Here is a 140,224-nt window from a genome sequence, read left to right on the forward strand (position 1 = left end):
AAAGGAAGCCAGAACTAAAGAACTGGGTGGATGATGGGGCAAGGAGTGGGAAGTGTGGAGCTGAGGCTTTCCTGTAGCCGCAAAGGAGCAGAGTCTCAGGGAGAGAGTGGTGCTTTCTGGGAAGTGAGATGGCATTCATCCCAACACGCAAGTGTGGAATTCAAGGAGCTCCTGAGGGCCAACCCTGCAGGCAGCAAACACATGGACTTGGACCAGGAACCATCACCAGGAACTCAGTTATTCTCTCTGAAAATGGGTCTAATGACACCAGCCCGCCCTTCTTGATGGGATTCTTCTGTGGTTCATTCAGTTAGCCATCCACTGAACACGTATTTCCTGGCTGTCTATGAGAGGCAAGCACTGTTCTAGGTTCTGAGGAAACAGTGGTGAGCCAGGCAGGCAAGATATCTATTCCTTTAGAGCTATCACTGTGGCTTGGGAAGTCAGACAATACTTTCAGAGGTCATTGAACAGGATTTTTTTCTGTGGTCTTCAAACTTCTGCTGAAGCTGCAAAGGCTGGAACAATAAGACTGAATATTCTCACATGCCAAAGAGAAGTACTAGGCATCTTAGTAAAGGCAGAACCAGTTCAATAAGTATCAGGACATGTCGCTGGATCCCAGCCTATAAATAAAAAGGGATTGAAGAAAGTCACTGAGTCAGAGAACAGTTGCATTGGTAAGCAGGGCTGAGATTTCCCCTGAGGGTACTCCCCAAGCTAACCAAGTGAGGAAAACCAGTCATAAAGAGTGGGGGCCTCCAAAGAAGAATAAACTAGCTTGACTCCCCATAACTCTGCCTCCACGGATGCTAGCTGAGGTGCTAGAAGTCGCAAGCACCCCAAAGCACCAAGGCATGGCAAGAAAGTTCTTGGGAGAACCCAACCTATGTCTTTAGGAATTGGGGATGCACATAAAGGAAGAAAACAGTGTGCAGCCCTTATCTGGAGAATTCTGCCTGTGGAGCTTGGCTGGAGCGGCTCTTGTAGCAGGATGAGATGCAGCCAACTCAGCACTGGTTTGTTGGCAGGGACAGGAAAGTCCCGTGGCAGATAGGGGACACAGGGAAGTTGTCCAGAGAGTGCTTTTTCTATGGTAGTGCAGGGCGGAGATCCTGCAGCTTCCCAAGAGCCCACAAATGTGCCCATGAACAAGCCAGAGAGCTGGGCACCTGCTAGCTAAGGGCACCTGTTATGTAGAGCTTTACCACTTTCCCTCTAACACCTCTCCCCCAACCCTGACACTTGGAGGAGCCACTGCAGAAAAGGAAGGTCAGAAAATCAGGCCACACCCCACACTCCCCAGTACAGAGTCTTGAGCCAGGGGACAGGCCCGTGGCAGGAGAGGAGGGGTATTAAATTGGATACAAGATTGATTAAATTGGATGAGGTTTTGATTTGGACAGGACCAGACATTTGAGTGCCTGAAAAATTGGTCTTAATTATAGAAATGAAACTGTTTTTGTGACTGGTGGGGATGGGCAGCCAAGGACTCTGCTTGAGATGTCATTAAGGGTGGAGAAGAGAAATTCACCACAGTATGAATTGTGGCAGTGAGGGAAGAAAAACAGAACTGCTTCCTGCTTGCCCCTCTTCAAGTTCAGCCCATTCAATAAATCAATTATCCAGGCAAACAAATAAATAATTTCAACTAGTCTAGGGCAATGAAGGTGAAACAGGGTGATGTATGAGAAAGCGACAACTTGGGAGGTGGTCAGAAAGATACCCTGGAGAAGGAAATGGCTACCCACTCCCGTATTCTTGTCTGGAGAATTCCGTGGACAGAGGAGCCTGGTGGGCTACAGTCCATGTGGCTGCAAAGAGTTGGACAGGACTGAGTGACTAACACTTCCACTTTTCACTTCACTGGGAGTAGGAAGGCTGTTGCTCTTAGGTTAGGGGGTCAGGGATGGCTGCTCCAGGAGGTGATGTTTGAGCTGAGAGGTGAAATGGTAAGGAGCTGGTCCTGTAAAACATCTTGGAGATGAGTGTTTCGGGGAGAGGGAAGTGGGCATTAACTTAGCCTGTTCAAGAAGCAGAGAGGAGACCAACATAGCTGCAATGTGGTGAACTCTCCAGGCCAAGGTGAGATACATCAGGGAGGGGGCCAGTCCTGCAGGGCTTTGGAGGCCAGGGTCAAGAGTTGAGGCTTATTTTCAATATTAGATATTTACTGGGTCTGTCCTTTGTGTGGTGTGGGATGTTATAAACCGGTGTCTTCCAACCGGTGTTGGGTCTCTCTGACTCTCAAGAAGCAGTGTGCTGTGTGTGTGTTTAATTCCTCAGTTGTGTCTGACTCTCTGCGATCCCATGGACTGTAGCCGGCCAGGTTCTTCTATCCATGGGGATTCTCCAGGCAAGAATACTGGAGTGGGTTGCCATGCCTGCCTCCAGGGGATCTTGCCAACCCAGGGATCGAACCCAGGTCTCCCGCACTGCAGGCAGATTCTTTACCATCTGAGCCACCAGCGGAAGCCCCAAGAAGCAGTAGGCTGCAGAAATGCAGGACGTGGGGGCAGGGATGGTTGCCAGGCCTTTAGAATTTAGGACCGGGGACCACAGGGGGTGAGTGAGGAGCTGATGGTCTGGGGGTAGTACTAAGATGGGTGGCCATCGGCATTCTAGCACCCCTGCCCTCTCGCAGCCGACACAGAAGATGTGCGCGCACACACTGCATCAGTCAGAAGCAATCCTGAGGGAGGGAGGGAGGGGTGGGGTGGGAGGCTAAGAAAGGGGATCTGAGCTCCAGGCTGCAGGACTGGATTTCATTCACCTCTTGCTCACACGCTGTCTCCTTAAGTGACCTTGTTCCAGATCCTCCATGTTTATTCCTCGGTGAAAGAAAAAGGACACCTCTTGCGGGATCCGCCGCCTTCACCGCCTCGGGCTTTTAGGCTCGACCCTGACGCAACAGGAAGGGGATTAAGATCAAGGAGCGAGGGCGGCCGGCGGCGGCAGGTCTGGACAAGCCGCGGGACGGCCAAGGACGCGGCCAGGTCCACCAGAGGGCGCCCGCCTCCAGACGACCCTCCCGCGCGCGCTCCCCGCGTCCCGCCGCTGCGGAGACAGGCGAGCTGCCCCGCGCTGCCTCGGCTCCAGCCGCAGCCCCGGGCGAAGCCCCCAGTGGCTCGGGCGGGAAGCAAAGGGTCCGGGGCCCGTCCTTCGGGTCCAGTCTCTGGCGTGCGGTTCTTGGTACCTCTCCCGACCTCCTTCAGACCTTAAGTCTTCCAACCATGCAGTTTGTCCTTGAGGTCAGGGGCGGGAGATCAATTCTGGACAGGTCAGCAGTTCAGCTTGCCCAGGACAGTAGAAAGGTGGCTCGGGTGCCCCTGTCCAGACAGTTGTCATCTCGCCTGCCAGCCTTTGCTCGGGTCGGCCCTGCGCCGCCCCCAGCTCCTCACGGGTTAACCCCCCTCGCCGCCCGCTCGCTTCCCGGTGCCAAAGTGGGTGTTGCTGGAATTCCTCTCTCTCCCTCTCCCGTAATAAGGGGGCTGAACTGTCCCTCCGAGGAGGGGGCATGGTGTGGATAAAAGAGACGAAAAATCAGGGGGAGGTTTCCAAAAATAAAACCCTCCAGTTCTCCTTCCGAAGGCTACAACGATCCGGAGAACGCGCGAAGGTGCAACAGCGGTGCGCGCCCAGCTGGAGACGCAGCGCGGCCTCTGGGCTCGGTGCGCGCAGCCCCCGGCCTCTCCTGCCGCCTGGCTCCGGCTCCAGGGAGAGCCTGGCCCGCACTTTGACTTGGGGCCCCCTAGACGGGGAGAGGCGGGCCACCGGCAGGGGACCGGAGCGCAGCCAGCGGGCGACGAGCGCACCGACTGTGAGCCCCAGGGGCCGTTCCCCAAGCGCGCGTAGCTCTCTAGGCGCCCCGGCGCCATGAGGCCCCCAACCACCGCCCGCTGCCCCGGGCGCGCCCTGAGGAACCCCTGGAGGAGCTTCTGGCCTCTCACCCTGGCTCTCTTCGTGGGCATGGGTCAGGCTCAGAGGGACCCGGTGGGAAGATACGAGCCGGCTGGAAGAGACGCGAGTCGGCTGCGGCGCCCCGGGGGCAGCCCCGTAGCGGCTACAGCCAAGGTGTACAGTCTGTTCCGGGAGCAAGACGCGCCCGTCCGGGGTTCGCCGCCCGCGGAGCTGGTCCAGCCTAGCTGGGGGAGCCCCAGGAGGTCCACCGAGGCGGAGGCCAGGAGGCCGCCCCGCGCGCAGCAGCCGCGGCGAGTCCAGCCACCTGCGCAGACTTGGAGAAGCCGACCCTCAGGCCAGCAGCAGTCCGCACCCCGGGCCCGGGCCGCGCCGGCTCTCCCGCGTCTCGGGACGGTGCAGCGGCCGCGGGCTGCGCGAGGGCGCCTTACGGGGTGAGCGCTGGAGAGGGAAGGGTGGGGGCTTGAGGGAGCGAGGGTCGGTCTCCCGAACACTCGTTCGTGGAGGGATGTGTAGACGAGAGGACAGGGCGGGGGCTCTGCCTGTCTCCCCTCTGTCCTTAATCCTGCGGGAAACAGACCGAGGTCCCGAAGCTTGGGCTCTATCTGACCCACTTTCAAAGAGTAGAGAGGAGAGGAACACCGTCTACACCCTTTCGTACCAGCTCTCGCCCAGATCCGACGTTAAATCCTTTCCCAAGGCGGCAGTGCGTTCCGTCCGCGCTCCTCCCGTCCGCCTTATCCCGTGTCTGCTGACGCCTGCTGCCCGCAGCGGTGCGGGGATCCGAAGGGGATCGTGGAGAGGGCATTGGAGTGAGTGTTCCAGGCGCTTGAGAACCGGGAGAAGCTGAGCGGCCTTAGTGCCCGGTGGGCAGACGACGTCGCGGGGGGCGGTGGAGGGGGGACTCCAGAGCGCGAGGGCTGATGCATCTCCAGGAACGAGGCTTCGACGCCTGCTCGTGGGGACAAAGCTGTGCGTTGGGGCACAGGCCGGCCTGGGTCCACGGATGGCTGGACGAGGAAGTGGGCGTGGACTCGGGGGCACTTTGGGCAGGAAACCTGTCGCGGGTGTGGCTGTGACACTGGGTCCATGGCGGAGTGGGTCTGTGTGCGTGCCTGCGCAGCTAGGTGTCAGCACGACTTTGCAGGACTACGTGTCCCCTCAATCCTGCCATTTAGTCCCCCCGGCCCGCCCCGGATGCAACACCCGCTGCCTGCCGAGGGCGCTCTCGCGGCGTGGGGGACGCTTCCCACCATCCCCACCCCTAGATGAGGATTCTCACGGCTGCGAGGTGCTGGGCCGGCAGGAGTGGGACAGGTGTCTGCAGAATGGAGGGCGGGCGAGCCGGGGAAGCACGGGTGCCCAGTATGGGGCACCATCGGGGAGGCTGGGAAGAAACCTGGCGGCCCCTCTGGGCCTGGGCCCGATCTGCCAGTTGGGTTCAGTCCCCCAGCTTATAGCATGAAGGAGGCTGCACCCCCAGGGCTACTCCTGAGGCTGTTCTTACTGCCTCTCCACTCCCTGTTTTCTTTGGCTGCAGCTCTGTTCTCCTATATTTCAGCAGGATTCTCTCCCTTCATTCAAATCTGTTTAGAGAGGCCCCACCCTCTCTCTCTTCACCCTGCTTTATGTTTCTTTATAGCACTAATTCCCATCTGACATATTATGTTTCTGCTTTTATGGTCTGGTCTCCCAGGGCACACTAATGTCAGCCCTAGGAAAAGAGAGGCTTTGTATTCTGCATTGCTGGGTCAACAGTGCCTAGAACAGTGCTCGGGTTTAGTTGGAGCTTGCTAAGTAACTGTTGAATGAGTGAAGGAATGTCTCACTGTCCGTGCAAGGCCCGGCTTAAGGCAGACGGAGAGGAGACCTGGGCACTGCCGAGTAGTTGACACAGAGGATCAGTCAGTGAGTGGTAACGGCTGTGCAACTGAATACATGCTTCCCAAGAGCAAGTGTGCCGAGCTAGGGACAGAGGATGGGGCCCGGGACAGACCTTGTTCCTGCCGGGAGAGCGGCTCAATTACTTGAAGTCAAATTGGAGAAATGAGTACATATGCACTGGCGAACATGCTTTCCAGTACCAGAAGCTTCCTGTTAAAGCATAAAGGAAAGGGTGATTGGGGCTGAGGCACTCAGAGGAAAAAGAAGCCCTGTGACCTCCAGCCCCTGGGGTTCATGTGGGGAAGAAAGTGGGGGTAGCAGGTGTAGCACCCCGAGATGTCGCACTGCCAGAGGACAGGGGCTTTTTTTTGTTTTTAATTGTGGGCAGTGGCCTAGGGGCAAGTCTGCACCTTGGTGTCAGGCAGCCACAGGGCTGAGGCTGGAGGCATAGATTTGGGCCAGATCATGGAGGGAGCTTACCCTGTCAGCATCCTGGTGGGAGCTGGGGGGAGGAGGAATAGTGGCGTGGAGGTGGGAGGGTGCACTATTAGCTGCTGTGAAAGGAGGTGGTGATGAGCAAAGCAGACTGTTACAAGGATAAGGCTGGTAAGTGTGCACAGGTGTGTAAGTACCTGGGCTGGATGCCACCCACAAACACCTGCCAAACACAGTGCACACATCATAGCACATGCTGGGCTTGACTCCTTCCCCAGGTTATTTTCTGCAGCTTTGATAAAAGGTGGGTCCCTCAGGCACTCCAGCTAGTCACTCCAAGGCAGCTGGGGAGGGGCTGAGTGGCAATCTTCCATCGACTTCTTCTCCCTAAGTCCACTCTGACTAATGGCTTATGGCCAGGCTGACCTCCCTGGCAATTGCCTTGAGAATTGCTCAGGGCCAACCAGGTGGTGCTAGTGTTAAAGAACCCGCCTGCCAATGCAGGAGGCACCAGAGACGTGGTTTTGATCCTTTGGTCGGGAAGATCCCCTGGAGCAGCGCAGCTTGGAGAATCCCAGTACTCTTGCCTGGAGAATCCCATGGACACAGGAGCCTGGCAGGCTACAGTCCATGGGGTAGAATTGACTGAAGGGACTAAGCTTGCATGCATGCAAGGACTAAGTGCCACCTGCTGGTAAATCTTGGAATTGCATCACTACTACTGGGGATTCTTCATTCATTCAACAAATGTTTGGAAGGTCTCCTGTATGCCAGGCACTCTGCTGGACCATGGGGATACAGTAGTGGCCAAGACAGCCTCTGTCTTCGTGGAACTTGCCATGTAGTGGGAATTTATTGCACACAATGAAGATTTTAAGTGTGTGCCAGGCACAGCCCTAGGTGTCTGGGACACAGAGTAACCAGAGCAGAAACAATTCCTGCATTATTGAAATTCACAGTCCACAGGGGAGTTTTTAAGCCATTGTTTCCCAGTATTCAGTGTTTATTAAGCTTAGCCTCACAGCATACCACTTTCATAATATTTTCCTCTTTTTTTTCTTGTTCTGTTCTTTTCTTTTTTCTTTTTTTTTTTGTTATTTTCTTTAAATTTATAAACTTAAAAATAACAGGATATTGTGTTTTATTTATTTTCAAGTGTTTTATATTATGGAGTTTTATACAAGCCTATAAACCTACAAAAGGTATTGGAAATAATACAACCAGCAATCCAGTTTTTTCAAACTTTAATATTTTGGCATAGTTTGCTTCTGATTTTTTTTTTAGTTGAAATATCTTCTGCAAGTTTGTCTCCTCTCTCCCCAGATATTAACCACTACCTTGAATTTACTAATGATGCCAAACTATGTTTTTATACCATTGCTACAGATTCGTGCATCCATAACATACATAACATTGTTTTGCATATTTTAGAAAAGTGATACCATGCTGCATTATTCTTCTACAATTTGCTTTCTCCTCATTAGATTTTTGAGATTTAACTAAGTTACTATAATCAGCCCAAGTTTATTCATTTTAATTGTTGGATATTATGCCATTGTCTGAATAAACCACAGTTTATTTATCCATCCTTCTGTTTTTGGACAGTTAGATGAGTTACATATTTTGGTATTACAAACAGTGCATGACTCATTTTTCTAAATAAATAAATCCATTTGCAAGGACACTTTGTATCACTATCCTAAGTTGAAGATAGTACCACTTGTCATAAAGAGAAGGTAACTATAGGAAAATTGAAATGAAAACAAAATGTTTTCCAAGTTTAGTCAGATACCATTATCGTAGGAAGTTCAGCCCTATGGTGTGTTCTCCCTATTGGAAAGGGAGATTGGGGGGAGAGGACTTGGCACGAAGACCCAACCTTGGACAGAGATTTTTCCTCACCGATCTAATCAGACTAGAAACATCGCTAAAAAGGGAACCACTTTCTCCCTGTGTGATTCAGCATTGCTGCAAGTTCTGAGTATGGAAACCTCAAATCCCCTTTTCTTCCCTCAGTGTTGTCCATTCACTTTTTGGGGAAACACTGGATTCAGTGAAACGAAGAGGTATTAAAGGTGCACCACATGTCAGGCCCTGTGTTAGACTTTAGGGGCACAAAGAGGAAGAAGACCCCTTAAGGGACTCAACAGGTACACCAGCAGCCTGAGAAGATCAGGACCACATGGTGTGGAGGCTGGAGAATGGAAGGCTGGGTAGACGTCAGGGGAGGGTTTACCCAAAGGAGGTGACGTTTGATCTGGAGCATGCCAAGGATTTCAGCCGGCAAAGAAGAGAGGGAAGGCCATCTAGGCAGAGAAAGCAGCTTAAGCAAAGGCATCAAACGGTGCCCAAGTGTCGTACAGCGGCTGGGGGTTGGAGGGGGAGGAGGCGGACCGCAGACTGTATCATGGCTTTGGTTGTGGGTGGCTGTGGAGATAAGGGAGGGGTGGTGGGGGCGGTTAGACTCTACAGGCAGGTGGGGTCGGGTTGGCTTTGTAGAGACCAGTGGAGAGCCTGGAGGTGGCTGTAACAAAGGACCAGTATGACCAGATTTGTTCCAGGTGGAACAGCAGCTGTCCTAGTTTGTTAGCCAGATGTGTTCCCAGAGGTTGGGCAGTGATGCTGGATATCAGGCTAATGTTTGCGGAGCAGTGCCACGCCAAAGGCTGGGCTTATAAAATTCTCTGAGTGATATCTTCCAGAAAGCCAGGACCCCTGAGTCACTTGCCCCAGCTGGTCAGTCTCATCAGCTCTCTCCAGCTAACTGGAGCTCATTGAACAGTCATCTCCCATCAGGCACCTCCCGGAGCCTGCACCCAAGGCTCTGGCTGGTCTCCTGGATCTCTCTGGAAGGCCCTGTTAGCTGAGTGTGGCTCCCTTGCTTGGCAGCTTTGATCCTGACCAGTTCTCCTGGGGGCCCTGGCGGCCTTGAAGGCTCTACCCTGGGCAGGCAGGGCAGGCCGAGCCGCTGCCCTCCTACAGTCAGCTCTGTGGCCATCCTGAGGGCATCTAGGGTGACAGGAGGCTCGGGGGGCCTCCTGGAGCCGGGCTCCACGCCATGACCTCTCGGCCCAGCAGACTCCTCGGTCTGTGCTCTCTGGGCTCCCCCGGATGCTAGGCTTTAGAAAACTCCCAGGGCTTGCTGCCTGTTTTTCTTCTCAAAGACCTCCCAGACCTCTCAGAGGCCTTGTCACCACCACCAGGGGTAATGACTTACAAATGGGTGGGTTGTTCCCCCTCCCACCGGGGCACACAACTCAGAAGCCGTGGGTAGGAGGACCAGCCCTTTCTGCAGAACCCAGTGACTGACTGGCACCCTGGTGGGGAGGAGGCCTTCAGGGAACCAGTAAACTGCTGAGGGAAGTGGTCCAGAGAGGCTTTGAGGTGGCCGAGATGGCACAGCCCTCTGCCGAGAGGACATTCTGCGAGCTCCCTGGGAGGCAGCTCCCCACAGCTTTGGGCCGAAGGGCCAGAAATGGGCCTCAGCATTTTCAAACGGCAGGAATTTATTTTGAATGTTTCGTAAGGTTTCAAAAACCACACCAGCTTCGGGGTCGACACAAACGTCAACCAAACTCTTAAGTGGGACCAGATGCCCCCACGCTGGCCACAGAGGCCAGGGGAATGGCCTCCTGGTCAGCCCTTCACCCCGACTCTCGGACTCCATACCTCTGCCACCCTGCTTACCCTGTGTTTCAGTGAGTGCTTGGTAGATAATTTCTGATGGAAACCATGGGATATTGCGAGGCCAGAGCCAAGCCCACTCTGAGCTGGGGAGGCAAGACCTCAGAGGTCTTCTCCAAGAAGAGCCCTCTGGGGAAGTCACCTGGGTCTGAGCATGTGGGTCTTTAGATTGACAGGCAGGGTGGGTGAAAGCTACTGGTGCTGAAGGGCCCCACTGGAAAGCAGAGGGCAGAGTTTGGGTGAACTGGGAGAATGGCCCTGGTGCTGGGGGAAGGACTATCCCCGCTTCAAGTAATCTCCATCAGCCTACCCAAATAAAAAGTGTACTCGCCACGCAGAGCGGCTTATCCTGAGTCCCCAGCCCCATTGTCCCACCAGCCTGCCACCTCCTCAGCCCCTCTTAAAGGACATTCTGGAGCCTGGCTCTTTCCATCACCCTCCCAGTTGCTCGGTCTCACCCTGTACCAGCCTGCCCGAGGGCTAAGGCTCCTCCCAGTGTGCATTGTTGGCAAGGGATACAGATGTAGGTCCTTAAGGCTGTTGTGTGTGTCTGTGTGTCTTCCAGCTTCCCTTGGATTATCAGCATTTGTTGGCAAGGGCCATGGTGATTATTTTTTGGTGAGAGGCCACGTGGAGTTGGAGCATGACTTTGAGTTGGGTCAACCTAGGTTTGAGTCTGGCTCTGACACTTCTTGTTTAGCCTTGGCAAGGGACTGAGCCACTCTGAACTTGCTTTTTGGTCGTCTTTGTGATCCCCGTGCCAGTGGAGTGTCTTCTCACGTCAGGGGCTCTATATCCCTATCTTGTTGAATCCTCCCAACAACCCCATGCGGCAGGTATTATTATCTGCCTTGTACAGATGACGACAGTGATGCTTCCCAAGGTCGTGCTGCCAGTGGCAGAATCAGGATTCCATCTTAGTGCCTGCCCCTGGGCCACGCGGCCTCCCTCGAGAAGGGGGACAGTGCCCGGCCTGGCAGAGTTCCCCCAGGCCCCGCCTGTAGAGGGCAGGACCATCAGACATTAAGCTCTGTGAATAATCCTGTTCTGAGCATACCACGCTGACCCTGTCTTGGTGGCCCCACAGGAGGAATGTCTGCGGGGGACAGTGCTGCCCGGGATGGACAACGGCAAACAGCACCAACCACTGTATCAAACGTGAGTGCCTCCACCCCATCCACCCTCTCTCTCTCTCTCTCTCTCTCTCTCTCCATTGAGCTGAGTTGGGTGTGGCATCTCTGGAACCTGGAGCACGTGTTTTCCCCAACTCACCTCTGGAGCAGGCAGCCCTCTCCAGCGGGAAGCAGTGGAAGGGAGGAGGCGAAAAAGTGCCTCCAGGGAACTCCTCGGTAGGACTCTGTGCTTTCACTGCAGAAGGCCCGGGTTCAATCCTTGGTCGGGGAACTAAGCTCCTGCAAGCTGCATGGCAAAAAAAAAAAAAAGCCTCCTGATGACTGAACTGAAAATGACTTCTCAGATAAACCCCTGCTTGTGTTTATAAAGCTTCCTGTATGCCTCTTCTGATGTCCCCCTGTGTTGGGGCTCACCCCTAGCCTGCCCTGGCGTCTGCAGAACACACCTGGCCCCAGAGCCTCTGCATCCTACATTCCGTGGGAAGAGGGTACTCACAATGCATGCTGTGGGGATCCACCTCTGCTCTGGCCCCTGGCGGGCATTCTACCAGCATGGTCAGATGAGTCTCTGGTTCTGTGTCTGGGGCAGTCTTCCTCTGGGCCTCTTCGAAGCCTGGCAGGCTGGCCCAGATTAGGAAATGTACCACCCACCTGACTGCTCCCTCTGTTACCACCAGCACCATTACTACTCCTACTGCTTCTACTATCATCGTTACCACTATAGCTGCTGCTTCTACCGCCGTTACTGTACTAACACCACCACCGTGGACACCGCAACAGTGACGAGGACTACTGCAGCTACTAGCTAACCGCTGGGGACTTACTGTGTACCCGACGCTGTGCTACGCTCTTCACATACATCATCTTACTTGAGTCTCTCAATCCTGTAACGTGAGTGTTTACTGCCCATCCCGCTCACAGCCTGGGACACTGAGGCTCAGGTTGGTTAAGAAACGTGTCCGAGGAGACAGCATCGGAGTCTGGCTCAGGAGGCAGACTCTGGGCAGTCTGACCCGGAACCGCGTGCTCGTACCCGTGGGGCCTTCTGGACTCTGGGAGCCCCACAGGTGATGACTGGGCGGTTTTAGAGAGCTTGGATCGTCCTCCCGCACACCCCGGGGCCCCTCTCAAGCCTTCGTCAGCACCACGCCCCCCGCTCCGGTGTTTGTGGCAGTACCGGGAGCTCTGCCCAGCTGTTCCTCCTGGATCCGATTCTACCCTCTGCCCTAAGCCTGGCTACAAAGCCCCAGTCTCACCAGCACCCCTTCCCACCCAAGGACAAGCCCTAGGCCCTTTCCAGTGTGAGTTTCACAGCTAGTGGTCCAGCAGGGTGATGAAACCTATGGTGTTCCTGTCCCTGATGGATGCCCTCATTTCTGGTCTCCTGATGCCTTCTGAGACGGGGATAGACAGGGATGCAATGGGGTTGCTTCCATTCCTACGGGGCTGGCTCACTAAACTTTCAGTTCTGTCTCTGACCTCATGGCCTTGACCCTCTCCCAGTCTGATGATGAAGCCTGGGCAGAATCTTGGGTCTCTCTGAGGATCTCCAGATAAAGAAGGCAAAATTCCAAACTCAGAAACAAATAGCAAAGCAGATTTCTACCCGAAAATCCTTTCCTTTTTGGGGAACCTGGATTAGTGGGGCTTGCAGAGGCTAGGTACTTGGTGACTAGGGACACAGTTAGGGGAGGGACCCCTCTTCATAACTTGAAAGATAAGGACCGTGTGCCTCAGATGACTTGCTCAAGGTCATATAGCTCCTTAGTAGAGGATCTGGGACCTGAAATCGGTGACTCCCCTGGGCAGAGAAGCCAAGGATGTGGGTAGCTCAGTAAGTTTACAGCCAGGAGAAGCTCTGGGGCTGGGGGCTGAACACTGGTATGTTATTAAAGTTCCATAGGTGATCCTAGCCAGGGCTGAAGGCTGCTAAGCAGAGTTTGGGGTCAGTCATGGAAAGATCTGCCTTGGGGAGCCCTACTCAAATTTGAATGTTCCCATGAATCCTCTGTTATTCTTGTTGTTCAGTTGCTCACTTGTGTCTGACTCTTTGTGACCCCATGGACTGCAGCACATCAGGCTTCCCTGTCCTTCACCATTTCCAGGAGCTTGCTCAAATTCATGTCCACTGAGTCACTGATACCATCCAACCATCTCATCCTCTGTTGCCCCCTTCTCCTCCTGCCCTCAATCTTTCCCAGCATTAGGGTCTCTTCCAGTGACTTGGCTCTTTGCACCAGATAGCCAAAGTATTGGAGCTTCAGCTTCAGCATCAGTCCTTCCAATGAATATTCAGTGTTGATTTCCTTTTAAGATTGACTGGTTTAATCTCCTTGCAGTCCAAGGGACTCTCAGCAGTCTTCTCCAGCACCACAATTCAAAAGCATCAGTTCTTTGGTATTCAGCCTTCTTTATGGTCCAACTCTCACATCCATACGTGACTACTGGAAAAACCATGGGTTTGACTGTATGGACCTTTATCAACAAAGAGATGTCTCATCTTTTCAATATGCTGTCTAGGTTTGTCATAGCTTTCCTTCCAAGGAGCAAACATTGCTTAATTTAATGGCTACAGTCACCATCCACAGCAATTTTGTCGCCCAAGAAAATAAAATTTGTCACTTCTACTTTTTCCCCTTCTATTTTGCCATTAAGTGACGGGGCTGGATACCATGATCTTAGTTTTTTTGAATGCTGAGTTTTGAGCCAGCTTTTTCACTCTCCTTTGGGATCTTATTAAAGTGTAGACTGTGACTCAGCAGGTCTGGGGTGAGGCTGGAGAGTCTGTTTCTAACAAGCTCCTAGGGGATGCTGATGCTGCTGGTCCTCGGACCACACTTTGAGTAGCAAGCCCTGGGGGGCTGTCTGGAGGCCTGGGGAGGGATTTGGGGCTAGAGATGAGGAGGAGGGCTCGTAAGTTCTAGGGAGCTTAGGAGAGTGTTGCTGAGGTTGGAAAAGTTGGGGAGGCTAGCTTCAGAGTGGGTGGCCTTCTCCCTAGCTGCCCGAGGGTCTGGGCATGAGCCTCGCTCGGGCCTGAAGGCTCTCGATTTCCTGACTTGCTCATGACTTTCCAGCATCATTCTCTGCCAATCTGGAGTTTCAACACTGGAAACTCGAGGTTGGGTGAGTCTGCGGATTGTCAGAACTGATGTGTGTGTGCACCCTTGCGCCCTGAGCAGGGGGCGGCTGCTCCGGAGTGCCGTCAGTACCCACTCCACCCTGGGGGTCCTCAGCCCTGTTATTTCTCTCCCCGGTGTTCTGCTGCCCCTACAGGTGTCTCTGGGACTCTGGCATGCAGGCTGGCAGCGCCCCGGGAAGACTTTGCCAGTGGGTGTTAGCCTCTCCCACTGGAAGTCGACTTGCCCACTGACGGTCTGCGCACTAATTAGCTGGGCCCAGTGCTGTTTGCTTGTTGCTATTTTGCTGCTAATGAGCCTAATGAGAACCACGTGGACGGCGGGGTGTTGGCCTGGATGGCTGGGTCCGAAGCTCTGTCAAGTATGGGCTCTTGCTTCCACACCCTGTCAGCTGGCAGTCCTGCTTCCTCTGTGTGGTTTGCGTCTCCCTATCCCCTCCCCACGCTACACTCCCCTGGCTGGAGCCAATGCTGCCAGTTCTGGGGAGTGCTCATGACTCTGGTCTAGCGGTTTCACAGATGTGGGGTGCCTCTCCTGGTCTGGCAAGCTTGGGGTGACAGGGAGAGGTTGTGTGACATTCCCCCAAATGCCAAGTCTAGTCTCAGAAGGGTGCAGGGGGTCAATCCACCCCCTGGTCTCTCCCAGATACCTGTGGGTCCAGCCCACTGCCCACACACAGGGAGTGATGGCCTTTGTGCCCTGGGTCTCCCCTGACCCCCCGCTTGCCTCCTCTCATGGAATCCTAGGTTGCCGTAACATACCGGCCATCTCCCTGGCAGCCTCTCTCTTTATTTCTGTCCGGTCCCTGGGCCTCGGGGAGCCACGGCATCTGCAGGTGTCCGTTGCTGGAAGCCCAGCTGCTCTCTGCAGCCTGGCGGGGTCTGGAGCTGGGCCCTCGCCTCCTCCTCTGGTCTTGGTCTCCTCCTTCCCTTCTGTGGCTTTGCCAGCCCTGCCACACAATTTATGTGTTTATGTATTTGTGCAGGCAGCTCGCTGGGGCCTGCTGGCTGGCTCGGCTGAAGTAAAGGGCTGCAGGGTGTGGGGAGGCTGGATCCTGTTTAGAGTTAGAGCTTTTGGAAGACTGTCCAGTCTTCCCAGACTGACTCACCCCAATACACATACAGCCTTTGCAGGGGCTTCTAAAGTCTCATCCTGGGGAAGAAGATTTGAAGAATTCTCTGGCTTCTCCTTTTATCTCAGCCTAGATGCACAGGGGCCGGGGCTGTTCTGGGGAAGGCAGAAGGCTCTCAGGGAAGGGGCTAGGAGGGTTACCACCCCCACGCCCCCACCAGGAGTAAGGCACGGAGTGAGAACATATACTTTAGATTCCAGTGCCAGATTCAAGGAGTCATAGCTTTGAATCCCAGCTCTGTGTCCTCAAGCAAGTGCCTGGCCCTCTCCCAGCCCCAGAGCCTCACCCAGTAAGTGAGTATAACACCTCACCCAATGAGTGGGTATAACAGTCTCTATAGAGCTGCTTCTAATAATAGTAGCACACTCAAGCTCTTAACGAGGGTCAGAACTTAATTTTTAATTTTTAACCCTGACAACAACCCTCCTGTAAACCAGATTTGATCTTTATGCCCATTTACAGATGAGGTTAACTCTTTGTCCAAGTCATGCAGCTGGGACTCGGCAGAGCCTGGGTGTGAATTTAGGTAGCCTAGTCCAGAGGACAGGGCTTGACACCACGGTCCTGGGAAACGAGTGAGTGCGTGTAGAGAGCCTGGCATGGGGTAACTTTGGCTGTGATCTTAATCTCAATTCAGGAGGCTATGCTGCCTGCCTGGGTTTAAATGCCAGCTCCATAGCTTAGCTTCAAGACCTTGGGCAAGATGTTTAAGCTCTCTGTGCCTCAATTTCTTTTTCCGTAAAATATGACTAATACTCATCCCTGCCTAACAGAATTCTAAGGAACAAAGAGAGAGCTTAGGGCAAATGTTTAGTTCAAAGCCTGGCATGTTCTGGATGTTCCATACATGTCTGGCCTTGATGGTGAGAGCAGGGACTGTATCTCGTGACCCCTGGGCCTGCAGTGCAGTGCAAGCATTCGTTGGATACAAGGTGAAGGCTCACCAACAATGTGCTGAGCAACACAGGGCCTTTCCCAGGCCTGTGCAGAGAGGTCTCCTCCTGCTGCCCTGGGCTCATCAGCCTTTTCAGAAAACTCCCCATGGTGCTCAGGAGACCCTGGAATGGCCTGGGCACTTGTTCTTGTGTTTTGGCCCCAAGCCTCTCTACTTGTGGGGCCATTACAACAGCATGACTTCTGGACCACATCTCAGTGCTGTGAGGATCCCCATCCCTTCTGATCTGAGCTTCTCCTGAGTTTCCCTGAAGGAGCTCTTCTGGCCCCCCCAGCCCAGCCCTGCAAATGACCCCACCCCAAAGGCCAAGACTCTGGCCAGATGGGGAAGAGCCCCAACTTTGGAGCCAGACTCTCTGAGTTCAAACTCTTGCTCCATCACTTACTTGCACGGGGATCTCAGACAAGTTGCTGGACTGCTCTAAGCCTCAGTTTGTCCATATGTCAAATGAGGGTCAGACTGGTACCCCTGGTTGTTGTAAGAATCTTTAGAGGAGATACTTGTAAAGAAATTGGCCCCAGGGTCTCATAATGGTAAGTACTGAGCAAACGTTAGGGAAAAAGTTCAGGGCACGTGTGAGATTTGCAGGTTCATTACTGATTGTTTTGGAACCAGCAGGAACTAGAGGCTCGAGCCTACCTATGGCTCATCTCTGGGTGAATTGTCCGATGAGATTCAGTAGTTGGTGGGAGTGGTAGAAAGGAAAGTGGAAGGCGTTAAGGGGAGCTATCACACAACTGCAGTGGAGACCCAGCTAACAGAAAGGGTACAGTCCTAGCAAGAGACATTGCCCAACTCTACCCCCTCCATGTGGGGGTACCTTAGATCTTCCTGTTGAGCAGGTGTGTGCCCCCAAGTCTTTTTGCTCCAAGGATTATATAGGAGATGCTCTTACCCAGGGCCTTCTCTGGAGGCTCAGATGGTAAAGAATATGCCTGCAATGTGGGAGACACAGAAGTTGCAGGTTCGATCCCTGGGTTGGGAAGATCCCTTGGAGAAGGGAATGGCAATCCACTTCAGTATTCTTGCCTGGAGAATTTCTTGGACAGAGGAGCTCGGTGGGTTATAGTCCGTGGGGTCACAGAGTCAGACATGACTGAGTGACTAACACACACACACATACAGATGTACACACATGCATGCACACATACACACACATGCAAAGAATTCTATGAACAGAGGTGCCTGGTGGTTTACAGTTCATGGGGTCACACATGCATGCACACACACAAAGAATTCTATGGACAGAGGAGCCTGGACGGAGGAGCTGCAGTCCTTGGATCACAAAGAGTTGGACATGGCTGAGCCACTAACACTTTCACTTTCACTTCCCCAGGGGGTCGTGAAGCCAGGGCCTGTGTCCTGTCGATGCCAGTAGGGTGCCTGCTTGCTACATGTGTGTTAAAGGACTGAGTGGGTGAATGATTACTCGGGTGACCTGATAGTTTCCTTCTGCCATCCCCAGCTGCCTCTTCTCATCTCCTCAGCTTCACCTTTCCTACTCAACATCTTAATGTTGGGCTACCTTTAACTTTCTCCAGATCTTCCAAATCCTCCTCCCAGAGAGGGGGGACCATGTGAAGCAAATCCAGCATTAATTGCTCCCCCCCCCGACTATTGAGTGCCTGTAGGCACTGTGCCAGACAATTAAAACACAACAATAATAAAAGTGGCAGTACTCGCTCTGTGCCAGGGACCACACTAAACCCTTCAGCACCCCCTGCCCTGTAAACGGCCACCACGTTGATCTCTGTGCTGGCTCCTCCCATGTCCCTTGGCTGCTGCTTCTCCTCTGCCCAGCAACTAAACATTGGACTGAGTTCTGGGCTCTCTTCTTTTCTTTTTCACTGCACTGTCCTGGAGTGATCTAATGCATTCCCATGGATGTGAGCATCGTCTCTGGGCTGATGACACCCAGATTTATGTGCATCTTCAGCCAGACTTCTCCTCCGACCTCCAGACTCCTTTCATCCCGCTGCCTCCTTGGCATCTTGATGCTCTTGATGCCTCCAGACACCCCCACCCAGACCCCAGCTTTACCAAAGCGAACTCATGGTTTCCCTCCCTCTGAGCCAATGTCCCTGACCAGGCCTTACCCACCCTGTTAAAAGGCAACCCGTCTATCTGAATGCTCGGGCTGCACTCTTGGGGACCATTTAGCACACTTTCCTCTTACTTAGGTTTTTGTCCAATCTATCACCAAGCCCTGTGTGTGTCACTTCCTAAATCTCTTGGGAGTCTGCTTCTCACTCCCCCACCTCCCCCCAGCTCCATGCTTCTCCAGTCTCTGGTCCTGAGCAATAGCACATCCTCCTAGGTAACCGCTGCAGCTGGCTGATTGCTCCCACTGCCCCCCTTACCCTCCGGTTCCATCTCGTAAATTCGATAATCACACGTGCGTGCATGTTAAGTCGCTTTGGTCTTGTCTGACTCTTTGTGACCCCATGGACCCTAGTCCGCCAGGCTCCTGTGTCCATGGGATTCTCCAGGCAAGAATACTGGGATGGGTTGCCATTTCCTTCTCCAGGGGATCTTCCTGACCCAGGGATGGAACCCGCATCTCTTATATCTCCCGCATTGGCAGGCGTGTTCTTTACCACTAGCGCCACCTGGGAAGTCCAGATATTCACACATCCCTAGTCAAACCTTCCTGCAGCAGTGTGTTCAGCCTCGTGTGTCCGCCCCTCGCTCACCGAATCCAGGCTGGGTTCCTGGGATGTGCCGCCTCCAGGCTGTTGCACGAGATTTCTCTCGTCTCCGTAGGGGGCTGCCTCCTCATCCTCCTTCCGGTTTGTTTCCAGCTCCCCCCACCAGTTTGTGGAGAGTTGCCCCCAGCAGCCTTGTTTTTCTGGATCTCAGCCTGTCGACTGTTTCCTCCATCCTTCATACCCCAACTTCTCTTCCTCTGCTTGTTTGTTTACTTGTTTTATGAGTCTTGCCGAGCTGGAGGCCCTGTGAGAAAAAGGACAGTGTCTGTCTTGTTTACCGTCCTAGGCAAAGAGTAAATGTTGGATGCACGACTGTTTTCTAGAGAAAACGAGACTGGCAGAGGTGATGAAATCTGCCTGAGGTCACCCGGTTGGAATTCAAATGCAGGTCTCTTTGACTGTAAGGCTGCTCTCTCCTCCACACTTCTGCCCTGGCCTTGGCTGAGTTATAAGTGGGACTGGTGTACTTCCCTCTTGACCTTTGTGGGTCCTGGGCGTGGAGCTGGTGTGTCTGCAGAAGGGCTTGGATGGCTCCATATCAGTCACAGACTTGTCCTCTGTGTCCTGGAGCAGCTCCCCTGGAAAAAACAGGGTCCCCGGGCATATCCCCGAGGAGGGCAGCTTCAGGATTCCATTAGAGCTGCAGGGGCCCTTTTTAAATCCCTGCCTCCTCTAGACAGAGCCCTCAGGGCTGTGAAGGGGTGGACAGGTGAGCTTCTGCTTTAGGGCAGGAGCTTGCGGCAAACCCGGGCCTCAGCCCTGGGCCCCCGAGTCCTACCCAGTGGTCCCTTCCTCATGCCTGCTGGAGCTGATGGGAATTGAGGCTGCTCTCTGCCCCAGCCCCTGGCCCCCCAACTGGCCCAGCATCTCGGCATTTGTTAATGCAATTAGCAGGGCGGTCCATGCCGAGGGGCTGGGGGCCAAGGTCTGACTCACACCTCCCCTTCCTCCCCTCCGGCCGCCAAACGGTAGAGGCCCCCTCGGCCTGCCAGACGACGACGTCTGCAGGGCGCGCGCAAGGGGCCAAGAACGGCATCTTTCTCTCATTAGAGGCTTTTATGTGAACACAACTGCTATTTTGGAGCCGGGCGCTTGGCTGGCCCCTGAGCCCCAGGGCTGCTTCCAGCCCTCCTGAGCTGCCGCCCCAGCCCAGCTGTGATGGGAACAGCCGAGTCCTTGAGGACCTGACTTCTCCCACAGCCTGGCGGCTCGGGGCCGAGTCGGGGTCTGGGGTGGACACAGCCCCTGGGCAGAGTTTGGGTGTAAAGAGGATGAGTCCCTCGTGGATTCTGAGAGTGTGTGAAGGCCAGTGAGAGATTTCCTGGCCCCAGGGCAGGGGGTGGGCTCTGACATCAGGGTCCCCTTTCTTTGGGAACCAGAGGTCAAGGCTGTGGAGAAACAGCTCAGGGCCATAGTTACACCCCTCCTCCCTGACCCAGTGAAGTGAATTCCAAAGGCAAACTGAGGCTCCAGGTAGGGGTCTAAGGTGGGGTGTGAGGGAAGGACAGTACTGAGCGTGGTGGGAGACTGTCCTGTCTGCAAAGGCCTCTAGATGTGGAAGAGACAGGGCCCTGTCCTGAGGGAGGGGGCGGTACTCAGTGGGAGGGGGTCCTAGTGTCCCACTGAGGCAGAGTTTAGGAAAGATGGCATTTTAATCGGAGGGGCTGCTGAGGAGCCTCGGGTGTGGGGGTCCTGGGCCCAGCGTCTAATCTGGAAGCTGGGGTTATCTCCCGGACAATTAGCATGCGGGGGCCTGGAGGCCTCGGAGGAGGGTGCGGGCTGAAGCCGCCCACCCTGAAGTCAGCGCCTCACCTGATGGATGATTGATGGAGGGAGAAGGCATCTCTGAGTCCCAGGAGAGAGAGTGGATGACAAGAGGCCTGCGTGGTGAGGGTGGGAGGTGGAGAGGAGACCGGCTGTGTTCAACACCTGAGAAGCAGCCCTCACTCTGCACCACAGCGCGTGTTACATCTCTGTAACCAGGGTCCACGTTGTCATTGCCTTTTCCTGGGAAAAACGTCATGGCAGAGAAATCCAGAAGCCCTCTTGCTTCCATCCCTTGGGGGTGTGGGTTTTTTAAGCTTTATTTCTCTCTTTTTTTTTTTTTTTTAAAGCTTTGCAAAATGCTATCCAATACAACTTCCTGTGGAAACTTTCTGTGGAAATGCTCTGTATCCTGCCATCTAACATGGTAGCCCTGAGCCTCCTTTAGCTGTTGAGCCCTTGACATGTGTCTAGTGCAACTGAATTTTAAATTTTATTTAATCAATTTCACTGGCAATAGCCCTGTATTGCTCATGGTTACAGGCTTCCCTGGTGGCTCAGAAGGTAAAGAACCTGCCTGCAATGCAGGAGACCCGGGTTCCATCCCTAGATTGGGAAGATCCCCTGGAGGAGGGTATGGCAACCCACTCCAGTATTCCTGCCTGGAGAATCCCCAGGGGGAGAGATACCTGGCGGGCTGCAGTCCATGGGGTCACAAGCGTCGGACACGACTAAGCTCATGGCTACAGCACCAGACAGCGCTGGACGGCACAGCCTCAGAGAGTGCAGAGCACGTCCACGTCCCTGATTTCTGCTGAGGCTCACACAACTCTCTGAGGCAGCAATTGTCAGACCCCTTTGATGGATGAGACACCTGAGGCACAGGTTGAGGCATCTCAGTGAGACAAGAGGTGCCCAAGGTCACACAGGCGGGGTGTGGCTGAGCGAGGGGTCAAACCAAATCTTCCTGACTCAACCCAAGGTCCTTTTGCTACCAAGCCACTGTTCACAGAGGCTGTGAGCAGATGGTAGAAGCGGCCTGCCTGCTGGGAGCTCTTTCCAGACTCTCCCCTCCCGAGGCCTGCCCATTCTGAATTTGGTTTCCACCCAAATGGAGGGGTTTTGGGTGGAAAATCTGAGCAAACCTCTTCTCGACTGTACTGGATCTGAGTGAAGGTAGAAGGGGGCACAGCCAGGAGTCGGGGGTTGGGGCACGGTGGAGAGAACGGTACTTTCTATTTCTTACTTTCAAAGCAGTTTCGGGAGTTTTCTTTTTATTCCCTCTCTTTCGGCATCCTGCTAACTTCACAGAGCTGAACTCCCAAAGCTGAAACTTCCCACATGTCCAATCCTCAGTGAGAAAGAGAGTGCCAGGAATGTGGACAAGCCAGGGTTCAGGAGCCCAAATTATGAATGGCTAATGGCTGGCATTGGTGAGCGGGCATGGGAACCTGGGAGCAGCATGACTTGCAGGTTCTGAGGATGCTGGTCCCTGACAGGGAGGGGCTGGACATGTCTTTGATGGCTAGACATGAGCATCGGGGCATCATGCTTGATAACCCGTCACCAATAATCAACAAAGACTTGTTAAAGCCATATACCCTCTCTGGGTTGACTTCTCAAGTATAAGGCATGACCTCTGCTCTTGTGGGAAAGTGGGAGGAATGAGGATCCAGGCATGAAACATGAGGACGGCCTAGCCTGCCACGCTGGGAATTTTCTCTCTTAAACTTCCCACAATGCCGCTTGAAACTGCCTCTCTGGGGGTGCCTCGGCATTTCCTTCTCTGCCTTATGCAATCGCCCCTGCCATGGGCGATTCTGCAATGACTGAGCCCTAGATACTTCAGTTTTGAAATCTGTGCTCGTTTGACCTAGGAATGCTTTTCACAGTCTCCTTTAAACAAAAGGCACTTGACCACTATGGCCTGCTCCTTCCCCAAGGGTTCCAAACTTTTGCATTTCACCAGTAAATATCCAAACACATCTTATGTACCAGAGTACAGTAGCCAGCTTTTCATTTTGCTAAGTGAGAATATTAGAAACATCATTTGCCATCACCTTTAAACACTTCAAAGAACATTTTAACACCAGAAAAGGAGGCATAATATAATCTTAAAATAAAAGACACTTAAATTTTTTTTTTTTGTATTGGAGGATAGCCTCTTGAGAAACCTGTATGCAGGTCAGGAAGCAACAGTTAGAACTGGACATGGAACAACAGACTAGTTCCAAATAGGAAAAGGAGCACGTCAAGGCTGTATATTGTCACCCTGCTTATTTAACTTATATGCAGAGTACATCATGAGAAACGCTGGTCTGGAAGAAGCACAAGCTGGAATCAAGATTGCCAGGAGAAATATCAATAACCTCAGATATGCTGATGACACCACCCTTGTGGCAGAAAGTGAAGAAGAACTAAAGAGCCTCTTGATGAAAGGGAAAGAGGAGAGTGAAAAAGCTGGCTTAAAGCTTAACATTCAGAAAACTAAGATCATGGCATCTGGTGCCATCACTTCATGGGAAATAGATGGGGAGACAGTGGACACAGTGGCTGACTTTATTTTTTGGGGCTCCAAAATCACTGCAGATGGTGACTGCAGCCATGAAATTAAAAGATGCTTACTGCTTGGAAGGAAAGTTATGACCAACCTAGGTAGCATATTAAAAGGCAGAGACATTACTTTGCCAACAAAGGTCCATCTAGTCAAGGCTATGGTTTTTCCAGTGGTCATGTATGGATGTGAGTGTTGGAATGTGAAGAAAGCTGAGCGCTGAAAAATTGATGCTTTTGAACTGTGGTGTTGGAGAAGACTCTTGAGAGTCCCTTGGACTGCAAGGAGATCCAACCTGTCCATCCTAAAGGAGATCAGTCCTGGGTGTTCATTGGAAGGACTGATGTTGAAGCTGAAACTCCAGTACTTTGGCCACCTCATGGGAAGAGTTGACTCATTGGAAAAGACCCTGATGCTGGGAGGGATTGGGAGCAGGAGGAGAAGGGGACAACAGAGGATGAGATGGCTGGATGGCATCACCGACTCGATGGACATGAGTTTGAGTAGACTCTGGGAGCTGGTGATGGACAGGTAGGCCTGGCATGCTGCGATTCATGAGGTCACAAAGAGTCGGACACGACTGAGCAACTGAACTGAACTGAACTGAACTGATAGCTACTTTACAGTGTTGTGTTAGCTTCTGCCGTACAGCAAAGTGAATCAGCTGTCCAGACACATCTCTCACCTCTTTTTTGTATTTCTTTACCTTTTAGGTCACCACAGAGCACTGTGCTGTATTGCAGATTCTCACTACTCATTTTATACATAGTATCAGTAGTGTATATACGTCAACTTCAATCTCCAGGTTCATCCCACCGCCCACTTTCCCTCTTGGTATCCATATGTTTGTCCTCTGCATCTGAAAGAAACTTTTTCAATGGGGAAGAAAATAGTGTTATAAGAAACCCAAAAAACTGTTTTGTTTTTCTTGTTTTATGGTAGGCCGGTAAAAACTGACCTAAGATTGTCCCCCTTCATGGACAGACACTTGGAGCCACCATTTGGGGCCAGTTGGGGGTGATCTTGGGGGGAGTGGGGAGGGAGGAGAGAAGGTTATGCTCCAGTCCCATAATGCAGATGCTCAGCTCAGAAGAAAACACTGTAGTAAGGGAATCACTACCTGCTGAGACTTGTGAAGACAACGCAGAGGAGGATGCAAATGAAGTCGGTGAGAGCTGGTTCACAGCCTCTGAAAACCCAGCACTTGTTTCAGGAGGACCTTTCTTATCTGACCTGGCATCTGTGCTGTTTCAGAAGTGACTGGTCCGTAAAGGTTATCTTTCCAAACGGGTTTTTTCTCCTGACACGTCTGGCTTGGAAGCCTTTTAGAACTTTTATCGACCACAATATTACATGCATGCATATATGCCGGTTTTATAGTTTCCCCCAGCCACCCACTTACCGTGAGCTGTTTGTTCATCACACCAACCAAAGTTTGCCCAGCCTGGTCCTCATTGAAGACCTAACTGCCTGGTGGCAACGGGCTTCCGTGGTTGTGAGAACCCACCACGGGACCGAGCTTCCTCCACGCAGGGAGCAGTCTTGCTGTCTTTGTATCCCTGGCACCCGATCTGACCCAGAGAGGGTGCTCACTAAATGTCTGCGGATGTATTGGTGAATGAGGCAGAACCAGGGCAGGCGAATCACAGGGAAGCACAGGCTCATACTGCAGGATGTGGGGTGCTGGATTTTTAGAGAGTGAAAGATCTGATTGTTAAAGTCAAGGACTGGGCCATCCTTGCAGCCCAGGAGGGGAAGGACAGAAGCTAGACTGGTTTCGTAAGGCTCTCTTAAGGGCAAAGACCAGCCACGCGGAGGTGGAATGGAAACGGAGACTGGGGGGGCTGTGTGACCTTTCCCTCCCCCATGCCAGGCTTGGCCAGCAGAGAGGTGTGGGTGGATCTGAGGGGCTAGGAATGATGTAGCAACTGTGGTCCACATGGGAAACCACTCAGGCCCTCCCTTTCTACTCCATCCCCAGGATAAACCAGGGCTGATTCCTGTCCTGCACAATCCTGCTCCTGCAATGTTCGCTGGTCCTGATTTGACCCCAAGCAGCCCGTGTCTCTGGTGGTGGTGGTGACAAGGGCTTGGCAGGTGGTCAGGTGGGGGCTCGCTCCACTTGGGCAGGGGGAGGGGCAGCCAGGTGATAGGCCAAAATTCTGCTGAGGTGGCAGTTTGTATTTGGGGAAGTGCTCAGGGTTATAATTCTCTCGTACAGACTGCTTACCTGGAGGTCTGGGGCCTACCAAGAACGGATGCCCAGGCATTGAGGAAAATGCTCTTGCCTTAAGATCTAGCTCATGGGTGGGGTCCTACAGTGAGACCTATTATTTCCTTACTTGCCCCAGAGTAGGCAGGCTGCCCTTGGTTTACACTATGCCCAATCTATTCACCCATTCTGTCTCTGGTCAGCATCATCACCTCCAGGAAGTCTTCCCTGACTTTCACTTCTTGCCTCAGACTAGGTTAGAGGCTCTGGTCAACACTTATCACATGCCCTCTGTCCTTGCTTCCACGTGAGACAGGACACTCCCTACGAGTGGGAGGTTCTTTACCACTGGCCTCATACCTAATGAGTGCTCAGTGAATGTTCACTGAATGAATGCATGAGCTGGTAAACATCCTCCCTCTATCTCAGATTGACTCTGTGGGCTTTGGAGAGGGATGGGTCTGAAGGTCTGAGGTCTCCGCCACCAGAGCTGACCTGGGATGCACAGCATCCCGGGGCAGGGCTCCCAAGGCTGCATTCAGTGGCTGACTTAAAGCCAACAGATCCCTTTTGTTGTTTCATCATCAGCTCTGGGCCAAGGTTCAGAGGGTGGGTCAGCCCTGGTGGGAGACAGTGGGGGTGGATGGAGCCTGGGCTTTTCAGTCAAACACACCTGGATTGGATCCTCCATCCACCACGGACTGGCTGGGTGACCTCTGCATGTCTTTTAATCTCTCTGAGCTTCAGAGGCATTATTTGTGAGATGAAAGTCACAATCCCACTTGCTGTATAGGATTGTTTTAGGCTTAAATGAGACAGTGTATGTGAAGTACAGTGCCTGGCATGTTGTAAGCATTGAATAGATTGATAGTAGCTGCCATAATTAAAGAGCTTCCTGGGTGGCTCAGGGGGTAAAGAATCTGCCTGCAATGCAGGAGATGCAGGAGTTTCAGCTTCAATCCCTGGCTTGGGGAGATCCCCTGGAGGAGGGCATGGCAACCCACTCTTGCCTGGAGAATCCCATGGACAGAAGAGCGTGGTGGACTACAGTCCATGGGGTCACAGAGAGTCAGACCTGACTGAAGCGACTGAGCATGCATGCATGCTGTAACAAAAATAATATCGATTGTGTTGTTATGAAGCATATGCTAGGAGTTAAGGAGGCAAAGAGGTGTAAGGGACAGTCACTGCACCTGGGGGTGCTGACTGTATTAGAGAGTTGAGACACATACATAAACAATCTATCACACTGATGGTGGGTGGGGCTTCCCTGATGGTTCAGTGGGTAAAGAATTCGCCTGCAATGCAGGAGACACAGGAGATGTGGGCTCGATCCCTTGGTTGGGAAGATTCCCTGGAGGAGTAAATGACAACCCTGACAGGCTACTGCCCAAAGGGTCGCAAAGAGCTGGACACAGCTGAGCACGGGCCCAGATGGACGGAGTGAGGGTGGCCCGTCGGGCATGAGTGCCGCGCACCGTGGTTCAGAGGACAGAGTAGTACCTGGAGGCAGGTCATCTGGGCTGGGGGCAGGGGGGCCTTGAGGGAACAGCAGGACCTAGTGTAGAGGAACGGGAGAGAGCCCCACGGCGGGGACACAGCACACACAGAAGCCGAGAGAAGAGGAAACCATGCCCGTGGCCAGTCCCCAGCCGGACAGACCACGCACAGGGAGCGCTCAGCGGGTGTAGAACACGGTGTCGGGGGTGCGGCCGGTCATGCAGTCTTTGACGGGTGGTCCAAACACGCCAGGGCGGCCCTCACCCTCTCCCTGTCTCCGCAGCCGTGTGCCAGCCGCCCTGCCAGAACCGGGGCTCCTGCAGTCGGCCCCAGCTCTGCGTGTGCCGCTCAGGCTTCCGCGGAGCCCGCTGCGAAGAGGTCATTCCCGAGGAGGAATTCGACCCCCAGAACTCCAGGCCAGCACCCCGACGCTCGGCCGAGGGACCCCCCAACCTGCGCAGGAGCAGTGTGGCCAGAGAAAGCACCACGGCCAGAGCTCGGCCCCCAGCGCCACAGCCGCAGCGGGCCAGGTGAGTCCCCTTCCTCAGTGGGCCCTCTCTTCTTGGGAGGGTTGCGCAGCCTCTCTGGGGCGGGTTCTGCCTTCGGCCTGTTTGGTGAAGACCTTGGTGGAGGAGGCTGGAGAGTCCCTCTGGCCCGCCCCGTCCTCTCCTCCCCTTCCCCAGCCCCGCCAGAGGGGTGGTGAGCAGGGCAGCAGGTTTCGGGGTTGGCACAGGCTCTAGCAGACTGGACTGCACGGTGGAGGTGGGAGGTGAGCGCCTACCCTCTAGGTCCTGGGAGAAAGATGAGGAGGGCATGTACCTGGACTCAGGCTCTGTGCTTTCAAATCCTGGTTGCCACTTCCTAGGTGGGTGACCTTGGGCAAGTTACTTACCTCTCTGATTCCTCATCAGTAAGGTGGGGACAACGACAATGATGATAACCATGGAATTGTAAGGATTAGGTTCGTTAATAAGAAGAAAGTGTTTAGAAGGGTGCCTGGCACAGAGTAAACTCTGTAAATGTTTCTCCTCCACTTCCTTCTTTCCTACCTGTGGTTTGGGGGATGCGGGAAGGACTCCTCTGCCAGAAAAAAAAACAAAAACCTTCCAGGACTTCCCTGGTGGTCCAGTGGTTAAGACTCTGCTTGACTGCAGGGGGCCACAAGTTCGATCCCTGGTCGGGGAACTAAGATGCCATATGCTATGCCACCAAAAAAAAAAAATAATAAAAAAGAAAAAGTTTTAAAAAAGCCACTTCAGCTCTCTAACCACCAGTGCTAGCAGCCTCTCTCCTTGGAGCAGCCTGCAGGAACATGTAGGGGAAGGCAGAAGGCTAAGAAGTGGGAAGGGGGTGTTCTCGGGCAGAAGTCCCTGGCCTACTTGCCAGCCAACCTGGCCAGACATTTCCTAGCTCAGGACAGGAAGTCTGAACTTTGGTAAACTGGTTCATTTCTGGGGGCTGTGTTTTCTTTTTGTTTTTTCAGGTTAGTTTTTCCATTTGCTTCCTACTTAAGAAGTTCTTTCTGAAATGTTTGAACCTTGTCTTGCTGAATTCAGGGGAAAAAGGAATTTGCCCTCCCGGAGGAGGCTGGCAGAACCAGCGGGAGGAGGCTGACCTCGAGGCCAGGCCCCCAGTGGGAAAGCTCAGGAGAGAAAGGAAAGGAGCTTGAGGTTGTCCAGCCACTCTGAAGGGGGGGAGCAGGGGCAGACCAGGGTCTTGGTAAGGGTGTTTCGCCACCCAAGCCAGCAGGTGGTTTTTGAGGGCAGCCAGGCGCAGAAAAAAGCAGAAGGGTGAACTTGGGTCAAGGCCTAGGGAGCACCAAAGTCAAAACCAGAAGAGCCAAACTCTTTGGACAAGGCCTTGGGATGCCACGGCAGAGAGAGAGGCAGAGCTAAGAGCCAGGTGGACAAGGCAGCGGGCACGGCGAACCACCTGGGATTGGCTGTGACCAGCGGGGCAGGGCCTGAGCCTTGTTCTAATGGGCCCCAGCTCTGGGTCCAAGGTGGGCGGGCCTGGTGCAAAGGCACTTGGAGGAGCCCCAGGGGCGGCAGTTTCAGGGCCGGTCCTGGAAGCAGGGTGGAAGCAGAGTCCTTCTAGCCGGGCTTCCCCCTGCCCCTCTCCCCGAAGCTTTTTTTGGCTTGTGGGATTTGTTCATTTTATAGTGCGTTTATCCCCTTGTGTTGGTGCTCGCTTGGCAGGTCATTCTGTCCCCTTGGACCCTTGAGTCGGAACTGTTTGACATCCCCTGCCCCATCTTCCCAGCCTCTCCAGCTCCTCTTTTTCAGAGCCCAGTCCCACTTCCTCCAGAAAACACCCCCTCCGTCGTGTCCGCCCAGCTCTGACCTCCTGCAACACGTGCTTGGCCCAGGTCCCTGGAGTCTGTGCCCTGTGTCTGCGATCAGTCTGTGCGGCCTGCATCCTGGAAGACAGCACCTGTCTCAGGCCGGATGTCCCCACAACGCCGCCTTGCAGAAATCACTCCATCTGCTTTCTGCCTCTTGGTCCCAACTTAAGAGTGACCTTGCAAAGGGCCCACTTGGCCCTGAGCCCTCACCTTGCCCAGGAACCAAAGGCACCCCTGCCCCCGCTGCCGTGAGGAGGGGTCACGCCCCCGGGTGCCGCGCTTCTTACTTGGCCTCGGGATGGCCTGTTCATTTGCTCCCTGGACCACTGTGCCCTCCTCTTTCCTGGACATGTCCGTGGTGCGTCACATCGCCCCCGGAGCTCTGTAGTCAGCACAAGCTGAATGAGAACATGGATGAGGTGCGATGCTGGGGCGAGGAGGAGGCCGGGAGGGGAGGAGGACGAACTCTGTGAGGCCTTGGTCCCCGGCGAGGGTCCCCCGTGAGCGGGAGGCAGTGGAGGCCGAAGGCCCGGGGTGAGGTCTCCGGCCCCACAGCAGGGCTGTCCTTTCTGAGCTTCACAGGCTCCCTGGCCAGGGGCTACCGTGATGTTTTTAACGAGCTACAGCCTCCAGTCCAGCACGGTCTCTCTCTCTCCCTCTCCCTCTCTCTCTGCCCTGGCGCCTCAGTGCCATGAAATCTGGGAAAGTCCAAGCGGCCCGCTGTCGGCCCAGCTGTGTTTTGCTTTGGGAGGCCAAGTCCCGCTTGCCTGGTGGTGTCAGACATTTCCTGTGAGCCTGGCCAGCTTTCCCAAGCAGCCTCTGGCCTCTCTCCTGATGGCAAATTGGACAGGCCCTTGGTGTCCAGATAAAGGGAGTGACATAAATACGGTGGGCACTCTAGAGGGAGGGGTGCAAAATGAGCAGGGAGGGGAGACACTGCAGGGGCTGGTGACGGCCAGAGGCCACCTTCAGGAGGGTACTAGACAGAGGCCAAGAGGCTTGTGTCTCAGAAGGAAGATGCGAGGGGGACGGTGGTGAGGGGGGACACAGGAGAGCCTCGGGCAGCAGGCAGCATGCCCTGCAAGAGCCAGACGTGGACTGATGTTGTCCAGCTGCAGCCTGGGCTGGCTGCAGAGGCCCGGAGACTCCCTCTGAGACCCAGGTTCAGACTTCTTCCCCAGGCTGGGCAGAGAGCCTGCCCCACCTGGGGAGCAGGAGCCAGGCAGCTGGGAAGGAGCCTCAGGAGACTGGGGGGAGGAGGTGGTTATGACAATCTAGGACAAGCAGGCCTGGAAAACAGTGCTTCACACCCGTGCTTCTCGGCCTGCAGTGGGCACATGACTCATGTTAACTTGTTAACAGGGGAACTTGTTAACATGCAGCCTCTGACTTGGCAGGTCTGGGGTCAGCCTCTCTATTATGATCTCAGGTGATGCTGATGCTGCTGGTCCATGAACCCCCTCCCGCCTTGATGCGTGAGGGTCTAAGACTGTGCTTTGGATTCAGAGACTCCTGGAGTCCAATTCTGGATTTACCAGCTAGCTGTGTGACATCTGCTGCTCTCAGTCACTCCGTCGTGTCCAACTCTTTGCAACCTATGGGCTGTAGCCTGCCAGGCTCCTCTGTCCATGGCATTCTCCAGGCAAGAATACTGGAGTGAGTTGCCATGCCCTTCTCCAGGGGATCTTTCCAACCCAGGAATCGAACCTATATCTCCGGCATCTCCCGCACTGCAGGCAGGAATTTTACCCACTGAGCCACCTGGGAAGCCCTGGTAGCTCAGACGGTAAAGCATCTGCCTGCAGTGCAGGAGACCCGGGTTTGATCCCTGGCTTGGGGAAGATCCTCTAGAGAAGGGCACGGCAACTCACTCCAGTATTCTTGCCTGGAGAATCCCCATGGACAGACCCCCGGGTCACAAGGAGTCGGACACGACTGAGTGACTAACACTTTGTGTGACATCAGACAAATATCCTAACTTCTCTGAGTCAATATCTCCTCCTAATAGGATTGCAGAGGGGAGGAAATGAGACCATGTGAGTAGAACATTTAGTACAGTGCCTAATATGAGCACTAATAAGATATGGGTTAGTGTTCAGTATGTGCTAACCATCAGTGGACAAGTTCTCTTTGCTATGGAGACTTGGGTGGCAAAAAGCAGGCCAACAACTGGAATGTCGTGTGTGTGTGCATGTGTAGACCTGCTCTGGGGAGAAACCAGAGCCCAGGCCCAGCCTCAGGGGTGGTGTGATCCAGCCGTGGCATCAGTCGTGGTTTCTGGCTGGCTTGGCTTCTCCATCAGGACCATTCTCATCAGCCATATGGGGGAAGGGGGAGGGGAGGTGTCACAACATTTCTCAGAATGGGAGGGACCTCCATGGGGGTTGCTTCTTAGTCTGGCCTAAGGACCTACAGGCAGGGCCCTGGGGACATCCTCGGCGGGCTTGGTCAGCACTGGAGCAACAAGGGGCCTGGAGACAGTGAGGAGGACAGGTAGGACAGGGGAGAAATGTCTGGGAAGCTCTGAGCCCCATGGCGATGGCTCTCAGTAGACTGTTCCTTGGGAAGGCAGCCTTCTTTCCATTGTTCCCGTCCATCTCTCCCTCTCCTCCTCTGTCTCCTCCTCTTTGCACACTCCACAAAAATAGATGTTTAAAACAATGCTGCGTGTATGATCCTTCAGTTCTATAGGTCAGCCATGTGACACGGGGCTCACCAGACTAATAGCAAGGGGTCGGCAGGGCTGAGCTCCCAGAGGCTCTGCGGCGGGGGGGCGGGGTGTGGGGGGAATCTGTTTTCTTGCTCATTCAGGTTGTTTGTTGGCACAATTCACTTCCTTGCAGTTGTAGGACTAAGGTCCTCACTTCCTCGCTGGTTGTCACTTGAGGGCCATCACATCTAGAAGCCGCCCACGTTCCTTGGCTTATTGCCACCTTCCTATCTTCAAAGCCAGCAACAGCGGGTGAACGCTTCATGTTTTAACTCTTCCCCTCTGCCTCCCTCTCCAGCTGAATCTCTCACTGACTCCTCTGCCTCCTTCTTCCACTTTTAAGGGCATATATGGTTACATGGGCTCCCTTGGATAAGCCAGGACACCCCCCTATTTTAAGGTCAGCTAATTAGCAACTGTAATTCCACCTGCAAACTTGATTTCCTTTTGCCATTTCATGTAACGTATTCAAAGGCATAACATGAGGGGACAGAGACCATGGGGGCGGGCCACACCCACACGCTGCAGCCCATTCCATCTGGGACCCTCCACCCGCAGTGTCACAGCTGTCCTTATCAAGGGCGGCCCTACGGGAGTGATCTGGCCTCCAAACATCTCCAACATCAGCTCTTACCAGTCCCTTACTCTTCTTCTGCCACACAGGCCAACGGGTTTCCCCTGCAATATATCAGAGATGCTTCCACCTCAGGGCCTTTGCACTTGCTGTCCCCCCTCCCTGGAACACCGTGTTCCTTTCCTAGGGCTGCCATAAGGACCACAAACAGAATGGCTTAAAACAACAGAAATGTATTCTCTCACAGTTCAGGTGGGAAGAGCCCAAATTAAAGTGTTGGTAGGGTTGTTCCTTCTAGAAACTCTGAGGGCAATCTGTCCCATGCTTTCCCCCAGCATCTGATGGCTCCCCACAATCCTACAAGTCCCTTGACTTGTAGTTGCATCACCCTAGTCTCTGCCTCTCAAAATACATGCTTTTTTTTGTATGTGTGTGTTGGGGGGTGGTATTCTTATAAGGATACCAGTCACTGGATTTAGGGTCTATCCTAAATCCAGTAGAATCTCATCTAACCCTATATAATGACATCTGGAACCACTCCCCCCTCCATAGCCAAATAAAGTTATATTCACAGGTTGGCAGCTAGGACCTCAACGTACCTTTTGTGGGGGCAGAGGAGCACCCAATTCAACCTACATCAAACCCTCTTCCCAGTCACATATGCACAGGGCTCACTTCCTTGCCACTCCAAGTCTTTCCTTCTCAGTGGGACTCTTGGCCATGTTCACCTGATTTTATTTTATTTAAAATTTTTTTATTGGAGTGCAGTTGCTTTACAATGTTGTGTTGGTGTCTACTGCACCTCAGAATGAATCAGCTATTGTCATTCAGTCACCAAGTCATGTCTGACTCTTTGTGACCCCATGGACTGCAACACTCCAGGCTTCCCTGTCCCTCACCGTCTCCCAGAGTTTGCCCAAGTTCATGTCCATTAAATCGATGATGCCATCCAACCACTGCATCCTCTGTTGAAAGGTTTTAGGGGTCAGAATCAGCTGTATGTATACATATATCCCCTCTTTTTTGGATTTCCTTCCCATTTAGGTCACCACAGAGCACTGAGTAGAATTCCCTGAGCTATACAGTAGGTTCTCATTAGTTACGGATTTTATACATAGTAGTATATATATGGGGCCTCCCTCGTGGCTCAGCGGTAAAGAATTTGCCTGCAATGCAGGAGACCCGGTTCAATCCCTGAGTCAGAAAGATCCCCTGGAGGAGGGCATGGCAAACCACTCTAGTACCCTTGCCTAGAGAAGCCCATGGAAGAGGAGCCTGGCAGGCTGCAGTCCATGGGGTGGCACAGAGTCGGACACGACTGAGCAACTAAGCCGCAGAAGCAGCAGTGTATATGTGGGCTCCTCTGGTGGCTCGGCGGTAAAGAATCTGCCTGCCGATGCAGGAGACGTGGGTCTGATCCCCGGGTCAGGAAGATCCCCTGGAGAAGGGACTGGCAACCCACTCCAGTATTTGTGCCTGGGAAAGCCGGTCGATAGAGGAGCTGTTGGGCTCCAGTCCGTGGGGGCACAGAAGAGCCGGACATGACTTAGTGATTAAACAACAACAGTGTATACGTGTCGGTCTCAGTCTCCCAGTTCCTCCCAGTCCCCCTGCCCCTCTTGGTGTCCAGTCATTTATTCTCTTTGTCTGTGTCTCTGTTTCTCCTCTGATTTGAAACTGCACACACCCAAACACTCCCTACCCCCTACCCAACTATTCTTTTTCTTACCTCCGTAAAATGGCAGGCCCAGGAGGAGGGGGGTTTTGTCTCTTTTCTCTGCGATGTATCTCCAGCACCTTGAACACGACTGGCTTAGAGCAGAGTGGAGCCAAGAGGGCTGAGGGCAGCTCGACTCTCTCCCCGTTGTTTTCACTTCTCACAAACCCTGTGGTGGGTTCCCAAAGTCCCCATGCTGCTAACAAGGCTCGGGGGTGGGGGTGCCGGGCCTCTCGGGGCTCTTGTCTGTGGGGAGAGGGAGGAAGGGCAGGGGCACTGGGGCAGCTCCTGACTCGGGCCTGGCTGTACCCCTGGGCATGTGGGCTGTGTGTGCCTGCAGGGTGGGCAGGTGTAGCACTCACCTCCTCGGGAGGACCCCTGGCATCCTTCAGCCCCATGTCTCCCCTCTGGCCCCCCGGGGACTCCCTGATGCGTGACCTGTAACCTGCTTTGGCAGAGAGCGAGCCTGCAGGCTTCCTGCAGGAGGTGCTGCCTCCCCTCGCCCCCCCAGGCCTCCTGCAGGGGCTGCAGGGCCTCTGCCTCAAGGGGTGGTCCCTGCCAGTCTGCACCGTGAGCCACCGCAGTGGGGACCCAGGCATCCTTCCTAACAGAATGACAAGGCGTTTTCCCAGGAGATCAATGACCTGGAATCAAACCAGGTCCCTGGGGACAGGGTAGCAGGTGCAAGGAGGCAACCCCGCTGTATATGTGCTGGGAAAGCGCTGGGCTTTGGGGTCGGGCAGCATTTAAATCCTCGTGTCGCTTCCCCTCACTGCAGCTCAAGTTCTTTGAAATGGGAACAGTGATGCCCATCTCCTGGGGTGGCTGTGAGAATTCCTTGGAATAATGCACAGAGAGTGATTAGTGGGGCGTCCAGAAAAATCTCTTATGGTACTTGCCTGCTTCCCATGTTTATGACAAATCAGTGAGATACCCCATTTGCCAGCAGGAGTTTTATCTCCAACCCACAGTCTGAGCTTACAGAAGAGGAAACTAAGGTAGCACAAAGATTGGCAGCTAGGTATCGCGCCTGTCCTGGGGACCCAGGAGATCCTGCCTGTGGGCCAGGCGGAAGGCTTGCCGGGGTCCTCCGAGCTGCAGCCACCTCCCTCCTACTGCCTTCCATCCCTCTGGGCTCCAGCATCCTGCCACGTACTTCTGCTTGCTCCTGTGGGCAACACGATCCCCTGTTGGTCCTCTCTCCTCTTCATTCCAGTCCCTTGGACCCAAGATTAGTCTCCGATACACCAGGACCTGATGAGAGATGAACCCATGCTAGGAAAACTTGGAAAAGCCCTTCGTCCTCCCCAAGCCTCAGTTTCCATATTTGTAAACGAGAAGCAACAAGTGGATTTTCTCTGAGGTCAAGAGCTAGTAGTGTCAGACTCTGGCCAACAGCTTGGCCATTTTCTATCCCTGATAGTGAAATGTGCTTATTCCCCCATTACCCACTTTCATGGTGGTGACAAGGATACATGATGCTTTTCATCTGCTAAGGGCAGATCTTAGCTCTTCCCTAACAGGAAGTCTCCAGTCCTCCTTGGCAAGGCTGCAGTGGATTTAATCAGCCTGCATCTTTCATCCTGCATCACCTGCTCCCTCGGGGCCATCAAGTGGTTCCTCTCTGCTCTGTTGACTCAGCCCTGCAATCCTGAGTGAGTCAAGTTTTCAGGACCTCCGGGGGTTGAACTCCTTCCTTCCTTTTCTTTTCTTTCTTTTTTTAGTGTTTTTTTTTTTTTCTTCTGATTTGTTTTTATAACTCTGAGCCCCAAGCTTGCCCCCTAGGGGTTTTCTGGAATTCCCCAACCCTTAGGATCTTGACTTTACTATTTTGAAAAGATTTAGAAGCAGAGTATGCAATTTGACTTCCAAGCTAAGCCTCTAACTAGAGTCAGACCTTGGGCAATCCACTTCACTTCACTGAGCCTCAATGTCTCTATTGGTAAAGTGAAACCTTTCCTTCCAGGAGGTTGTGAAGATTAACTAAAATAATGTGGGTGAAAGATGGATTTGTGAATGTAATGTGCCTTGCAAATGCTGATTACTGCTGTTATTTAGCAGTCCTGGCGGTGGGCTTCGTTATTTACTTATGCTTCCTATACATGCCTGAGTCGCATTCAGAAGCAGGCCTCCCTGACTACCTTCGTAAAGTTTTAACCTTTTAAAATTAGCCTAAGCCACTGGACACAACACTTGGGGATATGCTTCACGTTACCGTCTCTGTCAGCCACCCCACAGTTGTGCAGTATACAAGCTGTGCCACTGTGTATGGTGACCCTGAACCGGGCTCCTTCCCAGGAGGGAGATACCTCCTATTTTCTTACTATTTAATATTGTAAACCCCCAACTTGAGGGTCCCCTCATCTGGTTTGCTTTTTAATTTCCACAGTACTTTCCATTTCCCACTTTCTAACAGAACATGTCATTTACTTGTTATGTTTATTGTGTATTGTCTGTTTTTTCTCAAGTATAGTGTGAGCTGTTTTGTTCAGTGGCATATCCGCAGCTCCTGGAACAGTACCTGGCATACAGTAAGCACTCAATAAATATATAAATATCTACGGAATGAACATCTCTATCACCGTGTATCTTCTGCTGCTGCCTAGAGCCAGGAAAGTTGGTCTCAGGTCCCTTCCCTTCCGAGCTGACCCTCAGCCCATCCCCTGGCACGTTGTTGATCAGAAAGGGGCTCTCCCAGTCCTCCCAGTAAGTGGGTACCTGCTCACCCTGTGCCCCTTGGCCTCGGAGGTCTGAAGCCAGGCAGGCGGACAATAGTGCTTCTCTCCTAAGGGTGGCTGGAGCGCAGAGAGAGCAGGGCTTAGCAGACCCTTAGGAGTGCCAGGAGTCTGGTGGGCGCTGCAGCAGCTGTACAGGGGTCTCCTCCCGCTTTCTTCTCTATCTTAGGCCTTAGAAGAGTCCCATGAATGCTCTTCCCTGGGGCTGCAGGTTTGGAAGAGGGAGGGCTCAGAGGGGAGTCTGAGGGAGACGCTCACTTGTGGGCCTCCAGCCAGAACAAATGGAAAGGGTTTTATTTTCCCAAGTCTGAAGTCACAGAAGCCCTGCTGCTGCTTTTTGAAGAGAGTAGAAGAGGCCTGTGTCTCAGCTGAAAGCTACCTTCACCTCCCTGTCCCCCCCGCCCCCCGCTGTTTGCAGAGGGTTCTGGAAACATGGGCCACATTACGGTTTCTGCACGGTCCCTTGGCACTCAACCCCTGCCAGCCCCACCTATCCCTGCCAGGCAGAAACTGCTTGGAGTAACAGGGTAGGTCTGAAGCGCTCTGTGTCCACTGCAGAGAGGAGGGGGCCAGGCTGTGTGTGCTGGATCTTCCAGCCCTTACTCACATTCCAGGAGATGTCTGTCACACCATAGTCTCTATGACAGGTACTGCAAGAATTGTGCAGTGCACAGCCTGTGCAACTGTATGTGGTGACCCAGGACCCGGCTTCTTCCCAGGAGGAAAGTGACTCCCATTTCCCCCACAAAGAGTGTTGCTTCAAGGCAGTCCTCTCCAGCTGGGTTTGGCTGCCAAGGCCCCTCCTATATCTCTCCGAAAGGGAGGTGGACCTTTAGACTTTGTGGGGTCCAGACATGCACCTCCCCAACCCACACAAATACCTGAGGGCCACACAGTTCAGGGCCATGGCTGGCCTTAGGGTGCCTATGTGTGAAAACAAAAGGACACAGGCTCCAGGTGGACACAGTCTTGCAAGGCTTTCGCTCTAGGCCAAGGGGGTCCAACAGAGGTCGTGAGGAGGGCAGTGTGCCTTCTCTCCAAGCAGCAGAGCCTGCACGCCTGTTCCTTCCACCACGCTGGGCCCAGGGCAGATACTTCTGGGTTGATGAAGACGCCTGGCTCCAGCCTCTGAGTGCTCAAGGAAGAAGGGGGCCCGGGGCCTTCTAATACCTCTTCATTCCCACCCAGAGCAAGTGGGCAGATTCAAGGAAAATGGTTTCTGCTTCCTGCACACTTCTCTTCCTCCTTCTCATACTGAAGCAAGAAGGTGGACATCTGACCTAAGGGGGCCCCGAAATCTCTGATGAAGGCTGCCTGACCCCCTTTTTTAGGATTATCCCCAAGTCGAGGATTATCAGGACCTCCCCGAGGTTGGGTTCCAGAAAGGGTCTCCCTCCTGGCCCAGCCCTGGCCCCAGCCCTCTGCAGACCTCTGAGATAGGAGCTCTTTACCTCCTATTTGCCCCAGAGCCTGCAGCCAAGTGATGGAGAGAGCATCTTCCTCCTCTCATTCTCCTTTTCCTCATCACCACCATCAGGATTTACTGGCCCCTGCTCTGTTCCAGGCATTGTGTAGGTGAGCCTGCCTCTCCTGGTTCTCACCACACCAAAGTCACCAGCTCAGGGACACGTGGAAAGTGGATGCCGCACAAATGTCTTTGTTGAGCCCAGCGAGGGGAGTACAGATGGATGGGGTGTGAGGTGTTCCCGTCTCAGGGAGGGGGCAAGCTCCCAGGCACATAGGGGCAGTGCTCCCCACAGCCCTCATCCTAACCTTACCCTGAGCGGGTGTCTAGCTTTGTGGGTACAGTGAGGAATGTTTGGGTTCCGATGGAGTGGAGTGGAGAGTGGTCCCCAGGTGCAAGATCTCCAGCACCTTAACCAATCCTCAAAATGACCCGCTGAGGAGCATACACCCCAAGGAGGAAACTGACAGGAAGGTTGTGGTCGAGGTGATGTTCTAGCTCATGATGGGGTGGTGGTTAGGTTGGATCAGAGTACGACTTTCGTGTGGTATTAGAATGCGGTTTCAACCTTCGTTCTGTGGTTAGGTTTGGGCTAGTGTTATGCTGGAGTAGAATTTAGGACTGTGGGTTTTCTGAGCATGGCATGGTTGCTATTTTAACCTACCATTGACGGAGCCTTATTGAGTCAGCCAGCCCTACGGTGCAAAGCACTCTATGGGCACCACTTCAATTAATACCCATATGGCACAGAGGTTAAGAGCACGGGTCATGAGTCAGACCTCATGTCATCTGATTCTGTTGCTCACCAGCCGTTTGATGTTGTGTGACTCTCATCACCTCCATGAGTCGAAGCGGGTAAAAGTGCTGAATCACATAACTAAGTGCTGGGACTCTTTGTAACAGTCAGGGTTCCAGCAGGAAACAGATGGCACACTCAAAGAGGGCAGTTTGATAAAGGTCTGTTTGCAAAGGCAGGAACAGGTCAGAGGAAACAAGGGAAGCAGAGTATAGAGAAGCCCTGAGCCCTGCAGGTCTGAGGGGCAAGGGCTCAGTGGTTACTGGAACCCAGAGTAGCCACAGGCGACGACCACAACAGGCCTCTGGCAGAGGAATAGAGCCCCCTGCCCCCGCAGCCCCCACCCACAGTGGTCCATCAGGAGGGAACTAGAGGGTCAACACCTCCACCCCCTCTGCCCTCTTGCTGGGGTCCCATGTGGGTGGAGCAGGACTGGAAGACAGAGGGCAGAGGAGCCTCCTACAGCCCAGAGCGGGATGGAGACAAGTCCGCAGGGGCAAGTGGGAGATACCCAGCCCCTTAGCCAGTGCTCACAATGATCCTATGAGAAGGATACTCCACAAGGAAGGGGCATTCCAGCCCAACTCTGATCAAGACTGGAACTCACGCTCATGGCCAATTTGCTAAATAACTCAAGGGCAGGTGAACTCAGGCAAGCACAGAGCAGCCAGCTTGGTGTGGGAGCTGCTGAGGACTGGGCTTGGCAAGGCATTTTGTGTTTTTTCAGAAAACTCCAGAAAGCTGGCGAGAGAGCCTGGAGGAGATGGTTGTGGCTATTAAAACGTTTTAATATATGCAGTTTCCAGCATCTGACTTAAAAAAGTAGTAACAACAAACATTTCAAGCTTGTGGCTGTACTCATAGCGTTTAACTGACCAAAGTCCTCTAGGATTTTTGTTTGAAAGGAAAGGTTAGGGAGGGATGAAGCCAGAAGGGAACTGAAAGACAGTCAGTGCTGTTTTTCACATGCCCCAGGGGAATGTCCTTCCCATCCGGTTGCTTTGTACGGAACTGTGGCTGCTTAGGGAATGTTGCCCTCTGATGTGGGGTATGTGTGTGTCTGTGTGTGTGTGTTTGTGAGAGAAAGGGAGAGACAGGGAGTGGGTGGAGAGCTGTACAGAGAGAACATGCCTCAAAAATAATAATGGAGATTTTTCAGGCCCTGTGAATTCTCCTGTTGAGCTCAAGGTTTTCAAATATATATCAGGTTTCACCTCTTGTCCGGGACGCAGAGGAAGTTTCTGATTTATGGGTCCAGTAGTTTTTCCAGTTATGCAATCTGTAAATCTGCCATCAGTTAATTAATTTGCCACTGTCAGAAAAGGCACTGTAAGCTTCCCAGGTGAAAATCACTTTACCAAAGTACAGCGCTATTACGATAACAGCAATAAAAAAGGGACTCTGAAAATGTATACTTGTTTCCACTTGTGGAATTAACTGAATCGGTGTCTTAGCCTTCCTCCTCCAATCACTGGCATGCACACATGTGCATGCGTGCGCGCATGTGCACGCACACACACACACACACACACACCACATTCCACCTCTGGAGAGCAGCAAAGGAGGAAGATTTAAGCCTTGCAGGGTAATTTCCCAGAAAAGGATTAGAAAGGGAAAATGGGTGAAATGCAAAGTCATCCGATGATGACCGTGGTTGTAAGACTGGCGACTTAGGACCCAGAGGGGTGTGTCTGTGCGTCCGCCTGTCTGTCTGCAGATGACATAGTGAAGATTGCTAAATGATTTCCAATAACGAGATGTGAAAACACATAGTTTCTTTGTTAGCCACATAGCTGTGGTTTTGTGTCCGTGATTCATTGTGGAAGTGAGTAGCTGTGACAGGCATTTTGTGGGGTTTTTTTTTTTCTTCTTTTTTGTCCTAAAAAAATATTTGTGAAAGGTCTAAAATTCAAGAAGTCCAGTGCTTTTTGAAAAAAAAAAAATCCCCATTCCTTGCAAAATGAAAATCACAAATCAAAACCTCTGGAGCTACCATATTTCTGCTTCCAGTCGGTCACCCTCACTGTAGTTTCCTCCTGGAGCCTCAACTCTTCACTGCCACCTGACATGTTCACCCAAGGGTGCACCCAGCCAGCAGTGGGTGGGGGTTGCTTCAGAGGCCTCTGGAGGGTATCTGGTCCTCTGAGGGGTGGGGGAATCCTCTTGAGACCCCAGCCAAGCCATACCATTGGGCAACAAGCTGATTCCACATTGCTTTCTTTTTCTGAGGTCCTTGGGTCAAGGTCAGAGCCCATACAGAAGGCAATAATAGTGTGTGAGGGAGCAATTGTGACATAATTTATGTCTTATAACTAGATAAGTCTGGGTTAGACGCTCAGCTCTGCCACTTAACAGTTATGCTGTCCAGAACAAGTGATTTGACCTCACAAGCCTCAGTTTTCTCATCTGTAAGATGGGGATGCCTACCACTAACAGAAATGTCGGTAGGACTTACTAATATGTGTAAATGAATCCGGCACCTTTTAGGTGTCCTATGAATGGCACTCATCTTATCTGTCCCCAAACTTTGGGGTTACTGAGGCTTTTGTTTATAGCAACAGAAGTAACTGAAAACTCTTGAGAATTTGCCCAGACTACTTGAAGTTGTTTCTGGTCCCGGTGAGGTTTCCCGTCATAGTCAAGGGTGAGCAGCGGGTTGGGGAATGCCATCCACCAAAGGTCCAGAGCTCAGGCTTTGAGACCCCACCCCAGCACCTCCCTGCTGTTGGTGAGAGTGGGCAAATAAACAGCTTCTCTCTCTGTGCCTCAGTTTTCTCTTCTGTAAAACGGAAAGTGATAGTTTTTATAACCTAGGATTGCACTAATTAAGTAGCTCTCAAGCATAAACAGCCTAGTAAAATTTTTAAAATGAAGTGCCTCAAGCAGATGTCTCGCACATAATCACTTGGTAGGTTTGGGATGAGTGAAGGCTTCTTCCGGGGTCTTTCAGAAATCTGGTCCCAGGATAGAGTTCCAGACCCTGCTAGGGCAGGCTGGCTACAGGCTGCCAAGACTTTGACCAGCCCCTGAGAAGTATATCCTTGACCCAGGCACCAGCTGCCTCTGTCTACAACAAACCTGTTCGGGCAGGTCCAGAAGTGGGTAAACTCATCTGAGGTTGCAGGCCTGTGTTTGCTGTCCAATTAGGCAGGCCAGCTAAGCTGTCTGTGAGTGTGTTTGTGTGTGTGTGCATGTTGAGGGTGGGTATACACGGAAGAGAGATGGGTCCCAGAGACCACAGGCTGGGAGCTCCAGATTCAGGAGGTGGGTGTCTCATGGCCAATTTGGTGGTGGTGAGAGGTCCGTATACCAAGTTCCTCAAGGCTTTGGGAAGAGGTCCAAGCTCAACCTCCCCAGCCTAAAGGCCTCTCCTCCTCCTCTGATCTGTGCCCAAAGGCCCTGACTCATGTTTTCTTTCCCTTCACCTCTTTACCTCCCCAGCCTCTTCCTTTTTTCTTGTGCTTCTTTGGAATTCATACAACGCCAGCTTGTGGCCAGGGTGGAGGTGCAGTGGAGGGAGGAGCGTGATGAGCTTTGGAGTCCAGTAGGCCTGGTTTGGATCCTGGGTTTTGCCACCCATGAGACCCGTGAGCTGGGGGCCAGTGACTTACGGTCTCCACAGCGCGTGTGCCCCACAGGTGCTGGGGAGTGAGCCCTGACTCCCAGGGCGCTGGAGACCTTTCTCAGGTGATGCTTGTTCCTTGCCTGTAAGGACGCAGTAAGCACAGCAGTTACTTGACCCAGGTGGGTGTGTGTGGAGTCCTGTGGCTCCAAGACTTCACCAGCTCACCCCCGCCACCCTCCGGGGGAACTGCAAATGCCCTGGGAGGTGGGGGCGGGAGAGGAGAGCACTCTTGGCCAGGCAGGGTGGGCGCCAGGGAGGAGTCATGCAGGATTGCCTTCCTAAGAGACCATTTTTAATCTTGTTCCTCCCTGATAAAAACACTTGCCTTCCAGGCTTCCCTTTTGCACATGAGATTCAAAACATAAGTCCTGGACTCTAGGCTCTAAAGCTCAGTCCCAAAGCATAGCTCTCAAGCCATGATGTAGTGTAGAGGTTTAGTGTACAGGCTCCGGGACCAGATGCAGAGGCAGGTCATCTGTGTCCGATGCCCAGCTCTATCAGTTATGGGCTGTGTGACCTTAGGCAAGATACCTAGCAACTCTGCCTCACCTGTAAAACAGGCATAATAATGATACCCACTTCCTCATATAATGATGATTAAATTCATTTATAAAGTGCTTACAAAAGTACCTGGCAAATACAAGCGCTGTGTAGCTACTTGCTATTATGTATTGTCATCCTTGGGTCTTCCCAAGGATGGCTCAGCGGTAAAGAATCTGCTTGCAATGCAGGAGATACAGGAGATGTTGGTTCAGTCCCTGGGTTGGGAAGATATTCCCTGCAGGAGGGCATGGCAACCTACTGCAGTATTCTTGCCTGGAGAATCCCATGGACAGAGGAGCCTGGGGGGCTACAGTCCACAGGGTCGCAGAGAGTCAGACACGACTGAGCGACTTAGCACACAAGCGCAGCTGTGGGCCCAGCGTTGTGGGACTCCGAGAAGGACATAAAGAGGGTACGAGCCAGGCTCCTCCTCTCCCCTCTGGGGGTCTGTGTCCCTGGCCACACCACAGCCCTTTTGGATGGTCCTGCTGGACCAGAAGGAGGGGAGAGGGTGATTGCCCGGCAGGTCCACACTTGGGCAAAATGACACTTGTGTAGAAATTGAGGAGCATGTCCTGGGGCCCTGGGCTGCCCCTCAGGGCACCTTCTCCTCCCCGCTTTTCCCCTATGAAGTGCCTGAGGTGTGATCTCAGGATCTGGGCAGCTCTCTCTGGCTTCCTACTCAGCTGCCTGGCCCCTCCAGGGGAGGAAAAGGGTGATGCAGTCTCAAGAGGCGTGGGCTGGGCAGCCGATGAAGCCAACTGCCTGCTCAGTGGTAAAACGTCCACAGTTGACCGCGGTATGAGGGGTCCATGGAGTGCAATGCAGTGAGGCTCAGAGAAGTTTCTGGACCCTTGGGAGAAGGAGGCAGCACCCACGTAAGGCTGCTGCGGCACCGGGAGCCAGGCCTCAGTCTCTGGGTGTGCACGGCTGCACGCACAGCTCCTCCAGCCTCTGCCTCTTGTCTGCCCACAAGGAAGCAGGGAACTGCGTTCTCTCTCGAGCTGCAGGGAGCAGAGCGGGGTGTGGTTCTGGGCAGGGAGGCTCCCCAAGTTCTGCCCCCTCCCCATCTGTCAGCCTGGCAGGGGCATCCCCTGGGTGCGTGTGCGCGAGCTCCAGACCTCTCGGACCTGGGTGTGGCCACAGAGAAAGCTCCAGGCGCAGACCTCAGAGCAAGGGGAGGTGACTCACAGGCGGCCACCTGGGTGGGGCTGGGTGGGGACCTCAGGCTGACCAGCGGCCCCAGGGGGGTCAAGTGAGTGGGCACCGCAGGACCAGCAGCAGGGGAGGTCTGGAGACATGTGGGGGGATCTTTTGGGAGGGCAGCGAGGCGTGGGGGTGCCAGTGTTGGTGAGGCAGCATCCTAGGGCCAGACAGCAGGGGCGGGGTGGCCTGGGTCCCCCGGGACTGGCCGACTGACCATGTCACCTCCCTTGTCTCTCAAGTGTCACGGGCCCAGAGCACCATCCCGGGCAGGAATGCCTGCTGTTTCCTTTCTGGTATGGGAGGAGGGAGCTATTTGATTCCTGGCACAAGATGATCCTGTTTCTCCAGGGACCACCATGTCACTGGGGCAACCGTGACTTTTTAGACATCCTTCCTCAAGCCATGTTAAACCTGCTCCATGTGACATGATCCTGGGACCATGTCTTCTGGAAATCCTGTCTCTTTCCTGCCACATCCTCCTGCCATCTGATGACGGATAATACAGTGTGGAGGCAGGACAGTAAGGTTTAGGAGGATGCCGATTCCCCCAGGCCAGGCCTACCAGGAAACCCAAGGGCCTGGGGACAAAGAATGCAGTGAGGGTAGTCAGGGGAAACTTCTAACCACATAGCTCCTGGCCAGAGTAGACTTTTGGGGTTCATCTCCCAACTCCTCCACTTTCTACACTGTGCTGTCCAATGCAGTAGCCATCAGCCAGGAAGGGACTATTTAAATTTGTGCATGTGTGCTAAGTAACTTCAGTCGTGTCCAACTCTGTGTGACCCTATTGACTGTAGTTCACCAGGCTCCTCTCTCCATGGGATTCTCCAGACAAGAATACTGGAGTGGGTTGCCTTTCCCTTCTCCAGGAGATCTTCCCAACCCAGGGATTGAATCTGGGTCTCTTAGGTCTCCTGCAATGGCAGGCGGGTTCTTTACCACTAGAGCCGCCTGGGAAACCCTCTATAAATTTAACGTCAAACTCCGCTCCTCAGTCACACTAATCGCATTTCCAAGTGCTTCAAAGCCTCAAGAGGCTAGTAGTTAGCATTTTGGATGGCACAGACTATAGAGATTTCCACTATCATAGGAAGTTTTATTGGACAGTGTGATTCTAGTTGAATGATCCTGGACAAGTCCTTAAGCTCTCTGTGCCTCGGTTTCATTTTCTGAAAAATGGGTTAATAACAGTAACTAGCCCCTAAGGTGGTTGTGAAGAATAGACGACATAGTGCAAATATAACAATTAGTACACAGCACAGTTAGTGCTCAACCAGTGTTCATTATTATTGTCTAGGACAAGTAAAACAGAGTTCAAGTTCTCCCCTCCTTACCGTGACACCTGGGAACCCACCAGCTTCTGGCAACTCTGATACCCAGAGGCTGGGGAGTGGCTGCTGTCTCAGCCAAGCCTGGGCCTCACCTGCTTGGCCCCCCAGACAAAACATCACTGTGAATCAGCAGGCTCCTGGCTCTGTGACAAGGCCATCGTGCCCCCTCTTCTTCAGCCCTCACAGCTGGGTGTCCCCTTGTTCCTTGTGGAGGCAGGGTAGATTTGCAGCAGGGGGCTGGAGTGTGATGTCCGGAAACAGTCCCTTGGGTCTCTGAGGATTTGGCACAAGGGTCATCTGATCGTGATCTGGGTGTGAGACCTGCTTGGCCAGCGAGGAGGAGAGAGGAAGCAAAGTATCATGAGGGCTTCCCCGCTGCCTCCCCAGGACCCAGATTCTCAGGGGTGACTGAGCCCCTTGGGAGGTGCCAAGGCGTGTACAAGCCTGTGCGAGCCGGGCTTGCAGTCACGGGAAGGCCAGGAGCCTGCCTCCAAGCAGAGGGCCATGAAGTTGGAGCAACGCCCTCCTGTTCTGGTGTGCTCTCCTCTCCCCTTCTACCTCTCCAGTGCCAGCGTTGTTGATTCCCAGGCCCCTCCTCCGCCCGCCTTTATTTTCTCTTTTACTCCCGTGTTTCTCGAAGGGTTTCCGTGTCAAAGGACCTGGCAGTCATAAGCAATACCATGGACAATCAATGCAATCAATTCCATGATTAGAGCTGGGGACAGTTTTATTAGCAGAAACTATGACGGTCGTCTGTGTGCGCTAAATAAAAAACTGGCTCTAGCCTCACGCACGGAGCCCTGAAAAGAGCAAGTCGTCGAGTGAAGTGCAATGGGCTGGTGCCACATTTTCCCGTCAATATTCCTTCACTGCTTGTTCATTGGCTTTATCGTGTGCTAGCAGACAAGCGGTAGCAGATGCCAAAGTTTGGAGACAAATTTATGGAAGCAAAACCCAACACTGAGACTCGTCTGTTCATTAACATATTTCCCTCTTTGAAACTGAGACGTGGAAGCAGACGCAATGCCTCAGTCCAGCAGCGGAACTCTGGACTGATTTGTCATGCATACTCTCTTGGAATGCTATCATCCCTGAACCCCCAGCTCTCCGCTGGGACTCCCTTGACTGTGTCTGCAGCCCCAGCCCCTCTCCTGAGGGCTGCAGCCCAGGTGTTTCCATTGGCACATCCATCCTGAGACACCAGCACTCATCAGGTCCCACTTCTTGGCTCTCTCCTTGAGATCTTGGCTCTTGGATCGCCCTCCACCCATTCGTCTGAGCCACAGCTGGGAACTCTTTATGTATTAAATATCCTTTGAATCCATGCCCTCTTCTTGGTCCCGTCCTTGGTCCCTACTAGCCTAGACCACAGCCAAAGCCTTCCAGCTGGCCTCCAGCCCTCCCCTCTCTGGTCTATCCACCAGCAGGTCATCTTTCATCAGAATAATAAACCTTCGAAAAGCCCATCCCATCACGTCCCAGCCCTGCTCAAAGACCACCAGCATCTCAAGGCTGGTATATGACTCTCCCTGTACCTCACACCTTTGCTGGAGTGCTGATTCCCTTGCTCAGTCTCCACTGGGGCAGAGGGTGAGACAGTCTTTGCCATCCTTGGACCTGGATGCCTGGCATGTGGCAGGCATTTCAGTAAGTGCTTCTTAAATGAGTGAAAGAGGTTGGGCTGCTCCAGAATCTCTAGGGATTCCCCCTGACCCATGCAATGCAGCCCAGACATCTCCCTGATATTTCAAGCCCTCGACCACATGAACCCAAACCTATGCTCACAGCCTCAGTGAAATGGCAATGGAGCAATGGCAAGTGGTAGGGCGGCTTGAGGATAAACTTACCTGTTCTGTTAACCTGGCTTCTATACTCATGAGTTCTGCGATCTTCAGAACTTCCCTGCCCTCTGTTTTCTTGACTGTAAAATGGGGATAATGAGTAGCTCTTAGGGTTATGGAGAGGCTTTCGTGAGATAGTGCATGTGACGTGCACTGTTGGCATACAGCCTGGCACAGAGCAAGCATTCATTAAATTGTAGCACTCGTTTATTCCCCTACCACCCACTTCCCACTGCCCCCCACAACACACACACACACACACATATAGGAAATCACTTATTAATTCCCAGGGTATCCTTCCAAGGTTGCTTTAGGAATATGCAAATAAATTCAACATGTATCCTTATTTTTTCTATTTTCACACAAAAGTTTACATGCCCCACAGCAGGAGTCAGCAAACTTCTTCCATAAAAAGCCAGATAGTAAATATTTTAGGCTTTGTGCAACATATGGTGTCTGCAACTACTCAGCCCTGCCATTGTAGAGCAAAAGCAGTTGTAGACAATGAATGTGGCTGTGTTCCAATTAAAATGTATTTATGGAAACTTAAATTTGAATTTCGTATCTCTTTCTCATGTCATGAAATATTATTCTTCTTTTGATTTTTTCTAACCATTAGAAATATAAAATACGATTGTTAAGTCACAGTCTGTACAAAAACAGTCGGTGGGCCAGATTTAGGCTTTTTTTTTTTTTTTTTTCACTTTTCTATATATCTTGGAGAGCTTTTCTTATGGATGTAGAAGAGCTGTGTCTTTCTGTTTTGAGGGCATAGGACTCCATCCCATGGATGTCTCTTAGTTTGTTTAACCAGCCTCCTACTAAGGGACACTTAAATTGTTTCTATTCTTTACAAAATATTTTGCTCTTATGGGAAACAGGGCTACAATGAATGATCTTGTTCATCCATCATTGTGGACATTTAAAAGTGTCTTAGGGCAGATTCCCCTAGAGGTGGAGCTGGAACATGAATTGGGGTGTGTGTGATTTTGCGGGGAGAGGGAAACAAAATGGAAAGGTGGACAGAGCCAATCAAGGACTGGTTCCAGGAAAATCAAGCCGAGGACGAACTGAAAGCGGAGCTTGGAGAGTTGTCCCGCCTTGAGGCGAGGGGGTGGGGCTTTTAAACTTCCGGTTCCGGCAGTCATTAGTTTCGTGGTCATGGTGGTGGAAGGAGCCTGTGAGGTGGTGGCCTTCCGTCCAGGAGTTTGTGTGGGCTGCACCGGCCATGGAGTGGAAGGGACAGGGCGGCCGCAGGCGGACCTGCAGGGGCAAAGCATCGATGCATTAGGGTGTGGATCAGTTCAGTTCAGTTCAGTCGCTCAGTCGTGTCTGACTCTTTGCGACCCCATGGACTGCACCTCGCTAGGTCTTCCTGTCCATCACCAACTCCCGGGGTTTACCCGAACTCATGTCCACTGAGTTGGTGATGCCATCCAACCATCTCATCCTCTGTCGTCCCCTTCTCCTCCTGCCTTCAATCGTTTCCAGTATCAGGGTCTTTTCAATTGAGTCAGTTATGCACATCAGGTGGCTATCAGGTGAGGTGTGGATGGGCGTGGCCAAATTGCTCTCCATAGAGGCTGTATGGATGCACATTCCTACCAGCAGCATCTGAGAGTACCTGTTTCTGCAGGATCTCACCAAATTAACCTGTTATTAAACTTTTGGATTTTTTGCTCATCTGATGGATTGAAAAAGGCTACCTGAGTTGTTTCCATTTGCACATCTCAGAATGAGAAAAGTTGAGCATATTTTCACATATTGAAGAAATACATGGGTCTTCCCCCCACCCCCGCCATGAACTGTTCATATTCCTTTGCTGATTTTCCTTCTAGGGTTATTGGTCTGTCTTTTCTGTTTCTAGGAGCTCTTTAAATCTTATGAAGATTGGTTCTTTGTCTGTGATATAAATTGCACATGTTTTTCCCATTTTGTCATTTGTCTTTTTACTTTGTTTAAAGCGGTTTTGGCCAAGCAGAGATTTTTTGATCATAGGGTTGTCTGGACAAGTAAATTATATGTTACATAAAACAGCTAGAATGATGTCTGCTACCTGGTAGGCATTGAAAGGATGTTTTTTTCCTTCCCTCCCCTCCATTCTGTGCTTCATCCAACTGTGCTCATTATCCTTCCTTAAATATGACCCGTGCTTCCTGCCTTCATTCATTTTCTTATGTGGAATGTCTTCCTCTTCATTTTGGTCTGTGAAAATCCTACTCATCTCTTAAGCCCTAGCTCAAATGTCGTGGTCTTTCTTACATCTGAACTCCTGTACATCTGTTAGTCGTCAGAGTTCATCTTGGATCCTTGTAATAGGCACATATTCATCATGCTTTTCCTGAGCCTCAATTTCCTTTTCTATAAATTGGAGTTGCTGGGGAAAAGACTGATTTGTTTTTATTACAAAATAATACATGTTTACTGTAAAATTGTAAAGGCAATTTTTTACTGAAAGACAGCTAAAAATATGGAAACATAAAGTTTACACATATTACAGGCACTGTCATCCCCAAGGGGCAGCCACTGTTTACAGATCCTTTCAGACCTTTTCTATCCTCTTATAAATAGGGGAGAAAGAGTATTTTTTTCAAACAAAAACCTGGAAGTATACTGTCCATGTTATTCTGCAACTTACTTTCTTCATTCAATAAAATAACATAAGGTGATGTATTTAAAGCACATGGCTCAGTGCTCTATCCATGGGAGCTATAACTATTCAATGCACCTTGTAGTGATGTTTTTAAACTTTCTTTTGGCAGCAGAACACTTAGTAAACAAAATAGTATATGTGTGGTAGTCGCTCAGTCATGTCCAACTCTTTGTGACCCCATGCACTGTGGCTCACAGGCTCTTCTGTCCATGGGATTTCCCAGGCAAGATAATGGAGTGAGTAGCCATTCCATTCTCCAGGGGAGCTTCCTGACCCAGGGTTTGAACCCAGGTCTCCTGCATTGCAGACAGATTCTTTACTGTCTGAGCTACCAGGGTGGAAGCCCCTACAAGAGTGGAGCCACCAGGCTCAGGTGAAAGTGGGTCAAGTGGAGGGCGCAGAGTCCCTCGCCCACCCGTCTCCCCCTCACTGTTAGGAAACCTTAGTGTGTTGGGTAGGATGTGAGTGCACCATGTTTACTGAGTGGCATTATTTTGGGTGTACACTGTCCAGGGAGTTTTCACTCAGCTTGGAAGATCCCAGCCATCTGGGATTGGAAGGTTTTCTTCCCAAATAGGTTGAAAGAGCTCAAGCATTCTCAGGCTGGAGCAAATCTTGGTGAATCATGTAGCCCAGTGGTTCCTGCTTGGTTCCATGCTGGTCTGTGATGGAGACCAGCATCTGTTTTTGTTGGTTCATGAAGAAATTGAAAAAAGTCAATGAGGTGAGATGTCCATGAAGTTAAGCTTATTCCCTGGAGAAGGGAAAGGCTACCCACTCCAGTATTCTGGCCTGGAGAATTCCATGGCCCGTACAGTCCATGGGGTTGCAAAGAGTTGGACACGACCGAGCGAATTTCACTTTCAAGCTTATTCAAACATTTCTTATTGCCATTGAAATATATTTTGTTTCATAAAATTATGGTGGTAATAATTAGTAGTTGTGTGTGTGTTTTAATGTCTTACCTAAATAAAAATTTGGCCACTTTATGTTGGTCCCCTAAATTTGTTTCAAAATTTTACTGATCCATGGAATTCTGAAGTCTAGAGAGAGCTATTTCAGTCCATTGTGGCGACTTTGCCAGGACCTCGCTAGAACAATCCCAGACAGACAGTCTTGTGCCAGGCAAGTCTGAGAACCACTATCCTATGATGAAATTGCACAGCCGAGAGTGCCCAGTCCCCCTCACCCTGGAGACTGTAGTCCAAGGAAGTCCCTTTCTCAGTAACATTCTCACTTGCCTCATTGCCACCACTCTCTGGGAGCCAGAGTTGAACTGAGAACTCAAATTTGTTGTTGTTTTTCAGTTGCTAAGTCGTGTGCGACTCTTTGTGACCCCACAGACTGCAGCACGCCAGACTTCTGTGTCCTCCACTGTCTCCTGGAGTTTGCTCAAATTCGTGTCTATTGAGCCAGTGATGATATCTAACCATCTCATCTTCTGCTGCTTCCTTCTCCTTTGGCCTTCAATCTTTCCCAGCACCAGGATTTCTTTTTCCAAAGAGTCAGTTCTTTGCATTGGGCGGCCAAAGTTGGAGCTTCAGCTTCAGCATCAGTCCTTCCAATGAATATTCAGGGTTGATTTCCTTTAGGATTGGCAGGTTTGATCTCCTTACAGTTCAAGGGACTCTCAAGAGCCTTCTCCAGCACGATGGTTCTAAGGAATCAATTCTTCGGTGCTCAGCCTTCTTTATGGTCCAATTCTCACATCCATACATGACTACTGGAAAAACCATAGCTTCTACTATATGGACCTTTGTTGGCAAAGTGATTTTTCTGCTTTTTAATATGCTGTCAAGGTTTGTCATAGCTTTCCTTCCAAAGAACAGGTGCCTCTGAATTTCAAGGCTGCGGTCACCATCCACAATGATTTTCGAGCCCAAGAAAAGAAAACCTGTCACTGTTTCCACTCTTTTTCTATTTGCCATGAAGTGATGAGACTGGATGCCATGATCTTAGTTTTTTGAATGTTGAATTTCAATTTTATATTTTTCATTCTCCTCTTTCACCCTCATCAAGAGGCTCTTTAGTTTGTCTTCACTTTCTGCCATTAGAGAGGTATCATCTGCACATCTGAGGTTGTTGATATTTCTCCCAGGTCACCTCCCTCCCTGCCCACCTCCACAGACTGGGCTGGGGCTTATGAAGGGAGATCATGGTCTCCTTCTAGGGGTGCTTTCAGCATAAGACATAGAACGAAGGCTTCCTCCTTGGCTGTGAGCCTCTCAGAAGTTAAGACTTTGTCATTTAACTCAAAGTCCCCATCACAGCAATAGATGACAATAGATTGAGCTCAGAAGGCTGTGGTTGTTAAAAATGTGTCGCCACCAGATTAGTCACTTGGCCCTTTGTATGTAAGAATGCTTGGACAGTGTAACAAGATATTTGGGGGTGTCTTTTATTCCCCTTAGATGGAGAAGAATTTTTGGTGGTTTGGGGAGAGATATTTTGTCTGAACTGTAGCTAGCATTTTTTTTCTTTGTTCATGTGAGAATTCTGACATAGTTTTCAACTTGTGACCACTTACTTATATTTGCAAAATAATCTCATGGTCTCTGTGTTTCTCTTGGTCCTCACCACAGCCCATTGAGGTGGGTGTCACCCTTCTTGTTTTACTGATTGCATCTGAATTTCAGGGGATCTCAGTGACCGCTCATGTGGGAGGCAGAACTGACATCTGCCTAGCCCAAATCCTATCCTCTCTCCTCTGTATAGACAGGCCCTTTCTACAACTAGGGAATTTTTTTTTTTTTTTTCCATTCTCTGCAAAGTTGAACCATTGGCCCTTGAGGGATTTGAATTCAGCATTCGTGGGGTCATTAGCATTGAGTTCCAATCAGAGAAACAAGTGATGGCCACAATAACGATGGTGACCGCAAACCTCCAAGAGAGGACCCTTTGAGTTTTCCACCTTGACCAGATTGGAGAGCTCTTTGTCAGCACGTTCAGAAATGTCCCAGGTGGTCTGGGCAGAACCAGAACTACTGCGTCCGCTTCCCTGGGTGCTCTGTAATGCTGACACTATGCTGAGCCACAGCACCAGCCTAGTGCCATAAGGAGGGGACTCCTGCTGACCCACCAGCCCACTTACCTCTCACTCTTTGGTGAAGTCTTATAAGCCATTGGAAGGCTTGTGTTTTCTGCTGCAGTTAATTGTGCCGACTTTCTCCTGGGAATGAAGAGCAGGTGCCTGAGCGTTGGGCTCCCAGTTCTGGTCCATGACAGCTTCCAGAGCTTCCAGGGTGGCGAACAGGCCCTCTCTCCCATTCCAGCTCTCAAACCTGGGGAGCAGGCTGAGGCCTGGTCAGGGCTATCAGCGTGAGGATGGTGGTTGGTCGCCCTGAAGAAGAGCAGCACTGAAGCTCACGGGAGCCAAGTCCTAGACCAACAGGGCAGGGGAAGGGGTGGAAGGTGTCAGACTCTGAGCCCTGTTCTGATAGGACTTCAGCCAGGAAAGGAGGACAGGGGGATTGCTCATGGCCTGGACCCCTGGGGCCAACACAGCTGGAGTTGGGACGGTGGAGGGAGAGGGTCCCAGGACCTTATGCTGCTTGGGCAAGGAATCCAATGGAGAGGGTCGGGGTGGGACCTGCTGGAGGAAAGAGCACCACCCGAGGCCAGTGCAGAGGCTTCTTGGCTGAGCTTCTCTTGTGGTCTGGGCTGCCTTATTGGGTGGCACAGGGGTCTCTCTGCCCTGGGTTGGAATCCTGGGGTCTGATTTACTGTTGTATAATCTTGAGCTAATAATTACTCTCTCAGCTTCAGTGTCTACAAGGCGCTCATACCCACCACAGTCCAGACAGTGTCCTGTATACAGTGGTTCGTATACATTGTAACAGTGACAGAGTAGTTACAACGGAGGCTGCCTTGTAGAATGGCCTGCCTAATAACAGATACGTAAAGAACACGTTCAGATTTATGAGACCAACAGCTCAAATACCTCGGATACCAAAGACATGAGCAGAAAATTTTCACAAGTGTTGAATAGATGTGTCAAAAAATTCAACCTCAGAAATAACAAAAAGGGAGCTAAGGTAACACTGAAGTATCATTTATGATGATTGTTACTGACTTATGAAAAATTAATAATATGTTATGCTGGTGAGGCTGCAGTCCAAATGGTACATGTATACATTTTGATGCAGCTTTTTGGGAGCACTGTCTCCAGTGTATACCTAGAGCCATAAATGTTTGTAATCTTTGGAATTAATTGCATTCTAGTCCATGGAATTAAGCCTAAAATAATAATCATTTTCAAAATATTTCTTACAAGAAATTTTCAAACATACAGAATAAAAATTAGTTTAATGAACCCCCACACTAAAAGAATATTTTTAGTATTTATTTATTTGGCTGTGCCAAGCCTTAGTTTCAGCACATGAGATCTTCATTGCCACGTGTGGAATCTTCATTGCTGCATGCAGTTTCTAATTCCCTGACCAAGGATTGAACCCAGGCCCCCTGCATTGGGAGCATGGAGTCTTAACCACTGGACCACCAGAAAGTCCCCTAAAAGAATATTTTAACTGAAGAAAAAAAGCCATATGAGTCAGGACAGGCGCTGGACTGGATTTTAGGGTGGGGCTAGTCCATAAGAGTCTCCCACTCTACAAATGTCAGAGCTACATGAGACCAGTCTAACACCTTCATTTTGCAGTCGAGGGCCTTGAGGCCCAGGGAGGCTAAGTGACTTGCCCAGAATACCCAGCCAAAGCCTGGCAATCCCACACAAAAGTGGGCACTCCCACCAAACCAGCCAGCTGACCTGGACCCTTTCTCTCTGTCTCGGGGCACCTCCATTTTCCTCGAGTTGGGAAGAAGGCAGCCAAGTAGAGAACACTCTCCCAGTGCAGAGGCAGGGGCTGGATGTCCTGAACTGGAAGGGCACAGGGACACTGCTCCCGGGAATGCCAACCTCATGCCTCGCTTGTCTCCCCAGGACCCTGAGTGGGCTCAGCCAGACCCACTCCTCCCAGCAGCATGCGGGGCTGTCCCAGACCGCCCGACTTTATCCAGCCCCTGCAGCCAGCGGCCAGCTGACCTCCAATGCCCTGCCCATGGGGCCAGGTCCTGAGCGGAGGGATGGTGCCCCACAGGCAGCATATCTGGACCACCCGTCATCCTCCTGGGGTAAGGATGCCCTGTCTCCGGGTCCTCATAGAGCCTCCTTCTCCCCACCACGGCTTCCCCGCTTCACTCTCTCAGAAAGGCTGAGTTGTCACCCTGTCCCTCATCCCTTCAGCCAGTGAACAGTTGTCAAGCACCTGCTTTGTACCAGGCTCCAGGGGTCCCAAGCCAGCTGTTAGAGAGACTGTGCCCCCTTGAGACACTTAGACCTTGACTTGTCCTTTTCCGCCCCATCTGTCACCCGTCCTTCGTATCCAGCTGTGAACCTCACCTCCCCGGCCCCGGCCCCGGTCCTTCCCCTTCATCCTTTCTGCAAAGCCCGAGCCTCCTGGACCAACCTGACCAGTCGCTTCTTTAGCCCCTACAGCCCGACCTCTGCTTCTTAAAGGAGAGAACGGAGCACCCCTGAGGATTCCACCTTCGCACATTCTTGGTCGTTGCTCGGCAATCCTTCCTGGGGTGCCTGGACGCTTTGTCTCTCTCATTCCTCAGAGCAGCCTCTCCAAGCGGCCCCCACCTTCCCCAGCTCCATCCCACGGCCATGCTTCTCACTCCCCAGAGTCCTCACCTTCCTGCCCCCATATGCGCCCCACCTCCATGCCATGCACGTCATTCCCTTGCCTAAACCCATGCCTGAGCTGACTGCCTTTCTTTGTTTCCCATTTTTAAAGTTGAGGTGAAATTCACATAATGTAAAATTAACCATTTTAAAGGGTACACCCCCACGGTTTTCAGGATATCCACAACTTTATGCAGCCACCACCACCACTGTCTAATTACAGAACATTGCCGTAACTCCAAAAAGAAGCCCCATGCCCCTTAAGCAGTCCCTTTCTTCCCCCCTACCCCCACCCCCTTGCTGTCCTTAAAGATTTGCCAATCGTGGGCATTTCGTGTAAACGGGATCTTACCATGTGTGGCCTTTTGTGTCTGGCTCCATCACTTGGTATAGCGTTCTCACGGTGGATCCCTGTTGCAGACAACATGCATGAGTGATCTTTCTTGCCGTCTTGAAAAGGAAGCACCCCTCCTCTTGTCTAAGGCATGTGCCACTGTTTCTTGACTCTTCTGGACCCTTAGGTTGTCACTTGGCCTCCCCCCACCCTGGTTCTCCTCCCCTCTTCGAACTATCCTGCCCTCAGCCCTTCCCCTACAGCATATACAGTTGCTTATAAATCTCCCATTCTCTCTGTCTCTCATAAACACACACACACACACAAGGTTACTTTCCTCTGCCTTCCTGTCTGTCTCTGCTTGCTTCACAGTCAAGTCTATACAGACCTTTTATAGTTCCCTTCTCAGCCCCTCTGCCTCCTGGCTTCGCTCCCTGGCCCCCAGGATGGAATGAATACCCCTCCTTTGTACATCCGCTGTCACCACTCATGTTGAATGATGTGCCCCCCTCTTACTCTGCCGTAGTGGCCTCCCAACCGCTCATCCTGCCTCCCCAATCACCTGCACACCCCAACTTGGAGGACGCGACACCTCCACTTCCCTTTGACCTCTCCCTGAAAATTGTCAATGGTTTCCCACCACCAGCTGAATAAAGCGCCATATCCTTATTCTGGCCCTTTGGCTTCCAAAACCTGACTCTCATCCTTCTTTCAGGCATTCTCTTGGAAAACTGTCTACCCTGGCAAGTCTGAGCTGCATTCTGTTCTCTGCACTGGGGTTCAGAGCCCAGCTGCCTCCCTTGCCAGCTGTGTGACATGGGATACAATCCATCCCTCACTGAGCCTCAGTTTCCTTACCTGTCAGATGGGAATGCTAACTGGGATCTAGGAACATGGCCAATATTCAACCACTTTAACCTACAAAGATGGCAATTTCTAATGGTTCTACCTAAAATAAGACTCCAGAGGGTTGAGAGTGGTTGTGTATGAAGCCCGAACTCAGTTGCTGGCCTGTCAGCATCGCTCAGGAGATGTTGGACCGTGAGCTGTTACCCTGCCCCCACTATGGGACCTTGCATCCAGGAGGGACTTAGCAAATGCCCTTGGGATGAATTCAAGCCAGTCCCGTGTGGGTCTTTCTAGCCAGCCTCTGGAGGTCACAGCTGTGCCTCTCAGCCCTGCCCCCTGGACCCAAGCCCTCTCTCTGCAGGGCTGAATCTCACGGAGAAAATCAAGAAGATCAAGATCGTCTTCACGCCCACCATCTGCAAGCAGACCTGTGCCCGCGGGCGCTGTGCCAACAGCTGTGAACGTGGGGACACCACCACCCTGTACAGCCAGAGCGGCCACGGGCATGACCCCAAATCTGGATTCCGCATCTGTGAGTCCATCCCCAGCTCAGAAGGTTCCCGGCTGGCCCTGGGGGCGGGGGTGGGGGTGGGGGTTTGTGGGGGAGCAGTTGGTCAGAGGGACCCGCCTGCCTTGGCCCGGAGCCCAGATCTTCTGCAGGAAGGAAGCCCAGAGCTCTCCTACTGTGGCTTCCGTGAGCTGTCTCGGGTCACACAATGCTGAGTCCTCACACAGCTCTGTCACATGTGACTCGGCAGGTCACACAACCTCTCTGAGTCCCAGTTTCCTCATAGAGAGGTGAAGGAGTAAATAGGGCCACTCCCCTCACCCTCCTCCAGGCCACCATGGGGCTGCAGAAAGGCAAGGCCTAGTTATTATCCATCCTCCTTCACTCCCAGGCCTCCTGGAAAGTCCCTGCATTTCCGAGGGGACCGGGTTCCGGAAGCCATCAGACTTGGGGGCCTGGTCCCCCCTCCCCCCACCCCGCCGGCCCACACAGTAGGTGCTGCTGTTCGCTTCCGCCGCCAGTCACCCTGAGGTCGGTGTTGTAGATTTTTGCCAGATCCCCTGCCTGAATGGGGGCCGCTGCATCGGCAGGGACGAGTGCTGGTGCCCCGCCAACTCCACCGGGAAGTTCTGCCACCTGCCCGCCCCCAGGCTGGACCAGGAGCCTCCAGAGAGGGGCCCCCGCCACAGGGCCCCGCTGGAGGGCCCCTTGAAGCAGTCCACCTTCACGCTGCCTCTCTCCAACCAGCTGGGTGAGTGTGGGGCTGGGGAACCACATGGGGTGGGTGCTAGCATCCTGATAGAGGAGATGGGAAACTGAGTCTCCAGCACCTCCTTCTCCTCCATCCTCAGGGCTCAGTTTCGTTCCCTAAATTTTTCTCTGCCTTTCCTTCTGAGTTCATCAATTTATTTATTTATGTATTTTTTGCCCTTACCCTCTATTGGGTGCTATGAGTAAAACAAAAGAGTCTAAGGGTAGGATCCTGACTTTAAGGAACCCATGGGTCCTGGACAGTAGAGGGAAGATGCCTCTATTATTAGGTGCCAAATAAAGGGTACAAAAAAATACAGAATTTTGTAGGAGATCAGGAGAGAGACCCGAGCTCGGGGTGTTCTGGGAAGGCTGCCTGGAGGAGGTGGACTTCAGTCAGGCCTTAAACAGTGGGTTGACTTTGGTTAAGCAGAGGAGAGTGGGAGGGCTTCCCAGGCAGAGGGACCAGTCTGAACAAAGGCATGGGGTGGGGACCATGCAGGGTTAGTTGGGCTGGAGCCCAAGGGCTGTGCAGGATCGTGGGAGGAGGTGGAATCAGGAAGGTACTTTGGAAGTTGGTAAGGAAGGTTCTTCATAGGAAGGTGTGGAATGAAGGAGTCTGCTTTGCCCTGTCCTCCCTGAGAAATTCTTCTGGGGTTTGGGTAGAGAGTGAAGAAACAGAGGAGAGATGTGGGGAGACACACAGGGGCCCACCTGGCCCAGGGCTGATGGCGCTCCTCAGGGGGTGGGGCCCTGTGTCCCCACCTCTGACCCCAGCCCCTGTGCCCAGCCTCGGTGAACCCCTCCTTGGTGAAGGTGCACATCCGCCACCCGCCCGAGGCCTCGGTGCAGATCCACCAGGTGGCTCGGGTGCGGGGCGAGGCGGAGGAGGCCCCGGAGGAGAACAGCGTGGAGACCAGGCCCTCGCCCCGGCTCCCTGCCGGCCCCGGCCACGGCCACTGGGACAGCAACCGCATCCCCGCCCGGTCCGGAGAACCTCCCCGGCTACCTCCCCCCGTGGTGCACAGGACTCCGGCCCTACTGGGCCGATGCTACCTGAGCACTTTAAACGGACAGGTGAGATCGCGGCTCCAGCCCCGGCCCCGCACTGCTCCCCTCCTCCTTCTCTCTCCTCCTCCTTCTTAGAGAATGTGGGCATCTGCTGGGTCTCCCATTTCCCAGATGGGAAAACTCAGAGCATAAAATTGCCATGTGTGTCGAGAGGTTGGGCAAGCCAACCCGGGCTCCACTGGGTACCTGTCAGTGCCAGGTACATAGAAGAGGACCCAAGAGAGGCCCCCTCTGCAGGGGAATCGGCGTCCTCCGGTCCCAGCAAATCCTGAGCTCTGCTGGAGCTGAGTATAGGACCCCCAGGGCGTGGGTAGAGGGGCTGTTAGATGTGGCAAGGAGTTTGGAGAGTTGAGTCACAGAGATGTAAAATCAGCAAATGCAGGTTAAACTCCAAAACCTTGGGCATGCGAAGATACAAGATGATCCATTCCCTCTTTTGCTGACGGGGTCCACAGTCAGTGATGGGAAATCAAGTGAGCTTTTCTGAGTCCTCCACAGTCAGTGATGGGAAATCAAGTGAGCTTTTCTGAGTCCTCCACAGTCAGTGATGGGAAATCAAGTGAGCTTTTCTGAGTCCAGGCACCTAAAGATAGGGGCTAAGCCAGACCCAGGATGGTTTTCCCTAGGGTTGCAGTTTGGCATTTTCAGAAAGCCCTCCCGAGGTTAGGGAGCTGGAGCAGGTGGGGAGTAGCTCAAGGATAGGGTCCTGGGTCCCTGGTTCCTCTCAGCTGCAGTGTTGCTGAGCGCGGACCCTCCTCGCAGGAGGTGGTCCTGGCATTCTCTGGAGTTTGATGGAGGAAAATCCATCCTTTGGGGCCCCTGTGCCTTTGGGCTGGGGGCGTGGATGGGGGGCAGTTTGCAGACCCCTCAGAGAAGATCTTGTCTGGGTATGTCACTGCCACCCCGCCCCCTAAGTTTAGTGTCTGGCAGGGTGGACCTCGGGTTTCTCTACTTCCGTCTGGGACAACGCCTCCCCTCCCCTCCCTTGGGTGGGGGCATTCTCTGGCAGTACGTGAGGGGTGAACTCATGACTCAGGCTCCCCTGGGACATCTCTGTGCGGGAGAGGGAAGCAGGTGATGAGTGCCCATGGTCCTTTTTTTCCCCCAGTGTGCTAACCCCCTGCCGGAGCTGACGGCCCAAGAGGACTGCTGTGGCAGCGTGGGAGCCTTCTGGGGGGTGACCTCCTGTGCCCCATGTCCACCCAGACCAGGTGAGTGCTGGGTGCCAGGCTCAGGGTTGTGAGCAAAGCTCTCCCGGGGCCTGGCCTCTGCAGCAGACACCCCCCACCACCCACATCTCCCACCAGGGTCTCAGAGGCCAGGCAGGTGGAAGAGGCTGGTAAACTGGGCAGGCTCTCCAGGTCTGCTTCCGACTGGTGGCAGAGACCCCTGACAGCTCAGACCCACAGCCGGCTGCAGCGTGGCCTGCCTGCTCCATCTGATGGCCTGAAAGAGGTTACTGCCTTTCGCCAGTTGTTCTCGCTCAGATTTTAGGAATCCCATCCCAGGCTGGGCACCCTGGGGTACCCCTCAACCCCTTCCACCTACCCCCTGCCCAGGTCCCAGAGGCCCCGAGGTTTTTGATTTAGTGACTCAATGTTTCCTTCATTCTCTCCTCCTCACCTCTGGCTTCCTGCCTTCCAGTCTTTGAATCTGGGTTGGGCACCTGCCCCAGAATGTCCTGGGCCTTGGGGTATGCGAAACTCCACTTCCGGCCCTCTTTCCAATGATGGGAAAGCCTAATGTATTCATTCATTCAGTCAGCAAATACTCACCAGGTGCCTTGTGTACCCTGAGCCCTGAGAATTCAGGAATGCTGCTCTCAGAGGCATTGATCTTAAAGTTGGGAGGCGGGTGACAAGGCTCCTGTCCCTGAGTATGGCTCCTGCCCACTCAGCCTGTCTTCCCCTCCCCGGCCCATGCAGGTCTCCCTCCTAGGTCTGGGCCCAGGCCGGGCAGGTATTTCTTTTGCCTGTCAGCAGTCGACTTGGTGAGTCAGCTTTGTGGGGGGCCTGGCCCAGAGCCCAAAGGTGGGAGCGGCAGGACTGTTCCTTACTACCGACTCGCCTGTGGAGCAGTGATCATATTTTCCAGACTAAAAAGAAATGTGGACAGTTTCACAGCGTGCTAGGATCTTTGGTGAAGCAGCACAGGGCAGTATTTAGCTTCCAGGCCTGGGCGTCCAACACATGATGGGTACCAGTCCCAGCTCTTACCTGCTGAGCTCTCTCTGCCTCGTCTCCGATCTGTGGAGTGGAGACAGGAACAGTGCCAGCCTCGTGGGGCCGCTGTCAAGAGTCAGTGAGATGGTGCCTGTACCTACCATTAGGGCATTTCATGGTAGCTGTTATAGTTACTGTTAGAAAGTATCCCATTGCCTGGTGGGGAAGTGTATGGAACTGCTCAGCATCTCCCCCTGCAGGCCAGAGACGTTTTCACTTTTCTTCCTCCTGGTCAGACCCACTCTTGAGACTTCCTCATACCACACTCCATTCAGCCAACACTGATGAAGTACACATAGTGGGCAGCCCTGACCAAACAGTGAAGAACAGGTAGAAACAGTGCTGCCCCTCTCAAGCATACAGTCTGGTGGTGGAGGGGGGATGCAGACAGCAGAACTGGGGCCACGGAGAGCTCCTGTAGCACCTTTGTGCAAATGAGTGAAAGGTGCCCCTTCCACGTGTTCAGAATAGTCTTTATAATTAGACAAATGCAGGATGCCAGTGATTCTGTCAGATGTCACGCTTTTGTGCAGTGTGCAACCTGCACATCCGCACACTATGGGCTAGGAGATCTTTCCTCAAACTGGTGGACCAGGGAAGGCTTTTATAGGAGGCGACATCCAGGATGAGATCTGAAGAATTACTAGAGTAAGCCAAAGAGGTGGGGAAGTGCCTAATAACCCAAGAAAATTGCATAGGCCGGCGAGATCGAGCGCATGAGAACATTTCCTGGAGCAGAACATGCCTACGGCTAAGGCCTCACCCGCTCCCTGTACCAGCTAGCGCCTCCGAACACCACCTCCCTCACTGTGTTCAGCACATCTCAGCAAGCTGGGCACCAGCGTGCAGACCCTGGAATATTAAGCATTCCCCATACTGAGCAAGAAATCACAAAGACAGGGCAATGTCAGTATTTGAAATGTGATCAAGTGCAGTTGGGCATTGTGGCGAGAAGGGGCAGGACGCTGAGGAACCTTGTTTGTATTGACAGGGTGCCAGACAGCTACACGCCCGAGCCTGGGGAGCCCGGGTGAGGAGTGTTTCTTTAAGTAGGCAAGACAGGCAAACTACTGTGCAAGACTCAGAAAAAGAAGGCGAGCAGCTGGGGTGGGTTTGGGAATGTTTGGCAAGACAGGCATGATTCCTGTGTTCTAGAACGTTCTCAGCCCTGGTGGCCTTACCCCTCTGAACCTCTACGTCTCGTCTGATAAAAACACTGCTGCACCCCTCAGGGATGGGCTTTGCTGCTCCCAACAAGGTAGTCTAATAGAATCGAGTGAGGGCAGTAATAAAGCCAGAAGCTGCGGGGGTGGGGGGTGGGGGAGGAGTCAGCGTGTGACTTCATAGCTTTCCCTAAATCACCTTTGACTCCTGAGGTTGTACAGGACAGTTGAAGAAGGTCCCTGCAGAATGCTGCTATTTGTGACATGGAAAAGCACTGCCTTGACGTCTCAGTTACATGGCTCAGACAAATCTCTTTTCTTCCAGGGGGGAAAAAAAAATTTCTCAGTGCCTTCTTTCTCAAGGAAACAGCTGAGGGAGTCAATCGAGGCCAGCCTCTGGTCCCCCCACCCTTTCTCCCTTCACTCTGAGTGGCGGATGCAGCTGACCTGCCAGGACCTGGCCTGAGCCACATCTTCCTGACCCCTGGGCAGTTATCAAAGGTCCCGGCTCAAGAGCTGCGGCCGCCCCCCCACCAGGGTCTGGAGAGCATACAGCCCTCAAAAGCCACTTTGATTGAGCCCACATTTTTGAGTTTTCACCCGAGAAAGACAGACATCTGGGTTGACTGGAAAGTTGGCCGCTGCCCCATCTGGCTTGGCACTGGCCGTGTCAACCCTGAGGCCCCTTTGCTGGGGCAGGCGGGGCTGGCACAGGGCGTGCGGCCCGCAGTGGTGGGCCCCAGCTGTTTGCCATGAGACCACCTCTCCATCTGCCTGGTGTGGGATGAGTTCACCTCGGAACCCAGGCCCCTCCCTGTATCTCCAGGGAGAGCGGATTCTCTTGCTCTGCCCCTTCAAGGAATTCTACGACTTTCCCTCTGAAAAAACAATTATAGCTGCCAGTTACTGAATTTTTACACTATGCTGTGCTTTCACGTGCATTATCTCACTTCCCTGTCATGACCACCTGCAAGCTAAGGATCTTTATCCCCATTTGTTGGGGGAGAGAAATGTAGCTCAGAGAGGGCTAAAGAGCTTGTCCAAGGTCACACAGCTAAGGCCAAGGAGCTATATTTCAGATCACACTGTGTCCAATGCTTAATGCATCAGGATCTCCGTAATCGGTGAGGGGGGTGGGGGGATAAGCGAAATTTGCTCAGTTGTGTCTGATTCTTTGCGACCCCATGGACCATACAGTCCATGAATTCTCCAGGCCAGAATACCGGAGTGGGTAGCCTTTCCCTTCTTTGAGGGGATCTTCCTAACCCAGGCATTGAACCCAGGTCTCCCTCATTGCAGGCGGATTCTTTACCAGCCAAGCCACCAGGGAAGCCCAAGAATACTGGAATGGGTAGACTGTCCCTTCTCCAGGGGACCTTCCTGACCCAGGAATCGAACCGGGGTCTCCTGCATTGCAGGCGGATTCTTTACCAACTGAGCTACCAGGGAAGCCCTGGGACTGCCTGATCTGTAATCAGCGAGGGGTGGGGTGGGGGTGTTGGGACTGCCTAAAGACAACACAAGTCAGGATGTGAGACCAGAATTTCAGTCAAGAGGGTGCGTCCCAGGACTGTATTCCAGGTGTACATGAAAGCCAGCATCCGGCCAGAAGACTGGATTGAATAGACAGGCAAGGCACCAGCCTGCAGCCTTGGTCTGAGTTAAGGGAGATGTGTTGAAAGAAACATGAGGTAGGGGAGGAGCAGGTAGGCTTGTTCTGTGTGGTTTGGTGAGGCAGGAAAAAAACAGATGTATGGAAGTTTCTAGTAGGCAGAGCTCAACTGGAAGCTGAACAGTAGGGACAGCTTATTAAAAACTGCAGCTGTCTAGCTCTATAGTGGGATGTTTCCAGAGTCCTCAGCCCCCCACCATGAAAAATGTGCCTACCAAGAACTAGTGAGCGGAAGGAGTGGGAGAAGGAACTTGATTTTCAAGGGAATGGAGGTTTATGTAGATATCTGGAAATTGATTTGAAACTCTCAATAGAAGGAAAGCCTTGGTTTGGCTTGGTTTTGCCATGGTCCTTGCCCATAAGGGGTGTTCCAGCCGTCAGTCTGTGATGTCAGCCCCTGGGGTGAATGGGCATGTGAAGGTGATGTCTGAGGGGGCTGGGGCAGAGAATCCTAGTGTGAGTCACGGCGGCATCACCCGTCACGTCCTCCTTGTGTGTGTGTGTGTGTGTTTTAGTCGCCCAGTCGTGTCCGACTCTTTGTCCCACCAGGATCCTCTGTCTCTAGAATTCTCCGGACAAGAATACTGAAGTGGATAGCCATTCCCTTCCCCAGGGGATCTTCCCAACCTAGGGATGGAACCCGGGTCTCCTCCATTGCAGGCAGATTCTTTACCATCTGTGCCCCAGGGAAGCCCCACATCCTCCTTAGCTGCTCTTTATTCAGAAGATGTGATATGAGTTGGGCACCATGATGAGTTCCTTCTCATTTCATTGCATGCTAACAATGCCTCTAGGTGGTGTTACTATCTTCATTTTATAGATGAAACTGGCCCTGAAGCTCCAGGTCTATGTGACCCTAGCGCCCTAGTTCTAATTGCTCTGTAATCTGCTTCCCCTGCCTCTTGGCTTGGGCATTCGCTGAACTAGAGGACCTGGGCGGGGGGAACAGCTGTGCCAGGGTGGGGCTCCTGTTCCCTGTGACTCTGGGTTGGACGCCCAGTCTCCTGCCCTAGAGAAATGAGATTTTTCTGAATTGCAGTTTGTTGGGCTGAAAAAAGTCATGACTCTTTGGCTCAGGGTTGTTCTGAGAGCTTCCAAGGGACTCAGAGCCTCCTGGGAAATGTGCCTCAGCTCACATTCACACCCTTCCTACCCCTGCAGGGGTGTCACTGACACGTGGCATCTCCGGCCTGGAGAGCCCCAGGGAGCGGTGGGGTCGGGGTGGCTGATGTGGTACCCATTTGAGCTGGGTGTCTGACCGGACCCCTCCCTACGTCATGGTTCACAGTGACCGAGATACCCATTTTGGCTTCAGTTCCATCCACCCTAGAGAAGCAGTCAGAGCCCGTCTTTGGGTGGGATTTCTGCATCACTGGTAGCAGGCGGGAGATCCGTTAGGACCTCACCAGCGGAATAATGGACATTATGATAATAATCAATATGTGACAAGCCTCATGCTCAGACTTTTTCTTGCTTGTTTAGTGTTTGCAATAATGCCCTGAGAAAAGAATGGTCATCTCCATTTTACTGATAAGAAAACCAAGGCTCAGAGAGTTACTTGCCCAAGTCTCTCCAGCCAGTAAGGAGCAGCCGGCCAGCTTGTTGTCCTTAAAACTGTGTTGCTGGAAGGAAGGGAGGGAGGGAGGGAAGGAGGGAGGGAGGAAGTCTAGGGGAGCATCTCCAGGGACTGTGCCAGGCCCTGAGCTAGCTTTAGTCTGATGTTGATTGTTTCAGTAAAGTTAATCCTCGCAACAACCCACAGACTGAGTTTCTATCCCCACTTCTACATAGGAAAAAAATTAAGGCCTTAAGGGAGGTAAGACGTGTGCCCCAAGTCACAGAGCTAGTCAGAGTGGAGCCAGGAATTAGATGTAAGCCTGCCTGCCCCAGCACCCACACCCTTTCCACTGCCCCCAGGAGAGTCGAAGTTTTCTTTCCAGCTTACCCACCAGGATTTGCCAATCAGGACTTAAGCTCCAGCCTGTACATGTGCACGTGTGTATCGAGCTTAGCTTCATCCAGTGTGTGTGTGTGTGTGTGTGTGTGTGTGTGTGTTCTCTGGACCCTCCACATCTCCCTGCTACAACCATCTGTCATCACAGACTGAGATCAGCGTGGCTTGTAAACAGCCCTGTAGCCAGACATATGTCTCTCCCATCTCCTCGCTGAGCTCTGTCAACAGAGTCAGGGCCAAAACTGTCTCCAGCAATTAGTTTGCCCGTGTTGAGGCCTCCATGGGGATTCCAGCAGCTGAGGGTAAGAATCAGCAGGGCAGGGGCAGGCTGCAGCCAGTGGCCCTTCTCCTTCCTTCTGTGAACAATGGAGGGGTAGCAGTGAGTGGACAGGGCCCGAGGCCAGGGACAGAAGACCTGAGTTCCAGGCCCACGTGGCCCAGGTTTTCTGAACAGGAAAGTCACACACATCTGCCCAACCTGCTTCCCAGGCGTCTGGGGACGTTCAGACTCCTTGGAGTTCAGGTTGAGTCCAGTTGACCCCTCAGCAGCTGCTTTGGCTTCTCAGGTCAAGGTCCTGGCTGCAAGGCCACTCCTCAAGAGCCTCTTTGAAACACCCATGGGAAACCCAGCTCAGCATGCTGTCTTCCCAGGTCCACAAGTCCTCTGCTCTCTGACCCTGGTTTTATCTTGAGCTGGCTGAGGGGCCACGGGAGGAGTAGAGGGTCTTCACTGTTTCCTTTATCAGTTCTACAAGACTCTTCCGTTGTACACATTGTGGAGCATTTGCCAAGGATCTGATTAATTCCCCAGCATCTGATGAATTCCTCTGACCTCCTTCAGGATGACTCCGCCTTTTTTTCTCATTCACTCTCCTGATCCCTTGTTCTTAAAGAGGAGGGGATCCCAGGAAGAGTGACACGTTTCCTTCCGGGCAGGTATCACTATATGGCCTCTGGACCCTAGGATTCTTGTCCTAGACAACTCCTAAGGCTTGTCATGAATTCATTCATTCATTTGTAGTTAGTAGAGGGATGGTTCAGAATTTGTCTTCTGGAGGCAGATTCATAATCCCAGTTCCATTCACCATCTGGGTGACCTTGGGCATGTGTCTTAACCTCTCTATGCCTCAGTTTACTCATCTGGGAATTGGGGATAAGATTAGTAAGTATCTCCAAGGGCTGTTATGAGGATTAAATAAGTTATTACCTGTAAAACCTTTATAAAAGGCCCTAGCCCATAGTACAAGATATTTTGCTGTGCTGTGCTTAGTCGCTCAGTCATGTCTGACTATTTGCAACCCCATGGGCTGTAGCCCGCCAGGCTCCTCTGTCCATGGGGATTCTCCAGGCAAGAATACTGGAGTGGGTTGCCATGCCCTCCTCCAGCGGATCGTCCCAACCCAGGGATCAAACCCAGGTCTCCTGCATTGCCGGAGGATTCTTTACTAACTGAGCCACCAGGGAAGCCCAAGAATACTGGAGTGGGGAGCCTATCCCTTCTGCAGGGGATCTTCCCAATCCAGGAATCGAACCGGGGTCTCCTGCATTGCAGACAGATTCTTTACCAGCTGAGGTACCAGGGAAGCCCAGGAGCCATTTTAGTGCTTGCTATTATAATATTCATTCCATTTTGATTGCGTGCCTGTACTGTTCCATATGCTGGGCATGTTTCCAGAGACATAGCAATGACAGAGAAGGCAAGGTCCCTGTCCTCACAGAGCTTACACTTTATCAGGGGAGCTTGATAAAGAGCTTACACTTTATCAGGGGAGATGGACAAGCAAACAGGCAGCCACAGCACATTTAATCACTATGATGAGGGAAGGCCCGTGTGTGTTGGGAGCACTTGAGAGATGTGCCTGGTGATACCCGCCCTACCCCATCAATGCCGAAATCTCATCCAGAGCTGTGGATGGGTGCTGAGTTCTCATCTCATGCCAGGGTCTCTCCCTTCCACATGGTCATCTGAACTTTGGTTTTCTTTCCCTCAAAGAGATATAAGTAGATTTTTCTGGATCGGATGCTGCACTTGTCCTTACAGAAGCTAGGAAGCAGCCCCTTATAGATGACGTGGCCTCTGTGAGGTGTGAGGAGAGGCGCTGAGGGTCCTGGCAAAAGTGGGTGTCTCACCAGGTAAATGGCTTCGGCATTTCTCTCCAGAAGCCTGCCCTCCCCAGGGTTGTCCAGTCAACGGTTTCTCTTCAGGCCAGTGAGAGGGCAGAGTCCTCTGGGGAGGAAAGTGCTTTACCGGAAAAGCATGTGTTTCCAGACTAAGGAAAGAGCTCAGCTGCTCTCAGTTCACACATTCCCTGGGTTCACAGGGTTTCCCGAAGGTGCCACGGCTGGGTCCACCCTTCCTGAGTCCAGCTCTCCGCCACTCCTCCTGTTTGTAAAAGAAGAAAAAAAAAAAAGTTTGTGGCAAATATGTATACGTGTGTGTGTGTGTACATATAGCAACTTCAATTTACAATCCTTTGTTAAAGTTCTGCCTAACTTCTCCCTCCGGGCACCAGTTTACTGCCCTGGCCTCCGGGCTCCCCTCTCTCCTCCTCTCCGGGTGGGGGAAGCGCCCTTCACAGCCAGCCGGAAGCTCGGTTGCAATCCCGACCCAGCCCCCTCTGAGCTTCATCGTCCTTCCTAATCTGTTAACTGGGGATAATGACCCCTGCCTCGCGGGGTTATTGTGAGAGGCGGTACCATATGCCCCGAAGGCCTCCCGCCGCCGAAGCGCCGTCCAGATGTTCCCGGCCCCCTGGCATCCGCCTCGCGCCATTCCTTCCCACCTTCTGCTCCTCATAAATCAGCTAGCTTTTTGAGTTTCCCCAAACAGCTTCCCCTCGTTCTTTGCCTCCTCCCTGTCTTCAGTTCTTGCCACCAGGCGCCAGGCCAGACACATTTCCCAGCCTCGCTCCCATCCATCTTCTCAATGTCGGCGGCGTTTCCAGATCCCTTGCTTATCTCTGCACTGCGGCCCTTTAGGCTGTTTTCCCCCATGTGGATGACGACTTGCAAACCCTGGGGAAGACCGTTTGTGGCAAATGTGTATACATATGTATATATGTGTATATATATGTGTGTGTGTGTGTATAACAACTTCAATTTACAATCCTTTAACCTTAAAAAAAATTAAGTTTTACTAATTTATGACTTGACTTGGTCTCTATGTCAGGCAATCCCAAGCATCCTCAAGCAAGAGTGGGCCTTCCAGGGAAACACAGCGCCTCCTCATGTTTGTCTTTGGTATCACAACACGGACCGCACGACAGTGTTCGGCCTGTGGGATTTTTCAGTTAGGTGGTCTGGTGTTAACTAAAGCAACCCTCACCAAATGGAGAAGTGACTCTAAAACATTCTTGCAAAGAAACTGGATTTAAAATAATACGAATAAGTGCAATCATTTAAAAATGCAAGGCTGTGAGACGGGTGCTCAGGGCTGGTGCACTGGGAAGACCCAGAGGGATGGGATGGAGAGGGAGGTGGGAGGGGGATCGGGTTGGGGAACACATGTAAATCCATGGCTGATTCATGTCAATGTATGGCAGAAACCACTACAATATTGTAAAGTAATTAACTTCCAATGATTAAAAATAAATGGGAAAAAAAAGATTTAAAATTTTTAAAAAATATATTTAAAAAACTAAAAAATAAAACAAAAATGCAAGGCTGACGATTCTCCTCTGACAGGTCATCAGCCATATTCCAAGGTAAAAGTAATGAGGGCCTCTCACATGGGACCCAAAATGGACCCCAGGAGTCAGATGATCAAGAAGGCTATACAAAAATACAGCTTATAACTAGCATCATTAATACCAAACCCCACCTTCAGTGTGTAATGTGCCCAGAGATAACAGCTAATGATGGACTAAAATCTATCTTGATTAGAAAAACATTTTAAAACACTGGGGGACTTCTCTGGTAGTCCAGTGGTTGCGACTTTGAGCTCCCAGTGCAGGGGCATGGGTTTGATCCCTGGTCAGGAAACTAAGATCCCACATGCCAAAAACAAATACAAAAAGAATACCGAGTGAGTGCACGCTTTGCTGTACATTTGGATGAAGCTGTAGGTATTCCTAATGCCTCTCTTGGTACTTGCAAGAATCTATTTCAACAGTAAATATCTGAAGAACTATCTATTGTGTAAGCCACTAAAGGCTGAATCTATATGGAAGATAGAAGACCTATATTTTCAACAATATATGACGTCTTAAATAAAGATAAGATTTACCCAATAACTCTATACACTCAGTGTATATACTAGGACCAGCAGGTAATGGAGCTGAAGAAGCCTGTTTGTAATGTCGCCTCACCATGGCCTTGATAGGCAATCTATTGCCACAAGGGGGTCAGAGCTAGGAGAAGATAAGTTGCCACAGAAAGTCATCACACTGTTAACTTTATAAAACAAGGCATTAAAAATAAGATGGTATCTTTACAGAACTTCGTGTTGCAATAGTATCTGTAGAATCCCTGTACCCTTCAGAATTACTGGCTAAAACTTGACAAGGAAATTATCAAACTGAAACATGAGTTCTTCTTTGTTTTTTTTTTTTAAACAAAAAGATAGATGTTCCACATTTGTTGCCTTTACCTTTGATGACAGGTAGCTGTCAGCAGTATACCATCTGCTAGTGCTTTTGAAGAAAAAAAATATTTAAATAAAAACATCTTCAAAGCACTTCTTTGGAGGTTGACATATAGATCTGTCCCTCCAAGGTAGTAGAGATGTTTTCTCTGTTTTTATTAGATGTCAAGTGTGTGTGTGTGTGTGTGTGTGTTTAATGCACACTTCTTTTCTCTCTCTCTTTAAAGTAAAGGGGAATGTTGTGAAATCAAGATAGGAGTTATCAGCACCAAAGTACTGAGAGTTATTGCCTGGTTGGTCCATCTGGACTCAGACTGCTGCCCAGTTTTGTTCACTATAATCTTCAAGCAGGGATGCTTTCCAAGCAAGTGGTGATGGGAGAGAGCCTTTTGAAAATGGATGTTGGAAACAATCCCATCATCGTGTGATTTGTTGCTGTAAATCAGCTCATTTGCATACCTGAAAAACTTGAAAACGAGTTTCCTAACTTTTTTTAATTTGTCAGCATAACTAACTGACCTTAGGGAACATGAAACTCTATTAACCAAATGTCAGCATGGTTGAAATTGCATCACATGGTTGGTGAGTGTGAATGAATGAGTATCATGGTTTTATAGCGCAACCAACGGTGAGCGTCTTCCATCTCTATCTGAGATTCTTTGTCAGCTATGGCAGCATTAAAATTAAACATCAAAAGAAACCGAACTTAGAACCCGACTGTGAATTGTCATGTCCAGATGTTTAAACACTAACAAAATAACTATAGTTGTGTAAGATGCAGCCATTAATGGAGAAAGTGGGTGATGGATGCACAGGACCTCTGTACTATTTTTTGCAACTTCCTGCAACTCTGTAGTTATTTCACAAACAGAAAGTAAAAATTAAATAAAACTTGTTCAATCACAAGTTATATTATGTAATATATTATAACATATATAATTATATGTTTTATATATTATATTATGCTATATAACATTGATATCACATAATATAAACTGTATCTAATATTATAACTATATACAAGGTATGTAGTCACTTAGTATCATTTTTAGTCATAGCAAGGTGGGTTACCTGGTGAGAGCCAGGGAAGGGATTTTGGCCAAGGAGGCACAGCTGCCCAGGGCGATGGCTTGGGGAGGGCTGGGGCCTCATAGCTGCAGAGTGGGCTGGACATCCAGACTGCACCCCACTTCCCAGCATGGGTGACAGAGGAGCCCAAAGGCCCTCCACTGAGACCTGTCTGTATCTTCACTCCTTAGCCTCCCCGGTGATTGAAAATGGCCAGTTGGAGTGTCCCCAGGGGTACAAGAGACTGAACCTCACTCACTGCGAAGGTAAGAATGACCAGGCCCAGCGCTGGGCTTGGGACCCGAGATGACAGAGGTATGATAATGCAGAGAGACGCTCCCCCCATGATAGACGTAGCGGCTGCCACTGTCTGAGTGCTCTTTGCTGGGCCACTAAGCCCCAGCTTGGGGCGAGGGGTGGGGGGCGGCTGCCAGCTCCAGGGCCTAGGAGGTCAGAGGGCAGTGATGGTGCAAGCTGAGTGAGCGCCTGGGAGCCAAACTGTCCTCTCCGCCCCTTCTCCCCCGACCCCTACCCAGATCTAGGGCTGTATGGTGTGGCAACTCAGGGGGCTATCCCCGCATACCCACTCCCCTCCTGGGCTGCTCTCCCTGGAACAGGAGGACTTCGAACTCCAGGGTGGGAGGTCAAGGCAGCCTGCAAAGATGAGACCTCTGTGGACTTTTCCCAGCAAAGCCCCTCAGCTGCTCAGGCCTCCTTCCTGGAGTGGGGTAGGCACAGGCAGAGGTGGGGGCTGGGGGAAGGAGACCCTGAAGCACAGTCTCTGGGCCTTGCTGACCTGGCTGGCAGGCTCTGTGAAGCCAGCTGAGGCCCGAGTGCTCTGCGTTAGAGACTCCCCAGAGGGACAAGGTTCAGGGGCACCTCAGGACATAGGAATGGGAAGGGGGGCACTCAGCCATGGCTCTGAGCAGGGAGCCCTTGTTGGCTGTGGACCTGGCAAGAGGTGTGATGTGAACTGGGTCTGCCAGCCCCTGGGAGGCGCCTGGGGTTGAGACAGATGCCCCTTGGGGAACTGGACAAATTGCTGTCTGTATGGTTTGCTTTGGGTGAAGCCAGGTTAGAGGCAGGGGATTGACTCAGATGGCCTCCTAGGTACCCCCCCCCCCCCCCGGAGGCTTCTTTAGGAGAGAGGAGTCTGGGCTATCTCTGCTTGTGGGGATTTCTGGCCCATGAATAAGAACCGGTGCCTGGACCAGGCAAAGGAGAGGCCTCTGATCCAGCCCAGCCCGGGGGATCTGCCCTCCTCAGGGGCAATGAAGCAAGGACCTCATGGCCAGTGGGTGTGCAGAGAAGTTAGTATTTTTGCCCTTAGAGAGTGCAGTGGGGCTGCTCGTATCTAAACCATCCCCAGTGGCCTCTGCCAGGTAGGTCTCCCGGTCTGCAGGGTTAAAGTGATTCCCAGGGTCTCAGACGGGCTCTCCACCTTCCCTCCTCCGAGCTCCTGAGGGGCCTCCCCAGGAGACCCTGCCCCTGAAACCTCCCCCCACCCATGTCTGTGGCTGTGATCTCCCTGTTTGGGATGGGACCCCTTGTCTCTGTACCTGTAGGTACCGTCCCTATTATCTCCATCCTTGTCTCCTACTTCCACAGGCTAATCTGGGGTTATTGCTATGAGTTGCATACATTGCACTAGGTGTTAGTTCATAGTGATGGACAAGACACAGCCACTGTCCCAGGTGAAGACAGATGCCTTAACAACTTCACACAATGAGAGAAGTGCTCTCGAGAAGAGGAGGCACTGGGGGCTATGGCATCCTTTCCAGATTGGAAGATCAGGGAAGGCTCCAGGTGATACCGGGCTTCCCTGAGAGCTCAGTGGGTAAAGAATCTGCCTGCCATGCAGGAGACACCGGTTTGATTCCTAGGTCGGGAAGACCTGCTGGAGAAGGGATAGGCCACCCACTCCAGTATTCTTGGGCTTCCCTCGTGGCTCAGCTGGTAAAGAATCCACCTGCAGTGCAGTGATATCCGACCTAGACTCTAAAAATGAGTGTGCTGTGCTGTATGCTAAGTCATTTCAGTCATGTCCAACTCTTTGCAACCCCGTGGACTGTAGCTCTCCAGGTATCTCCGTCCATGGGATTCTCCAGGCAAGAATACTGGAGTAGGTTGCCATTTCCTCCTTCAGGGGATCTTCCCGCCCCAGGGATCGAACCTGCATCTCTTGGGTCTGCTGCATTGGCAGGCAGATTCTTTACTACTAGCGCCACCTGGGAAGTAGAGTAGGGTTGGCCATCTAAAAAGGGACATGGGGGTTCCAGGCCAAGGAACCAGCATGAGCCAAGGAGCAGTTTGGGCGGGCTGGAGTACCGCCAGTGTATCCACAGGAGATAACACAGGCTTCCCAGGGTCTCACCAGAGCCACCGGTTCAGCCACAGGCTTTTGGAAAATGGTGGGGAGCCTTGGGTACCCGGTGAGGGTTTAGAGGCTCCCTCTAGGAGGTGATGGGGAGCCCAGAAGCTTTTCAAGCAGATGGGAGGCAGCTCAGATTTGTGTTTAGATGGCACTTTGTCCGCAGTCTGGAGGCAAATGGATCAATTCCCCTTTTCAGCTCCCCCTCCCCAAATAGAACATCCAGCAAGGAGTAGCTTCCCTTGGTGCTCAAGCTGGGTCGTCTTTCAGCATCTTTATTCCTGTGCCCAGTGCCTACTCCTCCCAAAGGCTTCAGGCAAGCAGATGGCTCTGGGCTGCTGAGTATTACCTGCAGGCCCTGGAGCTGGGTGCCCATCACAGATCTTCCATGTTCACCATCGTCAACAAAGGTGCCATCATCAGGAGAGCTTCTGACATCTTGGAGTGCGAGGGTTGGGATTTCCCCTGCCTTCCTCCCAGTGCCTGACTCCAGCCTGTCACCTCCTCTTTCTTTCTGGGGAGAAGTTCTCAGCAACTGCAGCTTGGAAGTTGTCATTCTGCAGCTTCTCACTATGGACATGACCCTTGGATCTTGGGTCCAGCAGAGATGCTTCGGGGTTTCTCATGGAAGACTGAATAGGAGGCACTGGGCACCATTCTCCACCTCCCAAGCCAGTTCAGTTCAGTTCAGTTGCTCAGTCGTGTCCGACTCTTTGTGACCCCGTGGACTGCAGCACGCCAGGCCTCCCTGTCCATCACCAGCTCCCGGAGTTTACTCAAACTCATGTCCATTGAGTCAGTGATGCCATCCAACCATCTCATCCTCTGTCGTCACCTTCTCCTCTCACCTTCAATCTTTCCCAGCATCAGGGTCTTTTCAAATAAGTCAGCTCTTCGCATCAGGTGGCCAAAGTGTTGGAGTTTCAGCTTCAACATCAGTCCTTCCAATGAACATTCAGGACTGATTTCCTTTAGGATGGACTGGTTGGATCTCCTTGCAGTCCAAGGGACTCTCAAGAGTCTTCTCCAACACCACACTTCAAAAGCATCAATTCTTCTGTGCTCAGCTTTCTTTATAGTCCAACTCTCACATCCTTACATGACTACTGGAAAAACCACAGCCTTGACTAGACGGACCTCCTCATTACTTCCCAGGATGCCACTTACTAGCTGAGAAACTTTGGGCAAGTCACTCCTGGAGCCTCAGTTTCCTTACTTGTAAAATGAGGCCACATGGACCTACTTGATAAAATTGTGAGAAGTAAATAAGATATCGTGTGCAAGGGCTTCCCAAGTGGCACAGTAGTAAAGAATCTGCCTGCCAGTGCAGGAGATGCAGGTTTGATCCTTGGGTCAGCAAGATCCCCTGGAGTAGGAAATGGCAATCCACTTGCCTGGAGAATTCCAGGGACAGAGGAACCTGGTGGGCTCCAATCCACGGCGTCACAAAGAGCCAGACACAACTGATTGAGCACACGCACACACACACACACACACACACACACATCATATACAAACCATCTGGTGTGGTCCCTGGCATGCTAGGCACTCAATGAACACTAGCTCTTAACATTATGACCATAATCACCAGTTCCTGGACCCAGTGATTTGCAATGTTTATCTAATTTTATCCCCCTAATGGAACTACATGGTGGTTACTATTATTATCCCCACTTTACAAATGAGAAATTGAGGCCCAGCAAGAGGTATCACACTGAGTAAACAACTCTCTTATTGCTGCTCTTCAACTTGGAGAATCATAGCAGAGCTTTGCCTGGGTTCCTCCCCTCCATCAGGAGTGAGTGGGGTGGAGTGGGCACCTGGTCATGTCCCCGCTCCCCGCAGATGTCAACGAGTGCCTGACGCTGGGCCTGTGCGAGGACTCGGAGTGCGTGAACACGAGGGGCAGCTACCTCTGTACCTGCAGACCCGGCCTCCTGCTGGATCCGTCCAGGAGCCGCTGTGTGTGTGAGTGCAGGGAGGGGCCGGGTGGGGGTGCTGGGGGGCGAGATGGGGCCCTCGGGGTCCACAAGCCAGGCTGAGAGCAGAAATGCCCCCAGACCCCAGGCTGCCACTCCACCTAGGACTGGGCCCCAACAAACACCCTCTGCTTCGTCCTACTGGGATGGAGACAGTCACTGCTTCTCTTTTGGCTTCAGGCGTTTCTTTGAAGGCTTTGCAGTTTGGGATTTTCTACCTCCTCTGTTTCTCTCTAATCATTGCTGTCCCATCTGTTGCCTCAGCTGCTTTGGGGGGATGTGCGTTGCTGTGATGTCTCGCTGAGCAGTGGCTGGCTCTTCTAGCGCCTGAGCCTAGCTGCCTGGGCCCTTCGCTGCAGACCTTTGTTAAAGAGCCTGCCCATCATAGGAAGAGCCTGCCAGCCCCAGGGCCTTTCCGTAAATCCTGTGGTCCCCATGTCAGGACGTGCTCTGCGTCTGTGAGCACGGATGTGCCTCTAGTCATATCAGCATTGTGTCTGTGTGCGTGCCTGTGTGTACACTCAGGCAGCTGTTTCCAGGGACCTCTGTGGTTTCCAGCTGGGAGAGGCCCAGGCTAGCAGTCGCCTGCCCATGACCCACCTCTCCCCCTCCCCCGTTTGCCACTCCCCATGGCAGAACTGACACCGCAACCCAGACCAGGGAGGCCTGACCAGGGAGGCCTGACCAGTACTGAATAAAACCAGTCTTGACTGGACTCTGCAAAGTAGCAACCCAGCTCAGGTCGGCCACCCAAGGCTCAACAAAGCTCCGTGTGGCCTGCCAAGCCCTTAGCCTGTGAACTGCCAAGTTCACTGGGTCTGGGAGACCGCAAGACAGACAGACTCGAGCACCACCCTCACAAGAGGGAGGGGAGCACCCTTGCAAGGGAGAGACTGGACCCAGCGTCCCCAGGGCAAGGAGATAATAAGAGGAGACAGCAAAGGATGAGGGGATACAGAGTGGGGAGAACATGTCAGAAAGAGTTGATGGTCACTTATTTATTAATGCTGGAAAGAGACCCTCCAGGCAGGGAGGCAGAGATGGCCCTGGCTGTTATTCTCTAAGCCCACTGTGGCTCACATTCACTGCAGTCCAGAGGATTTGATTCATGGATCTAGCCCTCCATCTGTCCATCAGCGAGCATTGACTGAGCACCCACTTATACCAGACACTACCCAGGTTGCCTGGGCTGCGAAGATGACCGAGGCAGGGCCCCTGTCCCCAAAGCTCCTCAAAGATCTCATGTTGACTCATCTACCCAGGGAGACCCTGTGGCCCTCAGGGCACACCGCTCCCCACGTGTGCACCCCAGGATGGATTTTGTCAGTCCCGTAGACTGAGAATCTGAGACAAGCAGGCGTATCCCCTTCCCCATCCCCTCCGTGGGAACACGGAGGGTGGGCGTCCAGGCCCCTCAAACAGATAACCTGAGGAGGGGCTGAAGCATTCCTGCAGCCACTCTCCCACGTGTTCTGTGAGCACTTTCAGGGCCCCAACTTCTACACCGAGACACAGGCCTGGCCGATCTGAGTCCCCGTGGCCAGCCACTCCACCATCCTCTGCCTTTCCCCTCCCGCTGGCTACCTGCCCGCCCCCCACCTGCCCACCCCCACCTGCCGCCACACCCAGTGACCCACCTCCTCCTGCCCACCCCCTCCTGCCCACCCTCACCTGCCCACCCTCACCTGCCCCTGTGCCCACTGCAGCGGACAAGGCCGTCTCCATGCAGCAGGGGCTGTGCTACCGGCTGCTGGGGCCCGGCACCTGCGCCCTGCCTTTGGCCCAGCGGATCACCAAGCAGATATGCTGCTGCAGCCGAGTGGGCAAAGCCTGGGGCAGCCTGTGTGAGAAATGCCCCCTGCCTGGCACAGGTAACCCTTTGTCCCCTTCTCGGCCCCAGCCACCGAGCTGCTTCCTCCATGCAGTGGCCACTGTCTGCCCCTGCCCCCCATCCCCGCCCCAGGCCTAACCTAAGGCCAGAGACCCTGAGTCCTCCTCCCTGACCCACTCCTTAACCCAACCTGGGGCCCCTCCCTCCTCGCTGCCACATTGCCCTGTCCCCCAGGAGGGAGGGAAAGGAGGACTCTGGCTTCCTGTGGGAACAGCAGCCCTCAGCTGGTCCTCTGACCCTTGAACTTGCAGAGGCCTTCAGGGAGATCTGCCCTGCGGGCCACGGCTACACCTACTCGAGCTCGGACATCCGCCTGTCCATGAGGAAAGCTGAGGAGGAGGAACTGGCCCGGCCCTCGAGGGAGCACGGCCCGAAGCGCAATGGGACCCTGCCCAGGCCAGCAGAGAGGCAGCCACTGCGGGCGGCCACCAGCACCTGGGTGGAGGCGGAGACCGTCCCCGACAAGGGTATCTGGTCTGGGGAGGAGGTCAGAGGGCTTCCCCGCCCCCTCAGGTTACAGCCCCTCAAAGAGCCGTGGGGTGTTTACCCTGGGCCCATGGCGTCCCACCTCGGGGGCGTTAGGAAAGGGAGTTGGAAGCGCAGCACGGCCTTGGGAACCTGCTCTCACGGCCTGGCCGGATGGAAAGGCCACACCTCCTCCTTTGGGGTCAAGAGGTGCCCGTGTCCCGGAGAGCTGCTGGTGGGGGGTCCATAGCACCATCTGCCCCCTTACTGCTGCTGACCCTGCCTTGCCATCCCTGCCCCGGCCACACTGCTTCTGGGGCTGGCGCTGGCTCCTGGAGGAGCTATCAGGTGCATTCTAGGGAATCTGGGGGCTTCAGATCCCATCAGAGCACTGGCTCCAGCTCAACTGCCTTGGGCCCAGGAGACGTGGGGCTGGAAAGATATGGGGCTTGAGGCACCCCTGCAAGGTGCCCTGGGAAACCATGCAGAAGGCACCCCTGGGTTACTGGTAGCATGGAGTACAAGGGCATATTAGGACAGGGAGAACTATGTGATGAACAAAGTGCTCTGCGAATCAGGGACAGACTGACAGGGCAGTCAGGCAGAGCCCCAGTCACCATGGTAACTGGGCGCTGGCCAAGAGCAATACCCCACTTCCTAGAACTGTTGCCTTGCCCTGTAGCTTGGGCCCAGGGCACAGCAACCCTGTGTGGCCGGGAGGCTTGGGAGGGTGGAGGCGGCAGCTCAAGGAGGGTTGCAGTGAGGACAGAAAGGGCGGACTGGCCCAGAGCGGGTGGGACTCCTGTTGCCAGTGGCGTTCAAGGAAAGCCAGAGGTTTCCTCTCGCCAGCTGACCACCTTGTAGGCCCCCCAGACCAGGGATCCTGGGATCTGGGCTGGCCAGTCCTGGAAGGGTGGCAGGGGCAGGTAAGACGAGTCAGAACTCTCTCTGCCACCGGGCCTGCTGTGGACAAAGTAGGGAGGTCACAGAGTGAACCAGCCCTGGCCGTGGGGGGCGGGAGCAGGCAGCCATAGGTGTCCTCACTGAGCTCACGCTCTTACCTTTCCTCCCTAGGTGACTCTCAGGCCGGCCAGGTGAGTGAGTCATCCCACCAAGGAGCTGGGCAAAGGTGGCAGAGACTGGGACCTGGTATAGTGCTGAGGCTGCAGGGCAAAGTCACATGACGGGGGGAAGGGAGAACGATCCAGTGTACGTAGGATTTTTACTTACAGAGAAGCAAAAGTGGGAGAGTTGATCCCAAGACCCAATTGTACCCTAAAAGAAGTAATAATCGCAGCTCTGGTTTTTCCGGCAGCTACAGTGCTAGTTCTGTCATTCGAGAAGGTCGGGGGCGGCGCGGGGGGGAGCACTTCAGAAAGAGAGCAGGAATGTGTCCTGTTAGCCCTGGCTGTGGCTCAGACTTGCATCACAGCCTAGAGGTCTAGAACTGTCTGCTAAGTCATTTCAGTCATGTGACCCCATGGACTGTAGCCCACCAGGCTCCTCCATCCATGGGATTCTCCAGGCAGTGAAAGATCTTCTCCCGGTTCTGTGCAGGTGACAACCAGCGTTACCCAGCTATCCACCTCGGTCCCAGGTGAGTGCCTCCTCCTAGTGGCGCCCAGGAAACAAAGGGAGGGAAAGAAAGACTTTAACTAGGAGTAGCGATAGTACACGTGAGCTGATGCCAGAGGCTCGGATCAGGTGAGGTTGCTGGTGATGTGAGAGGTGAACGCTTTTCCTGGGAGCTCTGTACACCTAAGGTGTTAGAAGGTCAGTGAAACACACCGCTATGCCTTGCGAATACCTCCCCAGCGGCAGCACTTGCTCTGCCCTTCGTGGTACTGAGACCAAAAGGAACCAAAGAGGAATAAAAGAGACCAAAGAGGAAGAGCTGGCTGAAGCGGGGGCAGGTCAAGTTCAGACGGCCCTGCTCCCAGGCCTGCCTTCCTTTAGGAGATGGTTAGAGCTTTGCAGAGCCCATCAGGAGATGGTTAGAGCTCCAAAGAGCGCAGCTGGCTGGCTGGGGACAGGACACTATTCAGAAGTCAGCTTTAGCTTCCTCTGCTGTGAGGTGGACACGAATGCCTGCCCCGCTGCCTCTTAAGGCAGGTGAGATGTTGGTGTTGGAGGCAGAGCTCTGTAATCCTGAAGTGTTTTGCAAGCAGCAGGAGAAAGCTGAAGTAGGCCCCGTCTTCGGCTTGTCTCCAACAAGCTAGCGGCCGTGGACAAGTGGCTGTTCCCGCAAGCCTCTGCCTCCTCCCCTGCGAAGCAGAGGGTGAGACTAGGTGCGCTCTTAGAGTCTCTGACTGTTTGGAACCAAGTGGAGTTTCAGTAGACTAGGAGGCAGAGGGGATGACCCGCCCAGGCTCCAGCCTTTGTTCTCGGAGCCTGATGGCAGGGAGGAGGGAAGGGCACTGCCTGGCAGCTCTGGAGGGAATGCTGCCCAGGAGGTAGGAAAGTGGGCAATCCAGGCCCACCTGCACCCCCACCCCTCTTCCCACCACAGGAGCTGCCCTGGGAGGACCAACGCCGTCAATGCCTGAACAGGTGATCCCAGAGGCCACGGAAGAAGCACAAGTGACTGCCCCCACCGACGTGCTGGTGACCCCGGCGCCCTCAGGTATGTGCTGCAGCCCCTTGAGGTGCTCCCGGCTCTCCCCCCAGATGCACAGGGCTCAGTGGACTCCTGCTGGGGTCAGCACCCCGGCTGCATCCCACAGAGGGCACAGGGTGCCCCTAGTGACCAGAGGAGTCCCGTCTGGAGCACCAGGCCAGCCAGGCAGGAGAAAGAGAAGGGAGAGTTCGCCTTCCAGGAGAACCCAGGGGACCATCTCCAGGAAGGGGTGCCCATGGGGCCTCCAGGATCCCGACTCTTCCAGGCTGTTGACCCCGAGTTGGCTGAGTGCCCTGGTGGCGGGCAGCCTCCTGCCCACGGGGAGGGCCGACTTTCAGGAGGGAAAGTGGTTCTATGTCTAAGGTTGTTTGGCTGCCTGGGAGCCTGCGTCCCTGGCTCTGGCCACTGCAGCGGTGAGGGGGTGTGGTGCGGGGGAGAGCCCTGGCATACCCACCTTGCTCTGGAATGCGCCCTCCTCAAAGCCTCCTTGTCTGGGGACTTGGTTCCAGAGAAGCAGGGCCAGTGCTGGCACAGCTGCTCCCTGCTCACATGTGTGCTCACGTGTGCACATGTGCTTGCGTGTGTGCTCGTCTGTGTGCTCGTGTGTGTCCATGTGTGTTCACGTGTATATGTGCTCGTGTGCATGCAATCGCATGTGTGTATGTGCTCGTGTGCGGTCATGTGTGCGCTCACATGTGCACGCTCATTTATGTGCACTCACATGTGCTCGTGTGCGCTCATGTGTGTGCTCATGTATGTGCTCGTGTGTGTGCGCTCGTGTGTGTCTGCTCACATGTGTGTCCTCACATGTGTGTGTCCAAGTGTGTGCTCATATGCGCTCATGTATGTATGTGCTCGTGTGTGTGCTCACGTGTGTGTGTGTCCACGTGTGTGCTCATGTATGTATGTGCTCGTGTGTGTGCTCACGTGTGTGCTCATGTGTGTGTGTGTCCACGTGTGTGCTCGTGTGTATACCCCCATGAGTGCCCTCGTCAGGGCCTTGCTGCTTCTAACCTCATAGACTGAGGTCACCTCGGGGTGAGGGATATTTCCTTCAGCAAAGGGAGAGACCCTGCAGGTTGAGGAAACAGTCCAGAGAGTGAACTGGGCTGGGAGCTTGGCCTTCCTAGGCCTGAACCAGGGCGTCTCCGCTGCCCTCCCCAGGACCCCTCTTCTCTGGCTCAGTGTACTGCTCCAGGGAGTGTCCTAGGCCTCCCTCCACCCAGCAGGCAAGACGAGCTGGGTTCAGGGGCGAAGCTGGGGCGTCAGCTATGTGGAGACGCAACCACCACCCCCCGCCCCGCACACAGCCCAGAACCTTTCTCCTGGTCCCTTTCCCCCCTTGCCATCCCCAGCCTTACCTCTTGGGGAGGACACGTAGCTCCTGGTTGGAGGTCCTCCTGAGCCCCCAGGCTGACACAAACTCGGAGCCAGGCCAGGGGCAGGGTAGCCCCACACACAGGCCAGTGTGGGCATTCGGTTCAGTTCAGTCTCGCAAACACTGTGAAGCCCTGTTATGCACCAACACAGGAATGTCCCGGCCCATTCCCTGGGGTCTCCGAGGGTTTCCTCAGTGCCGTGGGGCAGGGCGGGGAGCCTGGGTGTGTAGGCTTCGGGCTAAGACTCACAGTGAAAGCCTCTCTCATTCATTCAGTCATCTGTTCATTCAGTGTGTTTTAAGTGCCAGGTACTTTTCTAGTGTTAAGGACACAAGTTCAAAAGAGCTATAATCTCTGCCCTCAATGCAGCCTCCGCCCTGAGTCCTGGTGAGTCTCCAAACTGTTTCTGAATTCAGTATCCATCTCCCGCTTTCTACCCCATTACCACCACCCAGGGAAGTCCGTGTTTAATTCATTTCGGTGGGTTTCTAGGGGCCCCTGTGCCTCCCCTCCCACCCTAGTCCATCTGCCACCTTCCTGCTTTTCTAATCAAGGTGGTATGTGAGAGGCGTGGTCTTCCTGAGATGGCTCTGATCGTACCCCGACTCCCATGACCCCCTTTCTTACCAGCTTGACTCAGTGTGGTATTCAAGGCCTTGCTTAGCTGGGCCCCAGCCCACGTCTACCCTCATCGCCTGGCAGTTTTCCCAAGACCCTGCTCACCAGATCTCTCTGCCTGTCTGGGAGAAACTGGGCAAGGTGTACCAGGGGAGGGAAGCCCTCTCTCTGGGGTGAGAACTGACCCTGTATTCAGGATGAGGTCAGCCTGGGGGCCTCAGGGGCGGAGGCCCTTTGCTGGGACGTAGGACACAGGTTACTGGAACCCCTGGGTCTCGGTCAGAAGGATGCACCACTGCATGCTCCATCCTGGTAGGGCTCGGGTCCCTGGGAAGAGGGGCCATGCGTGGAGTGTTATACAAGGCCTCGCTATACGTGGATGTGGGAGGGCCCAGCCAAGGCTGGGGTGAGGCTCCTGTGCTTGCGTGCCCTGCGCCCAGCCTCCCCCATCCCAGCCCACTGCCCTCACCCGGCCCCACCCTGCCACAGCCTCAGCTGTGCTGTCTCCCACAGGCATTGACAGTTGTGCTGCTGGGGCCACCAACATCTGCGGCCCGGGCACCTGCGTGAACCTCCCAGATGGATACAGATGCATCTGCAGCCCTGGCTACCGGCTACACCCCAGCCAGGCCTACTGCACAGGTGTCCACGCGGGCAGCTGGGGCTCATTCGGTGGCTGGGGTGGGTGGGGGCAGGGCTGGGGGCCAGTCCAGAGGCCAAGGCAACCGAAAGTCCAAGCAGTGCTGTGTGGTTGATGGGCAGAGGAGCCACAGTTCCCAAGGACAAAGCTAACCTTGACCCTGGGGAGTCTGGTCTCTGGAAATACCACCTGAGGAGTCTTCAGGAGAGTGGGAAGAACCCCTGGGCCTTGAAGCCCAGAAAAAAAACACCTTTTACTTGGAGCCCTCAGCTCTGAGATCAACCCACCCCTCAAACTGGCCATCTCACTGTCTGCATAGCAGACCGAAGCCTGACCTGCTGTCTCTACCACGGCCATTCCCAGGGGAGAGGTTTGGAGGCACAACACGTAAATCATCCAGTGTGGGCCTGATTCACTCCCCCACTATTTTATACAAGGGAGACACAGCCGCTGTGCCTTGAAGGAGAAAGGAAATGATCATGGGGCCCTGGGGAACGGGGACATGGGGCAGAGAAGGGGGTGCGGGGCCACTGCCCCAGGCCCTTGGTTCCTGAATGAGCCCAATGGATAGACTTCAAGGTCCCCAGGCTCAGAGATTTTTCATCTCTCCAGCCTCCTCTGCTCCCTTAGCCCCTCCTTGCCCCACAGCACCATCCCCTATCCAGCCCTTAGCATGGCAAGTGGCTCACAGGTACCCAAAGGAAGGCCTCCCTGACTGCCCTCCCCATCTCCCCCTGCTCAGATGACAATGAGTGTCTGAGGGACCCCTGCAAGGGAAGGGGACGCTGTGTCAACCGCGTGGGCTCCTACTCCTGCTTCTGCTACCCTGGCTACAAGCTGGCCGCCTCGGGGGCCACGCAGGAATGCCAAGGTAAGCTGAGCCGCCCTTGCTCCTGGAAGGGGTACAGGACCCCACAGGTAGTGTTTGGGTGGAGGAGGATCCAGGCATTTGCAGCACCTAGTCACAGCGCTACAGTGTGTGGAATGCGGGGACCGAGACCAGGGCTCAGACCTGGACCTGGGAGGAAGCAGAACCTACACTGAGGCTGAGGTCGCTGAGACCAGATGGAGGGGTACGAATCTGAAAGGCAGTAAAATATTCACCAACACTCCAGGAAACTGTGATGGGAGCCAAGAGTGTGAGGGGAAACCCCGGGACACGGCTGGAGATGAAGACAAGCAGCCAGGTCCCCAAATTCTGAGTGACAAGGAGCTTCTTTCCTGTTGGGTACAGAGGGTGACCTGTGAGGACACCAGCTGGGACTCCAGGCAGCCTGGGGATCAGGGGCGCCTTTGCTGGGAGATGCCTGCAAGCTTTAAGCTTCCCTGGGAAGCTCTGCATGGGGCCTTTCCAACAAAGGCCCTTTAATATGCAGCATTTATGCCGCGTGTGAAACTCTCCGCTTACATTTTTACTAACGAGTTTACAGAGAGTGGGATGCAGTGGTTTCCAAGCAGTGCCGTAAGACTCATAACCCAGTCGGAATCCTTCACCTGGAGAGTGGCCCTGCTGTTCTCAAGACTCGGGTTTCTGGTTCTGGCCCGGGAGCCGTGTGAGCTCTAGGGGAACTGCACTGAGTAAGGCGTGGACTCTGGCACTGCGGAATGAGGACGCACTGGTTCCGTATGGAAGAAAGTCTGAAGGTTTCCCACAGGGATGTTCGAGTGAGGCCAGAATAATAACAGCTACCGTTTAACGAGCTGTTCTCATGTGCCAGCGCCATCGTGAGCCCTTTATTTTGTGACACTCATCATCCCACCCAACCCCATGCAGTAGAAACCCTTATCCCCATTTCACAGTTTAACAAACTGAGGCTCAGAGAGGTGAACTGAAACACCCAGAGACCTCACACCTAGAGCCGTGGCTGAGCTGGAAGCAGAATCAAAATCGTCCTGGCCCCAAAGCATGGTTTGCTTCCAACACCCTCCCTCACACACACACACACACACACACACACACACACGCGCGCGCACACACACACACGGTGAAGGAAAAGAGGAAGCGGAGGGTATTTCAGGGGAAGGGAAGCGCTTCTGCAGAGGGCAGAACCGTGAACAAGCCTGGCGCACTCTGGGAATAACGATAAATCCAGAGTGACGGGAGTGCCCGGTATGTGGAGGAAGTGGCGGGAACCGACGCCAGTTTGCTAAGTGTCTTGAGCGCCAGGCTGAAGTGCTTGGTCGCCGTCCCACAGACAGTGGCCGCCAGCAGAGGTCTGCAAGCAGAGGGCGGCGGTGCGGTCAGCTGGCTCCCAGGGAGGTGACTCAGGCAGCAGTGCTCAGAACAGCCTGGCGTTATCGAGGGCAGAGGCCTGGGGGCTAAGGGGCTTCTCTGGTGGGCTTTGCAGCCTTGGCAAGTGCTGTGGGCTGGAGGCACTGCTCCCTGCAGGCCCAGCCCAAGGTGCTGGCCCGGCACAGGCAGCGGCTGCAACAGGGAAGGGTGTGACCAGGTCTGACCCAGACGAGCGGTCCTGCCGCGTGCCAGCCTGAGTGTCTGGAGGTCTCTGCCAGCCTGACAGCTGCAGGAGGAGGCTGGAGGCTCAAGGTCAGCTCTCAGAGCTTCTCCAACAGGGCTTGGCTGCCACCTGATGAGGCCTCATCCGAAAACATCCACTTTCTAAATGTTGCTGCTCTCATGAAAGAGTATCTCCTTATTTTAAATATTTTTATTTATAAATTATTTCATTAATTTATATAATTAATAGAAACCATTACAATTTCTGGAAAAAATTATTTGACTATTAAATATTTGAGCTTCCCCAAGCCTGCAATGCAGGATACCCAGATTCGATTCCTGGGACAGGAAGATCCTCTGGAGGAGGAAATGGCAACCCACTCCAGTATTCTTGCCTGGAGTATCCCATGAGCAGAGGAGCATCCCATGAGCAGAGGAGCCTGGTGGGCTACAGTCCATAGGGTAATAAAGAGTCAGAAATGACTGAGCAATAATTATTATTAAATAATAGTTTTAATTAAATATTTAAAATAACACTTGCTTTACTAGTAAATATGAGCATCTCTTCATGTGTTAGCCGTTGGGTTTCCTTACCTAAAAATTGCTTGTCCTCATCTTTTGCTCAGTTCAGTGGTCATTCCTGTTTTTCCTTGTGGCTATTTAGGAGTTCCTTATATGTTCCAGATACTTGCCTGGGTTTAGATATGATAATTTTTACGTCTTGTCCTCTGCCCATTGACCTTATCCACGAATCCTTCTTTGAACAGAAATTCATAGTTCTGGTGCATAGAAATTCACCTTTTTGCTTTATTTTTATGCTTTGAGGGATTTATGTAAAAATTCCTCCCCCACTGTAAGTCACAAATAGAGTCTACACCTTCCTTTATTACAGTTACAGTTTTGCCTTTCATGACATGTTCTTTTTATTTATTTATTTAATTTAGTTATGTATTTTATTTATTTGGTTGTGCTGGGTCTTAGTTGTTGCGTGTGGGATCTAGTTCCCTGATCAGGGACCCAACCCCGGTCTCTCACTTTGGGAGCACGAAGTCTTAGCCACTGGATCACCAGGGAAGTCCCTCACAACATGTTTTAATCCGTCTGGAGTCCATCCTTGTATGGGTGTTAAGACTGAGTCTTTTCCATTTCCATTTTTCTCCATAGAACACGTCAGTTTTCCAAGCCTTATCATCCAGCAGTCATCCTGGCCCCAGCAGTCCCTGAGTCCTTTAGCAAGTTTCCTTTCCTCTTCCACTGGGAATACAGCTTCCCAAAGTGAGGACCGGTTATTTCAGAATTGCCTGGAGAGCTATTAAAATGCAGGTTCCTAGGCCCACCCCAGTACTACTGGGTCAGAATCTCTGGATGTGGGCCTCGGAGTGCGCATTTTACCACTCTGCACTGAAGTGTTATGAGGTATTGCTCAGATGAAAACACTGTCTGAAAACAAATGCTTATTATTCCACTCAAGCAATAGGTAATTTGGGGATTCTGGGCTAGGCACTAAGGGCCTGGGAATAATAAGGCACATTCTCAGAATTCGTGGGGGTTGGGGGAAGCAGTTACTCACCCCTACGGATCCCTAAGGGAACCCTGGGAAGGGCCATGTGGGTTGGAGGGGCGAGGGCAGCCTCACTGAGAGATGGAAAGGAGACAGCCAAGCTGGTGGGTGTGAAGCCTCTCCAGGCAAGGAGGCAGAGCAGGCAGAAGCTCAGAAGCATGTTCCATGTGGCTGCTGAGGCTAGGAGGCGTGTGGGAGGCAGGAACCATGGTGAGAGAATCAGGCAGGGGCCAGGTCATGAGAGATCTAACATGCTGGGCAGAGGTGCTTGGGTTTTATGGAGCAGGTTTAGTGCTAGAATAATAATAATAATAATTGGAGAAGGAAATGGCAACCCACTCCAGTATTTTTGCCTGGAGAATCCCATGAACAGAGGAGCCCATAGACGGACTACAGTCCACAGGGTCACAGGGAGTTGGACGTGACTTGGCGACTGAGCACAATAATAATAATTCAGTGCTTACCTCGTGCCAGGCAGGCACTGTGCTAAGCCCTTCACCTGGATGACCTCATCTCATCTGCACAGAGCTTCAGTGTTGAACCGTTGCTGGGAGTGGGGGGTGGGGGGAAAAGGCGAGTCCTCTATTAATTTGACTGTGGTGGGCAGGGAATGGGGGGTGGCCAGAGCCATCTAGAGTTGATAAATTGAACCCATCCTTGAAATGGGAGCAGGGCTCTGCTGGCCATCAAACCAAGCAGAGGCATTTGTGCGAATGAAGGCTTGGAGGCTAGACCAGCGGGGATCGGCAAACACAGCAAGGCTGGGATGAGGCCTTGTGAGGCAGTCTGAGCAGCAAGGAATCCTGGTAGGGCCTTAACAGAGAAGGCACGACCAGGCTTGGGCTTTCAAGCCATTATGGGGCCCCATTATGCTTTGGGACAATAGAAGAAACTACGGGAACAGATCCACAGCTGCCTAAGATACTATCTCTCACTGGCTGCTTAATTCCTAAACTTTTTTTCTTTTGGCTGCTCCACACAGCTTGCAGGACCTTAGTTCCCCAACCAGGGATTGAACTTAGGCCCCTGGCAGTGAAAGAACCAAGTCCTAACCACTGGACCACCAGGGAATCCCAATCCCTAACCTTTAATCCCTAACTATGGGCTTCCCTGGTGGCTCAGACGGTAAAGCGTCTGCCTGCAATGCAGGAGACCTGGGTTCAATCCCCGGGGTGGGAAGATCCCCTGGAGAAGGATATGGCAACCCACTCCAGTATTCTTGCCTGGAAAATCCCATGGACAGAGGAACCTGGTAGGCTACAGTCCATGAGGTCGCAAAGAGTCAGACACGACTGAGCGACTTCACTAACCTTTAAGTAGGCCCCTAAGAACTCTAGGAGCAGAGCTGTGGGGAAGGTATTGGGGTTAGGAGGGGGACTTTGGTGGTCTCCTCAGATAGTGCCATATGCACTGCCACCTGACCTCAAGACAAGCCCTTGCACTGGAGTGAGGAGACAGCTGTGAGGGTCTCCAAGGGCCCCCAAAATAGCCACCTTCCCTGGGAGAAGGGAACTCACGAGTTTGCAGAGGCTTGAGCTAGGTCAATCTGACTTGGCCTCAGAGCCCCTGCCGTTCATGGCTGTGGCAAGGATGTCTTCCCTGTCTGGGCCTCAGCATGGGCATCCCTGATCTTGGCCTCTGAGGGGATGCCCCAGGACCCCCTGCAGGGCTGGCCCCAACTCAGGACTCTTCTGTGTGTTCACAGACATAGATGAGTGTGAGCAGCCAGGAGTGTGCAGCCGGGGTCGGTGCACCAACACAGAGGGTTCCTACCACTGTGAGTGTGACCAGGGCTACATCATGGTCAGGAAAGGACATTGCCAAGGTAAGGAATGGGTCGCCCTCCTCCATCTCCTGTCCCTCCCCACCATCTCCTATCCCTCCCCACCATCTCCTATCCCTCCCCATCATCTCCTGGTCCCTCCCCACCATCTCCTGGTCCCTTTCCACAATCTCCTATCCCTCACCATCATCTCTTGGTCCCTTCCCATCATCTCCTGTCCCTCTCAACCATCTCCTGTCCCTCCCCATCATCTCCTGGTCCCTCCCCACCATCTCCTGGTCCCTTTCCACAATCTCCTATCCCTCCCCATCATCTCCTGGTCCCTCCCCATCATCTCCTGGTCCCTCCCCACCATCTCCTGGTCTCTTTCCACAATCTCCTATCCCTCCCCACCATCTCCTATCCCTCCCCACCATCTCCTATCCCTCCCCATCATCTCCTGGTCCCTCCCCACCATCTCCTATCCCTCCCCATCATCTCCTGGTCCCTCCCCACCATCTCCTGGTCCCTTTCCACAATCTCCTATCCCTCCCCATCATCTCCTGGTCCCTCCCCATCATCTCCTGGTCCCTCCCCACCATCTCCTGGTCTCTTTCCACAATCTCCTATCCCTCCCCACCATCTCCTATCCCTCCCCACCATCTCCTATCCCTCCCCATCATCTCCTGGTCCCTCCCCACCATCTCCTATCCCTCCCCATCATCTCCTGGTCCCTCCCCACCATCTCCTGGTCCCTTTCTGCAATCTCCTATCCCTCACCATCATCTCTTGGTCCCTTCCCATCATCTCCTGTCCCTCTCAACTGTCTCCTGTCCCTCCCCATCATCTCCTGGTTCCTCCCCATCGTCTCCTGGTCCTTCCCCATGCACTTCCCACCACCAGCTCCCCTTCCAGCTTACCCCTGACTGTTCTCCTTGATGCTGAGCCCACTCCTGTGCACAAAGAGACCTGTCTAGGGATTCCAGGAGCATCTCTGTTCCCTTAGTGGGATTTTGGCATCCTGTCTGCCCTGACAGCATGGGAACAGAGTAACTTTATATAGATGAGATCCCAGGGGCTCCCCACTGTGCACCTCTGCCCACCACTTGAGTCGCATGGTAGAGGGAAGGTTGACATCTGGGAGGGGCCTCAGGCATCAGGCTTGATCTACTGGCTAAAGCTTGTTAGGCTGTAAGCTGGACTGTATCCTTAGATGACCGTGTGTGGACACCTGACAAATGTTCATGCATTGGACCAATACATACTAGTTGAAAAAAATAAATGAATAAGCCCTCATCCCAGCTCCCTTTCCCAGTGTCACAAGTTGGCTGTGACATTGCCCACTGATGTCCTCACAAACTGCCAATGCCACTACTACAGAAGCAGAGTCCAGAGTCCCGGCAGGTCTTGACAAAGGGGAGAGGTTGCTAGGGGGTGTAGGACAGACACATCCCTGTCTGAATCTCCAGCATCTCACCTTCCCCTCTCAATGCCACCCGCTTTAAAGTCAGGCCCACTGTGATCAAAGCCAGAACCCACCCGCCTTGTCCTCATGAGCTTGCTGAACCACAGACAGTCTGGTATTTTCCAGGAGAAGGGAGAGTGAAGGGAGTTGGCATTTGATGGGTGACTGCTATATGTGCCAGGTGCTGGACTAGGGACTCAATAGATTGCCTCATTTAAGCATCCAGCATTATTCATTTGGCATGAGACCTGATTAAAAAGTAAAACCAAAGGAAATGAACTAGGAAAATCCAAGGACATCTAAAATCTCAAATTTATACTAACCAGTCCACATTGAATGCACAGGCTCTGGTGGAGACAGATCTGGGTTTGGCTTATTGTCTCAGTGTCTGAAGATGAAAACCATAATGCCCATCGCAGGGGCTCTGGTTAACCTGCTGAATAACCATGCAAAGTGTGCAGGCAGCCCTGCAGCAAGTAGGGGAGCCCGTTTTCTCTCATGTCTTGTCTCCCCCCAATGTCTGAGCCTGTGCCTCTGGATCGCCCCCTTCCTTTCCGGAGGAAAGGTCCCAGAAACACGCACCTTGGCTGGGAGGTCAGGCTGAGTTCCTGGCCCGTGGCAGACACTCTGAGTCTGTTGAAAGAAAGACTGATGTAGCCTGCACGCTCCTCCAGGTTTCCACCGGTAACCACAGCCCCGGCCCATCACCCTGGGAGCCCAGTCAACTTCCCCCTCCCTCTTTCTTCTTCCTCCAACTAAGAAACCACTCTCTCTCCACTTAAACTCCCAGTCTCTGGTGAAGGGCCCGAGTGGTCTGGACAGCAGCCCATCCAAAGTCTCCATGGCATTTCCGTCGTCCCGGGATTCTGGGTTCCCACGGAGAGGGGCAAGTTCCCCTGCAGACTGCCAGGGCTCCGCTGTCCTCCACCTACCGCCAAGGCCGCCCATGGGTCCAGCCCCTGCGGGAGCACCCTCCCCACCTTGGGCTCTCACAGCGCCCTTCCATCTCCTCCAGCAGAGACTGCAGTGCTGCTTAGAGAAGCTCCACCATCTGCCCGGTGTACAGACAGCAGGCTGGCAAGCTGGTCCCTGGGGTGACTGTTTCCCGGGGTCTTCTGGGGTCTTTCCAGCAGCCTCATACCAAGAGGATGTGAAGCTTTAGTGAATCACATGGTCTCATTCTTTGGTCAGCAAATGCTTCTTGAGCGCCAGCTGTGTCCCAGCCATGGGCCAAGAATACAGCCATAAAAAAGACAGACAGCGCCTGCCCCCCGACGACTAGGGTAAAACCTTTACCAAAACATACCATAATCTTAGGTTAAAATTTAAACCCTAGAAGAGGCAAAAAACATCTGGCTCTCATCCAGGCGCCGAAAGGTTGGTGGGACAGCCTCAGGATATCTGGTGACTTCAGAGCCTGTGCTTTTAACAGGGAGTCCATTTCATCCATGGCTTGGCTAGTGGCTCTGATATATCAGCCCCCATTTAGAAGAGGCCCGCCCTGGTTCAGGTAGAGACTGGGGGCTGCTTTGACCCTCTGTCCCCCACCCCCGCCCCCACCTCCCAGGCATGAACATCACTGGCTGGGGCTCTGGTCTGGGGAAGGAAGCCAGCGGTAGTGTGCCAGGATAGGCCGGGTTATGCTGCAATAACAACCAGCCTCAATCTTAGTGTCATGTAGGACATAGCAGACTTGATATCTGACCAAAGCCGCATATCCATCATGGGTCTGCTGGGGGTCCTGCCCCATGTCTTCTCACCCTTGAACCAGGCTAAAGGAATAGCATCTTGAACGTGGCCATTGTCCGTGGAAGAAAGCACTCTGCAAGGCTGCACACAAATAAGTGTTTGGGCCCATAGATTACACACGTGATATCCACTCCAAGCTACTGGCCAGCAGTAGTCCTCCTGCCCCACCCAATCGCAAGGGACCAGGAGGCATAAGCCCACCACGACCCAAAAAGTGAGAGCTGGAATTCTCAGGGAAGCAGCATTTGTCCCACAGGTCTCCTAATGCCCAACATGATGCACTTCCAGCACCACCTCTGCAGGTGTGCCCAGAACATTTGGGGCAGGGCAGAGCTCAGAGCCTTTTGCTCCCGCTAAGTCTAATCTCCTTCTGATGTTGCCTGACCCTGCAGGAGAGGTCCAAAGACTCCGGTTTTCCTCGGTGTGGTCTTAGAGGAGGATGCTTGCCTCCTTCTCTTTCTCTTCGTCCCCGAGTCTCGCATCCCTGAAGCAGACTTTTGGCTCATTCCCAATGGCTTTGCCCATCTTGCTTCTGGTATCTTAGCCAGGACCGGTAGGCCAGGGTGCTGGCCAAAGGCGGTGGCCCTACCTTCCACCTCCATCTTATTCTCTCCAGTTCTGTTTTTACAGAAGCTTCTAGAATAGTTTAGCCTGGTATCACCACAGCCCAACAAGGGGTTCTTGGCTGCCCTCTTTCCTGAGATGAGCCTTATCTCAGTGTCCCTGAGATTGCGCAGGAGCTCTGGGTATCTCCTAGTACACACACCCCTGAAACACCCTCTGCTGTGTGTATGTCTTCCTCATGTGGACCCGCAGGGGGAAGTTTTGGCCGTGAGAGGTGACCGGTTCCCCGGAACAGAGGGCTCTGATGTACCCAGTCTTCTGCAGACCAAACAACCTCAGAGGAGATTCATTCTCACCCTCCACTTCCAGGCCCATGTCCTGTTTTATCATGACAGCTGCTGCCTTGAGTCCTTTTGCAGGAAGCCTGTGTTCTGACCCTTGGCCCTGCCTCCTGCCTTTCTCTTCTCCCTGGGTGCTGAGCAGGTCTTCCTCCTGGTCAGTAGGGTCTCTGAATCTCCATGAGGAGGTGGACTTCCTGTGGGAAGGTGACAATTACCCACACAGGGAGGGTGAACCCTCCTGTTTCCTCCGGAGCTCAGCCAATCTGTCTGTAGTGAAGAGTGACTGGGAGTCTGCACACTGGGCCGGAAGAGCCAAATGTCTTCCTGCTGTCCTGACCCAGAGTTCAGTCCCCGGGTTCTGACCTCCCCAACTCGGCCCAGGTCGCTGGGGTGCCTTGGAGGCTGGACTCCCCAGCATGCCAGCTTTGCATTGGGCAGAGCCCTGTGTGCCGTTCCTGGGAGCAAGCTTGCCCTCCACCCCCTTGTTCTCATCTCCCAGGACTGGCTCCTCTCCCTCCAAGGCTCACCCCTCTCCCTCCATGGCTCACCCCTGCCCCTCTTGTCTGATCGGTGTTCAGACTCTTCCTTTCGGGCTGGCTTTCCTGAATCTCAGCAGAGTGGGCGTGGTTCTCAGCTGGAAGAAAATTCCCCTCTCCAACAGCCTTTCTAGCCTCTGCGTCAGCCTCAGCCTCGCTCTGCATCAGCCTCAGGGCTGGTCTTGACCACATCAAAGACTGGGGGAGTCATCCTCAGCCCTCATTTCCGGGTGCCGGGAAGCCCGTTTTTGCCTTCATTGCCCAGCTAGGATCTATTCTGGGGTCTCTGGGGCTTCTGTGCCAAGCACGTCCTATCCCATCATCATCACCCCTTGTAAACGAACAAGGGAGAGATGAAGGCCCTCCCCAAGAGTCCAGCTCATGACGTCGAGCCCTCTCACCCTCCCCAAGCTAGCGAGAGCATGGCCTCCCGCAGCAGGGCTTCTCCCTTCCTCAAGGTCTTCCATCTCTCTTTTGTCCAGGACGGTGGGTGGGAGGTGGGGCTGGGAACACAGGAGAACACTCACATTTTCCTAGTTTCCATCTGTACAGAAACTGACACCCTCCTTCTCTCTGACCGAGGGCAGAGTCAAGGATGTGCTCCTTCACAGCCCACCCGCGGGCCGTGGTTCCCAGCGATGACCAAGGCAGGGGCTGTTATTTTTTCAGATATCAACGAATGCCGTCACCCTGGCACCTGCCCTGATGGGAGATGCGTCAACTCCCCCGGCTCCTACACTTGCCTGCCCTGCGAGGAGGGCTACAGGGGCCAGGGCGGGAGCTGTGTAGGTGAGGGCTGCCTGCCAAGGCACAGAGGGGGCTGTTTGGCCTGGGGACCCTGGGTTGAGCCCACACATGGTGGCGGGGGGCGGGGGGTGGGGCGTGGGCAGAGGGAAATGGCTTGGAGGCTATTGTCCTTCGTGACCCAGCTGGGTTTCCAGATGATGTTGGGGATGAGGTGGGTGTGCTTCAGTTACTGGTGCTCTGCCCTCTGAATCAGCCAGGGTGGGGGGGCCCCTTAGGCTCCTTGGCCATATCCGTCCAGGAGCTACATACAGCTCAAGGTTCCAGAGGCTTCTGTGGCTGGGTTCTGCTAGGTAGGCTGAGGGTGCCACGCGTCTTTTGGAAGAGGCTGATGCCAGTGGTGTGGTTCTCCGGGAGGAGGGGTCTTCTGCCCTCCTGGACCTCAAGAGCAACCTCTAACAGCAATGCCTAGAAAACGGCAGTGCTGTTCTCCGGAGGTCGGGGGGTGGGGTTGCATGCCAGCCATAGGAGGAAAGTGCTTTCCCTCAGCCCCCGCAGGAAGAAGGGCCCAGGGCTCGGGATGCCAGGAGGGACTGAGTCGTGAATAGAGGCTTTGAGGCTCTGGAGAGGGCAGGCGTTTCCCAGGCCCTTGAGACTGCCGCTCAACCGCCCAGGCAGAACTTGGCCTCTCTCTGTGTTACCCACTTGCCTGCTGAAGCTGGTGGGTGGGCTGAGAACATGGGGCTTAAACATACCCGTTTGGTTGGCAGGGAGGAGACCAGAGAGGTTCAGACTCACTCTAAGGTGAGGCAGGAGTCTTTAGACACTTGCCCCCAAGTGTCCTCAGATGGGCCAAACCAGTCCCAGGGCTAGGTGGGGATCTGGACCCCCTTTTGTAGGAACTTGCAGGGTGCCATGTGTCACTGGATGGAGCTGAAGTCAGCTCAGGGATGGGAGTTAGTTCTGCGGGGGAAGGGCCCCCGGCCGAGGTAGATGGGTCCAGGGGCAGGAATGACCTCTGGTTCTTCTTAGGGTGCTAGGTCCCCTTGGAATGCTGGTTCCCCGGCCCTGTAACAGAGACGCTTTTGGCCTGATGCTGGAGGCTGCGTGGGGGACAGGACGTCAACCTGGACTTCTCTCCCACAGATGTGAATGAGTGTCTGACCCCTGGGGTCTGCGCCCACGGAACATGCATCAACCTGGAGGGCTCGTTTAGATGCTCCTGTGAGCAGGGCTACGAAGTCACCCCAGATGAGAAGGGCTGCCAAGGTACAAGGATCCGAAGCCCCCTTTGTCCATCCACGGCACGTCCGCCTGCAGCTCCTTCCCTCTGGCCCACATCCCTGAGCTGACCCAACACAGCACTGCTGCACACTGTCTTTCCCCGACAGCCCCCCAACCCCACCCCGCCCCGCCCTGCCAACCTCCGGCTAGCCCGGCATGTCTGTCCTGCAGAGAGCCCCACACAGAGCTCAATGGCCTGTTTCAGATGTCGACGAGTGTGCCATCCGGGCCTCGTGCCCCACGGGCCTCTGTCTCAACACGGAGGGCTCCTTTACCTGCTCGGCCTGCGAGAGTGGGTACTGGGTGAATGAGGATGGCACCGCCTGCGAAGGTAACCCTGGGGAGGGGGTCGGCCAAGGGGGACTGACAGCACAGGCCCTTCGACCTCCCAAAGAACCCTCCGTTTGTCGCCTGGTTTGGGGTTGATGCTGGGGGTCTCCAGGCTAGGCGAGAGGACCCTGTGAATGGACTTGAGCTTCTGTTTTCTCCATGAAAACAGAAGGAGAAGGGAGTCACAGCGACAAAGGGGAAGGAAGCTGATGGCCGAGCCACCCCAGAAGCATCCCTGGGGAGAGGGTGCGGGGGTGCCCTGTAGGAGGCCCAGAGCCAGGGGCTCCCCTTCCTCGGGGGCCCGCAGAGTCCAACAAGCTCAGAGAGGGAGCCAGAGGCACAGGGTGGTTCTGGCCTAGCCAGGTGGAAGGAGGCATCCCCGGGCCCCCCGCGTGACTGACTGGCTGGCTGTCTACCCCAGACCTAGACGAGTGCGCCTTTCCGGGAGTCTGCCCGTCCGGAGTCTGCACCAACACTGCCGGCTCCTTCTCCTGCAGGGACTGCGAGGCGGGCTACCAGCCCAGCGCCCTGGGCCACAGCTGTGAAGGTGAGAGGCCCCCACGGGGAGCAGGAGACTAACCCTTCACCCTCAGAGAAGCGAGCTCGCCTCGGAGGGTGGGCTAGCTGGGGACGCCTATTCTTGCCCTCCCTCCCTAAACAGGAGTCAGAAAGGCAACTGCAGATCTGGGTCTAGGGGTCCAGTGAGCCATTGGACCAGAGCTTCAGTGCTTGTCTGAATCACGGGGAGTTTGTTTGATAGACATGCAACTTTCAGGCCTTGTCAGACCAGCTAAATCTGTCTGCTGGGGAGGCCTTGGGATCTGTTATCTAACAAGCTCCTCAAGGGTTCCTTGTAAAGGTGGGTGCTGCGACATTATTCGAAAGACCCTGGCCAGTACCGGGCCATCTGTGAAAGAAAGTGAAAGTGTCAGTTGCTCAGTCGTGTCCGACTCTTTGTAACCCCATGGACTGTATGGACTATAGTCCTCCAGGCTCCTCTGTCCATGGGATTCTCCAGGCAAGAATACTGGAGTGGGTTGCCATTTCCTTCTCCAGAGGATCTTCCCTCCCAGGGGTGAAACCCAGGTCTCCTGCATTGGCAAGCAGATTCTTTACCAGGGAAAGGAATCTGAACCACCAAAGAAGTCCCAGGGCAATCTGTAGGCCAATTTAAATGATCCACTTTCTGTTACCTCCTCAGGTTCTCTGTATCCGCTTCCTTGGCTTATTTCTCAGTTGTTTTCCTGTTGTTTCTGTAAAATCTCAGCCATGATGAGGGCAGTAGGGTTTGGCCACCCTAGGCCAGGGTTGCTGCTGGGAGAGACCAGGTGTCCCCGGGGCGGGCACAGTGTGGGCATCGGGAGGCCAGAGGAGCCTGCTGGACTGGGCTGGGGCAGGATGGAAGAAGCTGCAGCCATCCTGCTCCCCAAAGGCTCCCTGGCCAGCTTCTCCCAGCCCTGCCAGTTTACGAGAGGATGGCGCTCCTATGGGTCCAGTCTCCTGGGGCAGACCTCCAGGTCCTCTGGAGACCTCCCTGTTGATCCCTGCCCTTGGAAGGTCTTCCCATCAGTTCCGCCTCCCCACCCCACCCCTCCGCACTACCATCTCCTGGTGTGGCCCTGCAGATGTGGACGAGTGTGAAGACCCCCAGAGCAGCTGCCTGGGAGGCGAGTGCAAGAACACGGCTGGCTCCTACCAGTGCCTCTGTCCCCCGGGCTTCCAGCTGGCCAACCGCACGGTGTGTGAGGGTGAGTGGCTCAGGTCTCCCCGGCCGGGAACGGGGTGGGGCGGAGGGTTTGCCTACATCGCGCACTCCCCGGGAACATCCCCGCCCCGGGGGAGACACCGGGAGACACCACCTGCTCATCTGCCCGCAGATGTGGACGAGTGTGCGGGCGACGACTACTGCGCACCGCGCGGCGAGTGCCTCAACAGCCACGGGTCCTTCTTCTGTCTCTGTGCGGACGGCTTCGTCAGCGCAGACGGGGGCACCAGCTGCCAAGGTGAGAAGCCGGCGGCAGGGGGCGTTAGAGGTCATCCTGCGTACTGATGAAACGCTCGCGGTCCACCTGGGATGGGAAGATGGGAGCCTGAGTGATGAGGTTGGGAGCCAGGCGTCAGGGAGGGTCTCGGAGCCCTCCTCCACGGCTTCTCCACGATGCCTAAGGCAGGTGCCTTCGCCCTCTGCCCTGCCCGGCTCCGGGGCTCCACGCCCACCCGCGCCTCTGGCTTCCAGCTCTGGACTCTCGCTCAGATCTTCCAGGCCTTTCCCACTTCGGGCCACTCCCTGGCCGTCCTCTGGGCGAAACCGCACAAGGCCCTGGGGGCCCATGGCTGGCCCTGCTGACAAACGTCTCTGTTCTAGATGTGGACGAGTGTGCAGTCACGGACCGGTGTCTCGGGGGCCAGTGTGTTAACACCGACGGCTCCTTCAACTGTGTGTGTGAGACTGGCTTCCAGCCCTCCCCGGAGAGCGGGGAGTGTGTGGGTAAGGGCTCTGCACCACATTGACAGACAGACAGGCACCTCCACCCTGCCAGCTCCTCAGCTCCCTGGGGCCAGGAACCCCAGCTTCGAGCACACCTTCCATAGATAAATCATCCAATGGATAATGTCTTTATTCAGCCTCTTCTGACTCAGGGATTGCCCCCAGGATGTCCTTGTGCTATAGCAGAGCACAGAATCTAGTTTTTTAAAAACCAAATGGATGCAATAGACATTTACACCACCTGGGTTCAATGTCTTTTGTTGGGACAAATAGACAGTTATGGATAATCTTGAAACTAAGCAAGGGAGGCATATGAAGACAGCTCTCCATAATACACTTTGGGAAAGGTTTTATATAGCGAGAAGTAGACAGTGCTCTGCTGTGGAGAGAAGGGTGTGGGGGAAAGGAGTGTCACAGAGGCCGAGAGCTCTTCTCCTGGACAATCAGGCCTGCGGGTCAGGGAAAAGGGTCCTGAACTTGACATTTTGGGGTTGAAATGAGCATAGTGGTTTGGAACCAATCAAGAACCTCAGAAGTTGAGGGGCATGACCTTGTAATGCCAGAGAGATGGGGTCGGGGTAGTGACCTGGTCACTTCTGTCCCCTCCCCTGGCCCTGGGGACAGACATTGACGAGTGCGAGGACCTCGGGGAACCGGTGTGCGGGGCCTGGAGGTGTGAGAACAGCCCTGGCTCCTTCCGCTGTGTCCTGGGCTGCCAGCCTGGCTTCCACGTGGCCCCGACGGGAGACTGCATTGGTGAGTGGGGAGGGGGCGTGCGGGCGGGGAGGCCTAGGACCACATCTACTTTCCACGTATCTGGCTAGAAACTATTTTTGCAGCTGTTTGTGTGTTTTCCATACAGCAGCGCTTACACAAAAATTGAAGAGGACTGTTTAGTTTTCTCACTCTGTGTTCAGGAGTTAGTTTTCAGAGATCTTGGTGTTAATAAGCCAGATAAATAAGCATTCCCAGCGAATAGAGAGCACGCCCTACACTGCAGCCCGCCCTGTCCCACAGACATAGACGAGTGTGCCAACGACACGGTGTGTGGGAGCCACGGATTCTGCGACAACACGGACGGCTCCTTCCGCTGCCTCTGTGACCAGGGCTTCGAGACCTCGCCCTCCGGCTGGGACTGCGTTGGTGAGAAGCCTGTGGGCTAGCCAGCTCTGAACCAGGGAAGGGAAGCCTCTTGGGCCCTTGACCCCATCTCCACAGATCTTGGCTGCCCTGCATAGAGGGGCCCTAGGGCCCTCCTGCTGAAATGTTCAGGGTCACGTGGCTCCATACGGGGCCCCCAACATAGAGTGACAAGGAAGGGGGATTTCAGCTCCTCCGACAGAGGATGAGATGGTTGGATGGCATCACCGACTCAATGGATATGAGTTTGAGTAAAACTCCGGGAGTTGGTGATGGACAGGGAGGCCTGGCGTGCTGCAGTCCATGGGGTTGCAAGGAGTCGGACACGACTGAGCGACTGAACTGAACTGAACTGAACTACAGGGGCACCTTGGGCTTCCCAGGTGGCTCAGTGGTAAAGACACCACCTGCCAATGCAGTAGATGGAGGAGACGTAGGTCTGATCCCTGGGTTGGGAAGATCCCTTGGAGTAGGAAATGGCAACCCACTCCAGTATTCTTGCCTGGAGGATTCCCATGGATAGCGGAGCCTGGCGGGCTACAGTCCATGCATGGGGTCACAAAGAGGGGCACCCGATTTGCGCAGTGGAGCACACACACCCCCACAGGGGCACCGTGGCAAGGTTATCAGGGAAGCGAGACCCCGTTTTACCAGCAGGGGGAGCAAGCTCACTAGTGAAGGCGCCACCCTTCCCCAGAGACTCAAGGGGTCAAGAGGCACGCTTGGGGAACGTGCAGAAGGAGGAACCCTTCCTCTTTGTCCATTTATGGGCCCTTTTCTGCCACCCTTCTCCTCCCCCCCCCCCCCCCCCCCGCCATCCCTTCTGCTCACCTGGTCCTCCTTCCTGCGAAGTCACACCCACTTCCCGCTCTTCCCTAGACCCTAGCCTGTTTCTGTGGGGGATGGGGGAGTGGGGGGATGTGACGGGAATGTGCCCGCGGGGCTGGAGGCAGGGGCAGGGGCCTGGGCTGCCTCTCCCTTGCTCACGAGCCGGTCCTCCTGTCTGGCAGACGTGAACGAGTGTGAGCTCATGCTGGCGGTGTGCGGGGCGGCGCTCTGCGAGAACGTGGAGGGCTCCTTCCTGTGCCTCTGCGCCAGCGACCTGGAGGAGTACGACGCTCAGGAGGGGCGCTGCCGCCCGCGGGGGGCTGGAGGTGAGCCCCGCGCCCCACCCTCACGGTGCACCCCCCGCTGTCTGGCGTACACAGCGCTTCCTCTACTCCAGCTCTTGATCCGCGGTGTGGGCAGGAGAGCATCTTGGGGCCGGAGTGCGGAGGGGTGAGGAGTCTGAGTGTGGAGCAAAGTCGGCTAAGCCCCAGGAACTTCCAGGAGGTTGCGGGGCTGTGACGACCCTACAGGAGGCTCGAGAAGCTCTAATGCCAGCTTGAGGGGGTTGGGCCCAGGGACCTCAGATTGAGCCTTGGTTGTTATTGTTCAGTTGCCAAATCGTGTCTGACTCTTCGTGACCCCATGGACTGCAGCACACCAGGCTTCCCTGTCCCTCACCATCTGAGCCTTGGAGGGACCCTGAGTCAAACCCCAGGAAGCTCTTGGGTGAGGGAGGCCCTGAAACTGAGCTAAGCTCGACTCTCCCATCCCACTCCACTCCAGAGCTGCAGGGTTCATCCTCTCAGCCCAGGACTAGGACTCAGCTGGCCTTCTCTGACTTGGGGGAAAGCAAGCAGGACCTGGAACGAGGACAGGTGGGAGGGGCAGGGATTCAGTGTGACACAGAGGAATGGAACGGTGTACTATGCCATGCCCATATGGTGCGGTGTGCCCGGGACTGGGGCCACCCCACTGCTGGGGAGGAAGGCAGGATGGTATCTTGGAAAGAGCAGGGGTGTGGCACCAGAGGAACTGGGGTCACTTCCCTGATCTGCCGCTAGGTGGCTCCTGCAAGTCACCGAGCTTCTCCAAGCCTCAACTGCCTCTTCTATAAAAGAAAGCTGATGATAATAAGCTCTTCATAAGGCTTATCAAGTGAGATAATAAAAGTACACTGTAATGTTCCATATAAATGTTTAAAATTTAAATAAATTCAAAGGCCAGGGTGCCCCAGGGGACCATGAACAGACGTTAATAAGGGACGTCTGTCACACACAGGTCCGAGTGTCCCTGAGGCCCGGCCAGGGGCACACCCACCAGGCCCCGTCCGCATGGAATGCTACTCTGGACAGAAGGACCAGACGCCCTGCTCCAGCCTTCTGGGCCGGAACACCACGCAGGCCGAGTGCTGCTGCACCCAGGGCACCGGCTGGGGGGATGCCTGTGACCTGTGCCCAGATGAGGACTCAGGTAAGGCCCCCAAGGGTCCCAGGTCCTCTCAGGGTCGGCTCTGCAGGGTGACACAGAAAGAAGTGGGGGGCGGGGAGGGGGTGGTGGCAGAGTCTTTCTCTCTGAGAAAGATGCCTCCCTGCACAGTTGAATTCAGCGAGATCTGCCCTAGTGGGAAAGGCTACATCCCCGTGGAAGGAGCCTGGATGTTTGGACAGACCACGTACACAGGTAATCTCCCCAAGACCCTCCTCCCCAAACACCACTCACCTCAGTGGGCCCGGCCTGGTCCTCCAAGAGGCCTCTGCGTGCAGGCCCCACATCTCAGGTTGCTTCTAACCTTCCTGTCCCAAGGCTGCAGATCTTTAGCTGGAAGTTCTGACCTGAGCTCCTCCTGGATTGTCCGGGCAACCCCACTTTGGTTTCTCTGCTCCCCGAGGCTGAGCCCTCCAGAAACAAGCTATGATGCCTTGACTAACCCAGTCCCAGGGCACAGCGACAGAGGCCAAAGGCAGCTGCTGATCTTCCTGGCCCCACTTACAGAGCCAGAAACTTTGGGGAACTCATTCTCAGAAAGGGTGGTTCGGGTGTGGACTCATACCTGAAACTGGAAAAGGAAATAGCAGAAACGGAAATGGTTCTTCTTGAGTGCTTGTTATGTGCCAAGCACTATTTTAAGCACCTTACATGCGTTAACATCTCAACCCCCATAACAACTCTACAAGGTTAAGGAGTAGGAGCCACATTTTCTAGGTAGGGAACTGAAGCAAGGGACAACCTAAGCAATTGGCCCAATGTCACCTGCCCATCCAGTGGCAAGGCTGGGATTCGGCCCCAGTCAGTCTGGCTTTGGAGCCCCTAGATCTAAGGACTGCCTCATCCCGCATTTCGCCTTGCCCTCACTCAGCTCTGCCCTCCCACAGATGCTGACGAGTGTGTGATGTTTGGGCCCGGGCTCTGCCGGAATGGCCGGTGTCTCAACACGGTGCCCGGCTACATCTGCCTATGTAACCCTGGCTACCACTACAATGCCGCCCGCAGGAAGTGTGAGGGTGAGGACGCTCGCCACCCCTCCCCACCCCAGGGCCCACAGCTGAATGCTCCCTCACCCCCTGCCAGGCAGCCCAGTTCTGGCTGGGAGTGTCCCCCTTCGCGGGTCTGAGGTTGGTGGGAGGGACCTACTGGCAAGCCATCCTTGGGCTGGGGCCTCCCAGACTAGGTGGGAGGCGGGGGGGGCATTATCAGTTACGAGAAACACCCCCTTCCCTGAAGGCGGCAGTGGGTGGGCACAGCGCGTGGGCACTGCCCCCGATGTTCCTCCCCATCTCCCTGCCTCCCAGATCACGACGAGTGCCAGGACATGGCCTGTGAGAATGGCGAGTGTGTGAACACGGAAGGCTCCTTCCACTGCTTCTGCAGCCCACCCCTCACCCTGGACCTCAGTCAGCAGCGCTGCGTGAACAGCACCAGCGGTGTGGGTCAGTAAGGGTGGGGGTGGGGTGGGCATGGGGTGGGGGCAGAGGCAGCAGGGGGAGCAGACCGGGGTTGGGGAGGCTCATGTGTCCTGCGCCCCCAGAGGACCTGCCTGACCACGACATCCACATGGACATCTGCTGGAAGAGAGTCACCAATTACGTGTGCAGCCACCCCCTGCACGGCCGCCGCACCACCTACACGGAGTGCTGCTGCCAGGACGGCGAGGCCTGGAGCCAGCAGTGCGCCCTGTGCCCGCCCAGGAGCTCAGGTGAGAAGGCAGGAGGTGGGGACGGCGGCAGAGCTGGGCCCCCCAGGGCAGGGTGTGTCCTCGGAAAGGGTGGGGGGGACTCAGAAAGGAGGAGGGCAAGGCCTGGGCCTGTCTTCCCTCCCTGTTGTTTGGGGATGGATGCTGTGGGGCAGGGCGGGGTGGGGGCAGAGGAACACCACCAGGAACTTGAGGCGGTGGTCCCAGCACCTCCCTCTCTCCTTGAGTCGAGAAACAGCACCCCGGGCCTCAGCTCCCAGGAGCCCAGGCCCAGCTTCCTTTCTCCCCACTGCTCCCGACAGAGGTCTATGCTCAGCTCTGCAACGTGGCCCGGATCGAAGCCGAACGGGAGGCCGGGATCCACTTCCGGCCCGGCTATGAGTACGGCCCCGGGCCCGATGACCTGCACTATAGCCTCTACGGCCCAGACGGGGTCCCCTTCTACAACTACCTGGGCCCCGAGGACGCCATCCCCGAACCACTCTTCCCCAGCACGGCCGGCCGCCCGGGGGACCGCATACCACTCCCTGAACCTCCCCTGCAGCCCTCAGAACTCCAGCCCCACTACGTGGCCAGCCACCCAGGTCTGTGTTGCTGCAAAAACGGGGAAGAGGTGGGCTCTGAAGCTGTTTCACTTCCATCTTCTCCATCTGCTCATCACTGTCAGCAGGGTGAGGACAGGAAAGGGAAAAATCCACCCAGCCCTCTCACGGGTCACCCAAGGGACAGGCACTAACAACTCCCTCTGATGGACTAACTAACACAGGGGACACCAAAAACGTACAGGACGTCATCCCAACCTCAAAAGCTGCTTGTGGGAGCGAGGGAGCCAGCAGCAGAGTGAGGGAGCCAGCAGCACACTCCTATGCCACTTACAGTCTGCAGAACACCCTGCTCTACAGGTTCAAACCTGTGACTCGAAGTGGGAATTGTTGTTCAGTCGCTAAGTCATCTCTGACTCTTTGTCACCCCATGGACTGCACCACGCCAGGCCTCCCTGGCCTTCACTATCTCCCTGAGTTTGTTCAAACTCATGTCCATTGAGTTGGTGATGCCATCCAACCATCTCATCCTCTGTCGTCCCCTTCTCCTCCTGCCTTCAATCTTTTCCCAGCATCAGGGTCTTTTTCCAGTGAGTCAAGCTCTTCGTATCAAGTGGCCAAAGTATTGGAGCTTGAGCTTCAGCATCAGTTCTTCCAATATTCAGAATTGATTTCCTTTAGGATTGACTGGTTTGACCTCCTTGCTACCCAAGGGACTCTCAAGAGTCTTCTCCAGTACCACAGTTTGAAATGGGAATTAAGGATTTCTAACCCCTTTAAGGGGGAACTTCCCTGGTGGCTCAGATGGTAAAGCGTCTATCCGCAATGTGCGAGACCTGGGTTCAATCCCTGGGTCAGGAAGATCCGCTGGAGAAGGAAGTGGCAACCCACTCCAGTACTCTTGCCTGGAGAATCCCATGAATGGAGGAGCCTGGTAGGCTCCATGGGGAGTCCATGGGGTCGCAAAGAGTCGGATACGACTGAGTGACTTCACTTCACTTAACCCGTTTAAAGGCCCACTGTGGTGACTTGGTTCATAAGTGGCAATGACCCCAGCACTCAGGACTTGGATTCTAATAAGGAAGTCAGGCTTGCCATGGGCACAGCCAGTGTATCAGACTGATCAAAACTACACAGAGGTGAGGAGGAGGGTCTTTTCCAGGGGAGGGGAGTTAGAGAAAGAAGAGGGTTAGGCAGACCTGGGAGCAGCTTTGCTTTATGGTGAGTGAGGGTAGTCCCTTTTGCTACCAATCCTGTCCACCCCCCAAAAGCTATGTGAAGATTTTAACATAACATCCTGCCACCGACCACAACAAAATCAAAACTGTACAGAGATACCGAAGTGCTCGGGAGCCCTGGTGTTGTGAAAGCAGTGAGTCCCCACCTCCCCAGAGCCTCATTTAAAGCAAGCACACTTCCCCATCTAAAAATGACACATACTTATTTTTTAGGGGTATTGCCTTTTGTTTCACCATCTTTCTGTGACAGTGTTATAACCCTCCCCACCCTGACCCCAGAAGTTCATTGGGCTCCTCTGAGCAGAGGGCAAGGGCCCCAGGGTGGGGTACGAGACCTCAGCCCCCTTGGCTCTCTGACTCCCTCCTCCCAGAGCACCAGGCCGGCTTCGAAGGGCTCCAGGCTGAGGAGTGCGGCATCCTGAACGGCTGTGAGAACGGCCGCTGTGTGCGCGTGCGCGAGGGCTACACCTGTGACTGCTTCGAGGGCTTCCAGCTGGACACGGCCCACATGGCCTGTGTGGGTAGGTCTGGAATCAAGAGTGCCAATGCCCGGGGGGCAGGACGGCCCTGCTGGCTCCATGTGGAATAGTCAGACTGGCCCACTGCTCACTTAGGGACGCCTGACCACCTAGGTGGCAGACCCACTGCTGCCCCCTAGCGGGCCTGCCGGGCACCAGGCCAGGTGGTGAGAGCTCCGAAGGTCTATCGCTGTGATTAGAAAGCCCTTTCCATGGAGGTTCCTAGGCAGGGGCAAGACAGCACGGTCACAGTGTGGGCTCACGCCCGCTGGCTTTGTGTCCGTGAGTCGCTTCCTTCGGGGCATCCTTTGCTGCCCCACGGACGATTCCGCTGCAGGGCACGGGCTCGGGGCTTGCTGGCCAGAGGGGCACCGGGGCAGCAGGCCAGAGGCGCGTGGGCTCCCTACAGCTCTCTCCTCCCTCTCCCCCTCTTAGATGTGAATGAGTGTGATGACCTGAACGGGCCTGCTGCGCTCTGTGTCCATGGTCACTGCGAGAACACGGAGGGCTCCTACCGCTGCCACTGCCTCCCGGGTTATGTGGCTGAGGCAGGCCCCCCACACTGCACCGCCAAGGAGTAGCAGAGACGGGTCGAGTGTGGGCAGTTACCTGGAAATGGGCCCTGGTCGCAGGCGGGGCCTTGAGGAAGTTTTCCTAGCTGGGGAGACGCCATGAAGACACCGGCCGGAGGCCCTGCGGTCCAGCTCCAAGCCAGCCTCGCCTGCTTTTCATCTCCCTCAGCTTCGGCTCTTGCTACGTGAACTTCTGTCACGGCCTCCACACCGCCATGCCCTTGCTTGGCTCAAACACCACCAAGTGCTTTAATGCTTCAACCACTGGCCACGAGGCCCAGTCTACCATCTGTCCTGGCCTTGCCATGGGATGCTGATCAAAGGACGGCCCTCAACCCAGCCCCTCAGGCTGTGCAAACGTGCAAGGTCCTTCGGCCTCACACTGCACATACCCCTTCTCCAGACACGATCCACGTATCATCCTGATGCTTCTACAGCTGGATCGGAGGCCGCATCTGCCCTGTGATGGCCCTTCAGAATCTGTCCAGTGAAAAAGGATGGGGCGGGGCGCGGGGGAGGAGTTTGGGGAGTGATCGGCACCACTCAGCCTGTCTGGTATGGGCCAGATTTAGCCACGTCTCCACCCTGTTGCCAGTTCAGTGGCCCTGGAGAGGGGCAGAAGATGCCCTCATCTCAGAGAAGCAAGACTGATACTAGCTTGCTAGTAAGAGATGCACATGAAGGGGAGTAAGGAGCCTGAGAGAGCAGCAATAGGACAATATTAAAAAAAAAAAAAAATACGGGGAGTTGATGAGAAAGGGGGCACCACGCTTTACACAGATCTAAAGAAAATAATCAGTAGCTTCAGGTAAATAACCAGTCTACCCAGCGATAGCTCCTCTGCACCACAGCAAGGGCTGCCCCGAGACCTCTATTAAATACATACTGCTTCTTACAGGACACAAGTCTCTCCTGGGCTCTCCTTTTGTGGACACCAGTTGGATGTGCTAAAAATAAAGAGGTCTATTTTCTAGCTTCTGAAATACAGTGTAATCCTGTTGAGGAGAAGCCAGGTTCCCTGTGTTGTTTCCTCTCTACTCAGAGGCGTCTGCCCTCTTTCCCCTTCATACGATGGCTGGCTGGCATCCCACTGAGTTCACAAGTAGAGACTCACTCCAGCCTGGGCTAGCTGGGAGTTTAGAACCACGGTGGAATAAAGAAATGTGCATTTCTGGGCTATTCTGGTTTTGTTTTTATTTCATATTAAACCAAATTTCAAATTAAACCAAATTAAACATTGACTGAGTCTGAACGTTAGAGATGAGACTGTGCTTATCCCCTCACCAGCTCTGCCAACATGACTGGGTTTCAACAGAAGTTTCTTTCCCCTTCTAAGTCAAGGCAAGATCTGACTTTGCATTTCTCTGATGAATGGCAATGTAAATGAACAAGGCTCCATGTGCCTGAAGATGTGGAGATGAATCCTCTTTTCTTAATTGAATCTGTCCTGTCCTACATGCTGCTCTGATTGTCAGCCATCACATGATAACTTATTGAATGCTTGCTATGTGCCAGGCCTGTGTTGAACGCTGTTCACAAATTTCATTTAATCATCCAGCAATCCTACTTACTATTTTGATTCCCAATTTACAGATGGGGAACTTGGACTTACAAAGCTTAAATAATCTGCTCTAGGTCACTACACCAGTTGATATGTTTTCAGCAGACAAAAATATATAGTTCTTAAACATATGAAAATATTCTGACCTTCATTCATAATAAAAATAAATGCAAGTGAAAACTATACGGAGACAATTTTTTAAACTATTAAATTGGTAAAAATTTTAATGTTTGTTAAAACTCTTAATTGGCAAGCATCTATGGGAAAGAGATACACTCACACACATAGCTGACAGGAGTATATTCTGATACAACTTCTGAAGAGGATGGCAATGTCTTTCAAAATTATAAAAGCACTTCCTCTTTAAATCAGTCATTCCACTTCTCGGAATTTAAATTTAACCTTCAGATATAGCCTCACCAAATGTAAAATGACGTATGTAAGGGGTTATTTATTTTAGCATTATTTGTAACAGCAAAAGGTTAGAAACAATGCATTGCCATGGAGCCCCAAAAAGAAAAAAAAAATGGGGGGGGGGGGGCGGGTGCTCTAAACGCCTGGATAAGATATCCAAAACAGACTAACGGAAGAAAGAAGGTTGCAGAGCAAAGTGAAGCGTATGCTGCTATTGCTATTTGTCTAAAGAGAGGGAGAAGAGGAGTGGGTGTGAGCCAACCTCATCTCCGCCACTCCACCTCACACCTCCCGTTTCAGAGAACTCACCGTTCCTCAGTACACCCTTCGGGCACTGCATCTTCTCACTGCTGCTCCCACGGCCCTACCTCCCCAACCCCACCCTCCTGTCACCCTTCCAGGGATGTTTCAGTGCTTGTACACATATTTCCTTGTGTTAGAAACACAAATATTAATAGCACAGTATGCGTGCTGTTCTGCACTTTTCTGCTTTTTTCCACGTCATACATACTTGCACATAAAGGACTGCCTCAGTCTATTTTATAACTGTGTACTTCCCCATTGAATAGACAAATCATAATTTATTTAATCAGCCTATTAATGGGTGTTTCCATTGTTTCCTATCTTTTGCTATTATAAATAATGCTACGATGAATATTCCTGTGCATATGTTATTTCACATTGTATCTATGGGGTTATATCTGTGGGGTAAATTCTTAGAAACAATGGTAGTTGACGGGAAGGGCAACAGGTGGATGCGCACAGGACTGGGAGACTCTTCACTGTATCCCCATTTGTGTTTTTTCAAATTTTGTACTGTGTCTTACCTATTCAAAAATAAAATATTTTTAAATACAGCTGCTGGACAGACTGCTTAAATGTTCCCTCTCTTTATATATTTATCTAACTATGTTTTACCATTAAAGCCAGATGATAACTTTCAACACTTCTTAAATCAAATTTCCTTTAAACATCCTGGTGGCATTTCTCTGGAGAAATGGCAAACAGGGATTTAAAAAGGCAATCATAAACATCAATGCTAGATACCTGAAAAAGTGGAGAAGTTTCCTGTTTTTGAGACACACATGCAAGGCCATGTCGCAAGGATACTTAGACCCTGCCCACCGCAGGGTGTCAGTTCAGGACCCGAGTTCAGGGGAGGGCTACCCCCTCCCAGCACTGATGATCAGTGCTGCCCACTTCTCTATATAGGATGTTCCAGCCAAATTCTGACCCTACTCTTATGCTTTACAATGAAAGACCAAAAGAATGGGGCGCTATTCTCAGAAGAAAGAGAAAGAAGAGTATCTTCTTGGACACTTACTTTAGTAGTCCTTCCTACTCTCTTATCCCTGAACACCCTGTAACTGGTCAACATTCCCACACAGAGACTAAAGGCAGGTGGGACACCTATAGTTAACAGCCAACAACATAAAGACTCACAACATAAAATAGAGGGAGGGTCCCGTGCCTTCAGTTCTTGCACAACTGTTTGGCTACAACGGTGGGGCATGCTGCCCCAGGGATCACTAGCTTATGAAGGTAAATAAAACCAATTCTGCAATAAATGGGGTCTTGATAATCTCCCCTCAAAGTAATGGGGAGGCAAAAAATCTTCCAACTGATCCTCAAAAATTATAACGTTTACCTAAATGAACTGCACAGTGAACAAAACTTGTTAAAACGTCTGCAGGCTTTTACAGCCTGCCAGGAAGAGGGCATCTGGTCAGAAAGGCCTGCAGAAGACCCTAAACCTATTTTACCATCACTTACAGTTTACTCCAAGCCAACTGTCCACTGTCCCCTTGATGCCATCATCTCTTCATGCCCTGTGTTCTTAAAATTTCTACATCACCATCCTCCAATGGAGACTTCTTGTCACCACCTCAGGCTTCCCTATGAAGCTTTCCCAGTATGATGAAGTAAGCTGATTTCTCCCAAACCCACTTTTGCTAAACACAAAATTCAATTCTTCCATTCATAGGAGGTATTTATACATAGTCTTTGGAAGAGATCCTGTTCTTGCCTAACTGACCACTGGAACTTAATGGTTTATTGAATAATGAAAGCTATTATGTTTGTGTTAAGCTCATCATATCAATAACCCACAAAAATATCAGAGAAGAGGTTTAACACTTAAAATGTAACAAAATCTCTTCTCAAAGAGGATGAAAGGACTTAGTCTTGTGCTGAAAACCTTATTAGGCCCAGGTATTGGCAGCCACTTTCAATGGCTTAGTAAAGTTCACACACAGATGCTTCCACACACTGCTTTCTGACTTTTTCCATGGCAATTTGGTAAGGAAAAAACCTGCTCAGGTTTCTGAGTGACCTTTTGTGTCTGAATACACTGCACACACACGATAGGTTTGTTCTAAGTCCTAGGTTTTCCCATATTGAAAATGTAAGTAAGTTTCTGTCTCAGATTCTGTATTTCTATTTTTCTTATGGATAATTCTTTTATTGAATGACCTTAATTAAGTCCAGAAAAGTTTCAATCCATTCCAGAATGCAAATTTGCTGATATGAACTTTCAGGCTCTCGAAGAAAAGATGAGTTAACCAGTAATCCTTACAGAATCAACTTGGTCGTGGTTTCCCCAACGTTAGCATTCATTAATCATTTGTCGTTGTGGTGCTTTTTATCTTTCCCTTTAGTTGTCTGTTGCCATGCAGTTCTGGCCGCCCCAACACTATCACATACATACTATGGTTGTTTCTAGCTCCTTAGCCTATTTAAGTACTATACCCAAACAAGTACTTTAAAATTCATTGGAATTTGTGGCTAAAAAGCTCTTTTTTCAGAGACTCTAAAGTAAGGTTACCAAATTTAACAAATAAAAATACAGGATACCCAATTAAATCTGAATTTCAGATAAACAACAAATAATTTTTAGTATTCACAGAGCCACACTTATACTAAAAATTATTTGCTGTTTGTCTAAAATTCAAATTTAAATGGCATTTTATAGCTCAAACTGGAAAAAAAAAAAAAAAACCCAAGTATCTATTATCTATATCAACAAAGGGACAACTTCCAGCTATGCAATGAGACCAGAAACATTTTACACCATAAGATAAATAAAGCAACATATTCTAAAAGATTCAGTCACTAAATTAGCAACGAATCTCGAAATGTCTTGTGTGAATATGGAGTATGGAGCTTATTTTCAAACTTACGATTCAAGTATCAGTGAGGTTTAGGTCCAAGTTTTTCTGGGTGATGGGTTATTGGTTTTGTGACTCTAACACATCCCTAAGTATGAGAAGAAAATGTATCTGCTATAACAAATGGGAAGTGAAGAATGGGCTGCATAGAAAATAATGGTAAGTAAACTAGCACATTAAGGAAGGGTGAGATGAAAAAGATAACATTTCAAACAAGAAGGCCCTACTGTATAGCACAGGGGAACTATATTCAATATCCTGTGATAAACCATAATGGAAGAGAAAATAAAAAGGAAAGTATACATGTATATAACTCAGTCACTCTGCTGTAGAGCAGAGATTGGCACAATACTGCAAATCAACTATACTCAACAAAAGTAAGTAATTAATAAATAAATAAATAGCAAAACAAAAAGATAACATTTCACTTGGCTGTCTCATCCTTTCTGGTCTAGTAACACAGTGTTCAAGCTATGCAATCTGTGATTCTGCTCCACAACACAAGTAAATAAGGACTTTCTTTAAAACGAAGGTTTTATACCTAGCTATACACACGTGTACAAGTAGCTCTGAAGGCCAGAGAAGTAACTCCTGGAACCTTGGAGGCTCTACAGATGATACTGGTTTGAACCAGTTACTAAATCTTAGGTAACAGCATCCACAGGCTTGGCCTTACAACTGTGTAGGAGAAATTAAATAAAGAGTAAAAGTTTCACATTCTGAAAATAGTGGTGAAACAACATCCTGGATTAAGAGAAAATAAAATTGAGAGAGGGTCATGATGGAAAGGAAACTTCTAGAATTGTTCTAATCCCAGGTTCCTCAGATCAGTCAGATGATAGCAATCTCCGGGTCACTTGTCATCACATCAAAGTTTGACAGAGAAGGATGATCCACAAGAGCAACCTTGCTGCGCTTGAGGATTGTTCAACACTTGAAATGAGCTTCGGATCAGTTCTTGGCTGAAGTCCACATGGGCCCCTTTGACGAAGGCCAAGCTATCAGAGTCAACCACCACTCTTGCCCCACCCTTCTCAAACACCCTGAAAAGAGGGGAGGAAGGCATTAATGAACATCATAAACACCACAAACATAACACCCTCTGAGCCCAGAGATGCCCATCCTGTTTTCTAAAATACACAGGAGGCTTCCCTTACGACCTCTAACATGTGATGATTTTCTTTGAGGCAAAAAGATTCAATGGAAAGAATACTGGGAAATGTTTAGAAATTTAGGCCTGGAAACTTTCTACCCCAGCCTGACTCTCTACCAATGACCCTATGGACTCAGGCCAATTTTCCTCCTGTGACTTAGTTATTCTGAATCAAGGCAACAAATCTTCATTGCATCCCCACTGTGTGAGAAGGGTGCTGTGATGCTATCCTTAGCAAAAGTTTTAAATGTGGAATAAAAGTGCACCTTAAATTGGAGACACTTTTATCCCTCCTGCACATTCTCGGAGGACCCACCCCTTTCTCCTTGCCTGTCGTCGGGGTTGATAACTGTATCCAGTGAAAATTTGTACTGGAATCCGGAGCATCCACCTCCCTCCACCTCCAGCCTGAGGAATTCAGACCCTTCGGTGATTTCCAGAAGCCTCTGAAATGCAGGAAGGAGGGTCAAGAATGCCAGGCAAGGAGAGAAAGAAGGGTGGGCCAAAGGGAAGTCCCCCCAACCCCCCACTCCCGGTCCTCGCCCGCCACCCCTGCCCCGCGACCGGCCTCTCACCTGGACGCAGCTGTCGGTGAGATGGATCTGTCCTTCGCCAGCTTCTGGGCTAGAGGACGACACTTCCCGAAGCGCCCGGGGTCCGCGGGAGGCCGCGAGGAGCCTGCTGCGCAAGGGAGGAGGGTGAGCCTGGGAGCAGAACACCTAGAGCGCTCCACCTGGAGAGCCCCACGCCAAACCTGAAGTCCCCCCGCCTGGACAGCCCCACGCCAAACCTGAAGTCCCCCCGCCTGTACAGCCTCACCCCCAAACAAAGTCCCTCCACCTGTACAGCCTCAACCCCAAACCTGAAGTCCCTCCACCTGGACAGCCTCACGCCAAACCTGAAGTCCCCCCACCTGGACAGCCTCAGGCCAAACCTTCACCTCCCCCGCGAGCCTTAGTTTCGCTCGAGTCCTGGAGGCGCTAACCAGGTGCTTTTCTAGGATTGGTTACCTGCTCCTAGGCCAGGGAGTCACAACTCTCAGGGCCACAGCTGTTAGCCCTCGGACGGCCGCCATTTTCTTCCGCAAGTTCCGCCCCCTCATATTGCCCCAATCGCCTTCTGCGCCTGGGCTTTGGGAGGCGGGATCCACGGAAACCCCGCCCCTAAGCACATCTATTGGGAGATGAGGAAGGAGAAGGGATTTAATTGGCTAGAAATGCTCCCAATGCGGAAGCGGGGACGCACCCACAAAGCCCAGGCGAGAGGAGGCGTGCCGGATGAAGATGGATCCCGCTTGCCCCGCGGCGGAGCGGAGCGGATGGGCGGAGTTTGCAAGAGTCCCGGACCTCTTGTCTGGCTCCGTGGACCCGGGGGCGGGGCGCGGGCAGGCCTCGGCCCGGCCTCGGCCCAGCTGGCCAGTGACCGGTCGCCTGACTGGGCTCCTCCCCCGGCCCGGCCCATCCCTGAAGACTTTTATCTTGTGACCGAGACAGCTGGTTCTCCCTTCCTTGAGCTTGGAGCCTTAGCAGTGATGCGTTTCTTGGCCGTCGCGTTCCTGTTCCTGGCACTCAGTGCCTCCGCCCTGGCCGAGCCGGTGAAATTCAAGGACTGCGGTGAGCCCCGGGGCCAGTCCGAAGTTCCCGCGCCCTCTGCGGGAGCCCCTGACAGAATCTGATGCTAAGACTGCTGGGCTGGGTTTGGCGGGTCCTGCGAGCAGCCAGGCTCAGCCTCGGACCCTTCGTGGAGTGGGCTGGAGTCGGTTGGGGTAGGGGACAAGGTTCTGGCCTGGATAAAACCCGACTTTCACAACTTTATCTCATGAACCCATGTTTGGGTCCCAGCACATTCCTGGAGGTGGGCTTTTTGCTGAAGTTTCCTAAAGTTTGTAGGGCAAACAGCCGAAGGTTCACGTGCCGCTTGGGGCGTCAGGGGTGCGGTACAAAATTTCTCTTTATTTCTGCCTTGTGTCTTGGGTGCCCGCTCCCTCCCCCCTCCTTTTGCTTTTCTTTTATATTTCCCTTTTGATGAGACGTCAAAAGTCAATTCTCCTTTCATGAGCTATTCCTTTAGGGCTTCCTTCGGGGCTGTGGCACTCATAATTCTTTCCAGTTTTCTCCTCCTATTTATAAAACTCTTGTTTCTGGTCGCAACTTGTGATGCATAACCCTCTCTTGCAGCTGTGGTTGGAATCTTTGATGAGAAATACAACGGGGTAGAAACTGTGAGTTCCTTCAGTCAAATCTATCCAAATTAAATGTTTGAGCAGAGCTTTTCTGAAGTGGAGAAGTGTAATGATAAGTGTAAGAGAAATGAAACTTACTTTATAAGATTTGTGAGCTGGAAGAAAACTTGGAGATCCTATAATCAATCATGGGCATTCCAAGTGGCACTAGTGGTAAATAACTCACTTGCCAATGCAGGAGATGCAAGAGAGGAGGTTTGATCCCTGAGTCTGGAAGATCCTCTGGAGGAGGAAATGGCAACCCCTTCCAATATTCTTGTGTGGGAAGTCCCATGGACAGAGGAGACTCACGGGCTACAGTCCATGAGGCCGCAAAGAGTTAGACATGACTGAGCACACACACACTCATATAGTCAATCATTGAATTTCAGAGAGGTTAAGTAACTCACCCAATTACACGGCATAATGACAACCAGAATAAATGTGCTTCTTTACATCCAGTGCCCAGATGATAGTAACTGCACAATAAATATTTGTTGGAAAAGTAAATGAGGGAATAAATACTCTTTCCACTATATTTCCAAAATTCATGTTGAGGCAAGAGCAGAATTGGGGGCTAGGGCTAGGAGTGATCAAGGAATAAAAATTGCTGGCCTATTAATGCTTAACAAATGCTGTTCCACTGAACTACGAGACTGGCATTTGAAAGATGTTATTATCACCTCACATTACTGCCTTTCCCTCCACTAAACTTAGTGGCCAACTTTAGATGAAGACACTATGTTAGCTTTATCAACTCATTCAACTCTTGCAGTCTGAAACCAGCACATAAAGTAACTTGCCCAAGTTCTTACAGCTAGTAAGCAGTAGGAAACTAGTGGGTGTTTGTGAGTCACTTTGGGTTTCAACAGTAGCATTAACATTAAAAAAAAAAAAAAAAAAAAAACCTAAGGAAACAATCCTGAGATTGGTCTGCTCCTGTGAAAAAGCCAGGTGGACACCTATGGCAAGAACTTCTTAAGGGAAGGAGAGTTTCACTGACAGACTTGCAATTTACTTTTGAATTGGGAAATACAATGTAAAAACTTCAGTGCCCACATCAAGAGGTTTTTTGAGTCCCACTCTGCCTCCTTTCTCCTAAAGTGGTATTTCCTCAAGTCAAAAATGGGGCTGAGCAAACTAGTTTTGCAATTTTTGAGGGTTAGGACTGAGAAATTTGCTCTGTTGACACTGGAAATCCAAGAACCTCTTGTCAACAAAAAGAAAAAAAAAAAGCAAAACTGAATGAAGTAGCTAAGTACTACCCTCTAGATCAGTAGAGGGTACTGAGGATACTCAGTACCTGCTAGATCATGTGAGCCAGCCTTGATAGAAACTAGAAGTTGAAAGCTTCAGCATAAGCACTGGTTTTTTAATAAGTTGTTGATTAAGGTTCCCGATTTTTTTTTTTTTTTTCTGGTCCTAAAAGATAGGACAGAGTGGAAGAGAGTCCTTAGAGAAAAGAATCTTGTATTTATGTTTTGAGGACTTTGCCATGATGGAGAAGCAAGTTGGGATAGGGGACAGCAAAGTATAGTTTACAGAACTAGCTGGAGGAGTGTTAGTCAAAAGAAGGAAACTGTTTCACCCAAGATAATGTGCTCTCAACCTGCCATTTTCTTTGTCTTCATACACTGTACTTTTGAGACAGTCCGTTCTATTGTCTAGATCCAGAATTTCTACCCACAAAGTAAATTTGAGGTGGGAGGCTCACCTTTTGTGTCAAAGGGGAACTTGCTAACCCACCCAGGAGCAGCTGCTCTAGATTGAATTCGTGGACTAAATCCCAGTATGATGGTGATGATGATGATGATGTGTGTGTGTGTGTGTGTTCACTCTCAGTTGTGTCCAACTCTGTGACCCCATGAGCTGTAGCCCATCAGGCTCCTCTGTTCATTGGATTTTCCAGGCAAGAAGACTGGAGTAGGTTGCCGTTTCCTCCTTCAGGGGATCTTCCTGACCCAGGGATGAAACCCATGTCTCTTGTGTTTCCTGCCTTGGCAGGTGGATTCTTTAGAACTCGAGCCACCTGGGAATTGCCCCAGTATAATGATAGTAATGGTGAATACCTGTATAGCAGTACTATGTTCTAAGCACTTATTAAGAGTTATAATGTATTAGCTCACCTACTCTCTGAGGTAGGTACTGTTATTAGCCCCAGGGAGGCTAAGTATCTTGCCTTAAGTTTCCACAATACTTGATGGAGCGGGTGAGATTTCACAGCCAGGTGTCGGATCCCGGAGTCTAGTTCTCAGCAATGGTGTATGAGTGGTGGAGCTTAAACTTACCCAGTTTTTACTTCTGTTCTCTCCCATTCAGCTGTATGGTTTCAGGGGCCTGGATGAAGTAAGAAGATTCTTAAAGATTTGTGCTTAACTTTTCTTCAGAGTATTTTTGTCCTTATTTAGACTGGCGGGGGGAAAAAAGGCACACTCCCTGCCTCCAACCACTTATTTTGAAGAACATGGGTTCCAGAGTAGAGTGTACCCCTCTGCTCTGGGTATCTCAAATGTGTGCTTGAAACTGTTCTCATTGGTAGCAGTATTCAAAGCTCAGAGATCATGAGTTGGATAGCCACCAGGGCAGGATTGAAAGACCAGGGGTGGGTGGGAGTGGGAAGGACAGTTAAGAGAGTAGCCAGTCTCAAGTTTACAACTGGAAACAGTAGCCTTAGACCCCAAGTGGAAACAGTAGCTATGTGACTTGAGTCATCACTTAAGCTGTGTGTGCCACTTTCAGATCCTGTGTCAGGATGGATGGAGGTGTGGGGATGGTTTTCCCTGGTGGAGCCCTCCCAGCTTGTAGAGTAGGGGAGCTGGCTGTGTATACGCGATCATTTCCTTAATTCCCCTCCACCTGTCAAATATGAGCAGTTTCTTACCACCCTGCTGGTCCCAGTGGTCTCATTGGGAAGACAGAGCACCGTCCCATGAGGTAGGAGACTGCCGAGGTGATTTGCTTTCCCCCCATCCAAACAAATTGTTCTTCTTTTGCAGGTTCTGGGGTCGGAGTTATAAAGGAAGTGAATGTGAGCCCATGTCCCACCCAGCCCTGCAAACTGCACAAAGGACAGTCTTATAGTGTCAATGTTACGTTCACCAGTAGTAAGTAAAAGTGTTTTTTACCTTCAAATTCATCTTAAAGTGTGACATCAATCTAAGAATTGGAGTGAGCGTGGGAATGTGAGGAGGAGGGAATTGCAGTCAGGAATTCTGTGACCTCCCTCTCAGTGGACAAAGCTAGGATTCACCATGCTTTTACACACCCTTCTCATACTGGGTCTCCCATGCCTGTTTCTTGGAGTCCATAGTTGCCAGACTCCCTTTAAGCAAAGGGGATTTCCATGTGTTCACAGGTCATAGAAGACAGCTTGTCTTATTGTGGTCCATATTACACAGCAGATTTCATGGGAATGTCAACTCTTTAGCTGCAGACTGCAGAGTGTTAGTACCAACCCCAACTCTGTAGACCTTAGAACTCTTCCAAAATATTATTTCAAGCAATATATCTTCCAGTTGTTAAGTCTATATTCTGCCTGAAAATATAGGAGCAATTAATATTTAGCCTCTGTAAGGTTTGGGAACTTACTCTTGACCCAAGAAACAACCAAGAAGTCCAAGCTTTCTTCTTCAACTTGAAGAAATGTTATTGAAACTTGTTTATTTCATATTTATTCATCTCCTTCAGTTTCCCAGGAATCTGGACAAATGTAAAATCTCTACTTCTAAAAAGGGCAACTGCCCTGAATCTTCCCCTCATTTTCTATCCTATGGAACTAGACAGACTAATAAAAAAAATCTCAGAGTTCCTATCATCTCTTGTTCATAAGCCCAAAGACAGCTCTAAGTCCTAGAGTTGTCATCTCTCTTGGATAAATACCCCATCCCCTCTATTGTTCTAAACCAGAAATGTATCTTCTCAACAAAAGTAATTCCCAGCTGGGAGACAGAAACAGAGCCAATACTCTGGATCCCCAGAAGAATCTAATAGCTCATAACTCCAGTTGCCCTGATTTTATTACGTTTATTCCTCCTGCCTTTTGATTTGGAGGGTAAAGGTGAGCAGGAAATGTACCTTTCTCTTACAGTTTCTAAAGAGTTACTGCTTTCGCCCCTGTTACAGGCCATGGCATTCCTGTGGAGACTTCTAGTCCCTCTTTCTGTATTGTCTCTCCACTTTATTCTTAATTGTTATTGGAATCCTTAGGACAGGGTATGTGAGAATTCAGAGACCACAGTCTTTAAGATGCACAATACACTTTGACAGAATCTGATGCAGATAGTAAACAGAAAGTTGACTGCCAAAAATCAGTTAGCTTGTTCCATAAGGTTATTTATCCAGGTAGCTCTGATTCTTCTAAGAAACTGAAAGGCAATGAAGAGCAAGGTGGGGTTAAGAGCAAAGAAAACAGCCCCCACTGATTATTTTTATTTTTGTATAATTCAGGAATTTTTCAAGTTTCTGAGTGATTACTCTCTGCATAGCATTCACAGAAGTACTAAGTGTAACTGCAAAGAGAGTAGACCCTAGGAATTAAGAGGTACATACTTTGGTTTGCCATCACAGCAATGCCATTGCTTGAGACTATGTCTGAATTCTTTATTTTAAGTTTGGAAATAGGCTGTTTCCTTCCCCATCTGATTCTCTTTTTTTTTTTCCCTCTTAGATACTCAGTCTCAAGGTAGCAAGGCTGTGGTACATGGCATTGTGATGGGCATCCCAGTTCCCTTTCCCATTCCTGAGTCTGATGGTTGTAAGTCTGGAATCACATGCCCCATCGAAAAAAATAAGACCTATAACTACGTGAACAAACTACCTGTGAAGAGTGAATATCCCTCTGTAAGTGACACTGTGGTTGAGAACACTGAGTCCTGTGACTAGTTTGGAAACGGAGGAGAGGGGGCAGGAAGAAAAGATTAGAACAAGAATCCTTCATCTCTGTGAGGAAGAAGCGAATGCCTAAGGGAAAAGAGTATGGGAATCGTGCGGTGCAGTTCTCACTGTGTCCCTCAGAGAGTGTTAGTCACTCAGTCGTATCCAGCTCTTTCTGACCCCATGGACTGTAGCCTGCCAAGCTCCTCTGTCCATGGAATTCTCTAGGCAAGAATACTGGAGTGGGTTTCCAGTTCCTTCTCCAGGGGATCCTTCCCTCTCCAGGGCTTGAACTCATGCCTCCTGTATAGGCAGGCAGATTCTTTACCACTGAGCCAACCAGGGAAACCCTACAAAATTTTGGCTAGGTATCAGATAGTTCAAGATTTCAAGTAGTCGTCACACTGTCACCAGAAAAACCTGGTCTCTCCATTAATCTCTTAACAAGAGAGCAGTCATGTGTGAGGTCCATAGCAGAGTGGTAGCTTTTTCCTCTCTGCTTTCTCTCCTCCACCCCACCCCCACCCTCACCTCTGACTCACACTGCTACACCTGCCTCTTCATCTGCGGAGTACGTGAGATAGAGCCTGCTAGAATGGGCCTGTGTTAACGATTATGAATTTTGGTAAGAATGGAGGAAATAAAGGGACTACTCTTTTCAATGAAGAGAAAGAGCTGCGTTTCTTCAAAGGAGATAGAGTCAAACCAGGAGCAATCTGGCCATTTTTTCCGTAGAAACAGACAGTAATTAAAGAACATTCTAAAAAGACTCAAATTAGGGAGTCTGTGCTTACCATGCATGTGTGCTTAGTCACTAAGCTGCGTCCGACTCTTGGCGACCCCATGGACTGCAGCCCGCCAGGCTCCTCTGTCCATCGGATTCTCCAGGCAAGAGTACTGGAGTGGGCTGCCATGCCCTCCTCCAGGGGATCTTCCCAACCCAGGGATTAAACACAGGTCTCCCCACACTGCAGGCAGATTCTTTACCATCTGAGCCACTAAGGAAGCCCCTAAGGAGTCTGTGTTTGAGAGATATCAGAGGTGCTAAAGGCCAGGGACAGATTTGTAGATTAATTTGCAGACCAGCCATGTAATCATGGGCATATTTGAGCCTCAGTAACTTAAATCAAGTCTAGTTAGGACCCAATACAGAGTAGGCACTTAATATATGGTAGTTATTGTTCAGCGACATATCATTTGTTTTTTGTTTGTTTTTGTTCTGTTGCTCTGCAGGGCTTAAGTGACATTTCATTTGAAAACCAGCTCAAACTATGTTAATGTGTGCAGTAAGTGAAACAGTAGTTAATGTGTACTAGTCTTGAAAAACTTACCAAACAAGTTTCAAAGCTGGGTATCACTGTTATCCAAATGTTGCATTCTGAAGAAACATTTTGAGTATAAAAGAGAGGTTGTAACTGAAAGCAAGTAAGCTAAGGTCCACATAAGAAGGAACTGGCCAAGGTGCCAGTGATCTATTAAGAATTAGAAGGATCGCTTCTCGGCCTTTTGGCTAGGATCAAGTATAGTATCTGTTCTTATCAGTTTAATATCTTATACATTCTCTATCCTAGGACAATATATTAAATGAATTTTTGGAGCAGGAAGTTGGAATAGGAGCTTGCTCCATCCACTCCACTCATCGACCTGGTATTGCAGTACTTCCAGAAAGAGTGCACCCCTTTCCCCCGGCCTTGGGGGAAATTAAAAAAAAAAAAAAATTAGGAGACAGCTCCTAGTGTAACCAGTCAAGGCAGAGATCTCTATGGGTATAATGTCAAAAAATGGCTTAAGGACATTAATCAAAGCTATATTGCCACAAAGGTCATTGTCCCTGAAAGTATTCATACAACCCTAAACTTCTTTGGACATCCTTTGTGCTTTGACATTTCTCTTTTCAACTAATAAGTAAGTTTCCTGAGATCTAGGAATTGAACTATTTACTCTCTGCTCTTCATAGTTAAAGTTGGGAGAAGCTGGATCATGTTGTCAAAATGCATGTGAAATTGTTTAACTTTAAAATTCTTTGTCATGGGTGCCTTCATTTATGTATCATTGATCTAAGAGGAAAAAGAATGCTTTATAAATTGTATTTAAGAAGCTAACTAGACTAGGATGTGGTACTACTAACACTAAGTCCAAGGTGTAGCTTGGTTTACCCTTCTAAGCTTAAGGACACAGGCTGTGCCTGCATCCCACCCAAACAGCCTTCGTGATGGCATGATTTAAGAAGAAAAGTATGAGGAATAGCCAGTTTGTTATAATTTCTGTCTAGGATTCATAGTTAAAATTCATAGTTTAACCCATTTTGGATTGAGGTGAGGTCCTAGTTTCATTTCATTCTTGATTTTTTTTCTTTTTCCAGATAAAAGTGGTGGTACAGTGGGAACTTACGGATGACAAAGACCAACGTTTCTTCTGCTGGGAGATCCCAATAGAGGTTGAAGCCTAGAGCTGCTCAGTGCCAATATGTCCATCTGGGGGTGAGAGAGCACGGGTGGAGGGAGGGGAGGAGAAATCAAATCTAAACTCAATCAGTGCCATAAGATGAAAGGAACTTCGAGACTACCGTTTTATGCCTCTCAACCTCCAAAAGCATCTAAGACCCTGTTCCTGAGAGCTTGGAACTGTCTCCCTTGAATTATCCTTTGTAAAAGGGTTGGATAAGTGAGACTTATCCAACTTTTCTTTCTGAGAGAAAGTGAGACTGCAGGGATTGATTCAGTTGTCTTTAGGTTTCGGAGGTTTTTTGTTGGTTTTGGTGGGTTTTGTTTTTGGTTTGGATTTTTTTGTCTTGTTTTGCTTTTGGAATAAGGAGGGTGTCACCAGACAGAACCTGAATGAAGCTGCTTGGGGGGACTGGATAACTTGCCCTAGGGCTGCCGGCCCTTGCAGCAGAGGCTGGGTTCCAAACCACATCCGTCTACCTGGGATCACACCTGCAAGTTCCTTGTCTTCATGTGCCTCGTTGAGCTCAGTGCATCCGGCCAGTGAGCCTCCTCACCACTAGCTCCAACTGTTTCTCCAGCCATGACTTGCTCTGCAGGGGCGTCACCGAAATTTCTCTGCGGTTAGCTCATGTCTCCTTTTCTGACTTAGGTCGTTTTCATTAATTGCAGCATTTGATTAGCAGGTGTTTTGATTTTTTTTTTTTTTTTTTGACAATACTAACTTGTGACCTCTTTATGCATGTCTCTTTGAATAAACAAACACTTGGCAATCTTCTTCTGCATTTGGGCTGTGGACAACTTCTTTTACCCAGTGTGTTACCCCAGATCCATGGGAGGTGAACATCCAGTCCCGTGGTCCCCGAGTACAGTAGAGACATGACTTTCAGAAACTGCTGTTTCTCCCTTTCACACAGGACTCACCTCTCTGTCTGACATAAAATGACCTTATTTGCTTCACTTTGCACAATCTTATACCACCAAGGGTGCTTGAAAGAAACAGGGAAGGCAAGCATCCCCTAGTGGAATAGCAGCATCTGCAAGGTCAAGGGAACTGAATTTGGGGTGGGAGCGGGACGTAAGAAGTTATAAGTTGGCATAAGCATAGTAATCTTCAGGAACCTCCTGCCATGGAGAAAGTCTAGAAGCTTTAAGATGAAATGTGAAGTTGCAGCAAGTACTGGCTGAATTATTTAAATCTTGGAGTGTCCTGCTCTTGAAGTACAAGTACAATCATGGGCATATAGTTTGCTGTTTTAAGTCAATGTACTGTCTATCAGCTTTTAGCTGTCAGAGGGGCTACAACCCCATTCACAAAGGAGTCGGGTAATGTGGCCCTTCGAAGGTCATCTTTTTTAGTCTGGAGTGCTTAGGCAGTAAATAAATCATTTAGTCTGGTTCTGTTCATCCTATTTTTTCTAGATTTCTTCGGCTTATGAGTTTCCCAGGAAAACCACCAGAGGACAGCCATACATTGGGAATAAGGTTATCAGCAGCCAAGATTTCCAAGTTAATTCCTAGAGCCATTCAATCGTACTCTAACTAGGATGTTCTGTGTATTCTATCACATTGTGCCTAAAGGGACAGCCCACTCTGTCTTCCTGTGCTGGACCCTGGGCTTATCAGACTTAAATGGATTCCAAAGGTGCTGTGGCTTCAGACTGCTGGTAGTTGGATCCCGGCTTCATCAGTCAGTAGGATTACCAGGATGTGCTTAGTCGCTCAGTTGTGTCTGACTCTTTGCGACCCCATGGACTGTAGCCTGCCAGGCTCCTCTGTCCGTGGAGATTCTCCAGGCAAGAATACTGGAGTGGGTTGCCATGCCCTCTTCCAGGGGATCTTCCCAATCCAGGGATTAAACCCAGGTCTCCTGCGATGCAGGTGGATTCTTTGCCATCTGACCCACCCAGGAGCCAAGGATTACCAGTAGGATCTTAAAATCCCTTAACCTTTGTGCACTTCAGTTTCCTTATGGGTTAACTAGATATAATAACAGTAAAGCTGTGAGAATTAAATGAGATGTTACATATAAAACATTAGAATGACCCTGACACATAGTGTACAATCAGGAAATATCGGCTGCTATTCCAAGAGACATAGGCACTGTCCCTCATCTAGGGAGAGCCGGAAAATCAGAAGGTTCAATCTGCTGTGTGATGACATGTCCCCTCAAAGACGAGGCAATCCTCTGTACACGAGAAAAGCTCAGTTGTCCTGTGTATCTGCTCCCTCTCCTTCCCTGAAGACTCTCATGTCATCGGGCTCCTTTGAGGCTAACAGCTCCCTGCCCTGCATTTTATACTTCTGTCCTCACGTTGAAAGAAGACAGAAGAAAAGCAGTTCCACTAGTGTATATCCTTCAGTCAGAGCAGAAGGGTCACGCAGCAGCTTAGAACTGTTTACTGGCCGTTGTGAGGATACATGCAGCCTGCAGCAGAGAGCTGAGTAGGGCTCCCGTGGGGAGATTAGTTTGAAAGGTCATCTTCCATACAGAGGGCTCATAGGCATCCCCCTCAAAAAGGTCACGCTGTTTCCAATGATGCTCTCACTTTTCTAGTCCACTGAGCAAGCCATGGAGGCTTAGACAACTCCTCTGCATGAATTCCAGGGTAGAGAAACCCCAGACTCCAGTGAACAAAAAAATATGATGGTGGGGCTTCCCTGGTGGTGCAGTGAAAAAGAATCCCCTGGTAAAGCAGGAAACAGGAGTTCAGTCTCTGATAGGGGAAGATCCCACATTCTTTGGAGCAACTAAGCACATGAGCCACCACTATTGAGACTGTTCTAGAGCCTGCAAGCCACAGCTACTGAAGCCTCTGTGCCCGAGAGCCTGTGCTCCACAAGAGAACCCACCACAATGAGAAGCCCACACGCCACAATTAGAGAGTAGCCCCACTCGCTGCAAGTAGAGAAAAGCCTGAGCAGCAATGAAGACCCAGCACAGTCAAAAATAAATGAAATTCAGTTCAGTTCAGCGGCTCAGTCATGTCTGACTCTTTGCAACCCCATGGACTGCAGCACGCCAGGCCTCCCTGTCCATCACCAACTCCCAGAGTTTACACAAACTCATGTCCATCGAGTCAGTGATGCCATCCAACCATCTCATCCTCTGTTGTCCCCTTCTCCTCCTGCCCTCATTCTTTCCCAGCATCAGGGTTTTTCCCAATGAGTCAGTTCTTCACATCAGGTAGCCAAAGTATTGGAGCCTCAGCTTCAGCATCAGTCCTTCCAATGAACACCCAGGACTGATCTCCTTTAGGATGGACTGGTTGGATCTCCTTGCAGTCCAAGGGACTCTCAAGAGTCTACTTCAACACCACAGTTCAAAAGCCTCAATTCTTCAGTGCTCAGCTTTCTTTATAGTCCAACTCTCACATCCATACAAGACTACTAGAAAAACCATAGCTTTGACTAGATGGACCTTTGTCAGCACAGTAATGTCTCTGCTTTTTAATATGCTGTATAGGTTGGTCATAGTTTTTCTTCTGAGGAGCAAGTGTCTTTTAATTTTATGGATGCAGTCACCATCCGCAGTGATTTTGGAGCCCAAGAGAATAAAAAACAAACCATGATGGGAACTCCTGCTTATGGAATAAAGGGAATTCAATACCTAGTATCCCCAGTTTGGAAGAGTATTAGGTGGGAGGCCTGGCATTTAGTCAGATTTTCAGGGTAATGAAAAGTAATGAGCATGGAGTAATTTCTAATCTCGTATGTTTGGTTTTGAAATTTTAGTTGACTTTTAAAAAGAAACAGATTGATCTTAATCATGCCTTGCAAAGGTTGGTAAAACAGTCTGTGCTCTAGGAACACCCACAGACATAAGAAAGTGACTCGCCATAGGTGAGGTCTGGGCTAGGGGATGATGATCTGGATTAGCCATTCACATCAGACAATCTGAAAAGCAAATATTGCTTAAATGACCGGGTTAGCATGAGGACAGGGTCATGGTACATAGGAAGAGCACTGACACAGAGGAAAGGGTTATGTGTAAAAAATGTCTTGGAGGATGTCCCCAAGGGTCCTTGGGAAGGAGACATAATAGGATATAGAACTTGGGGGATTTAAAGGCCTGAGATACTCAGTTGAGGAGAGAGAGAGAGAGAGAGAGAGAGAGAGAGAGAGAGAGAGAGTGTGTGTTGGGAACTGGAGAAGCAGTCTCATGTGACCGCCGGTAGAAAGTTGTGCTGGATCTCCATGGATGTTACCTAAAAAGTCTTTAGAAGAGTTGAGTCATTTTTGGGTGGTTGTGCTTTCTTCTACGAAGAGACTCCTCTGGCCTATCCCTCTGATTCTAAACTGAATCCTATTCACTTACAGCTGTCAGTTGACTAGCAACTAAATGGTCTGGGTGTTGGTTGCCATGGAAACAGCTAAAAGGCCCATTGCTATGGGAACCTACCATCCTTTCCCAACAAGAGGTTTGGTTCCTACAAAGGAGTGGAGGGGGGTAGAGATGGGGCCCAGGAGATGGGCTGCAGAGGTGTCTTGAGGGTCCTTGGAGAAGGTGAGCAAAGTGATGAGCAGGCCTGGCTGGCTCCTTATGACTGGGGCCAAAGAGGAGCAGTGGCGTCTCCCACTTGCTGTAGGCATTCCCCGCCTGCTGTCTGCTCCTTGCCCCATGGTGCCAGAAGAGTGCAGCTGTTGGCCATTCTAAATGGAGAGCAAAGGCATGAGACCCTGAGGGCAGAGCCAGCCCTTCAGCACTGCTCCTCTCATCTGCTGGGGCCCTGAAAGGAAAAGTCCTGGCCCCTTCTGCCTGGCAGGCTGTTCACACATCATGTGTCCCAGATAAGCAGCCAGCAGGTGAAAGGATGAGCTTAGCTCTGCCTGTCAATGGGTCAAGCTGATAAGGAGCCTGGCACACAAAATGGATGGCTGCTGGCTGTGAATATGGCAGACATGCTGGGGGTTCCAGGTGAGGAAGCAGGACGTCTGTTCTCTGCCTTAGAGAAATGCATCCCTCTGCTCTCCACCCCCTTCCCTACCCACAGGCCTCTACCACAAAAAGCAGTACTGCAGGTGGAGTAAAATCTTTAAAAGTGGGTTTTCAGAGAGGTTTTCAGGAAATGAACACAACAGTTATGAGATTCTTTTCTGGGTTTTGCAAGCAAGGGAAACAGCTTTTAGTGTTTAGTGGTAAGCTGACCTTTTACTGAAAGACAAAACATCCTAGTGGCTCTGCCATTAATTACTGTCAATGTGTAATGTAAAAATGGAAGGGATTGGGCTAGATAACCTCTAAAGTCTCTGTCGGAACTAACAGCTTATGATTCATTGAGACACTGAAAGGAAGCTCAAGCACCTCGGGCCAGCGGATGCAGGCTGGTCACACCTGTGAGAGCAAGGACAATTCCTGGAGTCCCGAGGGGCTTAGGACAGAGATTACAGGCAAAGTCTTTGATTTAGAGACCATTTCAGATAGGGCTTCCCTGGTGGCTCAGAGGGTGAAGAGTCTGCCTGCAATGCAGGAGACCCAGGTTTGATTCCCTAGGTTGGGAAGATCTCCTGGAGAAGGAAATGGCTACCCACTCCAGTATTCTTGCCTGGAGCATTCCATGGACAGAGGAGCCTGGCGGGCTACAGTCCATGGGGTTGCAAGAGTCGGACACGACTGAGTGACTAAGAACAGCACAGCACACGGCCTCAGTTTCCTCAGCTGTAAAACAGGAGATTAAGCAGACCCCCCTGAACGTGATGATGATGATGATCTCATGATGACCCGAGGTGGTGTGTCAGAGGGCTCATCAAAGTGCCTGGCTCTGGCTCTGATAAGGACTAGATTATTATTCTCCTAGATAAGAAAGGAAGGTTGCACCATGGAAACTGCTCAGGGGCCTAGAATCACAGGCATTTGCCATGGCTTTGTCTTCCAGATTTCATCTCAGGTGCCATTCAAGACCAGGGGCCTCCTCATGGCCTCCTGTGGTTTGGCTTCATGAAGGCAGATTCTAATCCTCTTTTTATAACACTTAACCACATTGTTTTTTTACGTGTAGTTTTTTGTGTGTCAGCTTACTTTTCTACTAAACTGTAAACATCTTGAGAATTGAGACTGCCGTTTCCTCTTTAAGTAAATGCTGAAAACTCAGCACTCAGCAGTTATTTAGCAATTTTTATTTATTTATTTTGTCCCTCTACACGGCTTGCAGCATCTTAGTTCCCCAGTCACGGATTAATTTGACTTGGGTCACCACAGTGAAAGCGCTGAGCCCCTAACCACTGGACCACCAGGGAATTCCCATTTAGCAAATTGTTTTAATGTGGAAAACAAACGTATTGATTCTTTAGGTTTTGAATCTGACCGTTTAACCCTCCAGTCACCTTGGTCTCCAAAAGGCTGGGAAGAGAAACAGTTGATTTGGTTTCATTCTCCCGAAGAAGGGCACGGTAGAACCCGATCCTGAGTGAGTGGCTCTAGAGCAGGACTCAGGCTCCCATTTTGTGGAAGCCAGCCGTCATCCGTGTCCAGGGCTCATTGGCAATACTGGTTTGTCTCCAGCCCGCAGGTTCCCTGGCCTTGGCTCCCTGCCTCCCCTCCTGCCGGTTGTCTGTCTTCAGTTCTGTTCCCCCAACCTCCCAGCTGCTCTTGGCTGCTCACCCCCCCACCCCGGTCTGGGTCACGATGCCTCCTCTGTAGCTGCGTGTTGTATCATGTTGCCTCTGAGAGTTCTGGAAAAAACGGATCTGGCTTATCCAACTCTCCCCTCTCTGGTTCACTGAATCTCTGCAGTCCCTCCGCTTCCCTCCAGAGCTTGCCAGGGCTTGGCTGGATGGGAACGAGGCCCACAGAGCTGTCCAGAGCATCTCCTAGCCTGTGGCTGCTGAAAAGCATTTCCTTTCAAGGTAGGTAAAGAAAGCGCTGGGGAAGGGAGGGCGACGGTGGGATGGATGTAGGAGGAAAGACTCTAGGAATACCATGGGCTAGTGGAGATGACTGGCAATTCATCCTGTGGATTTTTCTGCTTAGTATCTATTGACTTGATGAGCTGGATACACCCACAGAAAACAAGGTCTTGGATTTGATCATTCTAAGAACAAGTTTAAGATTTTGCTACCAAACCAGTTGACTAAGGCAGATGGTGCTCTGGAAATATTTGCACTTAGTCCTGAGGGTATGGATGGCTTAGGCAACTGCTCACTTTCATTACCCTGATCCCCTTGTGGAATTTGTATGAGACGACACTGTGCACTCCTTCAAGCAAGGAGCACCTGTTGTGTGCCAGCCACTCTGCTGTTCCCTGGGGGTAAAAAAATGAGAAGGGCCAGGTCTCTGCCTTCAAGGAGCTGTGAGTCTAGTGGTAGAGGCAAGCGGCAACCCATCAAGGCCATACAGCAGGACCATGCCGTGACTGTCACAGGTGCAGCAAGCCATGGCATCCAGAGGGAAGAGCACTGCAGGTGATTTTGGCCTGAAAGAGGCAGAGCCAGGTCAGGCTTCTGCTGAGAGCATATCTGCAAATGGAGGTGACAATTGCACTCATCTCACACGCTAGTAAAGTAATGCTCAAAATTCTCCAAGCCAGGATTCAGCAACACGTGAACCGTGAACTTCTAGATGTTCAAGCTGGCTTTAGAAAAGGCAGAGGAACCAGAGATCAAATTGTCAACATCCGCTGGATCATCGAAAGAGCAAGAGAGTTCCAGAAAAACATCTATTTTTGCTTTATTGACTATGCCAAAGCCTTTGACTGTGTGGATCACAATAAACTGTGGAAAATTCTTCAAGAGATGGGAATACCAGACCACCTGACCTGCCTCTTGAGAAACCTATATGCAGGTCAGGAAGCAACAGTTAGAACTGGACATGGAACAACAGACTGGTTCCAAATAGGAAAAGGAGTACGTCAAGGCTGTATATTGTCACCCTGCTTATTTAACTTAAATGCAGAGTACATCATGAGAAACGGTGGGCTGGAAGAAGCACAAGCTGGAATCAAGATTGCCGGGAGAAATATCAATAACCTCAGACATGCAGATGACACCACCCTTATGGCAGAAAGTGAAGAGGAACTAAAAAGCCTCCTGATGAAAGTGAAAGAGGAGAGTGAAAAAGTTGGCTTAAAGCTCAACATTCAGAAAACTAAGATCATGGCATCTGGTCCCATCACTTCATGGGAAATAGATGGGGAAACGGTGGAAACAGTGACAGACTTTATTTTTTGGGCTCCAAAATCACTGCAGGTGGTGACTGCAGCCATGAAATTAAAGGACACTTACTCCTTGGAAGGAAAGTTATGACCTAAAAACCTATGATTTTTCCAGTGGTCATGTATGGATGTGAGAGCTGGACATCAGAAAGTTGCTCCTCAGAAAGCTGAGCGCCAAAAAATTGATGCTTTTGAACTGTGGTGTTGGTGAGGACTCTTGAGAGTCCCTTGGACTGCAAGGAGATCCAACCAGTCCATCCTAAAGGAGATCAGTCCTGGGTGTTCATTGGAAGGACTGATGTTAAAGCTGAAACTCCAATACTTTGGCCACTTCATGTGAAGAGTTTGACTCATTGGAAAAGACCCTGATGCTGGGAGGGATTGGGGGCAGGAGGAGAAGGGGATGACAGAGGATGAGATGGCTGGATGGCATCACTGACTCAATGGACATGAGTTTGAGTAGACTCTGGGAGTTGGTGATGGACAGGGAGGCCTGGTGTGCTGCGATTCATGGGGTCGCAAAGAGTCGGACATGACTGAACGACTGAATTGAACTGAATGCAGTAGCTTCCCTGGTGGCTCAGAGGGTAAAGCGTCTGCCTGCAATGCAGGAGACCTGGGTTCGATCCCTGGATCAGGAAGATCCCCTGGAGAAGGAAATGGCAACCCACTCCAGTACTCTTGCCTGGAAAATCCCATGGACAGAGAAGCCTGGTAGACTACAGTCCATGGGATCGCAAAGCGTCGGACACGACTGACTTCACTTAATGCAGTAGCAGGTCTTTATTCATCCATCGTTTATCCTTCCTTCATTCAACAAACATGACCCTACCCTTTGTCTTCTGAGGGTGTTTTTGTTTTTCTTTTTTAATATTTATTTTAGTGAATTTACCTTCTCCTGAACTTCTGGTCTTGGTGAATTTGTTTTAACTTAAAGTTCCCCCTCCTTTGTTTATTCTGGAACTAAATAAGCATATTTGGTTATGTCCTGACTGTGTATCCAGTGTATATGTATGTATCTCCAGCTAAAATTAGTGATTTGGATTTTAGAATTCTGGCCCCCATCTGACCCACTTCTCTTTTCTCTGACTATGCTCTGGCCACACTGGTCTTCTTTCAGTTCCTCAAGTTGGCTGTGCTCCCCTCCCCTAGCCACGGGACTCTTACACATGCTGTTCCCGCTGACTGGAATGCCCCCCCTCATTTAGTTAGCTGTCGTTTAGCTAACTCTTACTCATCCTCCCCATTTATGCTGGAACGTCTCTTTCTCAAGGACGCCTTCTGGGACCACCTCACCTGGATCAGATCAAGTCCCTACTTTGCTCTATTGTTCTTATAGCCCCTCATTTCCTTCCTTCCTGGCACAGCTCACAACTACATACTGATAGGATTAGTTGATTAATGTCGTCTCTCCCAATGACTTGTAACCACCACCAGGGTAGAAAATACTTCTATTTTTTCATCACCATATTCAGCACTTCGTCTAAGCAGCAGGTGGCCAATACATATTTTTTGAAAGAATTAATTAATGAAATGATTGATGACATTTTTGCCACTATTTGCCTTGAGCCTGAATGACTGTGTGTCCAAAACCAAAAACAATATAAAATGTAAAAACAAGGACAGGTACTGAACAGGGAGCCTCCCCTGAGAGAGGCACAGAAAGAAAGTAAGCCAGGGGCAAGATGTCCCAGAGCCAGGAGACTCTGGGCTTGTTGCAATGGAGAGCCAAGGCAGAAAAAATAGAGGGTCTGGAGCCCCCGGCAGGGCCAGGCCTAGGAGGTAGGCTGGGGAGGAGGGAGAATCAACAGATAGGGATTGAGCCGTTACCCTGATTCTCGGAGGATACCTGTGTCCCTTGGGTGTAAGATAATGTGCTGGGGTACAAAAGACAGGAGAAGTGTCCCATTTTCCTATGGCTTCAGTTATAACTAGACCTTGAGGAATGAGGGGGAGGAAGACCATTTTATATTAAAACCAATACTGATATAGAGTGGAAGGTAAATTCCATGTGATTATAAAAAGTCATGAGATTTTAAAGACGTCAGTGCTATGACTGTAGTGGTAGTTCAGTGAAAGAGTCTGAAAAGCATTAATACCTCAAAGTACTATATTCCAAAGAATTTCATATGATTGAAATTTTATAAATCAGATAATACTAGAAATGCATGAAGAACCTGCTCTTTCGAGGCAAATTTTTTTAAAATTTTTGTACCACTCACCCCTCCCTTGAAGACCTAGCACAGCAGTAGTTGTGCATAAAGTGTTGAACTGAAACCACAGCAAACCACTCACTCTTAGTATGGTCTGGAAATCGTTTCCTGGATTTTATTATTAAAATTTCTCTGCCTACGCACCCTCTAGAAAGAATTGGGCCACTTCTATGTCATTCTGGAGAGGAACTAAATAAAGAGGCTTCATGGAGTGTTATGTCCAAACCAGTGGGCCCCAACATTTTTGTCACCAGGGACCAGTTTTGTGGAAGACAATTTTTCCACAGACCAGGGAATGGTTTGGGGATGATTCAAGTTCATTACATTTGCTATGAACTTTATTTCTATTGTTATTACATAAGCTCCACCTCATGGCAAATATATGGGGAAACAGTGGAAACAGTAACAGACTTTATTTTGGGGGGGCTCCAAAATCACTGCAAATGGTGACTGCAGCCATGAAATTAAAAGATACTTGCTCCTCGGAAGAAAAGTTATGACCAACCTAGATAGCATATTAAAAAGCAGAGACATTACTTTGCCAACAAAGGTCTGTCTAGTCAAAGCTATGGTTTTTCCAATCTTCATGTATGGATGTGAGAGTTGGACTATAAAGAAAGCTGAGTGCCAAAGAATTGATGCTTTTGAACTGTGGTGTTGGTGAAGACTCTTGAGAGTCCCTTGGACTGCAAGGAGATCCAACCAGTCAATCCTAAAGGAAATCAGTCCTGAATGTTCATTGGAAAGACTGATGCTAAAGCTGATTTGAAGAACGGACTCATTGGAAAAGACCCTGATGCTGGGAAAGATTGAAGGCGGGAGGAGAAGGGGATGACAGAGGATGAGATGGTTGGATGGCATCACCGACTCAATGGACATGAGTTTGAGTAAACTCCGGGAGTTGGCAATGGACAGGGAGGCCTGGTGTGCTGCAGTCCATGGGGTCGAAAAGAGTTGGACACGACTGAGCGATTGAACTGAACTGAAGCTCCACCTCAGATCATTAGCCATTAGCTTCTGGAGGCTGGGGAGCCCTGGCCCAAACTATTCCAGGAAGAACTGTGGGGAAGACAATGGAGAGGTAGCAAGAGTGAGATGCAAGCAGAAAAATGGGAAGAGGATTTAATAACTTCCTGCTGTTGCCTGGAAGGAAGTTATTCTCTAGTTCTCTGCATGTTTTCATTGTTTTTTGTGTTTAACTTGACTCCAAAGAGAAACTGTGAGCTATTTGAAGTCAGGGCTGTGTCTGTTTTTCACACAAAGTACTTGGAAACCATGTATAATAAATACTCGACCACAATCCAACCCAGGGAATCACCAGGACTGGAGTGGACAGAATCTTGGCAAAGATTACCATACAAATTGCAAAACCACAGAGAGCAAAGTCCTCAGAGGTAGGTGGTAGGAAGCAGGAAGTTGGTAGAGTAGGTGTGTCAGGAAGGCTGGTGGGTCCTTGCCAGTGAGCTGAGCCTCAGAGAGCAGAGATGGGCATGGGAGGGGTGATTACCGGGATGGATTCTCAGCAGGGGCTGAGATGAAGGAGACAATGTTCCCAGACTTAATCATTGCTTTTAACTCCCCCAGCATAATCTCTAATGGTCCCTGGCTGGTGCCACTCAGAGCCTCCACCCCCAGACCCCCTACTCTGCCTACCTGAGCACACTCTTTCCAGCTCCTCAGCAACTCTGAATCTCAGATCTATGCCTGCCAGCTCCTTTTCAAATGCATCTCATCCCTGCACCTATTTATTCAGCCTTCAGGGGAGGGGAAGGAGTGAGGCGGAATCTCCAGTCTGGATACTGTTTCTAGAGTGTATCAAACCAGCTACTCCCTGAAGCAGCACTCTGATGAAGGGACCCACCGGTAAGGGGAAGGCATGGGAGGAACCAGCAGCCAGTGATGCCGTCTGGAAGCAAGGGGGCCAGGCTGCACCCTTGTCAGCAAAGTGTTGGAAATAAGCTGAGTAGAACAGAATGGAAAAACAAGAATCATCTGTGGTTTAAAAAAAAAAAAAAGGTTGGGGTGGGGAGGAAACCTAGAGTCAAGGACACGAGACTTGTTGCCAAAGAAGTTGGGGATGAGGACAAGAGCTAGGCAACACATTTCTCCTCTCTCCTGACGGCATTTTCTCCTTTTCTCATAACCTCCATGATAAATCACCTGTAAATTATAACCTCGCAAGTGGCACCCACTTGAAATTGCAATCTGGCAGCCCTAAGATTGGCATTCAGGGACTGTCTCTGTCACGAAAAGCAGAATTCTTGTTTATTTTGGTAAATTAATTGCTGGCAAAGAGGGCTTTTCATTTGCCAACCCGAATGATACGAAAAGAGACTGCAGGGTTGGAAAGCACCAAAAGGGTACTCCGGGTTAAATCGCCTGCCTGAGCAGCAAACACGTCCCGTCCTTGGCGTCTCTGGATTTAAATCCACAAAGTAGGCTGGGACTGTGTACTCAAACTGATGTGTGCACATAACTAGCCCCTGAGTTTTCACCCCTTAGCAATGTGCAGGCAACCTGCCATCCTGGGGAAGGGGACGATGTCTGCACCATGTCGACAACCCCTGCCACAGGGGATGGGGGCTTCCCTCGTGGCTCAGTGGTAAAGAATCCACCTACCAATGCAGGAGACACGGGTTCAATCCCTGGGTCAGAAAGATGCCCTGAAGAGGGAAATGGCAACCCACTCCAGTATTCTTGCCTGGAAAATTCCATGGACAGAGGAGCCTGGCAGGGTACAATCCACGGGGTCACGAAAGAATTGGACACGACCGAGTGACTAAACAATAATACAGGAGATAAGTGCTTCAGAGTGGCATTAGAGGAAGACAGCCGTAGCCACGTCTTAGTGAAAAGGCTCTGGGAAGTCTCAGTGTCATAAAGGTCACTGTGGCCTCTGCATGTGATGCTGTCCTGCCATCTTCACCAACACCAGGTTTGACCTGGTCATCTTCCTACGTAATGAGTCTGCCAGTTGGTCAGCTGTCTGTACCAGTCCCACCATGGGGAACAACTTGGTGTGGTGCCTTTGGGAAGGATGTCTGTCACAGAACTTACCAGAATCCACAGACCCACATACCTGACATGTATATGCACAAGAGAGATGCCAATCCTGTCCTATTCTGGAAAGTATCCAAGTGAAGGGAAGGGACTTCCCTGGTGGTCCAATGGTTAAGACTCCATGAAGGGGGCATGGTTCAATCCCTCATTGAGGAAACAAGAACCCACATGCCACACCGTGTGGCCAAAAAGATAAAAACTTTTACAAATAAAAAGAAAGATTTTTTTAAAAAAAATTAAGTGATGAGAAGGCAAGATTTCAGTGAGGTTATTTGGGAAAGGTTTCTTAGAGGGGAGGAGATGTTCACCCAATTATTCAAGGGGTGTTTACTTCTTGATTTAGCTTGAAGAGAGGGGAGGGCCTTTCGGGGGTGGGTGAGAGGGTGCTCTGGAGACAGGAGGAAGCAGGAAGCTGACAGTCTGCAGGGAGCTACGTCAGGTGCTGCCTGGGGTTGGGGGTCGGGTCAGGAAGAAGTGAGTGGCCCAGGTGACTCACTTGATGAGTAACTCGGGCTCAATGAGGGTTGCACATCTGAACACACAGCAGGTTTCCCAGCAGGGCAGAGGGGATAATGATGCCAACCCCGAGTGTGTGGGATGAGCTGGAACCGGGAGGCTGGAGCAAGGGGTCCAAACTGGAACTTAGCCTTATTGAGAGCATAGCACCAGAGGCTAGGCCAGGTTAAAGGCAGAGGAAAGAAAGGGGGTGGCAGGAGAATGCCTTTGAGAAAAAAAGCTGAAAGGAGGTTCAAAGGGCCCTGGGCTTCACTGGAGCAAGTTTATAAGAGCAGAAGGAAGAGGAACCTGGGAGAAGCAGAGTCCTGCCAGCTAGACCCCCAGCCCTCCAGCCATTGAGTAAATATAAAGCCATACTATAAAGCGGTTCTAGTATTTAGAAGGAAAACCTTTCATATCCATAATCTGTTTTAGTCAGAATATCTCTGAGATGTAGGCAGGGTCAGAGGTCATCTCCCTATAACAGGGGAAGGCATGGAGGCACATGTAATTAAAATCACTTGCCTGAGATCCTGGACAAACCGTATCATTTTCATAGGGCAGGCCACAAGGAAGAGCAGAGTTCCCTGGGGAAGTCCTCTTTCCCCCAGGGCCTTCCTACCTTGCAAGTAATCTTTTCCCCTGGGCTCCACGGGGTCAGCACACCAAGCATCCAGGTCTCAGGCCACCAGGCCACCAGATCCCCCTTGGGACCTCAAAGGTCTGCAAGCCTTCCCACCTCAGGACAGTCAGGGGAGGCTGGATCCTGACTCCACAGCACTCCTGTGGCTCTTTCCCCAAAACCCTTGCTGCCCCAGGTCTCCTTGCCAGCCCCATGTCAGCCTGCTTCTCCTCAAGGTCCAGCTGCGGGTTTAGATCGGCCCCTGCTCAGCCCGTTCCTATCCACCCTCCTACTGCTCTGCAAGGCCCTAGCCCCCTCTCCTTCTCATCCCTTCTGGGGAATTTCACTTTTTCTTATTGAAAGACATAACTGGCTGGATGCAAGCTTGCGGGTGCCTTATTGCTCAGATAAGAGGTTGTCATATCAGTCTTGATGAGAGACAGTGGAGGGGCTCTTCTTGCTACCCGCTGTAAGAGGCAATTTTATTCTGGCTCCTCAAGTCTGCAAATACTTTAGGGAACTGAGCTGCCCTTTGTCTAAAAAAATCCTTTCCAAGAAACTCAATGTCCAGAATCGATAAAAATGACTCAGCCCGGATGGAAGCGGTAGGAGAGCCCTGTCAAGCCATCGTTTCCCTTCCTTCCAACTCAAGCGCCCAGCAGCAGCACCCTGTTTATGGGGGTGGGATGGGGGGAATGAGCAATGGAGGTGGATGTGGTGGTGGCGGTCCATAGAGATGGTCTGAAAACTGCTTTTCTAGCCCCTATTTACAAATGAAGAAATGGAGGCCAGGAGGGCAAGTCACAAGCCCTGGACCACACGGAGTGCCTTCCGGGACTTGGTCTACGGTCCTGTTGGCCCTGCTCTCATTCTCTCTCCTGGGGACCTCTGCTACATCTGCGCTTGGATGCATCCACCCATCCATTCATCCAGTATCGCTGGAGCTCTGAGCCCACCACCGCATGGGCTACAGATGCAGCAATGAGCACACACGATCCCTGCTCCTTGCAATCATGCCACCTCAGCTAACCAGGTAGCTGCAAATTTTTCCCACCCCGGCACAAGCCCCCACCCTGCCTGTCACTCAGGCTCCCAGCAGCCAGAGCTAAAGATAGAATTGAGGGCAGCGTTTTAAGTCAGCGGCGGCAGACCTGGCTGGCCGAGTGGGGAGGAGGGGGCCTGCTAGGCCGAGCTAGGAGACCTCCCCTGAGCAGGCGGCTAGGTTTCCGGTGGCAGCCCACTCCCACAAAACTGGCCTCAACTGTGGACATGGCCCTGGGTGGGGCTGATGGAACCGCCGTCTGACACCTCACCTTCCCTGGACTTCAGACATATTCTCTTGGCTTTCTCTCTTTGCTGTCCACTGTCTTGCTGACACTGGGCTTTGATTATTTGCAAAGCCAGTGAAGACCCCACACCTACAGGTCTGCTCTGCCCTCGTGCTGATGTTTAGCACACGGCCAGGGGACACCAGGTGATGAAACCCAGGGCTGGGGAGGTGGGGTGTTCTGCCTGGAGCCTACAGGCCTTACTTCCGGGGGTGGGGGGCGGTTCTGCTGACTGATAGAACCTGGATGTCATCTCCAGAACTTTCTGGAGGATGAAGTCACCATCAGACCCCAACCAGTTGGATTTCCTCTTCCTATCTTCAGACCACCTGCTTCTCTTTGCTGCTCCCCAGTAATGGGCCAGCTGATGCTGGTAAAGATCACACTGGCCTGGCAGGGAAGTAAGTAGCATGGGGGAGGAGAAAACCTTGGATTTATTCCCACTCTGGGCCATAGCTCTCCAACGCTGTGGGCAAGGCAGGCCACTGAGTAGGCCTGGGAAGAAAAGCAGGAAGAAAGGACCAGCCACTTGGAGCAGCTCACGCCTCCCCAGAAATGCAGGAGGGGAGGGAAAACTGCTTCCTCTCTTACCTGGGCCTGACTTGGGGCAGGGGGAGGGGGCATATCAGCATTCCAGCATCAAAGGAAATGACAGACAAGATACCTCCTGCCGTCTCCAGCTTGGTGTGGGGGTGTCAGCCATGCTTTCTAAATCAAAGGGTTTGGTGAGAGCCCCCAGGGAGGGGCAGTCTGCAGAACCGAGGCTGGGGGGTGGGCAACTCCGCTCAATAGTCGCCCCCTTGCCCCGCAGTGGCAGAACGGGGATTACCATTCCAAGAACC

At 51.9% G+C, this 140,224-nt stretch overlaps 3 protein-coding genes and 2 non-coding genes across 9 annotated transcripts; 3 read left to right on the top strand and 2 right to left on the bottom strand.

Annotated features, from left to right (window-relative positions):
- The first annotated feature begins 2,814 nt into the window (after positions 1-2,814).
- LTBP2 (latent transforming growth factor beta binding protein 2) lies at positions 2,815-108,861 on the top strand. Of its 3 annotated transcripts, none has more exons than XM_043919652.1 (36): positions 2,815-4,352; positions 11,009-11,079; positions 27,300-27,546; positions 55,496-55,686; positions 57,787-57,957; positions 58,478-58,684; positions 59,474-59,760; positions 60,863-60,965; positions 72,607-72,681; positions 76,632-76,754; positions 78,472-78,636; positions 78,908-79,123; positions 80,196-80,215; positions 80,679-80,718; positions 81,631-81,744; positions 84,249-84,377; positions 85,118-85,246; positions 90,097-90,216; positions 95,478-95,597; positions 96,699-96,821; positions 97,042-97,167; positions 97,588-97,713; positions 98,792-98,914; positions 99,044-99,169; positions 99,532-99,654; positions 100,279-100,410; positions 100,672-100,797; positions 101,805-101,948; positions 102,901-103,092; positions 103,219-103,302; positions 103,995-104,123; positions 104,412-104,549; positions 104,648-104,815; positions 105,115-105,483; positions 106,964-107,113; positions 107,546-108,861. In XM_043919652.1, exons 1-36 carry the CDS (start codon positions 3,877-3,879, stop codon positions 107,689-107,691), a joined length of 5,529 nt encoding a protein of 1,842 aa, XP_043775587.1. In that variant the 5' UTR covers positions 2,815-3,876; the 3' UTR covers positions 107,692-108,861. The 3 variants fall into 3 exon arrangements, with proteins under 3 accessions (XP_043775587.1, XP_043775585.1, XP_043775588.1); XM_043919650.1 differs by having other exon boundaries at positions 3,719-4,352; positions 80,613-80,718; XM_043919653.1 differs by having other exon boundaries at positions 3,719-4,352; positions 80,613-80,718; positions 105,115-105,396.
- TRNAE-UUC lies at positions 89,389-89,461 on the bottom strand. Its single transcript has one exon. It is a non-coding gene; the product is annotated as a tRNA-Glu (tRNA).
- A 4,368-nt stretch (positions 108,862-113,229) lies between the features above and the next one.
- On the bottom strand, positions 113,230-115,113 carry ISCA2 (iron-sulfur cluster assembly 2). Of its 3 annotated transcripts, none has more exons than XM_043919657.1 (4): positions 114,988-115,113; positions 114,553-114,658; positions 114,294-114,423; positions 113,230-113,867 (listed from the first exon to the last, which is right to left on the bottom strand). In XM_043919657.1, the coding sequence occupies exons 1-4, from the start codon at positions 115,077-115,079 to the stop codon at positions 113,776-113,778; spliced, it is 420 nt and encodes a 139-aa protein (XP_043775592.1). In that variant the 5' UTR covers positions 115,080-115,113; the 3' UTR covers positions 113,230-113,775. The 3 variants fall into 3 exon arrangements, with proteins under 3 accessions (XP_043775592.1, XP_043775589.1, XP_043775590.1); XM_043919654.1 differs by having other exon boundaries at positions 114,308-114,423; positions 114,988-115,112; XM_043919655.1 differs by having other exon boundaries at positions 114,308-114,423; positions 114,553-114,655; positions 114,988-115,110.
- A 213-nt stretch (positions 115,114-115,326) lies between these two features.
- NPC2 (NPC intracellular cholesterol transporter 2) lies at positions 115,327-124,299 on the top strand. Its single transcript, XM_043920578.1, has 4 exons — positions 115,327-115,590; positions 119,195-119,302; positions 120,865-121,037; positions 123,433-124,299. The coding sequence occupies exons 1-4, from the start codon at positions 115,509-115,511 to the stop codon at positions 123,517-123,519; spliced, it is 450 nt and encodes a 149-aa protein (XP_043776513.1). The 5' UTR covers positions 115,327-115,508; the 3' UTR covers positions 123,520-124,299.
- On the top strand, positions 122,561-122,751 carry LOC122706072. Its single transcript, XR_006344321.1, has one exon. It is a non-coding gene; the product is annotated as a U2 spliceosomal RNA (small nuclear RNA).
- Positions 124,300-140,224: the final 15,925 nt, after the last annotated feature.

Source organism: Cervus elaphus, chromosome 12 (assembly GCF_910594005.1).
Source record: "Cervus elaphus chromosome 12, mCerEla1.1, whole genome shotgun sequence".
NCBI classification, from domain to species: Eukaryota; Metazoa; Chordata; class Mammalia; order Artiodactyla; family Cervidae; genus Cervus; species Cervus elaphus.

What these genes read in the sequence shown, in the direction of transcription:
- NPC2 (XM_043920578.1), top strand. Translation starts at nt 115,509, where the DNA reads ATGCGTTTCTTGGCCGTCGCGTTCCTGTTCCTGGCACTCAGTGCCTCC. An exon ending in GGTGAAATTCAAGGACTGCG is followed by an intron (nt 115,591 to 119,194) that starts GTGAGCCCCGGG and finishes CTTCTTTTGCAG; the next exon opens with GTTCTGGGGTCGGAGTTATA. An exon ending in TGAAGAGTGAATATCCCTCT is followed by an intron (nt 121,038 to 123,432) that starts GTAAGTGACACT and finishes TTCTTTTTCCAG; the next exon opens with ATAAAAGTGGTGGTACAGTG.
- LTBP2 (XM_043919650.1), top strand. Translation starts at nt 3,877, where the DNA reads ATGAGGCCCCCAACCACCGCCCGCTGCCCCGGGCGCGCCCTGAGGAAC. An exon ending in GGAGACCGTCCCCGACAAGG is followed by an intron (nt 79,124 to 80,195) that starts GTATCTGGTCTG and finishes TTTCCTCCCTAG; the next exon opens with GTGACTCTCAGGCCGGCCAG. An exon ending in CTCCGGCTGGGACTGCGTTG is followed by an intron (nt 100,798 to 101,804) that starts GTGAGAAGCCTG and finishes CCTGTCTGGCAG; the next exon opens with ACGTGAACGAGTGTGAGCTC.
- ISCA2 (XM_043919654.1), bottom strand. Translation starts at nt 115,079, where the DNA reads ATGAGGGGGCGGAACTTGCGGAAGAAAATGGCGGCCGTCCGAGGGCTA. An exon ending in TCACCGACAGCTGCGTCCAG is followed by an intron (nt 114,424 to 114,552) that starts GTGAGAGGCCGG and finishes CCTGCATTTCAG; the next exon opens with AGGCTTCTGGAAATCACCGA. An exon ending in GTTATCAACCCCGACGACAG is followed by an intron (nt 113,868 to 114,307) that starts GCAAGGAGAAAG and finishes CCCTCTTTTCAG; the next exon opens with GGTGTTTGAGAAGGGTGGGG.